This window comes from Helianthus annuus, chromosome 4 (assembly GCF_002127325.2).
Source record: "Helianthus annuus cultivar XRQ/B chromosome 4, HanXRQr2.0-SUNRISE, whole genome shotgun sequence".
In the NCBI taxonomy this organism is placed as follows: Eukaryota; Viridiplantae; Streptophyta; class Magnoliopsida; order Asterales; family Asteraceae; genus Helianthus; species Helianthus annuus.
Window position 1 is genome coordinate 206908880 of NC_035436.2, and position 116318 is coordinate 207025197.

At 37.2% G+C, this 116318-nt stretch overlaps 8 protein-coding genes, 3 long non-coding RNA genes and 3 other non-coding genes across 18 annotated transcripts; 13 read left to right on the plus strand and 1 right to left on the minus strand.

Annotated features, from left to right (window-relative positions):
- The first annotated feature begins 4906 nt into the window (after nt 1-4906).
- On the plus strand, nt 4907-6615 carry LOC110938267 (protein JINGUBANG). Its single transcript, XM_022180729.2, has one exon. It carries the CDS (start codon nt 5074-5076, stop codon nt 6385-6387), a length of 1314 nt encoding a protein of 437 aa, XP_022036421.1. The 5' UTR covers nt 4907-5073; the 3' UTR covers nt 6388-6615.
- A 6229-nt stretch (nt 6616-12844) lies between these two features.
- Nucleotides 12845-13521, minus strand: LOC110938266. The gene has a single exon (XM_022180728.2). It carries the CDS (start codon nt 13335-13337, stop codon nt 12969-12971), a length of 369 nt encoding a protein of 122 aa, XP_022036420.1. The 5' UTR covers nt 13338-13521; the 3' UTR covers nt 12845-12968.
- A 3150-nt stretch (nt 13522-16671) lies between these two features.
- Nucleotides 16672-18380, plus strand: LOC110934255. Its single transcript, XM_022177434.2, has 3 exons — nt 16672-16932; nt 17357-17464; nt 18081-18380. The coding sequence occupies exons 1-3, from the start codon at nt 16672-16674 to the stop codon at nt 18375-18377; spliced, it is 666 nt and encodes a 221-aa protein (XP_022033126.1). The 3' UTR covers nt 18378-18380.
- A 169-nt stretch (nt 18381-18549) lies between these two features.
- LOC118491783 lies at nt 18550-18712 on the plus strand. Its single transcript, XR_004892228.1, has one exon. It is a non-coding gene; the product is annotated as a U12 minor spliceosomal RNA (small nuclear RNA).
- A 797-nt stretch (nt 18713-19509) lies between these two features.
- On the plus strand, nt 19510-31550 carry LOC110938265. The gene is made up of 15 exons (XM_022180726.2): nt 19510-20107; nt 22484-22886; nt 24032-24209; nt 24291-24430; nt 24969-25665; nt 26601-26701; nt 26788-26932; nt 27423-27491; nt 27832-27877; nt 27958-28181; nt 28260-28339; nt 29672-29807; nt 30329-30491; nt 30602-30684; nt 31237-31550. Exons 1-15 carry the CDS (start codon nt 20017-20019, stop codon nt 31357-31359), a joined length of 2679 nt encoding a protein of 892 aa, XP_022036418.1. The 5' UTR covers nt 19510-20016; the 3' UTR covers nt 31360-31550.
- A 4771-nt stretch (nt 31551-36321) lies between these two features.
- Nucleotides 36322-36393, plus strand: TRNAP-AGG. Its single transcript has one exon. It is a non-coding gene; the product is annotated as a tRNA-Pro (tRNA).
- A 1750-nt stretch (nt 36394-38143) lies between these two features.
- Nucleotides 38144-42007, plus strand: LOC110938263. Its single transcript, XM_022180725.2, has 5 exons — nt 38144-38965; nt 40129-40264; nt 40786-40948; nt 41059-41141; nt 41694-42007. The coding sequence occupies exons 2-5, from the start codon at nt 40169-40171 to the stop codon at nt 41814-41816; spliced, it is 465 nt and encodes a 154-aa protein (XP_022036417.1). The 5' UTR covers nt 38144-38965; nt 40129-40168; the 3' UTR covers nt 41817-42007.
- A 3310-nt stretch (nt 42008-45317) lies between these two features.
- Nucleotides 45318-45389, plus strand: TRNAP-AGG. Its single transcript has one exon. It is a non-coding gene; the product is annotated as a tRNA-Pro (tRNA).
- Nucleotides 45390-55229: 9840 nt separating this feature from the next.
- Nucleotides 55230-60971, plus strand: LOC118491632. Its single transcript, XM_035989549.1, has one exon. It carries the CDS (start codon nt 55230-55232, stop codon nt 60648-60650), a length of 5421 nt encoding a protein of 1806 aa, XP_035845442.1. The 3' UTR covers nt 60651-60971.
- Nucleotides 60972-67978: 7007 nt separating this feature from the next.
- On the plus strand, nt 67979-68862 carry LOC110935367. The gene has a single exon (XM_022177764.2). The coding sequence runs from the start codon at nt 68415-68417 to the stop codon at nt 68799-68801; it is 387 nt and encodes a 128-aa protein (XP_022033456.1). The 5' UTR covers nt 67979-68414; the 3' UTR covers nt 68802-68862.
- Nucleotides 68863-77403: 8541 nt separating this feature from the next.
- LOC110938261 lies at nt 77404-80681 on the plus strand. Of its 3 annotated transcripts, XR_002591333.2 has the most exons (5): nt 77404-78537; nt 78608-78840; nt 79116-79283; nt 79796-79928; nt 80373-80681. It is a non-coding gene; the product is annotated as an uncharacterized LOC110938261 (long non-coding RNA). The 3 variants fall into 3 exon arrangements; XR_004890969.1 differs by having other exon boundaries at nt 77409-78840; XR_002591331.2 differs by lacking the exon at nt 78608-78840 and having other exon boundaries at nt 77410-78537.
- Nucleotides 80682-85041: 4360 nt separating this feature from the next.
- On the plus strand, nt 85042-88487 carry LOC110935366. 2 transcript variants are annotated; one of them, XR_002589081.2, is made up of 3 exons: nt 85042-85350; nt 86346-86429; nt 87746-88487. It is a non-coding gene; the product is annotated as an uncharacterized LOC110935366 (long non-coding RNA). The 2 variants fall into 2 exon arrangements; XR_002589080.2 differs by having other exon boundaries at nt 85043-85350; nt 88277-88487.
- A 1214-nt stretch (nt 88488-89701) lies between these two features.
- Nucleotides 89702-93822, plus strand: LOC110935365. Of its 2 annotated transcripts, none has more exons than XR_002589079.2 (3): nt 89702-90686; nt 91682-91765; nt 93081-93822. It is a non-coding gene; the product is annotated as an uncharacterized LOC110935365 (long non-coding RNA). The 2 variants fall into 2 exon arrangements; XR_002589078.2 differs by having other exon boundaries at nt 89703-90686; nt 93612-93822.
- A 1323-nt stretch (nt 93823-95145) lies between these two features.
- Nucleotides 95146-101620, plus strand: LOC110938260 (CDPK-related protein kinase). Its single transcript, XM_022180724.2, has 11 exons — nt 95146-95760; nt 97247-97380; nt 97551-97592; nt 97682-97790; nt 97905-97983; nt 98490-98786; nt 99799-99911; nt 100014-100115; nt 100221-100283; nt 100373-100531; nt 101301-101620. Exons 1-11 carry the CDS (start codon nt 95305-95307, stop codon nt 101439-101441), a joined length of 1695 nt encoding a protein of 564 aa, XP_022036416.1. The 5' UTR covers nt 95146-95304; the 3' UTR covers nt 101442-101620.
- The last annotated feature ends 14698 nt before the right edge of the window (nt 101621-116318 follow it).

Here is a 116318-nt window from a genome sequence, read left to right on the forward strand (position 1 = left end):
TTCATCTCTTCAGCTTGAAACTTCACAATAGTTAGCTGCTGAATTCTAAAGGAAGACGAAGACGACTATAATAAATATAGGTTTAGATGTTTGCTCTGGTGGCTATCTAGGGTTTCAGTGTCGGCCGACGGCTGTGGTAAGATCCAGTTTTTTTCGCTATATAATACAATTAGTATTGGTGTAATTATACTGATGAATGTTATGATGGTCTGATCTTTTGCAATTATCGCATTGTTGCAGCCATAATCTTATTTTCTGGTTTAAGATTTCAGCAGGTCAGGTTTGGAATCTTCCTCTCATATTTGCTCTTCCTTTCTCATGTTGTTTTTTACACAAAATTGAAGTTCTAGGGTTCGAATTTGCATACGACTTCACAATTTGCCATTTGCAGATCTACTCGCTGAATCTAAAATCACGGTAATTGTATGTGATGTGTTTCTCTATTTTTTTGTTTTGATCTTTTTCATCCTACTCATTCATGTTTATCCTCAATTAGGGTTTTGCTTCCCTCTTCTCACGGTTGCCGCAAAAATGTAATATAAGATCTTTTCAATGGCAGCCATATGTATTCCGTGTTGTTCTGGTGTTCTCCCTGAACTTCCTATTACGTAAGTGTATAACTTTGATTATTAATCATTTAATCAAGAAATGTTTTCTTATACATCATTTGATTATATATATTTCTACAACTGCTTCTCGAATAAAAATATATCTTTTGGAGAAGTTGATCTTGGTGCAAGATTTTGGAATCTCTCTTGGTGTGTATTGTTTCTTGGTTTAGTTATTTAATATGTTGTGTTTTGAATATATTATATGTTAACTAATTTTAAAAAATATAATGTGCAGGAGTACCTGATCAACTCCCAACTTATATTTTATTTGAGAATGCAGAAGAGGTTTCTTGCTTTCTAGATATGCATTCAGCAACTACTATAAAACTTAAGTGTATTCTAGCTCACGCGGTCTTATCAGGCCAGCCAAAACTGTATTTTATCTGGGTTTTTTTAATAAATTAGTAATGTGTTAGTTTTTAATCTCCGCCCGTCTTCTACATGTAAGGATTTTTTTCTCTATCTTTAATGTTCATCTGAAATCTTAATTCATGTTTGATGTTTTTCTTATATATTCATCTATTTAATGTTTAAAATCTCGAATGGTGTCTGAAATACAAGTACGATTATACAATTTGTTGCTGTGAAGGTGCAGAGGCACGGTATTGAAGAAGCAATTGGGTCAGACCCTCACCTTATGAGGTGCCTGGGTTTCCTTATACACAAATATGATTATACAATTAGCAGTGATGTTGTTGCGTTAATTGACGAATTCACAAGAATAGTTTATCAAGAGCTCAATTTTTATCCAGGTTGGTTTTCTTTACTAATAATGTATGCTCTTTGAATTTCATTAGTTGGAGTGTTTGGATGTGTGTTTTGACAAGTATCATGGGATTTTAAATCTGAGTTAAAAAAGCATATCATCAGTTGTAATAAAAAGTTTGTAGGATGTAGTGCCTGGATGTGCTATCTTTTGATTATTGAAACCATACTCATAAGATAATCAGGTGCTTTAGTTGGTGACAGTGCAGAATCTGTAGGTGCTAAAGTCATTTTTTTGGAATCCCTTTTAGTGCTTCTGTATCCGCATGCATGGTCTTAATGAAAGAAAGAGAATGCCAGTTTTAGATTTACAACAAGAGTGCAGTGGTGTTATAGGTCATCTTCTTAACTTCAAATAGTTATTTGTATGAGTAGCTTTAGCAAAATGAGTCAAATAGGTGTTTTTTCTTAGTCTTTTGTGGATTTCTTTTATTTATGTATCTTTATGTATGCCTTAAACTCTGAGCAGGATGCTTTACCAACATTTTCGGATGCAGAAGCATTTGCATGTATCAAAAGAGAGCTGGGGCTTTCACTTGATTCCATTTACTCATCAATATCATTGTCTCCGATTGCTGCAGCCAGTTTGGGTCAAGTTTATAAAGCTCAACTTAGGTATTCAAGCCAATTTGTTGCTGTGAAGGTGTAGAGGCCCGGTATTGAAGAAGCAATTGGGCCAGACCCTCACCTTATAAGGGGCCTGGGTTTACTTATATACAAATATGATTATACAATTAGCAGTGATGATGTTGCGTTAATTGACGTATTCGCAAGAAGAGTTTATCAAGAGCTCAATTTTTATCCAGGTTGGTTTTCTTTACTAATAATGTATGCTCTTTGAATTTCATTAGTTGGAGTGTTTGGATGTGTGTTTTGACAAGTATCATGGGATTTTAAATCTGAGTTAAAAAACATATCATCAGTTATAATAAAAAGTTTGTAGGAGGTAGTGCCTGGATGTGCTAGCTTTTGCTTATTGAAACCATACTCATAAGATAATCAGGTACTTTAGTGTTTGGAAATTTTGATTATCAAAGAAATAATAAATGACCAAACATGACATTTTTGTGAAATATAGAGGTAATCTTCTGATATGGGAGTAAAATTCTCTCAAATTAGGTTAAAAGAAGGGGTACTTTTCCATGCGGACAGTTACTCGAATACGCATATTTCCATGCGGACCCACACCCCGGAAATATTTTAGCCACACCTGAAGGAAAACTCGCGGTTCTTGATTTTGGAATGATGAGTGAGACGACATATTTGCAATAATTGGTCATGTGGTTCATATGGTCAATGGGATTACGAGCAATGGCCCGTTATGCTTTAGATTTTTTGTCGCCTAAAGTAGATGTGACCCCGGTACTTTGGAACTTTTTTGGTGATGCTTTAAATTTGACTGTGAGTCAGTGCCGGCTGAAGGGTAAGTATTCTAAGGCACTAGCTTTGGGCCTCCTCATGCATAGAACTCGGCATATCTTAGGTAGTTATTTCAATGAAATGATGTCTCCATTAGAGATTTTTGAAGGACAATTTCAATTCCATAATTTTTGATACAATACTAATTAGCGGTTTACTTGGGCATTTTTAGTGTATGCTTTCTTAGAATTAATATTACTAATAAATACTATATTGAATTATTTATTTATATATATTAATAATAAATACTATGTTGATTTATTTTATATATTAAATTATTATCGAGATAATTCTTTTTAACCAACGGCATTGAATCTCATTTATTTATTGTTTCAACAAAACTATTATTTGTTAATGGTAAAAAAAAGAAGGGACCTCTTCAATAATTAAGACATACCTCAACCAAAGCATAGTTGTTTTATATACGTTTCTAAATATGATAAGTTTTATAATTTCAAAATATGAATAAAAAAATCGGGTTAAACGGGTCATGTGTTCGGATTCACATGTCTGAAGCAAATTTAAGGAGTGTGTCAAATTAATAAATCATTCGACCGGTTACTCTATAAGAGATAAAACTTATTCTAAATTAATAAATCTTTTTTTTTTCAGGTGGAAAAGTGAGTCCCGCTAGAAAGTGGTCATAATCTTGATGTTACGGACCTAAAAGTGCAAATATAATCCGTTGAGGTTTTCTTGGACCTAAAAGTGCAAATATAATTCAAACGATTGCTTCAATAAATTAAACTTATTCATTTGTGTTTTAGTCCACCCGCGAACCTCGCGGGTTCTTAAACTAGTATTCCATAAATGAATGTTTATTAAAAAAAGATACCAAGACAACTTACATTTATGTTTATGAATGTTTTATTTTTAATTCTTGATTATTAAATTTTTAAAATTTTATTCGTTAGATAAATATTTCTTATTAAAGCTTTGCAGTTTTTAACAATATTAAGTAAAGACTTTTGTGAATATTTGTTTCACAAAAATTCATTTGAGTTTGTAAGATCTTTTATAAGCATTTAGTTTTATTTTTTTTATAAAACTTTGTTGAAACTTTATAAAAGTTTTACAAGTGATCTTTTTTTATCATTTATCATTTCTCATTCATTGATCTTACATTTCATCACTTGATCCTTTGTTTTCTTGTGTCATGACTTTTTTAATAATAAGAATTTCAGGAACTCTTGTATATCATCGGTTGACATTTAATCTATATTGAACTTGACCATTCCATGCCCAAACACACCACCATCTATCATTGGTATGCACATAAGAGGAATTATATAATAACATTTTATCACATGTGTATATCTTTAATGCTATCAAAACAAGAAGTGCATATTACAATGTGTGACAATATTCAAATATTAGCAAATATCATTATCTTTTAAACTAAATAACACATAAACTTTCTTTAATATATACACCCATCCCCCTCCTCTACGCTTTATCTCTCGCTTCGGCCTCTTCTTTTTCTTCTTTTTCTTCCATGCTCCTCAATCACCATCCTCATCATTACCTCAATAACCAATGTCAACAACAGGGGCGGACCTAGTAAAGGGGCTGGGTGGGCAAACACACCCCTTGAAAAAAAATTTGTGTATTTTATAGGGCAAAATCTCGTTCGCATCCTTTAAAAATTTAGTTAAACTACTCAATTTTCTGAATTCGTCACTGATCAATAACATTTTTTTTTGTCAAAAACCATCCCCACCAACATCAAAAAAACCATCTATTATATATGTTCTAGTGTTTTGGTTTTTTGTTGTTTTAATATATGTTTCACAACTTCATTTGTGGGTTGATAAGTCAACAAATCTAGGGTTCTCTAGTCCTATATATAAAACGAGTTGAAACCAAATGGCTATTTTTATAATAATATAAGAATCGTCCGCCCTTGAGATTACATTATTATTGAATTTTAAGACAAAAGTTGTACGTAACATACATAACGTCACGTGTCTAAATCTCCCGCCAATTGTACGTAAACATACATAACCGCACGTGTCTAATCTCCCGCCAATTGTCTACCTACTTTTAGCCAACCCTCATCATTTCACACTCCAAATCACACATTATAAATACGACTCTTCACCTTTCGATATTCTCTCTTTCATTCACATTCAATTTACAATCACAAATTCTTTCATATTCATTTATTCAAATTCTCTTTATATCAAGTAACCGCTAGTGGTATATTTATTCTAGAAAATCGAGGAACCGCTAGTGGTTATATTTATTCTAGAAAATCTAGGAATTGCTGTTAAAATCGATGGCGAAAGAGATGACGGGAAAACCGACACTACTCGGGCGACAGAAGCTAGCCGTTCTCCTCCACAGCTCCGAACCAAACGTCTTCATCACAACCCACCACCAACCGGAAACCATCGATCACCGCCGTAGCAACGCTTCATCTTTTACGCCGGTCGCCTCGTCAACTTCATCTCCGGTTTACGTCATGTCTCCATTCAACCACATGCCCTCACCCTACTCCAAATCACCATGGGTTAACATCCCTTTTACAAACAATGTCGGTAACAGTATCGTATCAAACACCGGCTTGATTGGATCGTTGATACGCGAAGAGGGACATATATACTCGTTAGCGTCTTCCGGTGATTTGTTGTACACGGGTTCGGACTCGAAGAACATTCGGGTGTGGAAGAGTTTGATGGAGTTTTCGGGTTTTAAATCGAGTAGTGGATTGGTTAAAGCGATTGTTGTTTCTGGTGGCCGGGTATTTACCGGCCACCAGGATGGTAAAATTAGGGTTTGGAGGTATAAAGATAAAAAGAAAAAAGGTTATAAACGGGTGGGTAGTTTACCCACCACTAAAGATTATATAAAGAGTTCCATGAACCCTAATAATTATGTCGAAGTAAGACGACATCGTAATGTTCCGTGGATAAAACATTACGATGCCGTCGCGTGCATGAGCTTAGATGAAGCACACGGGATTTTGTATTCGGGGTCATGGGATAAATCCATGAAAGTCTGGAGACTTTCAGATTCTAAATGTTTAGAATCTGTAACTGCCCATGATGACGCTATTAATAGCGTCGTCGTGGGCTTTGACTGCCTGGTTTTCACTGGGTCAGCTGACGGCACAGTGAAAGCCTGGCGGAGGGAGTTAGTTGGGAAAACGACTAAACACCTTCTTGTGTCCACACTTTTGGATCAGGACAGCGCGGTTACATCGGTGGCGGTGACTGCCACCGATGCAACAGTGTACGCTGGATCCTCTGATGGGTTGGTGAACTTTTGGGTTCGGGGGAAACAAGCGTTCTCCCACGGCGGTGTTTTGAGAGGACATAAGCTCGCAGTGCTTTGTCTTACAACCGCTGGAAACTTGTTGTTGAGTGGATCTGCGGATAATAGCATATGCGTGTGGCGGAGAGAGGGTGGTGGGATTCACACTTGTTTGTCGGTTTTGAGTGGGCATACTGGACCGGTTAAGTGTTTAGCGGTTCAGGACCGGTCTAATGATGATGATCGGAATGACGAATGGGTGGTGTACAGTGGTAGTTTGGATAACTCGGTGAAGCTTTGGCGGGTGTCGGAGCAACCGGAAATTTGTAGCTCTTAAAAGTAGTTGTGAAGAACATTTTTTGATTATATGATGATGAAGGATTGGAGATCTGTTTTTTTTATTCTTTAAATGTGGATTGAGGATATGAGGTTACTATTTCTTTTTGTTTGAAATGTTATGTAAAGACAAATGAATGAATGCCTAAACATAAAAAGCATGTTCAAATGTTCCTTCATTTAACGTGTTATTCATCTTTCTTATTTGTATTGAGAACTTAGAGCATTCACATCCAATCCACCAAAAATATACATACATTTCACTAAAAAACACCTCCTATATCAATATATTTCCACTAAAAACAAATACTTTTTCTCTCTCCTTTTCAATATATATTACATTTTCTCTCTCCTCCACTCACAACCACTTTCAATATATATTAAAAAAGTATAAGGGGTGAACAGTATCCCCCAAATATACAGATGAACAGTAACATTTTCTCTTTCCTCCACTCACAACCACTTTTTATACTTCTTATATTTTAAAAACCCCCACACAGATTTTGGTGGTTTGGATGAGAATGCTCTTATATTATAAAGGAATAATTGCATGTTTCCCCTTAAAAACACCCTTAATTGTTTATTTACCTAAACCTAAAAAAAATTGCATATTTCCCCTTCTTTATTAAAATGACAAAACTACCCTTTTCAAAATTAAAGGATCTTGTTTAGAGAAAAATCAAGTTCATACTTATCATTCTAATTCACACGGACGTTTCAGTTTCTTCTACGCTTTCAGTTTCTTCTATGCGACACTCCAGCAGGATCTTTAGTTTGGCTGGCGTTTCATTTTCTTCAGGTTAGTTATTCAGGCCGTCACATCTTCAGCATCTTCAGGCCGTCAGCATTTTCAGGCCGTCGGCGTTTCTTCAGGTTAGTTTTATTGTTTTACGGATCATCTAACAAGTCGATTAGTAATTGCTCCTGTTTAATCACTTATCATCTTGAAATAATGCCTTAGCAACCGGATTATTCCTTTCACCTTTATTTTGTTGGGAAAAAGTTGTCTTTTAAAGTTTTTCTTAGGAAAAAAGTAATTGCTCCTGTTTGAATTAATGAATTTTTTGTTAGGAAAAAAGTCACAGTAATGATTGTAGTCTTTTGAGAACACCATATGCATGCCATTTACATTTTGACTTAGGGTGTTTGGGGCGTAGTCGGTGACCCCATGTGGGGAGTTGATCCACCGAAGAGTGGTGGTACCGCCATCAAGGCAGTGAGGTAGAGAGAGGGAAGAAATCGGTGGGGATTCACCGAAGAGAGGGAGGAGAGAGGGAGGAGAGAGAGAAGGGTTGGACCAATGAGAAATTTCCTTTTTTTTTTTAATAAAAAACCAAGTCACCTAAGAGGTGAGTGCCGCCATCAATTTAGAGTGTTAGGGGAGTTTAAGAGGGGAGTTGACGTGGCACACGAGGATTGGTTATGCGTAAGAGAGGGGACTCCCCTCTTAGGGGAGTGCCCCTTACACCCTTATGAAGTGATTACAGACATTAACAATGTATATGCGTGCATCGTACGATGAAAATGAGAATTTATCGGTTGAACAGCAATTTGCGAGATTTATTTGCAAGAGAAAAGATGTATCCAAATTACCTGCCCCACGATTGTTACAGTAACTTTGTTTTTATTATTGTTTTGTTTAATTCTTGTATTTTTTTTATTAAATTGGATTGATTCAAGATGGAAGATGATAATATAGATGCACCAACATGGAAGAACTTTGGCATTTGTCTTTTTCATTTTTGGATATTGGTACATAGAATTTTTGTGGTTGTTCTTTTGGGATGATTTTTTGTTAGAGTAATGGATTAATGTTTTGGCATTTTGTTTTCTATTTAGATAGTTGTCAATTGTATTTTTTATGATTGTTACTCTAGTTTGTGAGGAAAAATAATGAAAAAAAATAACTTCATGAAAAAATGCAAGTAATGAAAAAAGATAAAAACTAGTAAAGAAAGGGTAAATATGCAATTTTCTAAAGTTTAGTAAAATGAAGGGTAAAAAAGTCTTTTTTATAATTTAATTTTCATAAATTAAATCAAAATGGGTAAATTTGCAATTTTACTAGTTAATAGAGGGGAAATATACAATTTAATTTTTGGCTCGGGTATATATGCAATTTCAAAGTTTTTTAAGGGTATATATGCAAAAAAAAACTATTATAAAATAGTGTGAAGTAATGTATATTATAAATCTACACCAAAATTCAGAAAAAAAGAAAAGTTTATAGTATGTATCTAAACTTGACATGAAAGTGAGTCATGTCGATAATCTGTCGATAGTACTTTGTTGGAAAAATGAGATGGCCAGATGGGTAAAAAGTTTACTGACTAAAAGTATCACTGACAATAATCAAGGTATCCGAACCAAGATGTTTTTACAAACAGATTAACTGATGGTTATCTGACCGACAGCCCTTCATCGACAAAAGTTTTACCAGCGGCGGGCTATACTGATGGATTATTGTCTGGTTTTTTGACCATTCAGAGAGAATACCCATCGGAATTCCGTTAGTTTTTCTATTTTTAATAAAAATAAAAAATAACATTATACACAATTTCTTGGAAACAAACCGAAATTTATGTGTCTAAGTTCCCTATATATCAGTGACATTGTAAATTCGGATTTGCGTTTCTTTAAACCGTTAGGTATTTTCGGTTTTAGGTTGAAACTTATTTTTTTGGTCGAGCAAAAAATGTCCTAAAATCAGCAATTAGGACCAGAAACTTTGGGCCTACATCTTTTTAATTAATACTGCTTTATAAGTTGTAACACATTTGGGCCAAAACTTTTTGGGCCAAAAATTTTTGGGCCAAAAATTTTTGGGCCTAAAATTTTCTGATTTTTACATTAGGTTCTTTCTTTCTTTTTATTTTTTGTATTGGTTTCTTCTTTCTTTTTCTATTTGTTTTTTTATCAAGTTTGGTTCGGTTTTTTCGAGACGAGTACATGAAAAAACAAAACCATGCCATAAATTTGGCTTTTGGTTTGGTTAGTTAAGTTAAGCGCTTGATTGAACACTCGTCATTCTACGCACATCCAAGTAACCCATTAGTTGTCGCAGCAGTCAACTCTAGCAGTCCCTAGTTAAGCACTCGACTACTCGAGCAACTTATTAAATTAAATTCTAGGTGTTCATAAGTTAATTTATATTTTTAATACACTTATTATATTTTTACCCATTTTAACCCAATGAATTGCGCTACAACAAAAAATCCTCCGTGGGCAATCACTTATTAGTTAGTTATCACTTATTAGTTAGTTACTTCAAAACACAAAGAAAATTCATCGTGCAATGGAGTTAAGGCGCTGGAGGGTCTGTTTCCTAGTGGGATTGGAAGGCCAGTGTTGGGTGTGAAATCCTAAACAGGGTCACTGGGTCGTGAACAGTAATTTCTCAACTATTAAGAGTCACTTCATCTTTGATAGGATCAGTTTTGCAATTCTAAAGAGGTTACGGCGCAATTTGTTGCCCATTTATTTGCCATTTATTTGTAACTTGTTGGTTTAACACTTTTATGATTAAATGAAATGGACTTTCTTATTGAAAAATAAATAAATAAAAGGTTGTTGTATTGCAAGAAATTTGTGTAATTATTAGGGATGAGCACGGTGCAGAAAATGCCGGAACCGAAAAACTGGAAATGTTGGTACCAGTATTTACTGGTGTTTTACCCGTAAATACCGGTACTAATACCGAATATACCCGTTACCAAATGCTATACTTGTGGCATTTAGAGAGGGTTACTTTAATGTTCGTTCAATCCAAAAAAAATTGAAGTCAGAACACTAATTTCATAACTTAAAGGAGAAATTAGTACAAGATGAACAGCAGAAAGTACAATTAAAAACAACACATGTGCTCATAGTTGTACAATCAAGCGCTAAAGGAATCAATGAGCATAGAAACAGAAGCCTCGGAACATGTTGGGAAACGCAACGGAACTGAGTTGACTCGGTTGAGCAACGCCTGCGACCAAATCGAGTACTGGCTCACTTGGTTAGCCGACTCGGGCTTAGACGGGTTCGAGCCATGGGTGTTGTCAGTCTTGTTGTCGCTGTGCTGCTTCTTGATCTCGCTGGTCCAAATATCGATCAATCCAGACATGCTAATTACTTTTGATTGTGTATTTATTTCTCTTTTGTTTTGCAAATATGGAGATACTGAGTTGGTTATATAGTGTATTTGGTTATGAATTCGACGGCGCACATCGATGGTTAATTTAGTTGGTTTTTAGGGGGGATCTGTGTGCTGGTGGTAATGAAGACAGTTTGGGATCCGTTATCCAAGATAAAATCCATCAAACCAAACCGTCAACGGCTGTTTGTTTGTTGGTGTGCTCCTCTTTTTACTTAATATTTTTTTAGTCATGTGGTTTTGTATAACTAGTATTAGAACCACGGGTTATCGTCGCACCGTGTTACGCCAGTTCTACTCTTGTAGTGAGACAACTGTCAAGTGATAACCGGCGGTATAATTTCTCAATGGAACGATCAAGCTAAACTCTGAAGCCAGCATGGGCCTGGTCCGATAAGGGCAATGGGGGTCTCCAATTTAGAGAGTGTGGTAGTTTAGTTCCATTAAAGTCACCGTTCAAAAAAAAAGTATTACAACCACCTATTACCAGGTGTTAAATAAAAAAAAAACTAACTTTAAAATGTCACCACACACCCGCAAATTGAAATGGACGTTGATCATATAATAGGTTTTAGTTATCATCAGGAAATTAAATATCATAACTTTTTTTATCATTTATCACCATGGTTGCAAAAATTACTAGTCGCTACTCGGTCGGTGAGTACTGGCTAACGATTAATCAGGATTAATTAGGATTGATTGGATTGGAATATTTATATGTAATTTTAGTTTTTTATGTATATACACGCGTATTTATTGGTAGTATTTAAGTTTTAACCCCTTCTTGACCCATTTGTTAAGTATATAGGATTAATCGCCGGAATCTACATGGTTTGGTTGGAAACTTGCTGGAATTTACAGGTTTTGGCAGGAATTGCCGATTTTTGGCCGGCCTATTAGGGCCGACTACCGATTAATGGATCGATTAATGAAAAATTATTCAGTGCCCGACCGACTAGCGCTTAATTACCAACTAGTCTTGATTTTTACAACACTCTTTATCACTAACTAACTTGATATGTTTACCTCTTCTAATCTAATCTAAATTCTAATAAAGGATTTCAGTTAATGCCACGATTTTTAAAATGCCTATAACTATTTGGTACATTAATATTTTTTTAAAGTTACATTATAAAAATAAACATTTTCTCCCCTTTAATTTGAGCATAGTGTAGTTATAGTTTTTTTAATTAAAAAACGATATGGTACGTGATTAACAGTATTTAGGAGTGAACACCAACTGAATTGTTAACCGAAAACAAAAGAAACGGAACTGAAATAAACAAAAAACTGAATTAATTAAAAATCGATTAACCAAAACCAAATTAACCGAAAACCAGTTATCAGATTTTTTTGTACCCTCGTTTAACCAAAATTAACCGAACCGAACCTTTCATATTTTTCGTATATTTGATGTTTCTAGATTTTAAACATCCATTTCATGTATTTCATATTTTATATCTCCATTTCATGTATTTATTGTTCCACTTTATGTATTTATACATCCATTTCATATACTTACACCTTAATTTTATGTATTTTTAAGCAAAGGTTTTCCGTTTTAGCCCAGGTGTTGTTTTTGTTATCAATCGAACAAAACACGTCATTCTAACCGAATAAGCCAAACTGATTAACCAAAAACCAATTGGTTAATAAAATAGACTAATCAATAACTTTGGTTTGAATTTCCGTTGAGGATAATAGCTGAACTAACAGAACCATGCACAACACAATGAAACGGATTAATCGATAACTCTGCTTGTGACGTATATCCACTACAATGATAATACAATAAATATTATACAGACAAGAAAGCTACCAGAAACAAGTACCGCAAAGCAAAATTGTTACCCTCGACGGATCGCGTGAGCACCGACTAATTTAGTTGGGTACCAAAGGGATTAGATATCTGTAGGATTCATATGTTTGTTTTAGCCGAAAAAGGTCAAGCCCAGAGTTCAGTGTACATTATTGACTATGAACGATTAAACATGCCAATCTCTTCTTAAGCTGATTTCCATCGGGTTTTCTTCGGTTTTCACTTTTTTACTTAAACGATTAAACCTATCGTTTAATTTTTTTTAACGGTCAACAGAATCAATCCCGAGTATTCTCGGGGCACCCACCGGACCAAACGAAGTACTCCGAAGTAACCCAAGTCCACCACCAATTTCGGGGAAAACCCGATAACCTACCCGCCCGTATGCACGACTGTAAAATTACCAGTAAAACCCGTTTGACTCAAAGATCGAACCCAGATTTCCCCGGGTCTCCAATCTTACCCACCTATCGTTTAATCACTCCAATACCACATCCAATATAAGAAAACATGAATGATAGTATTATATAACATCTGGTTCATACATCTTTATGATTGATTCTACACCAAATCAACAAGAAAACAAACTTACAATTTCGTGGATGAAAAAAAATGCATAAATTTCTTACTCTGATTCTTCAACAGAAGCTTCAATTCGGAGAAGAACAAACCCAATTGCAACTCCAACAAGAGTAATTCCGTTCATGATAGCCGCTATCTTGAATATCTCACCCACCGCATTACACGTGGAGGTCAGTGCTCCACCGCCGGCGCCGCCGCGAGACGATGGTTTCTTCAAAGAACAAACAAAGTTGGCGAATTTTTGCTCGGTGGAAACAGAGGTGCCCAATGAGGCCACGGTGGTGTGGGATTTAAGCCCAGCGAATGAGTTGAGGCCCTTGATGAAGGTTACTTTGGGGGTGGTGGTGGTGGACCGGGTGGGGGTGGCGACGGCTGCTGCTGCCGTGAAGGTGACCGGAGATAGAGTGGCCATTGGGATTGGGTTTGAGAATTCTGGTGGGTTTGAGAAGACTGTTGAGATGATGAGTGGGTGAAGAAAGAAAAGAAAAGAGAGATATGGGAGGGATAAGGTGGAAGTGAATGGTTGGTTGTAAAGAAGATGACAAGATTAGAAGAATTTAGAGCTTGTGTTTTGCACGTATACCTTTTCCTACCATGGTGTCTCATTTCGATATTTACTAATAAATTAACTTATGTTATGTTATGCCAATAATCTCTAGATCAAGTGGTAAAAGATTTGTATTTATTTTGAGAGATACATCTTTAACTCTTATTTAGTGTCAGTGCTCCATTAAATCAAGGGTATTAAAAAAAACTACTGTACAATCATACAATATTAAAAAACCAACATAATAAATAAATAAAATAAATAAATAAGTAACTCACCTCATATGATTATGGTATTGACTACATGCATATATAAAGGCAATGATAGCCTAAGCTTCTAATTATGGGAAGCCATTTAGGTTAAAAATGCATCGACTATACGTAAACAAACCAAATTTGGCAAATGTTCATATATAATACCGTACGAGTTGTATTAGAGTTGGTCATCAGACCATATGGTCCTTATTCTTAACGTCATCACATGTTTGAGTTAAAGCTCATGTGGTTTTTAATCGGTGGTCCACAGTTAAAACAGGTTCTTATGATGTTGAGCGGGTCCTATGGCTCGTATTCAGATAGGCCTTAGGGCCATACGGTCCGTATGCCTCACTGGGTAGAACTATGCCTGTTTTAAGCTAGTTTAACCAATAACTCAAATCTTTCATTAGATCTTTACCTTTTAACAACCTAATGATGAAGCAACAACTGATTCACATTTTGAAGATCTCCAAAACTTCTACATGTAACCCATTTTAGGTTCTTATACTTCCAAGCTCTTAGAAGCCATAGAACTTAGGTTGCGAAGGGTTTAGATCAAGAGTTCTTAGCAAGGAAGCTACTTAATTTAGGAATAATCATCCACGACTCTCCTTCAACACTAGAAATAAGGTTTTCTTCAACAAGGAGTGTGGCGTTACGAACAAAGAGCTCAAAACACCAAGAAACCTTCAAAAACACTATTCTCTCACTTTTAAAACACGTTTGTGTGTGCGTTGGAGCTCAAAAACAAAGTTGAAGATAAGTTACCAACATCTTGTGTATGTTAAAGACTAAGAGTAAGGGGAGTGGGGGTAGTATCACTTGCAAAAATTCCATCACTCACAACCATTTTTTAGTGGTGGTGGTCATCACTAGTGATGGAATTCCATCACTCACAACCTATTTTTTTAAAAAAGATTCAAGATTTTATAAAGTTTATAAAAAAAATCTTACAAGTTTATAAAAGAAACAATTTTTTTGATGACAAGGACCAAACCTGCCAGTTTTAAAAGTTGAAATTAAAATGAATAAGATTTAAATAAGTTTTGTAAATAACTATAAACCCCAGGGACTGAATGTGTTAAAAATGAATCAAACTTTTTCAAAAACATCAGCTCCATCTTCTTCGACTTGCAGACCGATCCGGGGAAGCCAACAAAATTTTATATTCTTTTGGGGTCACAACATACAAGTATTAATACACAACGTACAAGTCATACATATACAATCGAATTTTTACAACGCGTGAAGTTTTCCGTGCGTTATAAGTTTCACGCGTGGAAAACTGTGGTGGTGGCGGTGTTCCCATGTTCATCACGAGTGATGAATGTGCTATCACGGACCACCCCCAGTCCCCTAATGGTTATGTCAGCTGTTGAGACGTGTCAAACGTTCCAAAAGCTTTCAGGCAACAATAGGAGTCATGTTACCCTCACTTGGATTGTATGCCCAAAACTAGTGGCGGAACTAGAACATTAACTCAGGGGTATCCCAAGAAAAAAAAAATTAACCGTGCAATCATACAATATTAAAAAAACGACACTAAATAAATAAAGTAAAACAAATACTTAATAGATTTGTCCTCTTCTTTTTTTTCATAGCTTGAAATCATTCCATCACATCGTCGTGTTTTACTTAATGTAAAAAATTCTTTTCGACCGCACCAACCATAGCATTGTTCAAAAAAATCCGGGCCCATTCAGTTGCGTAAATCCGTCTTAACAAGCTTCAATTTCGAAAAAATCTTTCAACGAAAAGCACAAGAAGAAAAGGAATAAAGAATACTCACAATTCACAAACAAACTTCGAAACAAACTTCGATTTCTGCTTGTTCGAATTAGATGAATCGATGGACGATGCTGCTTGTTCTTGTCTTGCCTCATGTTCGATTAAAGATGAATGATGAATCAGTGCTGATAAGTGTTCCCTGTTCGAATTGAACAATTCAGTACGTAGGAGTGCTCCCTGTTTGACTTTGAGTCTTTGTCCTCTCGTTTCCTAATCGTTCAGCATTCCATAAATGTCGCGCCACTGCCACTTCATATTCAAAGGGTTATTAGTTTATTACGTATTGGACCATTGGGCTAGCTATTAATCAATAGAATTGGGTTGCCTTATCAACTAAATTGTTTTAGGCTTACAATTTTAAACAAGAAACGAGCTGCCTATCAATTATAAACTGATTTCGACTTTTGTATTTTTCGTTGGGCTAGATATAAACGCTAAACAACTTTTAGGCTTACGAACTTATTTTTTCAGGGGTATCCTCGTAGTTGTTTAGGGATATCCTTTGTATAAAACCGAAAAAAATACACTACCGATATGAAGTTGAGCCGTAGCCCGTGCTACGGCTCGTAAAGAGCTAAGTCTGCCCCTGCCCAAAACCATGGGCAAAAACAAATGACTGGTTTAAGGGTTTACCGTTTACGTGAAGTACTATACGGTCTGTATGCCAAACCACATAGTCCGTATAGCCTATTTTGCAAAAATGATAGTTTAGTCCCTATGCTTATGCTTGACACTTTCAGCTTTTGATCCCCCCAACTTCCAATGACTCACTTATTTCCTTTAATGCACTTCTATTAATAACCATTTATACACTTTGATTACGCAATCACGAGAGAAGCAGATTTTGTTAGCATCAGTGCTTTTTTGGGTTGAAATCGACAAATACAATGTTTGTTTGTTGATGGTGTTAAGTTACTTAAGTTTACAATGTGTGAGTTGTAAACTTCACTTGTACGCATGCATGCATGCACGTATATTATACATTCATTATTTGCTCACTACTTTTTAAACAACTTTTCGGACAAGATCCACCTGCCCAGCCGATTAAATCGTTTCAATATCCATTTCTTTTATGGAATTGAATTGGGTAAAAAATAAAATTTGATTCTAGGGTTCTTTGTAGTATCCATGATTTAATGTACGCGGTAATGATGATGGCGATGGTGACCGCGGTTTGTCCACTTGACACAAACACTGTATTCGATCCATGTTCGGATACAAAAGTTTTGAGATGGGATGGATTTACCTTTGGACTCGCGTTTTCTTCGAAAGATTCATTCTTCTCCGACCAAATTCAGCTTTCGCCCTGCGATAGCCGTCTCTCCCTCCAGGGAACCGCGGCTAAACTCGCAGTTTTTCGGCCGAAAGTAGATGAGCTCACTTTTCTTACTGTCAATACCTCTGACCTTTATCCGGTATGCTTTCTATTACATTTCCTTTCTTTTCATTACAACGAGTGGCAGGTCCAGAAATTATTTGCTGGGGGTGCGGATGAGTGGTTCAAGTATATTTTCAGGGGGTACTGTCGGGTTTTTTTGCCTAAAAAAATACACTATTTCTTTTTTCAAGGGGTGCGCCTACCCACCCTGGCAGTGGCGGATCTTGCCCATTGAACGTGCCAGGGCCGAAAGACACGGGCACTAAAAAAAGCCCGGGCATAGTATATATAAAAAAATTCGATCGAAATGCGGAAAATTAGTACTACGGCCGAAAAACTTGCCCGGGCCGTGGCCCTGCCAGAGCCCTTCTAAGAACCGCCACTGCACCCTGGGCTTCACCTAGGTCCGCCCCTGATTACAACTTAATTAAGTTTCCAACAATGTTTAACGAAATTCGCAGGTGAAATCCGGTGGATATATGGTTGCATTTGCTGGAAGACACTATGCTGCAAGATCTATACCTACTTTAGTTGTTGATGAATCAAATATCATCACAAGTTTCACTCTGGTAAGATAATTATAAGAACATACCTTTTGATTTGAACATATATACTAGGTCTGTAAATTAACCAGATAATCATTAGGCTACAAATTCATTTATGTTCGTTTATTTAATTAATTAACGCGGATGTTCAGTGAACCATTCACAGGAAATTCGTTATGTAATTAACGAACAAACACAAATAAAGTTTTTTGTTAATCTAGTTAAACGATTGAACATAAACGCATGTTTCATCGTTCATGAACGTCCATTTACGTTTTCTATGTTCATTTACATGTTAAAGAATTTATTTATCCTAATATCTCAGTAGTCTAGTTTTATTAAAATATCATGTTTGTTTACGTTCTTATTTATTCATTTACATTCCTCGTTCGTTGATACTATTAACGAACGAACCTGAACACTTTAACTTTCTTCACGCACAAACATGAACAAGAAAATATGTTTGTTTAACTGTTCATGTTTGATCATTTGTTTGTTTAAAGTTAAATGAAAGAACACAAACATGCCGCATTCGTGTTCCATTGTTTGGTTTGCATGCCTAACATGTATATATACATATGCTTATTCAACATAATATTTCAACTAAAAGATTTAATCTTTTTTTGATCTATATATGAAGGTTCTTGAATTCCAAAAAGGCAGACTTGTTAACTTATATTGGAAGAAATTTGGGTGCAAATCATGCACGGAAAGTTCTCGAATTTGCATCGACAATCAAGAATCATGTGCGACGCCAATCTCGAAATGCAACACTAATGGCGGATCGGTTGACTGCAATCTTAGCGTGCAATTAGCGTTTTCGGGTACGGACAAGAAGTTAGAAGTTCTTAACTCATGGTACGAAATTGAAAAACTAAGACAATATTCCCTAGTTGGGTTGTACGAAAACATAAAAGGCATGGTTATTGGTCCATAGAAGTGTAGGTGTTTTTTTGTTCAATACATAATACTTCAATAGTTGTATTTGTTGAAAAAAAGATAAAAATAATACATACAAGAGTTGGTATGATGATCCCACATCGAACAATGGGGAAAAATGAAGATAGAGTAGAGAAGTATAAATAAAAGGCATATGTTAACTTAAAAACTTGCCTTAAACTAATGAGTAAGGAAAACAAAGCGACCGGTGAGAGCTGGTTGCCGCGCTACTCATAACCAATTGAGCGCATAAATTTTTGGAGGGGTTATAGGCTGGCCGAGTGTTGACGCTGCTTACTTTGCAGAACTCACTTGAGCGGGCCTCCCAAACCCATCCCCATCCCTAACTCTTCGTAGAACATTATTTTGAGACAAGTAGCATAACTCTTCGCCCCGAAGTTTGAAGAGCATAGACTTTTCTTATGGTTGTGACTTGTACGACCCCACATAGTTTCTGACTAATTTAAAATAAAAAGAGTAAACTGCCATTTTGGTCTCTGAGGTTTGGTCACTTTTACCACTTTAGTCCAAAACTCAAACTTTTTGCATCTGGGTCCCTGTGGTTTCAGTTTTATTGCCATTTTGGTCCAAAAGTGAAACCAGATCATATTTGTCTTATAAAATCCTGCTATTTTCTCTTTTTCCTCAGGAGCAAAATGGTCATTTTAAATAAAATTCGATCTTTGACTTATATAAAACTAAATCAACAGTCAAATTTTATTTAAAATGACCATTTTGCCCCCGAGGAAAATGATAAAATAGCGGGATTTTATAAGACAAATATGATCTGATTTCACTTTTGGACCAAAATGGCAATAAAACTGAAACCGCAGGGACCCAGATGCAAAAGGTTTGAGTTTTGGACTAAAGTGGCAAAAGTGCTCAAACCTCAGGGACCAAAATGGCAGTTTACTCAAATAAAAATTTAAAAACTTAACGTAGCGGAATAAAATTGTAAAAACTAAAACAATTGTTAAAAAGCCAACAAGTCAAACAAACAAAAGTCGACAACTGTTCACTTGGGACAAAACATCTAATGACATTGCATACATCCTAAAATGTCAGCAGCTACGTTGAGCGAGTTCTATAGTAGTATAGCAAACAATTAAAACAATTTAATATCGTTTGAAAACAATTTCCATTAGCGTCTTTAAAACTCATCTCCTCAAATTTAAATAAAATCATCACCAACTGCTCGCTCGAAAAAGTGCGCGCTTGATTATGCATGTTCCGATCACGCTCGGTCGTAACGAGCCAGACACGAGCAAAGATCCGCTCGGTTACACACGAGTAAAGATCCGCTCGGTTACACTCGTTAAGAGCCTAGTAATTCCTTTTCCTTTCCCAAAATAGCATGCCACGTGGATGTTCGAATGCCACGTGGATGTTCGAATGCCACGATGGATATTCATTTTCCTTTCCCAAAATAGCATTCTCCCATTTCTCCGGCGGTTCATAATTTGAAACCCCAAAAATGCCACAAACAATCATCTTCACGATCCCTAAATTTTGGATAAACAGAATCAATCTCTCCTTAGGGCTTGTTACGGTTCAGATTCATCACAATCTACAAATCCCCCTAATTCAATGCATGACGTTTTCAATCAAATATTAGAGTTTTTACGTCAAAAAACGGTATGGAGACGTTACAGGATCTCATCGAAGAGGCAAAGCTGCGTACAACATGGTGGGCGGTTTGTATCTTCATCGTCGCTTTATTCTTAACCAGTACGTTTCTCTAATTTCATATTTATCGGTTATTATTATAAATAATCATCGTTGTCTTTGCCTAATTTCTGTGTCCGGTGAGTGGTGATTATTGCATGAATTTTGGATCTAAACAAGTAATTATGTATTTCTAACCGAATGTTGATCACATAATTGTTTAATCATTGTGTCTGTCAATGCCAAAGTGGTGATTATTCATTATTGCATGAATTTTGGACTAAAACAACCAATTATAAATTTATATCTGAATGTTGATTACTTAATTGTTTGTTTAGGGTTGGGTTCAAATACATAGTCTCCTAAAACTAGGAAGTCAAAAGGAACGGTATCGAACGGCTAAGTAGCACTGGAACGGGTACGGGATCGGGGTACGGGGACGATACGGGAACGAGGAACGGCAAAACTCAAAATTTCAAGATACGGGTACGACAATAAAAAATATAAAAAAATAAAAATATATTAAACAAATTTCAAAAATACTACATCTTCCAAAGGTAATTAATTATCAATAATCAAATCATTTTCAAATTCCGGTTCATCCAGTGAGAGATCGGCAATCGATAGAGAATTAGAGATGATGAGACTTGAGAGTTTAGAGATTAGAGAAGCCGAATATGATAGGTCTATTTATTTAATGGTCGGTTGTGGAATTTGAAAGGGTTAAAACCCTAAAATTAAATGGAAACGGGCTAGATACTTCTATCAGATACGTCCCAGACATTGGAAACGTTTAGGAAACGTCCCCGACGAGTACCCGACGAGTACCCATGGTGTTTCCGTCCCCGACAAGTACCCGATACGGGTACGGCCACATAAATGGAATCCCCATGCTACATAGTCGAACGGACTCCGATTGAACTCATTCTAGCGGCATTGGAACCATCTCGTTGAACTCTCTGATCTTAGTTTTTAGGTTTTCGTCTTTGAATTTTTAGCTTGTAGATTTTAGAATTTTTGTTTCAGATCATTGTGTTTTTTTCGTCATCGTGTCTTTTTCTTTTTTTGCGATTCATGTGTCTTTTTTCCTCCGCATTATGTTTTAGAGTTAATAGCCAAAATGGTCTCTGAGGTTTCCTCATTTTTGACACTTTAGTCCAAAATTCAAAATTTTTAAATCTGGGTCCCTGAGGTTTGCATTTTGTTGCCATTTTAGTCCAAATTTTAAAAACCCCTTTTTTTTTACTGTTGCAACCAGCCTATTTTGTCCTTTTGCGCAGGGGTATTCTGGGTTCTTGATCTGAGTTTGTTATAATAACTCATAAAAATGACCAAAATACCCCTGCACAAAAGGACAAAATAGGCTGGTTGCAATAGTCAAAAAAAGGAGTTTTTGAAATTTAGACTAAAATGGCAACAAAATGCAAACCTTAGGGAGACCCAGATTTAAAAATTTTGGATTTTGGACTAAAGTGGCAAAAGGGAGCAAACCTCAGGGACCATTTTAGCTATTAACTCTATGTTTTATTTTGCGATCCACTGTGTCTTTGTACAGTGGCGGATCTAGAAATTTTTTCTAATGGGTTCCTTTTGATAGATTATCACTCATTTTTTAAAAACATAACGCTTTCACTAATTCTCACTATTTTTTCCAATCTGACTGGGTTCTTAGGAACCCACAAAATGTGCCTAAATCCGCCATTGTCTTTGTACCCTTGGAAGATTTAGGAGACTGTGTAGGATAACTCAACCCTGATTGTTTACTCATTGTGTTTGTTGCTTAATATCTAAAATTGTAGATGTTTTAGGTCCAAATCTGTCACCAGTGAGGTGAAATTAATTCCAAAGTGGTGATTATTGCCATAGTTGTTAATAGCGGATATAGCGACCGCTATAGCGCGCTATGTAGCCATGCGACCAAGTGTCGCTATATGGGTCTTAGCGATGAATAGCGAAGTTAGCGACAGTTAGGTTTTTTTTATTTTTTTTTATGAAAAACGAAGGTTAAATGGTGCAAAAAAGCAAGAACAGTTAAGGGCAAAAACTGCCCGCAGCAGGCCCGGGTTTTCGGAGCTGCATTCGTGTCCGCAGGACGTGCGAGCATGAGTTCAATTAAATCCAGTTCAGAAACTCATTTTTTGCTACTAACTATTAGTTTTTGTTAAATATACATGTAAAATAGCATATATACAAGGGTATTTTGATGTAATATACATATAAAAATTTTCAAAGTTCTTTTTCTAGTGTAATCGCTATTTATAAAATAGCCGTCGCTATTTGTCGCTGTTCGCTACGTAGCCTATAGGTGCCTTGTCGCTATTTGTCGCTATTCGCTATCGACAACTATGATTATTGCATGACTTTTGGATCTAAACAACCAGTCATAAATTTATATTCGAATATTGATCACCTAGTCGTTTAACTGTAATTTTGTAACAGACACTAGCCAATCAATGTGGATGAATGTTCCAGCAGCGATTCTTCTGGTATCAGGTGTCCATTTTATAATAACCGAAGTGGAATTCCGGTGGAAGATTAGGAAACCTAACAGACAATCATACTTAGTACATCTAGAGAGAAAACAATTATCCGTGAATGATTCTCGTCTTACCACTTTGCCTCCTCAACCTAAATGGAAGAAAAAGATTGATTCACCGGTTGTTGAGGCTGCAATGGAGGATTTTGTTAGCAAGATTTTGCAAGAGTTTGTGGTTGATTCGTGGTATTCGGGTTTAACACCTGATAAAGAAGCGCCGCAGCTACTACATGCTGTTATTATGGAGGTTCTTGCTGAAATATCTGCGAGAGTCAAAGACATTAACCTTGTTGACCTGCTAACCAGGTTGGTAGTTTTAGATAGTGTTAATGTCATACGATAACAACGTGCTTATGTTGGTAACTATACGCAATTACTTAGTTTTAAAAAGTTTTGAGGCGCTCTGAGTCAATTTTGAAAGGGTTAGGTGGTGTTTGTTTTTCTAAAAAAGATCTGCGCAGGCTCTTCTATCTGCGCTGCGCAAACCACGCGCATACATTGACATCTGCAGACTGTTGCTCTTCTGTCTACGTCGCGCAAACCACGCGCATACATTGACATCTGCAGACTGTTTGTTTTTTCGAAGACGTTTCATTAAAAAACGTCTGCGCGAGCTCTTCTTGGTCAGACTTGGCACAACCACTTCTAAGATCTTCTAAGGTCTGCAGAGGGTTAAACACCACCACCCACCACCACCGTCCATCACCACCACCACCACCACTGCCACCGTCCACCACCACCGTCCACCACCATCGTCCACCATCCATCACCACCACCACCATTGTCCACCACCACCCACCACCACCACCACCACCACCCATCATCCACCACCACCACACACCATCACCACCGTCCGTAACCACCAGTTTATTTTTGAAGTCTACGTATGTTAAAAAACAATCAGCCTTCTTCTTGCAGACTGCTGAGGTTTGGTCCACCTCTTCTTCTACAGATGTCTACAGATGTAGTCCGCAGACTGCGGACATTTTACCTCTTTAAAAACAAACAACACCTTAATATTACTTTTTCAAAACGGGCAATTTTCTAAATTTTCTTTAGAAAGTTCAATATCTCATATATACCCTTTTAACGTTCATAATATCATATTTATCCATTTCATTGTACATAAACTAAAATTCGTTACCTATAACAAGTTAACAACTTGTGTCACTAATATACAAGGAGATCATTATGTGTTGAGATGATTCATAGTAATAATGTTGCTTTCTTATTCATTTGTGTGATGAAATGGATAAATAACTTTTCTTAGTTTATTTAATATGGAACATATAAGTATGAAACTTAAGTGTTTTGAAACGTTAACCTTATTAAATTCATAAGAAAAAAAGTGCCACATAAGCAAGAAATTGGATCATAACATGATCAAATTTCCAATATACAAAAATGTATAATTTTAATGATAATGAATCAATTATGCATTCCATTTTCAGGGATGTAGTTGATTTAGTAGGGGAACACTTAGAGGTTTTCAGGAAAAACCAAGCTGCAATTGGAAGAGAGGTTATGGTGACGTTATCTTCTGACGAACGAGATGAACGATTAAAACACCATCTAATGGCTTCTAAAGAGCTCCATCCCGCTTTAATATCTTCAGAGAGTGAGTACAAGGTGTGAGTGGCGACTTCCATTATAAAAATAACTAATATCTGTAACTAACATCTCGTTATCTAATGTTTCGTAATTTGGTAGTTTCTTAAACGAATTATCGGGGCGCTTTTGACGGCAGTTCTTAGACCACGAGAAGCGCAATGCCCTGTAGTTCGGTGCATTGCACGTGAGTTGTTAACGTGTTTGGTAGTCGAACCAGTTATGAGATTTGCATGCCCTGGGTGAGTAGTAAATCTATCAGATACAATTTAGAGTAAAACACCGTTTTCGTCCCTGAGGTTTCGCCAATTTTGCGACTTTCGTCCAAAGGTTTGTTTTTCACTTTTTCCGCATCTAAAACCTAAAGGTTTGAAGTCATGCCATTTTCATTTGGCTCGTTAACTCCATCCATTTTTCTCTGTTAAGTCAGGGTTATTTTCATCTTCTTTGTTAACTCAAAGGGCAGTTCGGTCTTTTTCAGGGATATTCGGTCATTTTACATAAAGTGAAAAAGACTGAATCACCCTTTAAGTTAGCAAAAAAAAAAAAAAAAAAACGAAAATACCTCTGACTTAACGGAGAACAGAACAATGGATGAAGTTAACGGGCCAAATGAAAATGGAAAGATTTAAACATCTTGGATCCAGATGCGGAAAAACAAACCTTTAGATGAAAGTCGCCAAAAGTGGCCAAACCTCAAGGACAAAAATGGCGTTTTACTCTATAATTTATGTACTTTCAATCCTGAAATTATGTATTTTACACATGCTCTATCGACAGGCGTATCAATGAGTTGATTGAGGCTCTTTTCCTTGCCAACAATACTAAAGAAGGAAAAGATACAGGTGGTAATCAGTCAACTGATGTAACGGGTCAAAGTCAAACCCCGAATCAGGAAAAAAGTCAAGATTCGACTTTCATGAAAGATGGGTCTACTAGTAGCCAAAAGAACGATACACCTAAAGACCAAAAGGAAACAGTTTTAAACCCATCTGGGCCCATGGCTTGTGGTCCGGTTCAAGACGAACCGTTGAACCCACCGACATCTGCATGGGCCCGGGTACTTGTGGCTGCAACCCAAAGAAGAACCGAAGTTCTTCATCCTGAAAATCTCGAAAATATGTGGACCAAAGGAAGAAACTACAAAAAGAGAACAAATAAGAAAATAGAAGGCTCGGGAATAAATGAAAATTCTAACGATCAAGTAACGGAGCAAAATGTTGATGGCGTTTTGAGCGATCAAAGCAAGACATCCGATCCGTCTGATTTAGTTGATGAAAGTAATTCTCATGTTGTTGGAAGTAAATCTAAAATGGAAAGATCAAATAGTGTTTCGGACTCGAACGTTCAAAATCAAGTTGGCGGATCGATAATTTCGGAGTTTTATAGCGCAAATGTAGATAATTTAAATAATATTAAGACCGTTTCGGATAAAGTAACACGTACTGAAGGGTGTGTTCCAAAGCTCAGGTGTCGGGTAAGATATTTTTAAGAACTTTTATTTTTGCATAAAAAACCAGCGTACTTTTTTTTTTTTTTTACATTCGAGTCAGTAAAAGATATGATTGTATCGCATTTGGTTCATTTTGTAACTTATAAATTCAACAATTTTTATGTAAAATTCAAAATATTAAATAAATATAATATATTTATGTATAAGTATATTTTTGTAATAAAAGTTATCATTTCTGAAAAATTGGTTTTAGACCTACAAAATGACCCAAATGGGATAGAAGACTATCTTTAATGTCTCATATGTTAAAAGAAGTACGGTGACTAAAACAGTAACATTTGAAAAGTATTTCGAAAAGAAATATCGAATCATAAAAACAGAGACGATTACAGACTAATGGCAGGTAGACGAGCAACAAGTTGCGCCGCTACCCCCTTCTGAATAGCAAACCCTACCCTGCTAAACACAAAATTATGCCCTTTAACATGCGCGGTGTTACTGCTTACCACCTGCTGAACCCGCTAGTGGAACCGCACCGCGTCAGGGGCGAGAGCGCCAAAAGTATCGAAAGCGAATGGGACGAACACGTGCTGATTCTCGATGCAAGCTTTCTCATGCTTAGCTACTTTGGCCGCCTCTGCCTTAGTTATTGCTTGACCCGCCACAAACCCGTGGTCCCTTAGCCCAACGAGGGGGGACACACCTGTCAAATCAACACACGCGTGTTTTCCTCCTTCCCATCCAAAAACAAGAATGTCAGCGTGCCGTAGGGTAGATCTCCCTTCCTTTTTCGTCTACCTGCCATTAGTCTGTAATCGTCTCCGTTTTTATGATTCGATATTTCTTTTCGAAATACTTTTTCCACCGACATTAGTTTAGGAAAAAAAAAACTCTAAAAATATGGTTAGTCATTTGGTATATCAGAAAAAGCTCATTTTGAGGATATGTTATTTTTACAGGTTCTGGGAGCATACTATGAAAATATTGACTCAAAATCGATTGCAGTTTATTCGATTGCGGTAACTGATGCTGATAATAAGACTTGGTTTGTGAAAAGAAGGTCTTGTTTCCAACTTATAGATACATTTTATATTTTATTATCACTATGGATACATTTTATATTTTATTTCTTTACTTTGTTAACAGATACAGTAATTTTGATAGATTGCACCAATATCTGAAGAACACTCCTAATTATAATTTACAATTGCCTCCGAAAAGAATATTCTCATCTAACACAGAGGACAAATTTGTTTATAAACGTTGTATACAACTTAATAAATATCTTCAGGTTTGGTCCTAATTTATGTTTTTAGAGTAAATTACAAAAATCGTCCTTTATGTATTTCACCTATTGCAAATTGTGTCCTTTGTCTTCAATAATTACAGAAAACGTACTCGATGTTTTCAAATCCTTGCAAGTTATGTCCTTTAGTCCTAATTCAGTTAATTTTTGTGGTTAAATCTGACCAAATGGATGCACATGAGAGTATTTTTGTGGTTAAATCTGACCAAATGGACTTCACATGAGAGTAAAATGACCAAAATACCCTCATGTGGAGTCCATTTGGTCAGATTTAACCACAAAAAATTAACTGAGTTAGGGCTAAAGGACATAACTTGCAAGGGTTGGCAAACATCGAGTACGTTTTCTGTAATTATTGAAGATAAAGGACACAGTTTGCAATAAGTGACATACATAAAGGATGATTTTTGTAATTTTAATTTCCAAACACTTAACCTCTTGATTTAAGATTTATTTTACGTTTTTTTTTTTGCAGGATCTTTTGTCTATAGCCAATATTGCAGATCAACATGAAGTATGGGACTTCTTGAGCATGTCTTCAAAGGTGTGCTTGTGTATGCATTTATTTATACTAATATTAATAATAGAGTTAATTTCCCGGATGGTCCCTGTGGTTTCACGTTTTTTCACGTTAAGTCCCCACATTTCGGAAATAGCAGGTATGCTTCCTATGTTTTGTCATTTTGTTACTCGGATAGTCCCCTGACATTTACTCAGGGGACTATCCGAGTAACAAAATGCAAACCATAGGAAGCATACCTGCTATTTTCAAAAGGTGGGGACTAAACGTGAAAAAACGTAAAACCATAGGGACTATCCGGGCAATTAACTCTTAATATTAAAGATTAGTATTTTCAAAAGATATTACCAATTTACCCTTGCAGAGTTACTCTTTTGGACGATCATCATCCGTTGTGAGAACCTTAGCAGGTACGTTGTTATTTCCTATAGCGCTTATTATATATGATTATTAATTTACTGTGACATTTGCCTTTGTTTTTCTTTAACAGTCAATGTGGACGACGGTTCAATGAAAACAGTTACGAGCCCGTGTCTCCCATCTGATTTGGCTAACAGTTTTACTGACAATGAGGAAGGTGAAAAGGATAGATTAGTTAACCATGACGAAAAAGTGAGCCCCGCTGCACAACCTAATGAGCAGATTGTGGAAAACAGTGAAAACGTTCCTTCGGTTTCTGCTCTTAAAGAAGATCCACTTGGTGTGCCTGCAGAGGTAAACTGGAAAAAGTGACCCGATAATCGACCCATTTCATTTTAATATGTTATTTATTTTCTGTATTTTGTTTTGCAGTGGAGCCCACCAAATGTAAGTGTTCCGTTGCTAAATTTAGTGGACAAGATATTTCAACTCAAGAGACGCGGCTGGTTAAGGTTTGTGCTATATTCGGCTCACTTTTTTGTGCGTTTTTACCGCATTTGTATGTTCTTCGTATACCAAGTATTCATTGTTTGTGACTCAGTCTGAGTGTTTGATATACTCCTGCTCCAATTATGGGGGTTCGGGTGTTCTTCAGGTTGTTCTTTTGGGTTTTGGGTTTTTCGGGTCGGGTTTTTTTGCTGGGAAAAAGTGACCCGATAATCGACCCATTTAAAGTTCGGGTTGCTCAGGTTCGGGTTTAGATGTAAAATAAAAATAAATGTTTTTTTTTACAAAATATCATCAAAATTCGTATTACTACTAAAAAATATCATAAAAATTCAAACATTATTTGACAATCTGATATTATGTGAAAGTATAAAATACAATATTGCTTAACGTACGAGTGTACGCTGTGAAATTACGCACGTTGTAAAACTCAAAACCCTAATCACGCATGAAAACATAATCACACATGTTATACTTATGTAGTGAAGCATGTTATAATTATGTAATGAAGCATGTTATGGTTTTCAACATGCGTGATTTTGTTTTTACAACATGTGTGATTATGGTTTTTCAACATGCATGATTAGGGTTTTGAGTTTTACAACGTGCGTATTTCACAGCGTACGCTCGTACGTTAAGGAATATTGTACGTTAACCGGCCTCATGATATTATAATGTTCAAAAGTCCCAAAAATACTAGAGACTTCAAACCAAAACACTTCTATAAACAGACAATAAATGTTCGGGTTTTTTTCGGGTTTCGGGTTTTTCGGGTCAGGTTGATTGGGTTTTTGGCTAGGGAAAAGTGACCCAATAAACCAACCCATAGATGGTTCGGGTTGGTCGGTTTCAGGTTTTTCGGGTATTCTCTAGTTCGGGTTTGTGTGGCTTTAAATTCGGGTCGGGTTTTAGGTTTCAGATAAAAATGGACAGCCCTGTATGGGGGAGTATAAGAAAGAAGAATATGTTATTTTTACAATAACCAGGAGATATGATTTAATTAGATTTCCTTTCTAATTACCTTCATCATGGTATATGTAGTTGATTAATGATGCGTGGGTTTTCATTATTCCATAGTACTATACTCATTCTCAATTTTTTGAGTTAAATGCCATATAAAATGACCGAATTGGCCTTCTCGTTAACAGAAAAAATGGATGAAGTTAACCCAGTGGACTAAAATGGCAACTGTGAAACCTTTTTGGACCCACAGGTTAAAAATGAAACCTTTGGACTAAACTGGCAAAATGACCCAAACCACAGGGACTAAAATGGCATTTAACTCCAATTTTTTTTTAAAACTTCAAACCTCAAACAACTTATATTTGTGTATGCAGACGTCAGGTTTTTTGGATATCAAAGCAAATTTTGCAACTAATGATGGAAGATGCTATTGATGATTGGCTTTTGAGGCAAATTCATTTCCTCAGGAGAGATAATATTGTTGCTCAAGGAATTCATATGCTCCAAGATGTAATTTACCAAATTGTTTATTTATTTATTTATTATTCTATATTTTTATGTAAAAAACTAAGAGTAAAATGCCACTTTCGTCCCTGAGGTTTGGCCAGTTTTGCGACTTTCGTCCAAAGGTTTGTTTTTCCGCATCTGGACCCAAAAGGTTTAAAATCTTGCCATTTTCATCCGGCTCGTTAACTCCATCCATTTTCCCCGTTAAGTCAGGGGTATTTTCGTCTTTTTTGTTAACTTAAAAGGGTTTTTAATACTTGTATATTATGATAAATGCTTGTACATAAAGAGAAAAATACCGAATTACTCTTTTAAGTTAACAAAAAAGACGAAAAGTACCCCCGACTTACGGAGAAAAATGGATGAAGTAACGAGCCGGATGAAATTGGCAAGATTTCAAACCTTTTGGATCCATATGCGGAAAAACAAAGCTTTGGACAAAAGTCGCAAAACTAGCCATACCACAGGAATGAAAATGACATTTTCCTTAAAAAAAACTAATTTGAAATGTGGACTTTTGTTAGATTCTCTGGCCTGAAGGCACATTTTTTCTAAAATCAAGGACAAGTCAAACAGATTCTTCGCAGTCAAACGACGGATCCGGCAATAAAAATAATAAACAAGGGTCTTTTGAGGAGCAGCTTGAAGCTGCACGTAGAGCTAGTGATATCAAGAAGATGATATTCAGTTAATATTCATTGTTTTTTTTCTTCATTTTGTTTATATGCAATTTTGTTGTCATCTTTAGTAGCAAATGTGATGATCTTTTTTTTTTTTTTTTTTTTTTTTAAATTCAGAGGGCGCACCAACTACATTGGTCAGCTTGATTGGACGTAAGCAATACAAGCGAAGTGCTAAAGACATATATTATTTTCTCCAGGTCAGTACATACTTGTATTACATCTATATCCATGAGATACGCATCGTATAGTCGTGTATCTACCTTTACTCACGTATTGCATTTTAGTCATGGGCGAAGGATAGTGGGGGCGGGAGGGGGCGGCCGACCCCCCGAACTTTTCGCTCAGTAGTGGAGAGTCTGTAGTTTTCATATATAAATTTTTGGGTACATACGTTTTCGACTCCCCGTTTTACAGAAATTTTTGGGTATATACGTTTTCGACCCCCCGGTTGGAAATCTCAAGCTTCGCCACTGCTTTTAGTCCCATCTTAATATGGGTACATATGGTTATTTTAGTGTTTTGAAAAGGTAAATATGATACCATGATATTTTGAAGCGATATGTGAAATTTTAAGCTTTCAGTTAAACCTCGTTAATTCATACTCATTAATCAATAACGTCGTTAAGTTAATAATATTTTTTTTAACCGGGGGACGACATGTTGAACTACTAAGAATACATGGTTTTTCTTTTCCTTTTGACAAACTTGGAGAAAATGGAACATTGACCTTTGATTCTAAAATTTTGCAGTCTGCTGTATGTTTGAAGCAACTCGGTTATGGTTTACTTGAACTTGCACTCATGGCGATTTTCCCGGAGCTGCAAGGCATCATATTAAATGTTCATGAGAAGAAAAAAGAGCAGGTGGTGTAGATATGTTCTCTAATTTGATCACAAAGTTTTGATGTTTAGATTGACAACTATTGTTTCATTCTTTTATTGGTATGCATTTGGCCAAAATCATTTTTTTTGATCATATTCTTCTAACTGTAGAAAGAGAAAAGGGTAGCAAGAATCTGTATAGATGTTCACACGATGTTATATAATCACTCTTGCACCCTTTACACTTTTTTTTTTTGAACGGCAAATTTCATTACTTCTGTGATTTATGAGACTTAAACCCAAGACCTTCCCCCTCCTAATACCATTTAAACTTAAGGTTTGCTTTTTGGAAGCAAATTTAAGTACTCAAAAGTTATATACTATTTGCTTAGTGATTTGTGTAATACTTGTGGTTCATAAATGACACATTGTCAAATAAAAAAAATGTTTTTAATATAATATAACAATAAACGATTATTGTAGGTCGTTAATTTAGGTAACTAATAAAAACTTTTATCCACCACTTGTGGCCTAGTGATAAAAAGGTTTGGTTTCTTTAATGGAGGCTCAAGTTCAATCCCCACTTATGTCATTTTGATGAATTAGACGGTGATAGAGCCTAGCTTCCTTGTAGAGGTGTCAGACTCTATCTTGAGCTCACCCGGGTTTCCATCCAACAGTGTCTTACGTCAGAGAGTTCTGCTCTTGTTTTTTCGGGGGAACACCCAAGCCAAACTCTGAATCCAACGTTGGCCTGATTAAGACAACGTAGTTTGGCCGGAATGGGGCAACGAGATTTCAATTTGGAGAGTGCGGTAACCTAATACAAGAAAGTCGTCGTTTAAAAAAAAAGTTAATTAAAACTTTAGATTCAAAACGTTGAAATCGTAGTTGCTGAATTAACATTCTATTTCATATTTAATTTTTAATTGTAACCTTGTTTATTGATTACAAATCCGAAATACAAAAAAATACTGCAAGAATTTAAATGTAGAATGCAAATGATTTTCAAAATAATACGAAATGGAGTTTTCATTTTAGAGTATAAAAATAATTTTCAAAAATTGTTAGATTGTAACTTAAAATTTTAAATAACTTTAATAATATTTTCAAATTTAATTTTAATTCGTGTAGTTACTACAAAAATCAAAGTTCACAACCTTATTGTTGCATTAATATTAAAATTTAAATTGAATATTTAGTTGTTTGTTTATTTATTGATTAGAATTAGATTAATATAAAAGAATTACAAATACTTTTTATATAATTTATAAATAAAAATATAAATCATAAATAGTTTAAATAAAATAAAAAAAAGTAGGTGATGAGGTGGGTAATGAGTTGGAGGCTTGGAGTGGTTTATTTAGGGGTGTTCATCGGTTCGGTTTATGGTTTATTTGGTTTATTCGGTTCGGTTTATTCGGTTTTCAAAATTTTTTACCCCAAACCAAAAACCAAACCAAACCAAATAAGGAATATGCAAACCGATCCAAACCAAACCAAATTCAGTCCGGTTTGGTTTCGGTTAGAAACCAAACAAACCAAATCTAACCAAATTGTAGCTAAGTACTTTTTTTCTAATTTATATTTATGTTTGTGTTCCAACTTCCGAACATTGCAACTAATTTACACCTAACAACATATGAATACAAGAAAGTTTCATTGGGAAATAAAACAAACACATCCATAAAGTAGTCGTAGACACAACCACAAAATTAAAGCTTTAAAACATAGATCATAGAAACTATAAATAGTATATAAGTCTAAGACACAAAATATAAATAATCTTCAAACATGTAGTAACCATAGTTTCTGTACTGAAGGTCTGAAGAAGTTCTATTATTTAATATTATTATTTTTATTTAATAATTAATAACTTAAATGGTTTATTCGGTTATCCAAATAAGCCGAATAAACCAAATAAAATAAAATGTGGATCCATAAGCCGAACCAAAAACCATATTCACAATTCGGTTTCGGTTAAAAATCAAACCAAAAACCGAATTCGTTATTCAGATCGGTTTATTTGGTTACGGTTACGGTTCGGTTTACGGTTTTTATTTGGTTAAGGTTTTTTTTGAACACCCCTAGGTTTATTAGAGGAAAAAGTGGGGGTTTGAAGTGGTCGTGATTTGTAATGATGTGGCATGCTAACTAGGTAGTCTGGAGTTTGGACCAGTATTATTGTTGTAGATGCTCTAACACTACACGGTGTGGAGGGGCTTGAAACTTGGGCATTATTCGACATACGGAGGCCATGTCAGCGCGTGACAAAAAAAATGACGAGATGGAAAAAAGGAGGCGTGGAAAGGTGACGTTATCTGACACGTGACACATACTTTTTATTATTACTTTATATTTAAAAAATTAGACTTAATTACATTGTTAGTCCCAGTGGTTTATAAAAAGTAACAACCTAGGATGTTAATATAAAGTTACTAAAATTTGTTGTCCTTAGATAATATAAACTACCATGGAAACTGTTATTCCAATATAAAGTTACTAAAAATTTGTTTAAATGTCACAAAATAGAATAAATAGAGTGTCTTATCAAGTATCAAATAATATACAACAAACTAGTTATAAACAGTTTGCCTATAAGTAAAAGAAATCATATTATCTTAGTGTATACATACATATAAGGCCAAAAAAATACCCTTAAAACATATTGGTCTTCATAAACTACCCGAGATGAAACTTTTGAGGAATTCTGTGGTTTCCGGTGTTTCTTGAGTTTTTGACAAGTGATACAAAAGTCATTTTCATGTGATGAACATATAAATAATAGAGCACGTGTTTTTATGATTTTTTTAAAGAAAAAGAGGGTGTGGTGGATAAGAGTGCACGCAGTGAAAAGAGCGGGGCGGCATGAAACCCTCTCCACGCATGGAACACCGTCCCATGGGATGGTGTGATCGCGTAGGGTGGCTTGAGACGATGTGGTTGGTTGTTGATGTTTGGTTTTATTTTAATTGGTTGGTTTTATTTTATTTGTTTAAATTTTTTAAACGCCTTCCTTCAAGCCTTTTCTACTATGTGGTTTTGGGCAAAACATTTCCGAGATAAGTTTTACATAAATCGACTCGTATCCTCGTTCTGATCAAAATCATTAAAATATTGGTTTGTAATTAAAAAAAAACTTAATTTCGTTAAGCTATTTTTAAAACGGTGGATTATTATCGGCCAAAAGTGGACGAGTTCGGATTATTATCAGCAAATAAATGAGTTATGATTATTATCTGCCTAATTAAAAAAGTTAAGATTATTTAAATCCAATTTCCCTTAAAAAAATCATAAAGTTATGCATATTTATTCCTCCAATTTGCCTTAAAAAATCATAAAGATACGCATATTATACCCATATCTTCGATGAATCAAGCATGATTATTTAATTCAATATTATGGGAAGATAAGATGAAATCTTTATAGTCAATCTTGTTTAGCCGTACATCTTCCATGCATTTTCCTACATCACACGTTTAATCCCAATAATTGAGATAAACCTAGGGCTGTAAACGAACCGAACGAACACGAACAAGGCCTTGTTCGTGTCCGTTCGTTAAGGAAATAAACGTGTTCACGAACGGTTCATGAACACTTACCGAACGAGATTTTATGTTCGTGTTCGTTCATTAAGGAAATAAGTGTGTTCGCGAACGGTTCACGAACACAAATAAATTTGGCGAATGTGACGAAGGATAAAGGTGGACGGCCTAGAGAGTAGCACTAGAACTTGAATTCCTTATTGTGGAACGGTTGTCGATCGTATTCATCGATGTAAATAATAAGAAATGAAAGGGAAATGATGCATAAACAAGGTTAAATATGTTTTTTTTAGTTTAATTCTTAGGGTAATAAAATAAATATAAGTTTAATTATATAAAAAAGTATAGATAAAATATATGAAAGTACAAAAATCTTTCATTAAAAGACAAACATCCAAACATAAATGAACGCAAATGAATGAATGTTTATGAACACGTTCACGAACACCTTACCGAACGTTCACGAACACAATTGAACGAACGAGATCTTTGTTCATGTTCGTTCATTTAACTAATCGAACGAAATTTCATGTTCGTGTTCGTTCGTTTATTAAACGAACGAACATAAACGAACTTCCCGCCGAACGGTTCACGAACTGTTCGCTGAACGTTCGGTTCGTTTACAGCCCTAGATAAACCTCACATTTTATATGACCCTTCAAGTGTTTGAAAAGCCATATTAAACCCACCTCATTCTATTCCCTTTCACCATCTATATATATAGAGAGAGACATGTATGTATGCATACAAACACACCCACACATACATAGACGCATTGCATACATATATAACAAGCATAAAGAGAACAAAAAAGATGGTTCAGAAATTTGAAATATGTATCAACATTTTGAAGATGGGAGTTGAGTTTGTGATGGTGTTCTTGGAAGACATGAACATTGCAATTCATCAAACCAATAACCAACAAAGCATTTCTTCCACTTCTCAAACTCCCTTCATTGGTCTTCTTCCTTGACATACTTATTCTTCATTGCTATATTTTTGTTCACTAGATTTTGTTGTTTGATTATGTATTATGTTGTGAAGTCAAAATACAAGTTGTATACGAATTTGTAATGTCGATGGAATATCGATTTCGGATATATACGAGATAGAATGAAAAAGTTTACCGAATTCGTTTTGTTAATATGAAACCTGTGTTTGATTTGCTTATTGGGAAAATATTTTGTGCTTTGATAATATGATTGTGTTGCGCAACACTAGGTGTTAACATTGTGGTTCATCGTCGTATATATCGTGTTTTATGCATTTGTTTAAAGTAACTGGAGAATTGGATTGTATATTTTTTAGGTATCAAATATCATCAAGTATTTTGTTTATGATGTTAATTTTGTGAGTTTAAAATCATTGTTTTGTTCAACTTAAAAAATAAAAAAAAAAACAGTTTAAAGCATATATGATGATTATTATTAAATACAAGAAATTTATTCATGGAAAGTAATTACAAATTGGGCATTTGGTCTAGTGGTATGATTCTCGCTTAGGGTGCGAGAGGTCCCGAGTTCAATTCTCGGAATGCCCCTTGTTTATTTTTATCTGTTGAAATCAGTTCACATAATTATTATTGTTATTTATTTTCCAATATTTAATTTATATAGTAGCATTTTGTACTCTGGGGTTTTGACGTTTCGTAAACCGTATGATTGTTTTGTAACAAACTCATAGTGTTCTTCGTTTCGTCGGCGTGTTGGTTGAAAAGTTATTTGTTCATTAATCGAGCCAAATCTTTACAACTTAATAAAAAAAATAAAAATAGTAAATGGATGTAAATTTTAAATTCACCCTGTACTTTGATTTTAAGGATTGAATAGGCTCAAGTGTAATGGTGCTAAAGCATGAAGGTACAGAATGAAACATATGTTAATGAAGTCCTTCAATGAAAAATCTTTTATAATATAATTTCTATGTTAAGTTACATGTCAAGGATATTTATAAGTTTTTAAAATGTTTAAAACAATAAAAAAAAATGTTGAAACAAAACTTTTGTAATATATCAGAATATATATGTATAAATGTCATTGGAGTCTCAAGTTGGTATCAAAGATTGTCATAACAAAAGCTTTCAGCAAACAATTTCGTGAACACGTAACCCCCCCCCGCGTGCACATGACAATCTCTGACGACATGGATCTGCGGCTGCAATACTCTTTGGTGAACCAATGCGAGTCCTCCTTCACACCAACGCACTGACATGGCTCAACAAAACTACACTGATGACTGACCTAGTGAACCAATGACAATAAAACAACTGAAAGGTCGGACCAAAGGTGCGACAACAAACTTACCAAGGCTCAGCATATATAAACATGAGTAGAGTTTTCAACCAGCCGTAGTCTGGACCAACCACTCCATCTTCAAAGCAAGAAACATTACGTATACAATGTAGAACCTGAAAGGAACCGCCCAACACACAATGCTGACTAGAAAAATGCGACAAGGGAAGAAATGTCTTTTGGTTAGTCCTGGCTAACAACAATCATAATCCAAATTCTAGGCATCAACTACATCTTTTAGTTTTAGTAAGGGGATTGTCATATTTTGGAATTAAGAACAGCTACTATATATGTAGCAACAACATTTTGTTGTAGTATGCTAGAAATGTTCAAGTCATGTTGATCTGAATACTAGTTCTAATAAATGGAAAAGAAATTTAGTTAGGTTTTTATGAGATTTGAATAAATAATTGAGGGAGAACAAGTCAGAAATCACATTTACTTCAATTGATTTCTTGTACCACTCCCTTCCTTCATTATGGTCTTTTAAGAGCATGTGAAACAATATTAACTTTTGTTGTTGAAACTTGAAACAGCATGTGATTGTTAACAAAAGTCTCAACTTAGACCATTTGTTGTCTTTCACTCCTTCAATCAAGTATATTGTACACCCCCAAAACACTACCATTCAAAACCATAATGTACCATAAAGTGTCCTTTACATGACCCCACTTCACCACTCCCCCTACCCTCACACATCCAATGTGAACTTTTTGCAAATTCTTTTTCTTTTGAACGGTCAACAAACTCAATCACGAGTACTTTTGGGGTACCCACTGGACAAACTGAGTACTCCGAGAGTAACCCGAGTCTACCACCAATTCCGGGGAAAACCCGGTAACCCGCCCGCCCGTAGGCACGACAGTGAAATTACCGGTAAAACCCGTTTGGCTCAAGGATCCAACCTAGATTTCTCTGTGTCTCCTATCATTGCCCACCAGTGCCTCACTCTACACCAAATGAGAGTCGAACCTGCATCTCTCAAAAGAAATTCAAGCCCTTCACCACTTGATCTAGGGATCATTGGCATAACTTTTTGCAAATTCAGTTGAATTTTTTTACACTAGTCACAAATGTCAAATATTTCTTGAATTCTCACTTATTGTTTAAGCTTACAACTCCCTCTTCTTTCACACACTTCAAAACCCTAATTTGAGTTCAAACACACACTACACACTCACTCACTTAGTTTCTTGAAAATCCGTTTTTTTTTTTTGTTTCTTGAAAACCCATTTGTGTTTCTTGATTTTGCTAACCAAAAAATCTAATTTTTATCAAAATCCCACAACCAATTTGAAGTTTTTTAATCTGGGTTTTTCTTAATTCACCTCACATTTTCATATTTCAACAAAATCTTGAAAACCCATCTTGTTTTTCAACAAAATTCAAAAATGTCAACAACACTGGCCCTCGATCCGACCCAACAACCGCCACCATACCCGCCGGTGATCCAAGAACACGCCTACAAACCACATTCGGGTCACGGGTCAGTGGGACCCGTACTCGGTGTGCTTGCGGTGGTTATGGTATTGGGTGCGGTGGCTATAATGATAGGCAGGCTCTGTTCGGGTCGTCGGGTCATGGGTCACGTGCAATACGACTTTGAAGGGTGGATGGAGACCAAATGTGCCACGTGTATCGACGGCAGGCTAGACCCTCCCCCACCGCCGGAGACGGTGCCGCCGGTGGTAATTCCATTTCATTTTAATATGTTATTTATTTTCTGTATTTTGTTTTGCAGTGGAGCCCACCAAATGTAAGTGTTCCGTTGCTAAATTTAGTGGACAAGATATTTCAACTCAAGAGACGCGGCTGGTTAAGGTTTGTGCTATATTCGGCTCACTTTTTTGTGCGTTTTTACCGCATTTGTATGTTCTTCGTATACCAAATATTCATTGTTTGTGACTCAGTCTGAGTGTTTGATATACTCCTGCTCTAATTATGGGGGTTCGGGTGTTCTTCAGGTTGTTCTTTTGGGTTTTGGGTTTTTCGGGTTTTTCGGGTCGGGTTTTTGCCTGGGAAAAAGTGACCCGATAATCGACCCATTTAAAGTTCGGGTTTCTCGGGTTCGGGTTTAGATGTAAAATAAAAATAAATGTTTTTTACAAAATATCATCAAATTCGTATTACTACTAAAAAAATATCATAAAAGTTCAAACATTATTTGACAATATCATCATCATCATACTCAGTAAATCTCACCAATAGCAAAGCTAAGGTAGGGTCTGAGGAGGGTAGGATGTAGACAGCCTTACCTCTATCCCGTAGGAAGAGGCTACTTCTAGTGAGACCCTCGGCTCGATAGTAGTTTTGTATCAAGCCTTGTACATAAGGCACATAACACACAGCAATTGAGACAAATGCCGATTAGTGCATGTATCCCCTTGTCTTCCGGCTATCAACGTCACCACATGATGCGTGATTAACCATCCCCTCTTTTAACGTTATTTTCACGAAATTAGTAAAATAACGTTAAAAATGTGCACTTTCACCCCCCCGCGAGCGGCCACACATATATACATTATATGCGCATATCGCAAGCGGGACGTAATTATTTGGCAATATGATATTATAATGTTCAAAAGTCCCAAAAATACTAGAGACTTCAAACCAAAACACATCTATAAAAAGACAATAAATGTTCAGGGTTTTTTCGGGTTTCGGGTTTTTCGTGTCAGGTTGTTTGGGTTTTTGGCTAGGGAGAAGTGACCCAATAAACCAACCCATAGAAGGTTCGGGTTGGTCGGTTTCGGGTTTTTCGGGTATTCTCTAGTTCGGGTTTGGGTGGCTTTAAATTCGGGTCAGGTTTCAGGTTTCAGATAAAAATGGACAGCCCTATATGGGGGAGTATCAGAAAGAAGAATATGTTATTTTTACAATAACTAGGAGATATAACGTAATTAGGTTTCTTTTCTAATTACCTTTCTCATTCTCAATTTTTTTTAAAACTTCAAACCTCAAACAACTTATATTTGTGTATGCAGACGTCAGGTTTTTTGGATATCAAAGCAAATTTTGCAACTAATGATGGAAGATGCTATTGATGATTGGCTTTTGAGGCAAATTCATTTCCTCAGGAGAGATAATATTGTTGCTCAAGGAATTCATATGCTCCAAGATGTAATTTACCAAATTGTTTATTTATTTATTTATTATTCTATATTTTTATGTAAAAAACTAAGAGTAAAATGCCACTTTCGTCCCTGAGGTTTGGCCAGTTTTGCGACTTTCGTCCAAAGGTTTGTTTTTCCGCATCTGGACCCAAAAGGTTTAAAATCTTGCCATTTTCATCCGGCTCGTTAACTCCATCCATTTTCCCCGTTAAGTCAGGGGTATTTTCGTCTTTTTTGTTAACTTAAAAGGGTTTTTAATACTTGTATATTATGATAAATGCTTGTACATAAAGAGAAAAATACCGAATTACTCTTTTAAGTTAACAAAAAAGACGAAAAGTACCCCCGACTTACGGAGAAAAATGGATGAAGTAACGAGCCGGATGAAATTGGCAAGATTTCAAACCTTTTGGATCCATATGCGGAAAAACAAAGCTTTGGACAAAAGTCGCAAAACTAGCCATACCACAGGAATGAAAATGACATTTTCCTTAAAAAAAACTAATTTGAAATGTGGACTTTTGTTAGATTCTCTGGCCTGAAGGCACATTTTTTCTAAAATCAAGGACAAGTCAAACAGATTCTTCGCAGTCAAACGACGGATCCGGCAATAAAAATAATAAACAAGGGTCTTTTGAGGAGCAGCTTGAAGCTGCACGTAGAGCTAGTGATATCAAGAAGATGATATTCAGTTAATATTCATTGTTTTTTTTCTTCATTTTGTTTATATGCAATTTTGTTGTCATCTTTAGTAGCAAATGTGATGATCTTTTTTTTTTTTTTTTTTTTTTTTAAATTCAGAGGGCGCACCAACTACATTGGTCAGCTTGATTGGACGTAAGCAATACAAGCGAAGTGCTAAAGACATATATTATTTTCTCCAGGTCAGTACATACTTGTATTACATCTATATCCATGAGATACGCATCGTATAGTCGTGTATCTACCTTTACTCACGTATTGCATTTTAGTCATGGGCGAAGGATAGTGGGGGCGGGAGGGGGCGGCCGACCCCCCGAACTTTTCGCTCAGTAGTGGAGAGTCTGTAGTTTTCATATATAAATTTTTGGGTACATACGTTTTCGACTCCCCGTTTTACAGAAATTTTTGGGTATATACGTTTTCGACCCCCCGGTTGGAAATCTCAAGCTTCGCCACTGCTTTTAGTCCCATCTTAATATGGGTACATATGGTTATTTTAGTGTTTTGAAAAGGTAAATATGATACCATGATATTTTGAAGCGATATGTGAAATTTTAAGCTTTCAGTTAAACCTCGTTAATTCATACTCATTAATCAATAACGTCGTTAAGTTAATAATATTTTTTTTAACCGGGGGACGACATGTTGAACTACTAAGAATACATGGTTTTTCTTTTCCTTTTGACAAACTTGGAGAAAATGGAACATTGACCTTTGATTCTAAAATTTTGCAGTCTGCTGTATGTTTGAAGCAACTCGGTTATGGTTTACTTGAACTTGCACTCATGGCGATTTTCCCGGAGCTGCAAGGCATCATATTAAATGTTCATGAGAAGAAAAAAGAGCAGGTGGTGTAGATATGTTCTCTAATTTGATCACAAAGTTTTGATGTTTAGATTGACAACTATTGTTTCATTCTTTTATTGGTATGCATTTGGCCAAAATCATTTTTTTTGATCATATTCTTCTAACTGTAGAAAGAGAAAAGGGTAGCAAGAATCTGTATAGATGTTCACACGATGTTATATAATCACTCTTGCACCCTTTACACTTTTTTTTTTTGAACGGCAAATTTCATTACTTCTGTGATTTATGAGACTTAAACCCAAGACCTTCCCCCTCCTAATACCATTTAAACTTAAGGTTTGCTTTTTGGAAGCAAATTTAAGTACTCAAAAGTTATATACTATTTGCTTAGTGATTTGTGTAATACTTGTGGTTCATAAATGACACATTGTCAAATAAAAAAAATGTTTTTAATATAATATAACAATAAACGATTATTGTGGGTTGTTAATTTAGGTAATTAATAAAAACTTTTATCCACCACTTGTGGCGTAGTGGTATAAAGGCTTGGGTTCTCTAATGGAGACTCAAGTTCAATCCCTACTTGTGTCACTTTGGTGGATTAGGCGATGATAGAGCCTAGCCTCCTTGCAGAGGTGTCAGGCTCTATCTTGAGCCCACCCGGGTTTTCGTCTCACAGTGTGTCACGTCAGAGAGTTCTGCTCTTGTTTTCTCAGGGGAATACTCAAGCTAAACTCTGAAGCCAACGTTGGCCCGATTAAGACAACATAGTCTGGCTGGAATGGGGCAATGGGTCTTCAACTTGGGAAGTACGGTTGCCTAATACAAGAAAGTCCTCGTTGCTGGATTGACATTCTATTTCATATTTAATTTTTAGTTGTATTCTTGTTTATTGATTACAAATCCGAATTTAAAAAAATACTGCAAGAATTTAAATGTAGTATGCAAATGATTTTCAAAATAATACGAAATTGAGTTTTCATTTTAGAGTATAAAAATAATTTTCAAAAATTGTTTATATCAGATCGTAACTTAAAATTTTAAATAACTTTAATAATATTTTCAAATTTAATTTTAATTCTTGTAGTTGCTACAAAAATCAAAGTTCACAACCTTATTGTTGCATTATTAGTGTTAAAATTTAAATTGAATATTTGGCTGTTTATTTATTTATCGATTAGAAGTAGATTAATATAAAAGAATTAAAAATACTTTTTATATAATTTATAAATAAAAATATAAATCATAAATAGTTTAAATAAAATGCAAAAAGTAGGTGATAAGATGGATAATAAGTTGGAGGTTTGGAGTGGTTTATTAGAGGAAAAAGTGAGGGTTTGAAGTGATGGTGGTTTGTAATTAAGTGGCATGCTAACTAGGTAGTCTGGAGTTTGGACCAGTGTTATTGTTGCAGATGCTCTAACACCACACGGTGTGGAGGGGTCTGAAACTTGGGCATTATTCGACATATAGAGGCCATGTCAGCGCGCGACAGAAAAATGACGTGATGGAAAGAGGAGGTGTGGACATGTGACGTTATCTAACACGTGGCACATACTTTTTATTATTAATTTATATTTAAAACTTAGACTTAATTCCATTGTTAATCCCTGTAGTTTATAAAAAGTAAGAACCTATGGTGTTAATATAAAGTTACTAAAATTTGTTCTCCTTAGATAATATAAACTACCATGGAAACTGTTTTTCCAATATAAAGTTACTAAAAATTTGTTTAAATGTCACAAAAGATATTAAATAGAGAGTGTCTTATCAAATATCAAATAATAAATATACAACAAACTAGTTATAAACTTTTTATAAACAGTTTGCGTATAAGTAAAAGAAATCACATTTTCTTAGTGTATACATATAAGGCCAAAAAATACCCTTAAAACATATTGGTCTTCATAAACCACCCGATATGAAACTTTTGAGGAATTCTGTGGTTTCCGGTGTTTCTTGAGTTTTGACACGTCTTTTGACAAGTGATACAAAAGCATTTTCATGTGATGAACATATAAATAATAGAGCACGTGTTTTTATAATTTTTTTTTAAAGAAAAAGAGGTTGTGGTGGATAAGAGTGCACGCAGTGAAAAGCGTGGGGCGGCATGAAACCCTCTCCACGCATGGAACACCGTCCCATGGGATGGTGTGGCCGTGTAGGGTGGCTTGAGGTGATGTTGTTGGTTGTTAATGTTTGGTTTTATTTTATTTGTTTAATTTTTTTTAAACTCGTTCCTTCAAGCCTTTTCCACTCTGTGGTTTTGGGCAAAACCTTTTCGATATAAGTTTTACATAAATTGACTCGTATCTTCGTTCTGATCAAAATCACTAAAATATCGGTTTGTAATTAAAAAAAAAAAAAACTTAATTTCGTTAAGCTATTTTAACGGTGGATTATTATCGGCCAAAAGTGGACGAGTTCGGATTATTATCGGCAAATAACTGAATTGTAATTATTACCCGCCTACTTAAAAAAGTTAAGATCATTTAAATCCAATGTTATGCATATTTATTCCTCCAATTTGCCTTAAAAAATCATAAAGATACGCATATTTATACCCATATCTTCGATGAATCAAGCATGATTATTTAATTCAATATTATGGGAAGATAAGATGAAATCTTTATAGTCAATCTTGTTTAGCCGTACATCTTCCATGCATTTTCCTACATCACACGTTTAATCCCAATAATTGAGATAAACCTCACATTTTATATGACCCTTCAACTCTTCAAGTGCTTGAAAAGCCATATTAAACCCACCTCATTCTATTCCCTTTCACCATCTATATATATAGAGAGAGAGACATGTATGTATGCATACAAACACACCCACACATACATAGACAATTAGACACATTGCATACATATATAACAAGCATAAAGAGAACAAAAAAGATGGTTCAGAAATTTGAAATATGTATCAACATTTTGAAGATGGGAGTTGAGTTTGTGATGGTGTTCTTGGAAGACATGAAAATTGCGATTCATCAAACCAACAACCAACAAAGCATTTCTTCCACTTCTCAAACTCCCTACATTGGTCTTCTTCCTTGACATACTTATTCTTAATTGCTATATTTTTGTTTATTAGATTTTGTTGTTTGATTATGAATTATATGTTTTGAAGTCAAAATACAAGTGGTATACAAATTTGTAATGTCGATGGAATATCGATTTCGGATATATACAAGATAGAATGGAAAAGTTTACCTAATTCGTTTTGTTAATATGAAACCTGTGTTTGATTTGCTTATTGGGAAAATATTTTGTGCTTTGATCATATGATTGTGTTGCACAACACTAGGTGTTAACATTGTGGTTCATCGTCGTATATATCGTGTTTTATGCATTTGTTTAAAGTAACTGGAGATTTGGATTGTATATTTTTTAGGTATCAAATATCATCAAGTATTTTGTTTATGATGTTAGTTTTGTGAGTTTAAAATCATTGTTTTGTTACTTAAAAAAAACAGTTTAAAGCGTATGATGATTATTATTATTATTAAATACAAGGAATTTATTCATGGAAGTTAATAACAAGTTGGGCATTTGGTCTAGTGGTATGATTCTCGCTTAGGGTGCGAGAGGTCCCGAGTTCAATTCTCGGAATGCCCCTTGTTTATTTTTATCTGTTGAAATCAGTTCACATAATTATTATTGTTATTTATTTTCCAATATTTAATTTATATAGTAGCATTTTGTACTCTGGGGTTTTGACGTTTCGTAAACCGTATGATTGTTTTGTAACAAACTCATAATGTTCTTCGTTTCGTCGGCGTGTTGGTTGAAAAGTTATTTGTTCATTAATCGAGCCAAATCTTCACAACTTACTAAAAAAATAGTATATGGATGTAAAATTTAAATTGACCCAGTACTTTGATTTTAAGGATTGAATAGTCTCAAGTGTAATGGTGCTAAAGCATGAAGGTACAGAATGAAACATATGTTATCTTTAATGAAGTCCTTCAATGAAAAATCTTTTATAATAAAATATCTATGTTAGGTTACATGTCAAGGATATGTATAAGTTTTTAAAATTTTTAAAAAAATAGAAAAAAATGCTGAACCAAAACTTTTGTAATATATCAGAATAATATATGTTATAAATGTCATTGGAGTCTCAAGTTGGTATCAAAGATTGTCATAACAAAAGTTTGATATTCAGTTCAGCAAACAATTACGTACACCCCCCCCCCCCCCGCCCCGCGTGCACATGACAATCTCTGACGACATGGATCTGCGGCTGCAATACTCTTTGGTGAACCAATGCGAGTCCTCCTTCACACCAACGCACTGACATGGCTCAACAAAACTACACTGATGACTGACCTAGTGAACCAATGACAATAAAACAACTGAAAGGTCGGACCAAAGGTGCGACAACATGTCAGAAATGAGATTAATAGATAGTGTAGGGGCTTGTATGTAAAGTGGTGTCCTATATAATCACCATTCTTGTAACCCTATTTTTGAGGTTCAATACAATTCTTAATCAATACAATTCAAACCCTAGTTCATTCTCTATACCAATCAACATGGTATCAGAGCAGTGTTTTTGATTCTGGAACGCTTTGCTCATCATCTACAATCAAACCCAATCAATCCAACCTCAAACCAGAACAAAACCCGATAATCAAATCACAAATCAGACTCTATAAAACCGAACCTGTCGAATCCGCATCCGACAACAACAGCAGTCGCCGTCACCGTTCCAGCCAGCAAAAACTCCGAAACCCTAAGATTCCTATAAGTCCGCCGCCGCTGCCATCGTGTTCATCCGTGTCGGCAAACCCTAAAACCGTCGCTGTCGCGTTCATCCATACTAGCTTGGTCGCTCTCACGTTTGGAGCATTTGAAGATTAAAGTTCAAGTTCTTTGTTTTTGGATTGGATTTATGATAGTGGTTGATGATCTGTAAAGGTGTTGTGTAGAAAAAGGAAAAAGGGACAAAGGAACCCTAGGAAACAGTTCCTTAGCGGATTAATTCAAAAAACGCGAGTTCAAGTCACCGGTGAATTTCGATAAATTCGCCGGCTGTGATATAGCTTCGCCATTTAGCGGAGTTATTCCGAACTTGTTTTTTTTTTAACGCGATTTCGGCGTATTTGAGTGTTGATAAATACGCTCAATTTGTTTATTGTCAAAAAAAAAATGGAAATTAATCACAGTAAGAACAGTGCTTGGATTTTCGATTCCGGTGCCACTGACACCATGACGTTTGAACCATCAGACATACGATCAATGTCCAACCCTCAAAAAACTAAAATCCATACAGCAAACAACGGAACGATGCAAGTGAAAGGAGGAGGAGTAATTGAAATTTCACCAACTATGAAATTGTCAAATTGCCTCTATGTTCCGTCCCTATCACACAAATTACTGTCAATCAGTCATATTACCAAAGAGTTAAACTGCACGGTACTAATGCACCCCACTTTCTGTCTCCTACAGGATATCAGGACGGGTGCGATTATTGGACGTGGTACTGAGCGCCAAGGATTGTACTATGTGGATGAAGTGACTCGCCAGGGTACTGTGATGTTGGCTCATGGAACTGATAACCGGGAAGCCTGGCTATGGCATCGACGTTTGGGACATCCATCCCATGGTTATTCGCACCTTTTGTTTCCAAAACTCTTCCCTTCAAATGGGAAAATAGATTGTGAAACCTGTTTTCGCGCCAAAAGCCATCGACACCCATTCAAACCTAGCAATACTAAAGTTGCTTCACCTTTCTCGTTAATCCATTCTGATGTGTGGGGTCCTGCTCCTGTGATGGGGGGGCAGGGTCTTCGGTACTTTATATTATTCGTGGATGATTGCACTCGCATGACATGGGTATATTTTTTAAAAAATAAAGCCGAAGTTTACGAAAAATTCGTCATGTTTTATGCTATGATCCAAACCCAATTTCAAACTCAAATCCAAATCCTTCGATCCGACAATGGGGGGGAATTTGTCAATACATCTATGAAACAATTCTTTACAACTGATGGGGTCTAAATTATACATATTTTTATATAAATATTTCCTACACTTTTGAATAGTTTTTGGGTTGTTTTTATTAAAATCCACTTGTAGTTAGTTCATATTTGGATTTCAATGGTTTTAAAAGAAAATAAGCTAAAATGGTTTAAAGATGACATTTAGTGACAAGTGAATAATGGACATTGAGGTTAAATGGAATTCAATTAGAAATTAATTACGGAGTTAATAAAGACATGTTTTGAAAAGAAAATTCTTTTTTTTTTTTGAACGGCCGACAAAAAAATTTTATTCATAGTAGCAAGGAGCTACACACCAAATATACAATGTTTACACCAAAACCAAAACACATTTACACCACACTACTACAAATTCACCTCATAACATTACACCTAGATTAAACTGACTCCAATCCTCCCAAGATAGTGTGACCACTTTTGATCGATTTTTAATCCATAGATATGCCATAGACTTGATCTCATCCAAAGCTTTGGTAAAGTTTGGGGACACCTGCCTGAATACGACATCATTTCTTATCTTCCATATACTCCAAATTGCCACCATTATAATTGCCTGAACAGCTTTCCTTCTTTTTGAACCCGGGATCGAGACGTGGAGTGACAGTAAATCATTTATGCCAAACGCAATGATGGGCGGAATTTTGCACCACACCGCAATATTTTGCCAAACCGATTGTGCGAAATGACACGACACAAAAATATGATCACAAGTCTCCTCATATTCACCGCAAAGCACACATAGTTGATTCGGGACCGGTACATTTCGCCTAGCCAACGCACTTCTCGTCGGAAGTCTTTCCATTTCCGCCCTCCATGCCACTATGCCGACCTTTTTTGGAACCCAGTTGTTCCATTCAAACACCCTATCGGAGATGACTCGGCCCACCGAACTAAGAGACTTTTTGATGCTGGCTACACTAAAACAGCCATTCCCTTCAGGATTCCATTTCCAAATATCAGGCCCCATCGATACCATCCTGCCATTAATCATGCTCATCAATTGATGCAGTTGATTCGCTGCAACTGTGCCGAGTTCAGGTGAGGCCCAGGCCCAATTAAATATATGACCGGATGAACTAGTGACCCAACGATCAGCAACCAGACATGTTTTAAACATTTCGACTTTGAACAACTCCGAAAACAGAAGATAAAGCGGATCCGAGACTAACCAACTGTCTAACCAGAAAAACGTGTTCCTTCCGTTCCCCACAACTGCTGAAAAGGCCCGAGATAAGTCGATATTCGCGAGTAAAAGCGGCTGCCGAATACTGTAAATATGTTTCCATGGTCCCGCTACCGAAACTTTCACTGGGATTTCATTCCAAGACCTTGTATTGTGATGAATAGCCCATATAACCCTTCGCCATAACCCTTCTTTCTCTGTTTTGAATCTCCACCACCACTTAGCAAGCATAGCTAAGTTTGAATCCCTGAGTGAACCAAACCCCAGACCCCCATATTCTATAGGAGCAATCGTTTTGTCCCACGCCACCCAGTTCATTTTCGCCTTTTCTTCCGACCCACCCCAAAAGAAAACCCTTCGGATCTTATCTAATGCATCAATGACTTTTAAGGGAGCTTTAAACAATGAAAAATAATATGTTGGCAAAGCATTTAACACCGACTTAATTAGAGTAATCCTCCCCCCATACGAGAGGGTTTTGGCCTTCCATATTGATAGTCTGTATTTAAATATTTCAATCACCGGTTTCCAGTTTCGAGCCAAATTCATATTCGCACCAACCAACAAACCTAGGTGTTTAAAAGGGAACGTACCTTGTCTACAATTCAAAAGATTTGCCATATTTTGTACTTCCTCATTATTCACACCCACGCCATAAATACTACATTTTGCTAAGTTGACTTTCAACCCCGATGTTAAATAAAAACATCTCAGGATACGCCGTAGATTCATCACGTTCATTAACGACCATTCCCCAATAAACATTACGTCATCCGCATAAATCAAATGTGACAAAAAAGGCCCATCATCTGTTATTTTAATCCCGTTAAACAAACCAATAGAAGCAGCTTCTTTCATAATACCGGTTAGAGCTTCCATAACGATCACAAACAAGAATGGTGATAGGGGGTCGCCTTGACGTAAACCACGAGAATATTCAAATTCCCGAGTTGGTGAACCATTTACTAAAACCGATGCTCTCGCGGAGGACAATGTAGCCATAATCCACTTTCGCCACCTAGTTGGAAAATTCATTTGTGTCATAATCGAATCAAGGAAGGCCCAATTCACCGAGTCGTAGGCCTTACTTATGTCCACCTTAAAATACATCCCACTACGCTTGGACTTTTTTAACCAACTTAGAACCTCATTAAGGATAAGCGGACCATCCATGATATTTCTCCCTGCCAGAAACGCCGATTGTTGTTCCGAAATCAAACCCCCCACCACATTTTTTAGCCGATTTACAAGAACCTTAGAAATGATTTTGTTAATGACTCCAATAAGACTGATAGGCCTGAAATCAGCTGAGCACATAGGATCCTTGACTTTCGGAATCAAGGCGATAAAGGAGGAAGTGCAACATGTATTCAGTGAACCTTCATCATAAAACTTGTTGAATAATCTCATTAGATCCTCCCGAAACCCAGCCCAACACCTTTTAATGAATTTAAAATTAAATCCATCTGGACCCGGTGCCCGATCACCATCACATTCCCACACAGCCATTTTGATTTCCTCCATTGAAAAAGGACAAGTCAACATACTAGCCTGGTTGTCCGAGATAGAAGCCAGATTTGGACATACCAATACCGGCCGAACTGACATAGGTTCCGTAAACTGATGTGCAAAAGACTCATATAGTGACTCCTTGATCGCCAGCGGATTTGTGATCCAAACACCATCAACCATTATCCCATTCAATCTGTTCGTGCTAATATTCGAATTAATAATCTGATGAAAGTAAGCCGAATTTTCATCACCATCAATAGCCCACTTGGATCTGGATTTTTGTCTCAAATCCAATTGTTTCAATCTGTCAAATTCGGCCATATAATTCCTGCACTCCACCCTTTCTGCCAATTCCTCCTCCGCCAGTGGTCTTTCTTCCGCCAAATTCTCTATGTTTACCAGCCTCCTTTTCTTTTGCCCATAAATCCCCTCCCTATTTTCCTTCTCCACTTTTAGCCATGATTTAATATTATTTTTTAGCCACCGAAGTTTAATGGCTAAGGCAAGATCCCCTGGACCCGAGAAAGAGAACGATCCACACTTTTGCAACACGAAGTCTAAAAAGCCAGGATACTCGAACCACGAATTAAAGAATCTAAACGGAATATGGCCGAAATCCGATTGGACAGTGGATAGAACAATAGGACGGTGGTCGGAAGCTACCCTATCCAATGCAAGCACCGTTGCATTTGGCCATTGCTCCCGAAATCCCAAGCACACAAGAAACCGATCTAATTTGCTTAGCTTTTTACCATTATCAGAAATGTAAGTGAAATTACCCCCACCCATGTTATATTCCACCAATCCTGCCGATAGAATAAAATGATTAAATGCATCCGCATTTGCTTCTATACACTCTGAATTCATCCGCTCACTATCAACCCGTACTTCATTAAAATCACCCATCATGACCCAAAGACCTTGTAAGGAATTCCTTATACCCAAAATTTCCAACCACAGTACACGCCGGTTCACCGCCTCATTTGGGGCATATATATTCATGAGATTAACCCTACACCCCGATTGTACAAGATAACCCGAAACCACAATAAAATTCCTGTTATGAATTATATCAACGCACCTGAAGACAGACGGGCACCATAAGCAAGCTAGACCCCCAGATCTACCTTGAGAGTTCACCACGGCTAACTTGTATTCTGCTCTGCCCCAAAACTGATTAAACATAAAGGACTCCGCATCCTGCAATTTCGTCTCCTGTATGGCAAGAAAATGAATCCCATAGCTCGTTTTAAGACCCCGAATCCAATCCGATTTGCGATTATTCCGCACCCCCCTCAAATTTATAGATAGACAATTCATCTAGAACCATGTGTAGCACCATCTTCAGCAACTAGCTGTTCCGTTTCTGGTACAAAACCGTTGAGATCTACCCCGATTAATGAACCGACCCTAATTGTTGCCGCCACTTCATCCGTAAACACCTGATGTGGGTCATTCTCAGCTCTTCTGGTTTCACCTGCCACCTCCGAATCCAAGTCTTGGATCCCTGTTACCACAATCGGAGTAACCGGAGCACCCGAATTATCCATCTGGCCACTGTTGCAATCTTTGAAAAATTCTGATTTCTCCTGTATAGGTGAGTTCAGGTCAATCGGATCAATGATGGGGTTGGTAGGTTGATAATACATCCTCTGAGTGGGCCCTTGTGTTGATCCAATAGAAGGTGGGCTTCGATCCTCCCTATTTCTTTTGCCCAGGTTAGGAGGCAAACTTGGGCCACCATTATCAGTTACAACATTTGGCCCATCAACTTTAGACACTGAATTATCATTATTTGCCCCACTGAATTTACTATTATTTGGAATCCCCACATTGTCAGCCAGCACATCATCATTAACACCACCATTATTCTCCCCAAACAAATTCCCATGCAAACTGTTAGAGTTCCTATCCACATTAATAGATGAGGACCTTTGGATTTCCGGAGACCGATCATCTTCTGTCCGTCGGACATTCACCACCGGCGAGGATTCCGGCCGGCCATGATCCACCACAACTTCCCGACGTCTGTCCTCTTCCACCTCATTTTGTCCAATCTCTCCCTCCTCTAAACCCTCCATATCGACTGACTCCTCATCGGAATCCGAACTTATTTCCGGTTCAGAATCATGAGACCCCAACATTGACGAAGCATCAAAATCCGGTAACCATACCCCATTATACTCCGAAACCCAAACAGCAATAGTTTTATTGTTCCATTTGAGGACCACCGCCTCATCGATTTTGGATGGACTTGAGGTTACTACCATCACCGAACCACCGGAGTTGTCCTCCTCTTGCCATGAGAACGCTGATTTTTGAACTACTTCGCCAAACATACTTCCAATATCATCAAACAGATTGCTATCCCGGATGATGAACGGCACACCGTTAATGCTTAGGTTCACCAATCTACTATACGGGACGTCCTCTCCATTCCATAGTTGGTACTTAGAGAAAACCGAGTTGAAGAAATCTTCATGCATTTCCATGCAACCTTTTGCCGTAGACTTATCTCTGAAAGTTAAAATATAAGACACACCCCCCACATAAGATAATCCGACTTCATTCAAACCAGCATCGTCTATGGCTTGTTTCATATCACAGATTTTCATGACTTTCCTAGCAATACCCAGGACCGACCTCCCCATGCAATGTAAAGGGTAAAGAGAGCCCTTACCCCTCACTGTGACCACCTTAGCCCCACATCCCTTTCCCTCCGACTTACCTCTCAGCGTATCAGCAAATGACCTCCCCTCCTGAGTAAAGGAATTACCCGATGGACCCTGTTTGGGCATATGATTATCCATAGGAGGCCGATTCCCAGTGTTATTACCATCACCTTGATTCTTATCCTGTTGCTGCCACTCTTTCGGCTTCCAAACACTACTACCCAGCATCTCCGGAGCATAATTGAACTTCTTATGGTCTTTATCGTATTTGGCCAAAGACACCGATACTTTCATGTCGAACATCTTCACCGTATTCATTGATGCCAAGGTCTCCTGCATGTTCACCACCCCGACGTAGCGGACAAATCCGAAGCATCGACCCTTAGCATCTCTTTTTCTAGCCACGTACACATCCGATATAAAGCCAAACGGCCTGAAAGCCCGCCAAAGCACATTCCTAGACACCTTGTTCGAGAGGTTTTGCACTAGGAACGTCCATTCAATACCGTCTCCTTTACCTCTTTTATTTTTCTGGTAATTCACCTCATGCCACGGACCACCATTGTCCTGCTCACCCCCTCGATCCTTCATCATAACCGTTTATGACACCACACCAGCTACTATCTCCTGAGACCCTCCTAAAAAGCAAACGAATCAGTGGCTCTCCGGCCCTAAAGGTGTTAATGGGATTCGAAACGATCTAGCTGAACTATACTCAGATAGCCGCGACCGATATCAGACCCACTAAGCCCCGAAGAAGACAAAGAACCACTGCGGGAAGTGAGGGAGAGGAGATAACGACGCACCAAGGGAGAAAAAGAGAAAAAACCGACCCGGACGCGAATGGGAGACACACCGAATCAGGATAGGAGATAAGGTACAACCGGAGAAGATGGAGCCGGGACCTAGGCTGCTATTCCAACTGGGCTACCTCCGTCGAGCATCCGGCGACGGTTCAGTTACTTGAGAGAGAGTTGCTTGTTTAAATGCTTATAAGTTATATTACCCTGAAACGAAATTGGCGGCAGGCAATTATTTTCGAGAACAAGATTCAAGCTTGTTTTGTAACCTTTCGATCTAGACCTTGAAGGTGAGAAATCTAATTCAAGTGTAATAATTATTAAAACCAATTAATTAAAACGTGCAATCTTTTCTAGAGGTGAGAAATCTAATCTAGAATTGCTAGGTTATTAGCTGGGCGTTGTTTGGCAGTTTGGGTGGCCGATAACTCGGGTTCATCTGTCTATTCGCGTCTAGAGTTTTCTAGGGTCTCGGTGTTCTTTATTATTTCTGCTTCATAATTGGAGGGTTTTAGTAAATAAATTACTTTATACCTAATAGTTGTGGGATTTGGTGGTCGATAACTCGAGTCAGTCCATTTTAGCACTTCATCACTTGTCATACTGTTTGGTTCGGTTTTCCTGCCGGGGGTCTATCGGGTTAGACAGAGTCTTCATTCGAAACCAAGGATAGGATTTTATTCATGAGTCTAGGGATTCTTACCTAGGTAACCTATTTTTCTAATACTTGAGTTTCAGTCCAGTCTCTAGTTGTCTGTGCTTGCTGCTGTTTGGTCGTATATTTATTTAAATTGCTTTTTAGTTTAAAAATATTTTTCTCAAAACAAAACCAATTTATTAGGCTAGGGGTCGATAGAGGTTTAGTATCAAGAGTCGCTAGATTGTGTCCACGGTTCGATACTCGGACTTACTTGTTTTACTACTTACGACCGGTACACTTGCCGGTAGTGTGTGGTTTACGGGTTTTTCCAATTTTTAAAACTTGTTGAATTTAATTAACACATATTTCACACATCAAGTTTTTGGCGCCGTTGCCGGGGACACAGTGCGCTTTTGAGGACGACCCGAGTCGGGGATTTAGCCATTTTACTGCTGTCTTAGATTAGTTGTTTTTGTTATTTCTTAGTTAAAAAAAATTAAAAAAAATTAAAATAAAAAAACCAAAAAATTAAAAAAAAAAAAAATAGTTGTTTGTTTTTTTAGGGTACTTGCTAGTTCTGTGTGCCTACTTGTTTAGCTAGCTTGTTTGTGATTCGTGCCATTTTATACTTGCTTTTCAGTGTATGCACACACGTTCCTCGGGCCCACCTGATAGTTCACCATTCTCTGAACCCGAACGCGAGTTTCACCGTCGTTTACGCCAGCCACAGGTACTTCTTCCTGATCTTGTCTTTTCTGTAGTTATGGCTGACCGTAGGACCGTTGCTGAGCACATTAGTGTTGCTCCCACCACCGTTCGCTCGAGCATCACACTTCCTGCTGTAGAGGCGAACAACTGGACCATCCCACCCACCTTGATCAATACCATTACCCATTCGGTCCAGTTCCATGGTTTACGAGACGAGGATCCACATGCTCATCTGACTAGATTCGGTAGGGTCTGTAGTACTTTCCGCCTTACGGGCGTTACTGAGGAGGCCATTCACCTTCGTTTGTTTCCCTTCTCACTCACTGATCAGGCTGCTATCTGGTTGGACTCCCTCCCACAGGGAGCAATCACTACTTGGAATGATCTTCAATCTAAATTCTTACAGAAATACTTCCCACCTGCAAAAACCGCTCGTCTTAGAAATCTCATCTATGCATTCACTGAGCAGCCAGGGGAGTCTTTCTACGAGACATGGGATAGGTTTAAGGCGCTGCTAAACAAGTGCCCACACCATGGGCTTGAGGAGTGGAGAGTCGTGGAGAAATTCTATAATGGAGTTTCTGAAGTGACTAAGAGACTGCTTGACTCCACAGCAGGAGGCAACATGATGAAGACCAAGACTGCTGCTGAGTGTCTTGAGATGATGGAGGATCTAGCCACCAGTACTTATACCGAGCCAGGCTCCGGGGGCGTTACTGCTGCCTCTAGGGGTATTCATACGGTAGATTCTAGCGTAGCTTTAGCCGCCCAGGTCGAATCCTTGACAAAGATGGTCAAGGACATTCAGGTTAAGATTAGCTCTAAGTGTGAGGTGTGTAGAGGTGGGCATGAGACGGTAGATTGCCCGGTAGGATCTGAGGAGGAGTTGAGTTTTGTCCAGAACCAGGGACGAGGCCAGGGTTACAACTCTGGATGGCAGTCACGCCAAACCTCGAACTGGCAGGGCAGGAATCCCCCTGGATTCCAGCCTCGCCAGAGTCTGTTTCAGACCCCATCTGATGGACAGAACAGTGGAGAGTCTAAATCTGAGCTGAGCGAGTTTTTGAAGAGGAATGAGGAGAGTCAGAGTAGGACGAATAAACTCCTAGAGTCGATAGTGATGCAGGGTGAGGCTAGGCATCAGGAGCAGGTCAAGAAAAATCAAGAGTTTGAGCTCATGTTTAGGAATCAGGGGTCCACCATAAAGAGTCTAGAGAGGACCGTGGGAGAGATGGCCAATAGGATGACTGAGAGGCCAGTAGGTACATTCCCTAGTAGTACCCAGACTAACCCAAACGCCACTGCAAAGGCAGTGACTACTAGGAGTGGTAGAGGGGTAGAAGTAGAGAAGCCGGTCGATGAGGTCGAGGAACCGGTTGACGAGGAGATTGAGATGGAGACTCCTGCTGGCGATGTGCACCCTAGGCTGCGCCCAGCAAGTACAACACAGTCCAGCGAGTCTTCGGGAGAGAAGAAGAAGGAGAAGGAGCCACTTAGAGTCTATAAACCCACAGCTCCTTACCCTGGTAGGCTTTTAGCTAAGAGCGATTCTGAACAGTATTCACGGTTCTTGGAGATGCTGAAAAAACTCCATGTGAACCTTCCTTTCATCGAGGCTCTAGCTAAAATGCCTAAGTATGCCAAGTTCCTAAAGGATCTTCTCACAAATAAGAAGAAACTGGAGGAGCTGTCTACTGTTACTCTTAGTGAGGAGTGTTCTGCAGTCGTGCAGAACAAGCTTCCTAAGAAGATGACTGACCCAGGGAGTTTCACCATCCCGTGTCTGATCGGAGACCTTACTGTCAGCCATGCGCTGGCCGACCTAGGAGCTAGCATTAACCTCATGCCTTACTCCATTTTCGCTAAGCTCAATCTAGGGGAGCCATCTCCTACGCGCATGAGCCTTCAACTCGCAGATCGATCTGTGAAGTTTCCACGTGGTATCGTAGAGAATATGCTTGTCAAGGTTGACAAGTTTGTGTTTCCGGTGGATTTCGTCATTCTTGATATGGACGAGGATTCTAAAGTTCCACTTATTTTAGGACATCCATTCCTTGCTACCGCCCGAGCCGTCATTGATGTTCTTGATGGTAAGCTTACTCTTCGCGTCGACGATGATGCAGTCACCTTTGACATCCAACATTCGATGAAGCATACGCCGCAGCATGACGACACTCTTTACTTTATAGACACTCTTATGTCACATGTGGGTAGTTTTCTCGGTGAGGTTTGCGGTAGAGAGTCTATAGAGACCCAGATGTTAGGGGTAGATGTCGAGGGCATTGAGTTGACCGAGTTCGACCTAGAGCAGGATTCACCATTACCATCTAGCGAGCCATCCATAGGATCTGAGTGTTCTAAGGTTTCTGAGGTGTTCGAAGTGTTAGAGAGAGAGGCTCCTGAGGAAAAACCATCAGTGGAGATACCCCCACCTCTAGAGCTGAAGGAACTGCCATCTCACTTGGAGTATGCATTCCTTGGCGAGGGATCTCAGTTGCCCGTCATTATTTCATCGAGTTTGACGGAGGAGGAGAAGGAGAGACTGATGGTTGTTTTGAGGGCGCACAGGCATGCTATTGCCTGGAAGTTAGTAGATATCAAGGGTATTAACCCTTCCTTTTGCTCCCACAAAATTCTTATGGAGGAGGAGTATAGACCGGTGGTGCAGCCACAAAGGAGGTTGAACCCCAATATGCAGGATGTGGTGAAGAAGGAGGTGTTGAAGCTGCTCGACGCCGGCCTGATTTACCCGATCTCTGATTCTGCATGGGTCAGCCCTGTCCAGGTAGTTCCCAAGAAGGGGGGTATGACTGTGGTGGTGAACGAGAAGAATGAATTGATACCCACCAGGACAGTCACCGGATGGAGAGTCTGCATTGACTACCGCAGACTTAATGATGCCACTCGCAAGGATCACTTTCCCTTGCCGTTTATTGATCAGATGCTTGAGCGACTGTCGGGGCAGCAATTCTATTGCTTCCTTGACGGTTTTTCCGGTTATTTCCAGATTCCCATCGCACCGGAGGATCAGGAGAAAACCACCTTTACATGCCCCTACGGCACCTTTGCGTACCGACGCATGCCGTTTGGACTATGTAATGCTCCGGCTACTTTCCAGCGCTGTATGGTGGCCATCTTTCATGAGCTTATCGAGGACTCCATGGAGGTTTTCATGGATGACTTTTCTGTTTTTGGGAGTTCCTTCGATTCGTGTCTGCGTAATCTAGATCGAGTGCTAGCTCGTTGTGAGGAGACGAACCTGATGCTTAATTGGGAGAAGTGTCATTTTATGGTTCGTGAGGGGATTGTGTTAGGTCACAAGATTTCACACGCGGGGCTTGAGGTGGATCAGGCCAAGATTGATACGATTTCTAAGCTCCCGCCGCCTACTTCTGTGAAATCTATTAGGAGCTTCTTAGGTCACGCAGGATTCTATCGCCGCTTTATTCGTGACTTCTCTAAGATAGCTAGGCCTATGACCCAGTTGTTGGAGAAGGACAGGCCATTTGTTTTTGATGCCGAGTGCACTAGGGCCTTCGAGTTGTTGAAGGAGAGGCTTGTTACTGCTCCCATTCTTGTGGCTCCCGATTGGAGTCTTCCGTTTGAAGTCATGTGTGACGCAAGTGATTCTGCCGTTGGAGCCGTTTTAGGGCAGCGTAGGGATAAGCATTTTCATCCCATCTATTACGCTAGCAAGACCCTAAACGATGCTCAGGAGAATTACACCACGACTGAGAAGGAGTTGTTAGCGGTCGTGTTTGCATGCGACAAGTTTCGGTCCTACTTAGTGCTTTCTAAGACCATTATTTTTACCGATCACGCTGCACTTAGGTACTTGTTCGCAAAGAAGGACGCGAAACCCAGGTTGATTAGGTGGATTCTCTTGCTCCAGGAGTTCGACATAGAGATTAGGGATAAGAAGGGAGCAGAGAACGTGGCTGCTGACCACCTATCTAGGCTTGAGAATTCGGAGAGTGAGCTGTCTAGCGGGGGGACAATAGGCGATTCCTTCCCACATGAGATGTTGATGTATGTGAGGGCCCAAGAAGAGGGCTATCCCTGGTTCGCAGATTTTGCGAACTACCTGTCCACAGGAGAGCTTCCACACGAGATGCCATACCAGCAGAAGAAGAAATTCTTTGCCGACCTTAAATTCTACATATGGGAGGATCCTTATTTGTTTAGGATAGGTGCGGATCAGATGGTTAGGAGGTGTGTGACTAAACCCGAGACTCATAGTATTCTTGAGCATTGTCATTCGGGGCCCGCTGGTGGCCACTTCGGGGGAGCGTATACCGCTAAGCGAGTGTTTGATTCGGGGTTTTATTGGCCCACCATCTTTAGGGACGCCCACGAGTTTGTTCGTAGTTGTGATGCTTGCCAGAGAGCCGGCAACATCTCATCCCGGAATGAGATGCCCCAAAACCCCATCCAGGTGGTTGAGATTTTTGATATCTGGGGCATCGATTTCATGGGACCCTTCCCCATGTCACGTGGGAGTCGTTACATCCTTGTAGCTATCGATTATGTGTCTAAGTGGGTAGAGGCGAAAGCTTTGGCCACTAATAGTGCTAGGGTTGTAGTGAAGTTTCTGAGAGAGTTGTTTGCTAGGTTCGGCACTCCTAAGGCCATCATTAGTGATCGTGGCACCCATTTCTGTAACTCGCAGATGGAGAAGGTGTTGAAGCGCTATGGGGTCACCCATCGGCTTTCGACTGCCTATCACCCTCAGACGAGTGGACAGGTGGAGAATGCCAATCGTGGCATTAAGCGTATCTTGGAGAAGACTGTCGGACAGAGCCGCATTGACTGGGCCGACAATTTAGATGACGCACTCTGGGCTTTCCGTACTGCATATAAGACACCTATCGGGACCACACCCTTTAGGATGATCTATGGGAAAGCGTGTCATCTTCCGGTTGAGTTAGAACACCGGGCGTACTGGGCCTTGCGAAAGGTAAATCTTGATATGGACGCTGCGGGTAAGAAACGGTTTCTCCAGATACATGAGTTAGAAGAGTTGCGTGATGAAGCATACGAGAAGTCGTGGGCTTACAAGGAGAAGACTAAGCAGTTGCATGACCGCCACATTAAGAGTGTGAAAGAATTTAAGTGTGGGGATAAGGTGCTGCTTTATAATTCCCGGTTAAGGTTGTTTCCGGGAAAGTTGAAGTCACGATGGACGGGTCCGCATTTAGTCACTGAGGTTTTTCCGTATGGCACTGTTGAGATTGAGAATGAGGAAGGTCAAAGGTTTAAGGTGAATGGGCATAGGTTGAAAATCTACATTGAGGGCCCATCTGAGGAGAGAGAGGGAGAGACGCTTGATCTTCCCGAGGTTGGCATGAGTGTGTGAGGTGTAGGCTTATTTGTTGTAGAGTTTTGTATATTTTCTTTCATTTTACTGTTGAGTCAGTCTTGAGTCGGTCTTCGTTTAGAGTCGATATTATGCTTGGGTTTGCTTTGTTTTGTTTGTGCAGGTTTGGAGGATACCGCCCGTACTCAATCTCCATTCGGGCGGGGATTTCGAGCTTTGTCATTATTGTAAAAGGCAGCCAGGTATATCAGTTTTGGATACGATCGCGAAGGAAATGCTATACGGTCGTGTACGGGTTCGGATTGATGACACGCGCAGCTGGCACTGATTTTTATCCTAACCAGCTAAGTCCTTTCCAATTCGTTGTATTTTTGTATATTATTTTAGGTTTTATTTCTTATTTATTTTTAGTTGTCTGTCATCCTACATTGAGGACAATGTAGAGTTTAAGTGTGGGGATGGGAGACTACGTCTTTCTAGCTAGATTTGAGTCAAAAAAAAAAAACAAAAAAAAAAACAAAAAAAAATGAAAAAAATTGAAAAATTGAAAAAAAAAAAGTGAGTTTGTTGCGAGTCCCGGTCCTATAGCGCGTAGAAAACAAAAACCTTTTCAAAACGTCGGTCAAAAACGGTTTAATTGTCGAATTTACGAGTCGAGAGCGCATGTTTCTTTAAGTTGCGGGATAGTAGGTTGACTGAATCGATTTTTGGGAGTAAAAGGTTTTGGGATGCCTAGGATAGTGGATGGAGCCGGAGAGTTAATTAATTGTGCATTGTCGATATCGGTAGCCATATTTTCCACGTGATAGTGAGATTTGAGCCTTTACATGTTTCATATATATGACCACTATTTTCGTTTCATGTGTGTTTACCGACTTGTTGCATTACTTTAGAACTTGTGCGTTTTGATACAGTTTAAGACCTTCGGTTAGGATTTGACATGGATGTGATAGAGGCATTAGGATCACTCGATTTGTGTAACCTTTGTGTTTGACCTGTTTCACCACTACCCTTAGTTACACCACTTTGAGCCTAACCATTCGTTTGTTACCCGTTTGTGATTTGATAGCCGGATCGTGTTACGTGATTATTATATTTGAAAAAAAAAGAAAATTGAAAAATGAAAAAAAAAAGAAAAAAAAAAGAGCAAAAGATGAGAAAAAGAAAAAAAAAGAATAAAAGTTGTGGGTCGAAATGACCAATTTGTTAGTGTTTGTTTCGTGCTTATCCGGTTTATTGTGTGATTATGTGTGTAGCCACTTTTTCCCAATAAAAAAAATTAACCTACCTTTAGCCCTTGCCTACCCAATAAAGTCCTTTTGATCCGTGTCAAGTTTTAACATTTAGGTGGAGATCTGATTGACGTACAAGCTTATGATAGTATGCTTCATAGTTTGATTTTGAGAGTTCACTCAAAATTACATATTTATTAGCCGAGTGATGAGTGATATTGTGAGGGGTGTTGACAGTGCATAATTGATTGCTTGAAGGTGAGAAAAACTTGATTAGGTATGCCCCGTTTTCATTTAAATATTATGATTCGTCACCTTTTGAACGTTGTAAGTCTTGCGAAACCTCTGTGTTTGATGATTTCGTAGTTCGGGTTATAACTTATTCGAGACTTGCGTTATTGTTAAGTGTTTAAGTTGGACATGTTGCTTAGGATTTTGCTTAGGGACAAGCAAAAGGTTAAGTGTGGGGATATTTGATGGGGTCTAAATTATACATATTTTTATATAAATATTTCCTACACTTTTGAATAGTTTTTGGGTTGTTTTTATTAAAATCCACTTGTAGTTAGTTCATATTTGGATTTCAATGGTTTTAAAAGAAAATAAGCTAAAATGGTTTAAAGATGACATTTAGTGACAAGTGAATAATGGACATTGAGGTTAAATGGAATTCAATTAGAAATTAATTACGGAGTTAATAAAGACATGTTTTGAAAAGAAAATTCTTGCTAAACACACGTAAAGAAAAGAAAGGAATTTAAATGTGGCTCGCATTTATTGCCATGACTTCACTAATATGGGCATTTAACTTTTGTATCTACAGGAAGATATTAATACTTGTGGGGTCAAAAACTAAACCAAGAACTTGGCATCAATTTGGAGGCAATTGAGTGGATCATGAAAAGGACCCATGTCAACATTTACGTGGATTAGTGAACGAATTTTATTGGGCCTCCAAATGACATTAGGCATGAGTATGAAGTTGTGAAAATATGCCTTGGACGAAATTCAGTGAATATATCTTTGTGAAGATAGTGAGCCGCAAAACTCCACAATTATGTTCGACAAATCAGTGGGGTAATGAACTTGTTTTGTTTATTGGGCTTTGAAACAAAATTAGTCGGTATTAAACAATTAAAGCCCTAAAAGGCCAATATATATACATATAGTAGGCGTCAAAAAGAAGGAGGAGGTTTTTTGGAGAACAAGATTGGCGGCAGGCAATTATTTTCGAGAGGAACAAAACAAGCTTAAAAGTCAAAAAGGGGATTGTGGTCTTCAAGAAAAATAAGAATTGGCGGCAGCAACAGACAACATTAAAAAGGAGGTAGTATAATATTTGGACAGAAGGCATATTTCGATAACATCATCATTGGAGCCGGCTGTTTCTTTGGGTGCAAAAAGGAAGAAAAAAAAATATTCGGTTCATATTTGGAGCATCACGGTTCGATATTATTCTTATTAGTTTAATCTTTTGTGTTGAACCCATGTGTTGTTTGATTTTTAGAACTGAGTTTGTTATGTTTTTGAATAGTATGAGTGGCTAGACTTGTTATGGTTGCCTAGGGTTGATGAACTAGATGATTTGTTTAATTGAATAATTTTTGGTTTTGAATGAATGTGATGATTTATAAGTTATAATTTTTGAACCTGATTCTAAATATTTGTGTGTTGGTTTTGATTGGTTTGATAATTTATTTGTTGGTTCCATTGCTCTAGATACTTAGAAATATACTTTAGAGCCGGGAGTCAGTCTAGGTTGTAACCTTTCGATCTAGACCTTGAAGGTGAGAAATCTAATTCAAGTGTAATAATTATTAAAACCAATTAATTAAAACGTGCAATCTTTTCTAGAGGTGAGAAATCTAATCTAGAATTGCTAGGTTATTAGCTGGGCGTTGTTTGGCAGTTTGGGTGGCCGATAACTCGGGTTCATCTGTCTATTCGCGTCTAGAGTTTTCTAGGGTCTCGGTGTTCTTTATTATTTCTGCTTCATAATTGGAGGGTTTTAGTAAATAAATTACTTTATACCTAATAGTTGTGGGATTTGGTGGTCGATAACTCGAGTCAATCCATTTTAGCACTTCATCACTTGTCATACTGTTTGGTTCGGTTTTCCTGCCGGGGGTCTATCGGGTTAGACAGAGTCTTCATTCGAAACCAAGGATAGGATTTTATTCATGAGTCTAGGGATTCTTACCTAGGTAACCTATTTTTCTAATACTTGAGTTTCAGTCCAGTCTCTAGTTGTCTGTGCTTGCTGCTGTTTGGTCGTATATTTATTTAAATTGCTTTTTAGTTTAAAAATATTTTTCTCAAAACAAAACCAATTTATTAGGCTAGGGGTCGATAGAGGTTTAGTATCAAGAGTCGCTAGATTGTGTCCACGGTTCGATACTCGGACTTACTTGTTTTACTACTTACGACCGGTACACTTGCCGGTAGTGTGTGGTTTACGGGTTTTTCCAATTTTTAAAACTTGTTGAATTTAATTAACACATATTTCACACATCAACAACCAAACGATTAATTCATCAAACCTCTTGTGCCCATACCCCAGAACAAAATGGTGTTTCCGAACGAAAAAACCGTATTATTCTTGAAATGACTCGAGCCCTTTTGATCGAATCTCAAGTCCCTAAATCCTTCTGGCCGGAGGCAGTTGCAACCTCTGTGTATCTGCTGAACCGGCTTCCCACAAAAGCTCTTAAATTCAAGACTCCCCTAGATTGTCTGTCTAAATCTGCCAATATTCCCCATCCTCTTACTCTTGAACCTCGAATCTTTGGGTGTACCGCCTTTGTCCATATACCCAAAACCAACCGGAACAAACTTGGCCCATGTGCTGAGAAATGTGTATTTGTCGGCTATGGGATCGATCAAATCGGTTACCGATGTTATAATCCAACAACTCGTCAAATGTTCACCACAATGAACGTTGACTTTCTTGAAACAAAATACTTTTATAACACCCAACTCAGTGGTCAGGGGGAGAGTGACAGTATAGACACTCTGAGCTGGTTAATCCAAATTCCCTCATCTGAAGAAGTCACAACAGAAAACTATCACAGTACTGCGAGTCCTTCAAACACAGACATACAATCCGCGGAGCACAGTACCACTGAAGAAAGTCCATCCAACATGATGCCTGAGGTAAGAAATACTGAGAACCCTGAAAGTCCTACGTCGTATATTTATGAGACAACAGGGGAAAACATAGAACCGACAAATACAGAACATGTTGACCCAAATGTTGAGCAGGTTGAAAATCAGGTTGAAAATGAACCAGTAGTGGTTGAACGTGTTGAACCACCAGGTGCATCAGAGACAAGCGGAAGATACTCTCTTCCGCCGAGAGCCAATAGAGGGGTTCCTCCAAAACGGTACTCCCCAGAGAAGGAGACCAGAAATTCAAGATATCCTGTAGCTAATATGGTCAACGGGAACTTATCTAACAGTGCGAAAGCGTTTGCTACATCTCTATACACTGAACAAATACCTAATTCCGTAAAGGAAGCACAAGGTAAGAAGAACTGGGAAGAAGCAATGGAAGTGGAGATGTGTGCTCTCATGAAAAACAACACATGGGAGAAGTGCGTTCTCCCTAAAGGAAAGAAAACAGTTGGATGCAGGTGGGTGTATTCGATTAAATATAAACCAGATGGTTCCATTGGGCGATACAAAGCTCGGCTTGTAGCCAAGGGTTACACTCAGACGTATGGGATCGATTACTCTGAGACTTTTTCTCCGGTTGCAAAAATGGATACCATTAGAGTTCTCTTCTCCGTAGCAGCCAATAAGAAGTGGCCTCTTCACCAGTTTGATGTTACAAACGCCTTTCTCCATGGAGACCTAACAGAAGAAGTCTACATGGACGCACCTCCAGGTTTTTCAGGGGGTTTTAAAGAAGGGGAAGTTTGTCGGTTGAAAAAATCCCTTTACGGGCTAAAACAGTCTCCTCGGGCATGGTTTGGGAAGTTCACTTTGGTTATGAAAGAATATGGATATCATCAAAGTAACGCTGATCATACTCTGTTTCTCAAGAGAAGAAACGGCCTTGTAACTTGCTTGATCATATATGTAAATGACATGATTATTACCGGAGATGATACAGAAGAAATAGCACGGCTGAAAAGGAATCTGTTTTCAAAGTTTGAAATGAAAGACCTTGGGAATCTTAAGTATTTCCTCGGAATAGAAGTTCTCAGGTCTAAGCAGGGGATTTTCATCTGCCAAAAGAAGTATGTCCTTGACCTCCTAGCAGAAACTGGGTTGATTGATTGTAAACCAGCAGATACTCCCATGGTAGTGAATCACAATCTTCACATGGAACTCAATGGAGAACTTGCAGACAAAGAAAGGTATCAACGGCTTGTGGGAAAGTTAATTTATCTCTCTCACACTCGTCCTGATATAGCTTACGCTGTTGGAGTGGTAAGTCAGTTTATGCACCAACCACAAGTTGCCCACATGGAAGCTGCTCAGAGAATTCTAAGGTATCTCAAGGGAACTGCAGGCCATGGTGTGCTGTTCAAAACAAATGGGCATTTAAATGTTGAACTCTACACTGACGCAGACTGGGCAGGAGATAAGGGAAACCGAAGGTCTACATCAGGGTACTTCTCCTTGGTTGGCGGAAACCTAGTTACCTGGAGAAGTAAGAAACAGAAGGTGGTTGCTCTGTCAAGTGCAGAAGCAGAGTTCAGAGGTATAGCTCGAGGGTTAAGTGAAGTTCTTTGGATCAGGAAGCTGTTAGAAGACATTGGTTTTTCACAAAAAGATCCTAGTAAAGTTATGTGTGACAATACCGCTGCAATACAAATCTCAGAAAACCCAGTTCAACATGATCGAACAAAACATGTGGAGGTAGATCGACATTTCATCAAAGAAAAGTTGGAAGGAGGAATCATAGAGCTCCCGTATGTAGCATCAAAAGATCAGCTTGCAGATATTCTCACAAAGGCAGTTAACGGAAACGCGTTTAGTAGCTGTTTGAGCAAGTTGAGTATTGGTGACCCCACTACTCAACTTGAGGGGGAGTGTCAGAAATGAGATTAATAGATAGTGTAGGGGCTTGTATGTAAAGTGGTGTCCTATATAATCACCATTCTTGTAACCCTATTTTTGAGGTTCAATACAATTCTTAATCAATACAATTCAAACCCTAGTTCATTCTCTATACCAATCAACACAACAAACTTACCAAAGCTCAGCATATATAAACACGAGTAGAGTTTTCAACCAGCCGTAGTCTGGACCAACCATTCCATCTTCAAAGCAAGAAACATTACGTATTCAATGTAGAACCTGAAAGAGGAGCAGCCAGCCACAGAAAGGAACCGCCCAACAGACAATGCTGACAAGAAAAATGCGACAAGGGACAAAACGTCTTTTGGTTAGTCCTGGACTAACAACAATCATAATCCAAATTCTAGGCATCAACTACATCTTTTGGTTTTAGTAAGGGGATTGTCATATTTTGGAATTAAGAACAGCTACTATATATGTAGCAACAACATTTTGTTGTAGTATGCTAGAAATGTTCATGTCATGTTGATCTGAATACTAGTTCTAATAAATGGAAAAGAAATTTAGTTAGGTTTTTATGAGATTTGAATAAATAATTGAGGGAGAACAAGTCAGAAATCACATTTACTTCAATTGATTTCTTGTACCACTCCCTTCCTTCATTATGGTATTTTAAGAGCATGTGACACAATATTAGTTTTTATTGTTGAAACAGCATGTAATTATTAACAAAAGTCTCAAGTTAGACCATTTGTTGTCTTTCACTCCTTCAATCAAGTATATTGTACACCCCCAAAACACTACCATTCAAAATCATAATGTACCATAAAGGGTCCTTTACATTACCCCACTTCACCACTCCCCCTACCCTCACACATCCAATGTGAACTTTTTGCAAATTCTTTTTTCTTTTGAACGGTCAACAAACTCAATCACGAGCACTCTTGAGGTACCCACTGAACAAACTGAGTACTCCGAGAGTAACCCGGTAACTCGCCCGCCCGTAGGCACGACAGTGAAATTACCGATAAAACCCGTTTGGCTCAAGGATCCAACCCAGATTTCTCTGTGTCTCCTATCATTGCCCACCAGTGTCTCACTCTGCACCAAGTGAGAGTCGAACCTGCATCTCTCAAAATAAATGCAAGCCCTCCACCACTTGATCTAGAGATCATTTTCATAACTTTTTGCAAATTCAGTTGAATTTTTTTACACTAGTCACAAATGTCAAATATTTCTTGAATTCTCACTTATTGTTTAAGCTTACAACTCCCTCTTCTTTCACACACTTCAAAACCCTAATTTGAGTTCAAACACACACTCCACACTCACTCACTTAGTTTCTTGAAAATCCAATTTGTGTTTTTTTTTCCTTGAAAACCCATTTGTGTTTCTTGATTTTGCTAACCAAAAAATCTAATTTTTATCAAAATCCCACAACCAATTTGGAGTTTTTTAATCTTGGTTTTTCTTAATTCACTTCACATTTTCATATTTCAACAAAATCTTGAAAACCCATCTTGTTTTTCAACAAAATTCAAAAATGTCAACAACACCGGCCCTCGACCCGACCCAACAACCGCCACCATACCCGCCGGTGATCCAAGAACACGCCTACAAACCACATTCGGGTCACGGGTCAGTGGGACCCGTAATCGGTGTGCTTGCGGTGGTTATCGTATTGGGTGCGGTGGCTATAATGATAGGCAGGCTCTGTTCGGGTCGTCGGGTCATGGGTCACCTGCAATACGACTTTGAAGGGTGGATGGAGACCAAATGTACCACGTGTATCGACGGCAGGCTAGACCCTCCTCCACCGCCGGAGACGGTGCCGCCGGTGGTAATTCCGGCCGTCGGAGTGCAACCACAAGCGGAGGAAGCATCAAGTAGTCAACAAGTAGAAGAACAACACAATATACATGAAAGTTAGTCACTTAGTTGTATGATTTTGTTGAAATTCTAATTGGATTATTGGGTATTTCTTTACTTTATTTATTTGTTTTATTTATTTATTACTAAAATAAAATTTGTTGATTTTTAACTCGTGCTTTGTAAATGAATTGAACGAACACGAAAGGAATATAAACCGTTTTTTAAAAATTTCGCTCGGCTAATGGACCGGTAAAACCACTAATCCGTTGTTTGATCTGGTTCCATAAACATTGCGCTTAGTCGTTTATTACAAGCAACGTGCTACCATTTACCAGTGTAATTGATTATTTCTTTTACCTGCATCTAAGTGTTTATGTGTCTCGGTATAAACTTATTAATCGTAACAATTGTTTTTATAACTAGCATTAGACCAGCGTGTGTTGCGGCGTCAAAAACCGTAAAAAAAAATTAATGTCATTACATAAGTCCATTTACAATATCGATAATGGTTATCATAATACCGACACCAAAACTAATATTTTTCAATCAGTAATGGTTTAATTCATCACGGTATCAACACGATTCCGACACACACTATAACTATAACCTACGATTCCGACACTCAGTATATTCCGACACTCGGTATCTATGTAGCACGGGGACTCCATTTATGTTGCCGTACCCGTCTCGGGTACTTGTCGGGGACGGAAACACCATGGGTACTCGTCGGGGACGTTTCCTAAACGTTTCCAATGTCGGGGACGTTTCCTAAACGTTTCCACAACCGGCCATTAAATAAATAGACCTATCATATTCGGCTTCTCTAATCTCTAAACTCTCAAGTCTCATCATCTCTAATTCTCTATCGATTGCCGATCTCTCACTAGATGAACCGGAATTTGAAAATGATTTGATTATTGATAATTAATTACCTTTGGAAGATGTAGTATTTTTGGAATTTGTTTAATGTATTTTTATTTTTTTATATTTTTTATTGCCGTACCCGTATCTTGGAATTTTGAGTTTTGTCGTTCCTCGTTCCCGTATCGTTCCCGTACCCCGATCCCCTACCCGTTCCAATGCTACTTGGCTCGGTATCGAACACAGTTCCATTTCCATAAAATGTATATGGAAAAAATGTATAGAAAAATTTAAACGTAGCCACACTTTCAATTTTTGAAAAGAACCTAACAAACAAAAGTTATAAAAGGAAAAATATTATAAAATTCTAAACTGGTTAAAATCGTATATTATACATATTATAGGTGTAATAAACTAAAAGAAATTAGAAAAAGGCTATATCAATTGTTTTATAGTTAATTAGGTTATTTTATACATAGAAGAAACATAATTATACACATGTAAAAAAATTATACAACTAACATATTTTTATTACCATATGACAGTTGACATAACTAACTTGAATTTATTACAAAATCGGCCTACTTAATAAACAACGTTGAATTACTATAATAACTAGTGTGTTAAGCGGGTTAGGGTAAAATAAAAACTTTTTTGAGTTGTGAGAACTTAGAGAACTCAGTCAAAAAGAAGACTTTCTAAATTTTTTTTACTAAAAACCTTAAAAAATAATTTTTCGAACAAATGTATATATTTTTTTTTGTTGATTACACTAGCATAAAAAAAAACCCTTATGGTTGGTGTAAATGCTTAAAACACCGCACGAATTTTTTTACATGTGTATTTGTAACATATATTCATCTGCGTTTGTGTGAAAAATGGTGCAAAACTCACACGGGAAGTAGGACTCCTCTAAGTTCTCACAACTCGGGTGGTTTTCTCTTCTCTCTCTCTCTCTCTCTCTCTCTCTCTCTATATATATATATATATATATATATATATATATGAGATAGAAAGGGTAAAATAACAACAATCATAAAAGTTGTGAGAACTATGACAACTAGGTCTTCCAGAAGGTTTTCTCAAAAATCTTACAAAAAATCACTAGTTCCAGCGAAAAAATAAAAAATATAAAAATATCGCATGCAAAAATTTACATCATGTGTAAAAAAATTATTGGTGATGTAAAAACTTTACATCGTCGTAAACAAATTTTACTCTAGATTTTTTTTACCCCTAATTTGATGGGTGATGATGAACCCTAATTTGCAAATGTGAAAGTATTGGGCTAGATAAGGGTATTAAATAAGGGGGAAAGACAGGTGGGAGGTGTAATGACATTTCTACCCTTATGTGCACTGAACATGACTAAATTTAACTGAAAATTATAACTGGGTTTGCCATAAAGGACAAAATCTTTTTTTTTATTTTGTGATTTGCTTAAAATATACATAAATATAAAATATTAAGCATATGTTACAAATCATGAAGGCATGGAGTTCCAACACTGTCCCGCTGCCTAAAATAGTCCGGTTTAACATCCAGGTATTTTTTAACATCAATATTTATACATAAAAAACTACTTAATATTGGTAAAAAAACTACCTAATATTGGTTCGCTTCTCGGTCTAATGACAAAGTATTTATATTTAAAGTGGAGCTCTACTTTAAGGTTAAGGGTTTGACTTTTGAGGCTTGGAAGAACATTGCCATTTAAAAAGAAATACCATATAATTTTACAGTTGCAACAAATTTAAGCATACATTACTTTTGTGAAGGCAAACATCATAGCATAGATCACTTGGTCATGCGTGGTAGAACACACAACTAAAGGATAATTCATCATATGATTAAGACAACCAAGTAACATCAAAAGAATAGATAGAACCCAATTTATCATAAATCAATATACCATTCAAGTGCAAGATACGGATATTATACACTATAGCTACAAGAAACCATACTAACCAGACTGAGTTTCGGTTGTGATAATCAGGGCCGAGTCAATCATTTCAGGGGTCTTAGGTGAAAAGAAAAAACAAGGCCCTTTTTAACATGTCATGGTTCTTTTTTTTTAAATAAAATAAACGGAATTTTAAGATGTAGAATTCAATCTCCATGTTAATTTGGTAGTTATTAATCCTATTCATAAAAAAATTTGTTAGAATTTGAAAGCCCCGAGTCTTATTTAAGCAATTGCCTAATTTCATTAAATCGAAGGTCTTACCCTGTGATAATGAGAAAGAAGTAATTAGCCATAAGGATTGAAGAAACAAATGTTGCAAAATGTTTAATATCCATAGTAAAATATATGTGTGACACTAAATTAATTCTTTTTTGGTTCATGTTTCTTTACAACATCATCATATCATTAACCATCAGGTCTGGTCTTTAGCAGGAAGAAATCGATATCGTACCAAAAAGTAACGATACTGAAAACGAGTAAAAATATAAACCAAATACTATACCAATTGTAGCAGTACGGTACTGGTAGTGCAAAAATACTGAAAGTACCAAAACCGACTACTATCGAAACCAAAAACCCAAAAATTGTATACCATTACTAAAACTAATTTTATTCGGTCGGTATCGGTTGAGTATGATATGATATAGTTTCGGTACCGGTATTTGTTAAGTGATATTCATCCGTAGTCTTTGGTCTTAGTTTCAACCGTAATTGATTTTGGTCCCATTTTCAGTCCATCACCGGCCCAAATTACAAGTGGTTCAGTTAGCAAGACTATAGTCTATAACAAGCTGGCAGTCGGCAACTCACAGTTATTGACTTATTGTTGCTACTGTCTATTTCTCTTTTGACGGACCCAACAGTGGTAAGCCCATTTGTCTTACTTATAGTTGCCATTTTTCAATGGCAATCACATTTAGCTAACCAAGAAATAATCATAACAATTAAAATGAAAATATTATGAGGAAAAAAAAAGAGATTAATATAAAAATTTTAGTAAATAGGGATATATGGTCCTAGTAAAACTAGTTGAGATAGCAATGCTTCGATTTCATATATTATTTGAGCACCATGATCTTGACTTCTCTATTTTATTTTGAATAATTAAATACATAATATTCATAATGTTGTCATACTTGATCAACACTATTGGCTAGTTATAACTGCGTGTAATTTTACTTTTTATAATTCCTAGATTTTGAGTAATGATGCAACAAGTTGAGCTGAGACTATCCTCGTCTAAGTTCGAACTTGGCTCATTTAATTTACGAAAACTCCAACTCAAATCACTTCAAACTTGATATTTAAAGCTCTTAACTTATTTCATACTCTATATTTAAAGCTCTAAATTATTTAAATTGGTGATGGATATTTGCATCCTCCTAACCATGGCCCAAGTCAACACTTGTGCTGGCTAGCTGCACAATAGTCAAAGGCTACAACACAAGGCGCTTGACACTACCTATGGTTAGTTTATTAATATTCCAGTAATATCTCTGTCTGAACCAGTAGCGGATCTTGACCTAAAACTCAGCATGGGCCGATGTTTTTTGGAGATTAAATCAGCCTGTGCCGAATCAATACACATTTAAAAAAAATCTCGAAAACCTGAAATTTGACACTACTGGGCGAAAAAACCGCACGGGCCGAGGCCCGGTCCGGCCTCCTCTAAGTTGCGCCACTGGTCTGAACATGTCTTAAGCAGCTAAAAACAGGTCTTAAACTGATTGTCATAATATATACATATAATTTATACTCCTTTTTGCCATATTTATCAAGTTTATATTGCAAATTCGATAAGATTTTGATAATTATTCGATCATATTGTGTATTTGCGGGTTTGGATGGTGTTTGAGAAGAGTTTGGATGAAACAATAAAAAGGAGGCGTTAATTGAACAAGACTTGATGAACCGAGAAAGAGAAAGCTGAAGAAAAATCACATATGAGCCAAGATCTTATTCAAACAAAGCATCACATCTAAGTTCGAAGAAACCAGAGAAATCGAAACCCATCTGATTTTCTTATATTGGGATGTTACAAGGACCAAAGTTAAACAAAAATAAATGATGTTATTACTAAGTAAATAATTAATGATTATCAACTTTATAATCTCATACATAAACTAGCTCACTAGGTATAATATATAGAAACTAACACGACTAGTTAACTCTTTGGCTAGGTGTTACGTGGGTGCGCGGACGGCGTGAACGCTGCCACAACTAGGGATGAGCACGATATTCATTCGGTATCGAAAATACCGGTACCGAAAAACGGGAAAAGTGGGTACCGGTATTTACCTGTGTTTTACTCGTAAATACCGGTACCGAATATACCTGATACGGTTCGGTGCCAATACAGTACCGGTACCCGATACCAAATGCTCATCCCTAACCACAATGGTGCTTTGTTCATATGTTTTTCTATCCACTTCCTAAAATGTGTTTTAAAAAGTTGTTTACATTACAAACTTGTAAAAAAGCTATAACTATAAGCACGGAGAAATATAAAAGTAACAAATAATATATCTAGTAAAATCTCTATAAATTAATAATATTAGGACCAGAATATTTTATTAATAAGCGAGATATTATTATATCGGTAAATTAATAAATTATTAATTTAAAAAGTTGGCTTATATTCGCGAGCAACTCTCAAATTAATACATCGACATTCAAAATTTGCATGTTCATTCACTTTACCTATTTGAATAAAAGAAAAACAAAGAACTTCAAAATTCATATGTACATTCACACATTAATGAACTTCTCAAGTTCAATATACATAGATCTAGATTGATCACTATAAAATGTCTAATGATAAATTTTAAAATCACATCAACTATAGCTTCTAAACTAAAAGGTGTTAAAAAATCAACTCTTCACAACTTTTTGTTGCAATACGAGAATACAATTCATCAACTCTTAAGTGCAATGGGGAGATTTAAAGATGAACTCAATATAGATTTGAAGTTCACAAAAAAACAAGCGACTGTAGATTCATATTTTACTAGACAATTCAAGAATTTTGGAATATTTAGTAATTATTAATTTTTAGTTTTGCTAGAACCAATATATTTACATTGAGATTTCAAAAAGATTTTTATCTTATTATTTTATCGATTGGGGTCCAATTTTATACTGGTCCCAAGTTGGGACCGGACTAACTATTAATTTTATCGAGGTTATTAATTTATCGAGTATTCAATTATAGAGGTTCTACTGTACATGTTTATAAAACTATAATCATAAAAATTCTTATGTTTTCTACTCGTAATTATAAATTGCATTACTTAATTAATTAAATTATAGAGGTTCTACTGTTTATAAAACTATAATCATAAAAATTCTTATGTTATCTACTCGTAATTACCATCCAGATATTAATATATTATCATTCATGTTATATTTTTATAATATAAAAACAATGAGTAATAGTAAATAAAAAAATAAATTATATGTGTGTATACATATATAAGCTAAATAGAAACATAAATGTATTTTAATAACAAAAATACAGAAATTATATAATGCGATTTTTGAATAATGGATTCGGTTCGAAATTAATAGGTTGAATTTGGTTAAAAGCCAAATTTGGAATTTGGTATGGATGTCAGCCATTATAATTTTCTTTGTTAACCAACTCACTATAATTATTTTCTTTTTTATGTTTCCTAAGCAACTTGTTTATTTTATTTCATGTTGTAAACTTATCTCATATGATTCTTTTAGATTATATTTTTAATATTTGATGGAAACATGAAACATGAATTCAATCCGTTCATTCGAGTATGTTTGATATGCATATTCTGATTTTAAAGAGTTGATGTAAAATAAAAATTAAAAGAAGCATACAAAATTAATCTATAACATGAAATATGATAAAATTATAACAAGATGATTAAGAAAAAAAAAGAAAAATAATAGTGAGTTTGTTAATAAAAAATATAATGGCTCATTATCCGAACCAATTTTTGAATTTCGATTTGAATCGAATTCAGCCTATGAATTTCGCACTGACCCATTAATCGAAATCGAATTAAACAATTTCTACATTTTCCTCTCTCTCTCTATATATATATATATAGTTTATAAAGATAATACACGTAATTACTTTATTTATTACTGTTGCGCATTTTTTTTTTCTTGGTGTGTATATAATGAAACTATAATATGGATAAAAAGCACATTAATCTCTTTACAATTCAGAGAAAAAAAATCTTTAAATTTATTTTCAAATGTGTAGTCTCAAAGTTTCAAAAGTATAAAGTATTTAAGGTTAAAAATTTAACCTTTTTAATAAAAAAACTGATTAAGCAAATAAATAAGAGTAAATTGTCATTTTAGTCCCTGAGTTTTGTCTAAATTTGTCATTTTAGTCCAAATAGTTTTTTTTTTGCCTCTGGTCCCTGACTTTTCTCTTTTGTTGCCATTTTCATCACATACACTAACTCCATCCAAAAACTTCATCTTTAACCAGGGGTATTTTGGGGATTTTCATTTTAAATGTTTTCAATTGTCATTTTGATCCAATTCCAAAAAATCAAAAAAATTCCAAAAAATCAAAAAAATTCTAAAAAATCATAAAAATTCTAAAAACTTCTAAAAAATCCAAAAAATCCGTTTCGGCGCGAACCGTTTCAAACCCGAACCGTTTCGAGCTGAACCGTTTCGACGCGAACCGTTTCGACCCGTACCGTTTCGACCCGAACCGTTTCGAGCTGAACCGTTTCGACCCGTACCGTTTCGAGCGGAACCGTTTCGACGCGAACCGTTTCGAGCCGAACCGTTTAGAGCCGAACCGTTTAGAGCCGAACCGTTTCGAGCCGAACCGTTTCTAGCTGAACCGTTTCAAGCTGAACCGTTTCGACGCGAACCGTTTCGACACGTACCGTTTCGACCCGAACTGTTTCGAGCTGAATCGTTTCGACGCGAACCGTGCCTCAAAACGGTACGGGTCGAAACGGTTTAGCTCGAAACGGTTCGGGTTCGAAACGGTTCGCACCGAAACGGATTTTGTATTTTTTTTAGAATTTTTATGATTTTTAGAATTTTTTGGAATTTTTTTGATTTTTTGGAATTGGATCAAAATGGCAATTGAAAACATTTAAAATGAAAATCCCCAAAATACCCCTGGTTAAAGATGGAGTTAGTGTATGTGATCAAAATGGCAACAAAAGGAAAAAGTCAAGGACCCAGAGGCAAAAAAAAACTATTTGGACTAAAATGGCAAATTTGGACAAAACTCAGGGACTAAAATAGTAATTTACTCAATAAATAAATTAATTAATTAATTAAGTGAAGTTAACCAATGAAATTAGGAGAGAGAAACTATCAAAATGAGATAAAACACTATTTTGGTAAATATTTTTGTGAGAACACTATTATGGTAAATATTTTTTCCACCAACACTATTTTGAAAAAAAAAAAAAAAAAACTCTGCTTATAGGTGTAAAAAAAGCAACAAACTTTATATACTTTTCATAAAAAGTATAAAATATGGTATTGGTTAAGTTATGTTCCATAAAGCGATTAATTTCTGTATGTTTATGGTGTGTACAAGACAACCACATGGTGTCATGTAGATAGTAATCTTCATATTTAAATTATCAGCTAAATTATAAGAACAATTATTGCTATTATTAGTATTAAAATATAAAAAAATAGATATAAAATTTGAATAATAAAACGTTCTAAAAGTACAATTCATCTTCTGAAAGTTGAGAATTTATATATACTCTAATTTTCAACATTCTTGTGCAATAAGAGTTGTAACTTGTGCTTATTTGGTTTTTTTTTGAATTGTGTGATTGTACAACATGCTTTATTGGTGTATGAGTTTATTTGGTAAACACACGTCTTTTCATTCCCCACCTTCAAAGAAGACAGAGGAGAGGAAGAGAACAGAGAAAAAGGGAGAAGAGAAAGCGAGCCAGGAAGTCTCCGCCGACCGGCGATGCAGGCTGCCCGATGCGAAGTTGGGTCATCGCACTGGCGGTTAACCGCCGTAATCCAAGTGGTGGCTAGGGTTTCGTTGGTAACAACAACTACACTAGCAAGATGATTCATTCACAACATGAACATTATCTTTCTTAATCAATTGTTTGCATCAATTCGGGTAGCTTCTTGCTCTATTTCTTCTTGTCTTTGTTTAAATTCACATATTAAATTCAAAATCTCACATAGCAACATGGATCTACTGCCTTCATTGAGTTCTAAACATGTTGATGCTGTAATTTAGTTAAATAGTTGTTTAGGGTTTTATTCAAATTTGGGTTTTATTAGCTTTTGACAATTGGGGATTTTGAATTTCTGATGGTGTATAGAAAATTGGTGAATTATTTATGTTACTTGGTAAAATTAAGAACATAAAGAATTAATGGAAGATTATTCTAAGTATTCCCATAGTCCTGCTCCTCTAGCTGTTGCTCAACGAGACCATACCATGTTTAAGAAACTTATGACTATCCTCTGATAGTTGGCGAAAGCTGGTGCGGCTAACACCTAGGCTGAATCTGTAGCTGCTGATCTTGATGCGGATATCACGTTGCTTATGTTAAACACTAATTCCATTCCGACCACATTGACAGCCACCGTGACCATTTCGTAACCATCGCCCTCTGCTAACCAGAATTTTTGCCTCAGTTTATATTCTAATACGCGACAAGGTACCTTAATCGAACTACCTTTCGATTTCAAATTACTTATTCAGTTAGGTACCTTAATTGAACTACCTTTCGATTTCAAATTACTTATTCAGTTAATTGGTTTGCTCATTTTGTTGAACTCTGTTATAATACTCAATACACCACATTGAGAAAAGAAGGGTTCTAAATAACAAAGTATAAGCACATTTGTATATGTATTCTATCTATATTTTTGATTCATAGATCAGCAAAGGAATCTAGTTGTGATTCCGAATTTGTGGGATTGGAAGGTTGTTGTTGGCATCTGCACGTCATATGGATATGTAAGAAATAATATCACCTGCTTTTAGTTGATTTCAAATAATATTGTTCTTATTATTTGTTATTATGCAGAAAAGAATATTGCTTGATGTGATGTGAGATTGTATGAATAAACGTTTGGCCATATATACTACTTTGAAAGCAACCTTTATTATGGGAAGTCCTATATACAACCTTAGTTATAAAACTCTCCACTATATATCTTGCCTTCATATATGAAAGAGAGTTCAGACCTTATTCCATCTAATATTAGAAGTAGAGTTGGATGTTCAATTATTTCCAAGACTTTTGCCATAAAAGCTTAGGTACTTTGTTTTCTTAAGATTGTATTTACTGTATGTTTTCCACTAGAGAAGGATCTTGAAGGGTTTTTATTTAGTTTTTGTCGATTTAATTTATGTTCATGAGATTGCAAAGCTTTCTATCTAACTTTTATGATGCATTAATCTGAAATTTATATTTGAATTTGAGATAAGAAATGGGTCTATTTGAATGGATGATGTTTATGGTTTGGCTTTTGAAATCAAATGGCTGGTTTCGATTTTTTTTGTTATAATCTAAAATCGATACATGTTCTTAGATATTGAAGAAAAGAAACTGTCAAGCCTGGTTTCAATAAGCGAGAGATGCGTATAGGTCTCGAAAGCCAAGGTGCCAGACGTGAGAATTATAAAAAGTCTGATGTTTGAAGAATTTATATATCATGTTTAGCACACAGATGTAGCTCATAATATAAAAAAATCACCAGGTATGTTGACCAGTTTATTTTTTTACTTTCAATTTGAAGTAACAACACACTTTGTTTCACAAGTACATTTTGTTGTTGTTATATCTAAACCCATTTATAGACTTTGATGGCCATCTGGCTTTTTATTGGTCTAATTGTGAAGCTGCCTTGAATTAATTAATATTTGTGTGTTGTAACTTTCTTGATTAGCAACTAGATGTGCAAGGTTTGAGATGATTTCTTTAATAATCTTTTTTTTTCTATTTTAGGGATTTGATACATGAAAAAATAGGTCAACTAAAAAAATTGTTGATTGATCATTGATCAAGTGATATTAGACTATTAGTGACTTTTTTAATTTTTATAGGTTTTGTAGGATGATGTATCGGCAACTGTTAAGCTTTTAGATATGTGTGGCATAAAGCTTTTTGCATTGAACCAGATTAAAGTATTTTTATTAGCACATATTATTATATTTTGTTTTGATTTAAACAAATATTTATTGATAGAATATTGATGTCTTGCCATCGCAGCTGTTGACAACAATCTCTACTGTCGTTGATCTCAACTACCCGGAGAAAACGATCACATTTTATATAGTAAATGTGGCAGACGAGAGGCGCGTGTTGGTCAGCTTGTAGGGGGAAAAAGTTGCTCAAACCTGTGGTATGTTTTCTTTCATACTACATATCTTCTACCTTGTGCATAAACTATAGCCTATCCATACCTTCTTTAAATTAGAGTTGTTCACTTTGCAACGGAAATTATAGTTTGAACTGCTAACTAAGGTTTTGGAATATGGCAAATGGTTGGGTAAAAAAATTTGCATTTTTGACTTTTGACCCAAAGATTTTAATCTTTTGTATTTTAACCCCTTTGACTTTTTTACTTTTAACAAAAGTTTTTTCATCTTTTGCAAAAAAAAAAGTTTTTACTTTTTTAGGAAAAAAACTGGCAGAGGAAAATGGTTGGGTTTGTTGGGCCAGTCGTACCTGCCAAACCAACCTTAAATCGTGGATGGTACCGTATAGATATCTTCCTGGCTGACCAACCCATAAAGATGATTTGGTTGGTTTCAACTATTTATAAATACACTACTTTGAATTACAGGATGAATCTCAGGATCGTACAAAAGGCAATAGTTGAGAGAGTTGGCTATTCTAAACAATAACCTTCGATAGCATAGTACGCAGCCAAGAGGCAGTGTGTCGCCTTTTGGTTCCAACAGAAAAAAAACGTGCCAAGACCAGGTTCCGAGGAACCCGACATCGTATTTATTTGCTTATGAAAGAAACAATTACTGTATTTATTTGTTATCAACCTGTGTGTATTAGTGTACACAATTATTTGTATAACGTTGTAGTTATAGTTGTTACTCGGATTTTGATAACGAAAGAATTATGATAAGCTTAAACACAACTGGTATGCACGTCAATTTCGTTGCCCGCAGCGCAACGCGCGCGGGTTACTTTTCTAGTTATATTGAAACATATACTAACTATCCAAGTCAGAAATAGTTTTAAAATTGTACCATTCTTCACTACAGTTACGCTGCATAATTAGTTGTCAAATGGTTTTTCTCTTATGTTCATCGGTATTGTCAATTCGATCAAATCTGGTTGATATATTAGTGTTAAGAATATCAATCATCTTAATAATATGAATCACTAGTCATCACATAATTTATGTGGTTATTATACAATGTAGTGGGCAATGCATTGTCGCATCATATATCATCTCCCTCTAGCCAATAATTAATCTAAACTACGGTAAATTCATGTATATTACAATAACTAGTATTTTGTCCTCGCACGTTAGTGTGAAAACGCAACTTGACATACCGTTTTAGGCTAACAGTTTGATAATTGAGTTTAGGTGCTATATTTGCCCATTTGTATATATAGTATGGTATACACCTTAGAAAAAAAAAAACAACAATCCCCCAAACTTTGGCTACTATTTGATCTAGTATAAATATCATAAATATTATAAGAACTCATTAATTTTGTTATACTTTATTATCGTTTATAAATATCATAAGTATTACTGTATCAAGTTTTAAAATAATTTAAGTCATCAATAATAAGTCATCATACATCCTCGTATTCATAAACATGAACCCTAAGATATAAAACAACATAGAGTAAATTACGATTTTGGCCCCTGTGGTTATATTACTTTTACTCTTTTAGCCTAAAAAAGAATTTTTTAACATCTGAGTCGCCAGCGTCCTTTTTTCTAACATTTTTGGCCTCTAACGTCATTTTTTTCTAACCCCCCCCCCCTTTGGCCCCAACATTTAATGGATGGGGTTAGTGTTAGGGGCCAAAAGGGTTAGAAAAAAAGACCTTGGGGGCTCAGATGTTAAAAAAAAATTTTGGGTTAAAAGGGTAAAAGTAATATAACCACAGGGGTCAAAATCGTAATTACTCAACAATATATTTAAAAAGAAATTAGGCCTAAAATCAAACTTTGAACACGCTTAAATAAAATTGAACACAAACTATGGCAATCATTAACTCTGAATCCTAAATATTTAGAGTTAACGATCGAGTGTTATTATTCTTGATTTAAAAAATATGTCTTATAACAATTAGCTTGTAACGAGCTGAGGCAAAATAATAATCAAATTAGAAATGCAACAAGGAGATGATTAGAAACGTACTTTACTAAAACAAACATAATAAAGGAAGTAACACAGAAAGAAAATGCTATATGATCCAAAACGACACCGATGGATTTCCACCATATATAAATTTTCAATCAGAAATTGTCAAAGAAATACAACAAAACCTAAAAGTAGAGAGGATGGCTACATAAACACACATATTATATCATAGCACATTGAAAATAAAAATACCCCATATGCCAAGTAAATATATTTTTAAAAACTTAATTAATTACTTTTAGAATTTTAAATATAAGAGAATTTGTTTTTAAATAAAAGTGTGCTGTAAAGTAATTATATTTTAGCTGGAGTAGAAGACCGGTATGACTGTAGGTCTTTGATAACGGGTCAAAGTCTATTTTGTTATTTAATTATGACTATAATTTGTAAATATGGGGTTAGCTTACTTGATAGAGATTTACGCATTTTAGGCTCTCTGGTATGAGAGAGGCTCATCCTTGAAGGATGACCCTCCATATAAGCGCCACGTAGGATGGGTGTGAGGATGGGGCAAAGAGGATGAATATGTGTGTGAGAAGAGAGGGCATCGACTTTTGTCTTCTTCTCCCCGTCTCAAACGTCGCACACTCGACGAACTGAACGACGACGGGCCAGGCGGGATGGTGTGTTGGACGGCGCAGGCCACGACGAGGCTGGGACGAGCCCCACACTGGAGAGCCTTAGAAAGAAGATTTTAGGTTCAAACCTAAGAAAATGTGTAATTTAGATTTATTGGTGTAATTTAAAATAGGAGTAATATTTACCATTTAAAAAATTTACGACTATGATTTTGTTTGAAGAAATATACATATCTAAAATATAGTTATGCTTTCAAAATTTATATAATCTTAAAGTTAAATGTTGGTGGCTGTCACATCAAAAGCCACCGACCCATTCTTTGATATATATTACACTGCTACAAGGTTGGTAACAATATAAAGGTTGGATGGATTGGATGAGGCTTTGGTGCTCCAATCACATGACTCTGGTTCGATTCCTGTTAATTGCACTCCTTAGAAGCTTTTTTTACATAATAGTAAGTGCCATCATGTTTTTCTTTTTCTATTATTTCTTTACGTGTTTCCCCCTTTCCCTTTTCTTTTATTTATTTTTTTCTTATCTATTTTTTTCGTGTTTCCCTCCTTTTTTTTTCTTTTTTTTTCGTGTATAAGCCGTAAACCTATTTTATAATATGGTTGTTATTAACCACATGTCGTTATAAATTCACGTTTTGATATAATTTTTTTCGAAACAAATCGAGTAAAATATAATATATTTTCATGTTTATTATTATGTGTAGGTATAAATTCACGTTCTTTACTAACACGTTTTCATTTGATGGTATAAATCCGAGTTAGTGTACATTTTGACGCCGCTAGGTCTTGATACAAAAGTAAGGGTGATATAGTGGTTAAGTGGAACCCTCACTAAACGAACCACCCCGGGTTCGATTCCGTTTCTTTTGTAACCGCAATGCATATGTAGTTTACATTGAGTTAGATCGGATATGCCGAAACACGCGTTTTCATATAATTAACGATCACATAACGTGCCGGCAACTATAAACAACTAAGACGTTGCCGCTGCAACGCGCGGCATAGGGTAGCAATCTAGTTTATATATATACACAAACGTGAGATCCTATCGCGTCATCTGACGGGAATTCAATCGGTACAAGTTCGTTTTATCACAAGAGGTAATTTGGTTGTTATCGGTCTGATTCATTACAATAATGGTAAGGTTCTAACCGAAAGGAAAACCCCAAAAAATAAAGTCTTAATGTGCCCCAAAGGATACTGACACGTGTTTTACATTGATCAAAAACCATAGACACGAATACCGGTATTGGTTCCACTAAGATTTTACCAGTACCGATGTCGGTATGGGTTAGGTTCATCACGACACCGGTACTTTGCCGCCACTCATTGTAGCTTATAATACAAAAGAAGACTCAATTTAGAATACAATTTTGTTTTCAACGAAATTTATAATGGAATATCGAGAAGCATATCGTAGAGCTCGAGACATAGCAAGTAGAGTTCCAAGCTGATTAACAGATGCAACAAACCAAGTTCGTTGCGAAAATGATTGAGCGGTCCAATTATTCTAGTAGTTTAGCTCATTTATGCGCTAGCACAATCAAGACTGCCATCTGAAGAAATACCAGTTCTAATCCGTGGGGATAGAACCTATGAGATAGTCTCGACAAGGTGGTTAATCTTCTAATCTCTTCTTTGGTCGACAAAGCTTGTATGATCTGCAAAACAGAACACCATGAGCTCGTTATAAGAAGAAGGGGTGGAGGGTTTTTCTCATAACCACCCTGTGGCGTGAGAATAAGTATCCTTTTAAGAAGACTAAAGCAAGTGTGTGTTAAGAGTGAGAGTGAGAGAATTCAGATGCTTAAACCTATGGTTGAAGGTTGGTATTTATGGCTGGAGGGTTTTTGAGAAGAAGATGGGCTGATGGGCCTTGGGCCAAACGTCGCCAACAAGGAATATCCTCTTTATCTCCTCTGACACAAAGGATAGTGTTTGTAGAGGTGGAGGCACGTTGGCGCACAGTGATTGGTGCCGCGTCGCCTGCTGGGTGTATGTGTTGTCGAGTTTGTCATCAACTGTGAGTGGAAATCATGGAGCAGTGAATGGTGCACGCTGATTGGCTACACGTCACTATCCTTTTGTAGTGTTTCTCCCCTGCAGGCTTGTACCACTTGTACTAACTGTACTTATGTGAGCTTTTCATGGTTGGGCGTACACAGGTGGTTCCTGCGGAGGAACCTTGGAACAAGCCGAGTGTTGTTGTAACTAAGTGTGGTATTGCCCCATGCACGCATGGCTTGCGCGGTATTTGAGACCATATCCCTTCAAGCCCCCAGTTCAATGCTGCTTCCTATGAACGGACGGTAAGTGGGTGGACCTCTGAACTAGATGAGTTGCTTTCTTTTTTTAGATGTTAGCGGGCGCGACCAACTTGGATGGTGCACACAAGTGTAGGTTGCTGAAGCCAGGCGCACGTTTTTGTAAGTTGGGAGCAGTCTTGTAACACCCCAAAACCCGAATATTTATATTCGTTAAAATGTTGTGATATGGTACCTCAAGAAATAAACAACTAGGCTAATTAACCTACTTAGATGTATGGTTAAAACTATTAAAAGATGGAATGTAATAAAATGTTTAACAAAGCAAACAAGGGAACAAACTTGAGGGACCAAAGATGAACAAGGGGGAAAGTTATGTCTTAAGTAACAAACACACCCACACAAGCACACACACATTTCGTGTGTTCTAGAACGATCAGGGGGAACTCCCCATGAACCAAACCCTAGTTCTAACACAATCATCAAATTGAGGAGTCAAATGAAGCTCAAATTCACAACCAAACATGAATTAAGGATCACCTACTCAAGGGGATCATGAGGTATGTCTCAAAATTTAGATTTATGAAGTTGTATGAAGTGGGTTATGTCTTAATCCGTGAATTGGTACGAAATTGTTCATGTATAGGTGTTAAAATCACCATATAGAACATGGTTTATGCATGATTTAACTTAATTTGATGTTTAAAGGTGAAACCCAATTGTTGGGGTGAAGATGATAGCATGGATATTTCATCTAGGTCTAATTCTTGTTCAAAAATTTATGTATCATGTTATGTATGATGGATTCTTGTTAGAAGGATTGGAAGAAATGTGATAATTGTAGGTTTGATGGTTATGCATGTATGATTTGTGTTGACTAGAAGGAAGAAATTGATGAATTGTGTATGAGATTAGAATGATATGCATGAACTAGTTGTACACTATGCTTACAAGGTAGTACATATATCAAAAGCATGAAGAAACTATGAAGAACTTAAGATTAGATCACTTGTAAGTGATTAGAAAAATAGTCATGAAGTGGGTTTTGATGATATGATGAAAATGATAATATGTTCATATTATTGATGTTTGATTTTAAATACTACATGTTGATTAGTAGAAGGATTTGATGCACTATGTATGAAATTAGAAGATTGTGCATGAATTAGTTGTGTGTTATGCTTAAAAGGTGGTACGCACACCAATCGTATGATAAAATGTATATAGTGTCGTCCGTATAGTCTATCATGATGATACGGGTATAAAATGATAAGTCGAAAGTTAAATAAGATGAATTGTTGACTTTCTAGAAGTCAACTACGAACAAGAAGCATAATTTAACTTCTTGTTGTGAAGGTAAGATATTAGGAAGTCATACGTTACATGTTACATCAATACACGTTATATGTAATGACATGATGAACTACATGAGGGCAAACGGATATGGATATGACTATATGGGTTATGCTTGTTAGAAACAACTAATGATATGATAGTCAACATGTACAAATGAATATGCTAATAAGAATGTGATTTCGATGACATGGAAGTATAGGAATCATGTCGAGACGGAATCAAGCACGGATGGATAATGGGTCAAGAAGTGGCGAGGAAACGAATATGAACACGGATGCATGAGGTAAGTGATTCCGTAATCACTTCTTAGTTGTTTATGTAAAGTTATATGCAATTTAATTAGATAGGGTAATTGAAGTCAAATAGAAATGAATTGTATGATATCGATGAAGTATTAAACGGATCTTAGTTTTGATCCGAGCAAGTTATGTGTGAATAAGATTTGTAGTTAAGTAGTAGGATCGGTTACTTATGCAAGGAAATCTTTTGTTGTTAAGGATAGCGTAAGTTGACAAAAACGCCCTTGATAGGTATATCGGGCAAACGACCTTAAAAGTTGTTTGGAAATGAGCTATTCGATTAAAGTAATGTCTTTGTCAAGTATGAAAGCGTAGTATAGGGTTTTGTATGTCATAGACCAATTAATGCACAATTACCCATAACGGGTCAAAATAAGCCTTTGAGCGAGAACGGGTTAAGAGAACGCTAGACATCCGAGAAATCAATCTTTTATGATAGGCGTCAATGAAATTATTAAGTTCATATGAGATTGAGGTCAAATAAACAGATTATGTTAATAAATGCACGAACGGGTCAAATAATTAGAAGATAATAATAAGCCGAATGCATGTAAGTTAAGAATTTCCTTAATCCGGATGTGGGATTTTAAGTTCATATGATAGAATATGAATTTACAAGCATGTAGGAAGAAACGGGAGGTTAAACGGGTAAACGGTTCAAAAGTTATGCGCGTTTTAGTGCGTACGGACGACGAAACGGAGCTGCAGAAAAATGCAAAATCTAGAGGGCGTCGCCGACGGGCATGGGGGCGTCGCCGACGGGCTCTAGAAAACCAGTTTTTGTGCTGACGGGTTAATTACCTGTCTACGGGTTTTTGGGCTACGGGTAAATGCAAGGCCCGTCGCCGACGGCCCTAGGGGCGTCGGCGACGGCCTTCCCAAGTCCCAAAAGCTGAAATCTTGTTATTTAAGTCAATTTATGTACCGTGGGCTTCGGTTTGATATCCGTGGACTACGGTGGACTTTCCAAACATGATTTTGATGGTTCCTTAGATGTTTATGGGCTATAAAGCTAAGTCTAAGACCCATGTTAATGATGTATGATTATGTAAGAGGTACGCGTGATCTAGTACGTGTTTGTTAAAGTATGTACGTATGTAAATGTGTATGTATGCATGTATAAAGATATGTACGAGTGTATGCATGTACGTAACGATGTAGGAAGGGTATGTATGTATGTAGAGGTGCATGTACGTATGCATAAAGATAGGCATAAGCATATGCGTGGATGTAAAGATGTAAGAAAGGTATATACGTATGATTGTCTTTTGCGTTTAAATGTATGTATGTTGGTGTGTAGGTAGGTAGAACGTACGTATGCGTTTAGATGAATATGGGCTCACGAGAGGATCCATACACGAAGGTATGCACGTATGTAGGTTTGTGTGAAGGCAGGTAATAAGTATGTATGTATGTATGTATATATGTATGCATGTATGTAGGTATGTATGTATGTATGTATGTATGAATGTAGGTATGTATGTATGTAGGTAGGAATGGATGTAATTAGGTATGCACGTACGTAGGTACGTACGTATGTATGCAGGTACGTATGTAGGACAGTTGCTATTTGTGACCGTAAAGGTATGTATCAGTTTGTATGAAAGGTATGTACGCATGCATCTAATGAAATTGAGTACTAACGGTAATGGTTGCGTGCTTGGTGAATGAAGTGTAACGCAGGAATACCAAAGAAGTCTCACTACGGATCATATGATCAGGATGGGAACGCTGGGATGTAAAGAGTTAACGAAACGAGAAGTAAACGTGAACAAACCTTGTATGTTTATAACGCGTACTAATGATGTGTAATTTTATGTGGTGAGCGCAGGTAGTACCAGTCATGAGGATATCCAAGGATTGGAGACCGAAGATCGAGTCACTAGAGAGATTGTACGGAAACGTTGATGTACATAATGTAGTAAACATAAGCTATGTCTTTAACTAATAAATAAGAGGATGACGGATTTATGAGAAAGAACTGTGTTAAAGTTAAATCTTAAATAAGTTGAGGTATTTATAGTGAAAGAAATTTTATGGTACGTGTTTCCGCTGCGACTTTTGACAAATACGAATTAGGGCGTAACAAGTTGGTATCAGAGCCCTGGTTTGAGAGAATCAAGTAATAGAAGGTAAATGCTTGAACTCAAACCAGTGTGCTCTCGTAATCAAGAACCCGTACAATCCAAGACTCGATCGAGGCCTAAATGCAATAGCAAATGTAAGTATGTATTAGATTATGTATTTGAAGGAAACTAATAGTATGTTATGTGCAAGGTAAGCTTAAGAGTTTGAAGAAGATGATCCGGGAATGCAGAATAGGATGAACGCTAAGGCGGGCAAAGGTGCAAATAGGCAAACTAACCCCAGGTACACACTACTAACATGTATGAGTACCGATGTCAAAAGATAAAAGGAATGGGTCTCCTTGGGAGGGTAATTATTAAACGAAAGACAATGATGTGGTCTTGGGGAAGTTTTAGAAATATGCACGAAACTGAAACCCATTTCTCGGGCATAAGGCGATGATTACACGAAGGCACGAACCTAGTGTGTGAATTGCGCACCTGGCCAGTACGCAAGAAGCATATGACGTTCGTGAGACCGTGACAATTATTGCAGGTATGTCCGGTAGAACTGGGTAGCAGGTGGGCGCTATGTTGTAGCGAATGCGAAAAAGCAAATCCATTGCGGATTTGGTTATGCTAACGAAGGTTATGAAAAGTTATGCGAGTCGACCGGTTCTAGCGAACAAGTCGAATAAGAATAAGCTACCATCTGTTTTTAAACGGGTAATTTTGAATACTCTAATGAATGCTAGAAGCTTAATCCGTTATACGGATTGAAAGAAGAAGTTATGATTAAAAGCGAAAGACCCAGTTATTTGGGTAGTGAAGTATGTATGCTTAACTCTCGTTGAGAGTGTTTATGCCAAACCCAGTTATTTGGGTAGTGGAATGTGTATGCTTAACTCTCGTTGAGAGTGTTTATGCCAAACCCAGTTATTTGGGTAGTGGAATATGTATGCTTAACTCTCGTTGAGAGTGTTTATGCCAAACCCAGTTATTTGGGTAGTGGAATATGTATGCTTAACTCTCGTTGAGAGTGTTTATGCCAAACCCAGTTATTTGGGTAGTGGAATATGTATGCTTAACTCTCGTTGAGAGTGTTTATGCCAAACCCAGTTATTTGGGTAGTGGAATGTGTATGCTTAACTCTCGTTGAGAGTGTTTATGCCGAAACCCAATTATTTGGGTAGTCGAATGTGTATGCTTAACTCTCATTGAGAGCGTTTACGCCGAACCCCATTTACTTGGGTAGTTGAATGTGTAAGAAAGAAGAAAGCTCCTATATGAATAGAACTAAAATGAAGTAATTATGATTCGACAACTAAGATGACTAACCTTAAAACCTTGTTGCTGAAGGTAGGTAAAACTATAAGTTTTTGTTAAACACATGTAAGAAAGAAAAGGTAAGAGTGACATGTTTGAAACCGCTAGATGGATTCAAACATAGAAGGAATGAAGGGTATGGATGTTACGTTTAAATCCGTGGGACGGATTTAAAACGTAAAAGGATGTAATGAATGCCTTTATAGGTAAGCATTAATATAGGTTTGAATATATAGGGACGATGAACTATTACTAGTCGGTCAAGGAAATAAGAACGTTATATGAAAGTATACCATGAAAAGTACAGCCTTGTTAAGAAGAAGAAGCCAATTACATGAATAATTATGAAATGAGTTAGGATGATTACTTATGAATGTGATGAGGGTGTTAAGCCAAACATAAATGTGTGTGTGTGTAGAGGAAATGAGAAAGGTTTCGGGGACGAAACCTTATTTAAGGGGGGTAGATTTGTAACACCCCAAAACCCGAATATTTATATTCGTTAAAATGCTGTGATATGGTACCTCAAGAAATAAACAACTAGGCTAATTAACCTACTTAGATGTATGGTTAAAACTATTAAAAGATGGAATGTAATAAAATGTTTAACAAAGCAAACAAGGGAACAAACTTGAGGGACCAAAGATGAACAAGGGGGAAAGTTATGTCTTAAGTAACAAACACACCCACACAAGCACACACACATTTCGTGTGTTCTAGAACGATCAGGGGGAACTCCCCATGAACCAAACCCTAGTTCTAACACAATCATCAAATTGAGGAGTCAAATGAAGCTCAAATTCACAACCAAACATGAATTAAGGATCACCTACTCAAGGGGATCATGAGGTATGTCTCAAAATTTAGATTTATGAAGTTGTATGAAGTGGGTTATGTCTTAATCCGTGAATTGGTACGAAATTGTTCATGCATAGGTGTTAAAATAACCATATAGAACATGGTTTATGCATGATTTAACTTAATTTGATGTTTAAAGGTGAAACCCAATTGTTGGGGTGAAGATGATAGCATGGATATTTCATCTAGGTCTAATTCTTGTTCAAAAATTTATGTATCATGTTATGTATGATGGATTCTTGTTAGTAGGATTGGAAGAAATGTGATAATTGTAGGTTTGATGGTTATGCATGTATGATTTGTGTTGACTAGAAGGAAGAAATTGATGAATTGTGTATGAGATTAGAATGATATGCATGAACTAGTTGTACACTATGCTTACAAGGTAGTACATATATCAAAAGCATGAAGAAACTATGAAGAACTTAAGATTAGATCACTTGTAAGTGATTAGAAAAATAGTCATGAAGTGGGTTTTGATGATATGATGAAAATGATAATATGTTCATATTATTGATGTTTGATTTTAAATACTACATGTTGATTAGTAGAAGGATTTGATGCACTATGTATGAAATTAGAAGATTGTGCATGAATTAGTTGTGTGTTATGCTTAAAAGGTGGTACGCACACCAATCGTATGATAAAATGTATATAGTGTCGTCCGTATAGTCTATCATGATGATACGGGTATAAAATGATAAGTCGAAAGTTAAATAAGATGAATTGTTGACTTTCTGGAAGTCAACTACGAACAAGAAGCATAATTTAACTTCTTGTTGTGAAGGTAAGATATTAGGAAGTCATACGTTACATGTTACATCAATACACGTTATATGTAATGACATGATGAACTACATGAGGGCAAACGGATATGGATATGACTATATGGGTTATGCTTGTTAGAAACAACTAATGATATGATAGTCAACATGTACAAATGAATATGCTAATAAGAATGTGATTTCGATGACATGGAAGTATAGGAATCATGTCGAGACGGAATCAAGCACGGATGGATAATGGGTCAAGAAGTGGCGAGGAAACGAATATGAACACGGATGCATGAGGTAAGTGATTCCGTAATCACTTCTTAGTTGTTTATGTAAAGTTATATGCAATTTAATTAGATAGGGTAATTGAAGTCAAATAGAAATGAATTGTATGATATCGATGAGTATTAAACGGATCTTAGTTTTGATCCGAGCAAGTTATGTGTGAATAAGATTTGTAGTTAAGTAGTAGGATCGGTTACTTATGCAAGGAAATCTTTTGTTGTTAAGGATAGCGTAAGTTGACAAAAACGCCCTTGATAGGTATATCGGGCAAACGACCTTAAAAGTTGTTTGGAAATGAGCTATTCGATTAAAGTAATGTCTTTGTCAAGTATGAAAGCGTAGTATAGGGTTTTGTATGTCATAGACCAATTAATGCACAATTACCCATAACGGGTCAAAATAAGCCTTTGAGCGAGAACGGGTTAAGAGAACGCTAGACATCCGAGAAATCAATCTTTTATGATAGGCGTCAATGAAATTATTAAGTTCATATGAGATTGAGGTCAAATAAACAGATTATGTTAATAAATGCACGAACGGGTCAAATAATTAGAAGATAATAATAAGCCGAATGCATGTAAGTTAAGAATTTCCTTAATCCGGATGTGGGATTTTAAGTTCATATGATAGAATATGAATTTACAAGCATGTAGGAAGAAACGGGAGGTTAAACGGGTAAACGGTTCAAAAGTTATGCGCGTTTTAGTGCGTACGGACGACGAAACGGAGCTGCAGAAAAATGCAAAATCTAGAGGGCGTCGCCGACGGGCATGGGGGCGTCGCCGACGGGCTCTAGAAAACCAGTTTTTGTGCTGACGGGTTAATTACCTGTCTACGGGTTTTTGGGCTACGGGTAAATGCAAGGCCCGTCGCCGACGGCCCTAGGGGCGTCGGCGACGGCCTTCCCAAGTCCCAAAAGCTGAAATCTTGTTATTTAAGTCAATTTATGTACCGTGGGCTTCGGTTTGATATCCGTGGACTACGGTGGACTTTCCAAACATGATTTTGATGGTTCCTTAGATGTTTATGGGCTATAAAGCTAAGTCTAAGACCCATGTTAATGATGTATGATTATGTAAGAGGTACGCGTGATCTAGTACGTGTTTGTTAAAGTATGTACGTATGTAAATGTGTATGTATGCATGTATAAAGATATGTACGAGTGTATGCATGTACGTAACGATGTAGGAAGGGTATGTATGTATGTAGAGGTGCATGTACGTATGCATAAAGATAGGCATAAGCATATGCGTGGATGTAAAGATGTAAGAAAGGTATATACGTATGATTGTCTTTTGCGTTTAAATGTATGTATGTTGGTGTGTAGGTAGGTAGAACGTACGTATGCGTTTAGATGAATATGGGCTCACGAGAGGATCCATACACGAAGGTATGCACGTATGTAGGTTTGTGTGAAGGCAGGTAATAAGTATGTATGTATGTATGTATATATGTATGCATGTATGTAGGTATGTATGTATGTATGTATGTATGAATGTAGGTATGTATGTATGTAGGTAGGAATGGATGTAATTAGGTATGCACGTACGTAGGTACGTACGTATGTATGCAGGTACGTATGTAGGACAGTTGCTATTTGTGACCGTAAAGGTATGTATCAGTTTGTATGAAAGGTATGTACGCATGCATCTAATGAAATTGAGTACTAACGGTAATGGTTGCGTGCTTGGTGAATGAAGTGTAACGCAGGAATACCAAAGAAGTCTCACTACGGATCATATGATCAGGATGGGAACGCTGGGATGTAAAGAGTTAACGAAACGAGAAGTAAACGTGAACAAACCTTGTATGTTTATAACGCGTACTAATGATGTGTAATTTTATGTGGTGAGCGCAGGTAGTACCAGTCATGAGGATATCCAAGGATTGGAGACCGAAGATCGAGTCACTAGAGAGATTGTACGGAAACGTTGATGTACATAATGTAGTAAACATAAGCTATGTCTTTAACTAATAAATAAGAGGATGACGGATTTATGAGAAAGAACTGTGTTAAAGTTAAATCTTAAATAAGTTGAGGTATTTATAGTGAAAGAAATTTTATGGTACGTGTTTCCGCTGTGACTTTTGACAAATACGAATTAGGGCGTAACAAGTCTGTGCGACTGTGAACTTATGAGACGCATGCAGCGCATGATTGATACGAGTTTTTAATGAGTAAACTTATACATAATGGGGATTGAAACTATTACCTTCTACTACATCATATCAAATCTTATCTAATTAGCCAATACTCCTACGCTATTTCCAAGTGGATGGAAAATTTTATATATCAGAAATGAAACGAGGAACATATATTTTTTTATATATTTGGAGAACTAGAAATCTAAAAGATAATCAACTCATTTATTCAAAACCTTTTGTTCCTTATGAGAGAGGGTGGAAGAATGTACACTTGCCTTGTGTCCTACGAAACCTCATCTTTTCTACTTTTTGATGGTTCAGTTTTCCGTCTACGAGATTGACGGAAGTTAGTATCAAATAAATATAAATTATTTAAAAGACCCTGTGAACAAAATAATATCAATAACTTAACTATTAATTAATGATTAAAAGAAAAATAGAATTTAAATAATTATAAGGACAATTCCAAAATATCAAAAAACAACAGCTGATTTGTCCTACTTTTCATTCACGTCGCTTCACAACAAAACAACATAATCAGCCGATTGATTTTTGTCAGAGTGGATTTGGGATTAGCAACGAGAGTAAACATTCACTCACGAAGCTTGAACGAAAACTCGGTAAAAATTAAAATTGATGGAGGCCGAACTCTTAGCCAGTATTTTACACTACAAAAAAAAGTTTCGAAAATTTTCAGTAAAGCTAACATTTAGACTGAAAAATTAGTGAGAGTCAGGGCACCCCGGCAGCAATAAAGTTTCGCCAATAAAAGTGAAGTTGCATTAATCATTGATCACATTACCAATATCGGGTAGAGTTCGGTTACAAAATCCAAATTTTTAAAAAATGTTAGTCATAAAACATCATAATTGTAGCCATAAAACACATCGATGAAACCCCATAAAAACAGAGTGAAGATTACTAAAACATTATATTCAAACCCTTACAGTCCATAAAAACATCAAATACATCATCGTAAAACTATGAATATAAAACACGACATGATAACCATCATAAAACACAATAATGTTAGTTATTAAAAAATCAAAGCCTTATCATCTAAAACACAAAACAAAACATACATATATTATGTTTTAGTAATCTTCATTACGTTATTTGTTAGTTTTATAATTCACATTACGGTGTCTTATGACGTTTTACACTTATTTAAAAAATTTAGACTTTGTAGCTAACTCCTAGCCTACCAATATAAATTATTAACCGATTAATCATAGATTAAATTATTAAATTCATTCGGTAATTATTATAATAAACTAAAAAGACTAGCATCTCTTCCTTCCAACTCATGAAAACATAAGACAATGCAATCCATTTATATCTCCATACCACCTTCTCACACGGCGGAGATCCTCCGACCACCTATATAAACCCCGGCCGACGCCGACATGGGCGGATGCGCTTCCAAGCCTCCGCGGAGCAACCCGTACAGCGACTTACCGGAGCAACCAAACACACCGGAACATGATCACCACCGGGAATCATCCGCCACCGGAAAATCATCACCTTTCTACAGTCTCAGCCCTATCCAATCATTATTGGGCATCGTAAAGTCTCCGGCTCGGCCGTCTGGCGGCGGAAACACTAACACGGTGTTTCCGCCGCCCTCGCCGGCCAAACATATAATGGCTGTGCTGATGAGGCGGCGGAGGAGGAAAGATGATGACCCGGAAGTGGTGGCGGGTCTGGACAAGAGGTTCGGGTTGAAGAAACGGTTTAAGGAAGAGTACGAGGTTGGAGATGAAGTGGGACGAGGGCATTTTGGGTATACTGTGTCTGCCACGTGTAAGTCCGGTGATCATGCCGGTGAAAAAGTCGCCGTTAAAGTCATACCCAAGGATAAGGTATCATTTATTAGTTATTATTAACATTTCTATGAATGAAAATACCAATAAAACTTGTTATGAATTTGTGAATTATTTAATTAATTATTATTATTAACCTAATAATTTTCTATTATAATCTTTTTGGTTTTCTTTGTGAAGATAAATTCATTGAGTTATATGTTAGACTGTCAGAGCAATTTAATTGCATATATAATCGTTATGAATTACTTTTATTGATGATTCAAGTACAATATATAAGTTGTGTGCTAGACGTGTTTTGTGTTGTAAAAATTGCGACTAGTCGGCGATTAATCACTAGTCGGCCAGTAACTGAGTAATTTTTCATTAATCAGTTCATTAATCGCTAGTCGGGCCTAGTCGGACCTAGTCGGCCAGCCAAAAATCGGCAATTCCGGCCAGATTCCGGCAAAAAACCTGTATATTCCGACCAAAACCTCTAAATTCCGGTCAGTTTCCAACCAAACCATTTGAATTCCAACAATTAATCTAGTATACTTAAAAAAATGAGTTGAGTAAGAGTTAAAACCTAACTACTTAAAATGTTTACCTATAAAAATGTGTATATGTATACATAAAACTGAAAATTACATATAAAAAATCCGATCCGATTAATCCTGATTCCTGATTAATCACGACTAGTCGATAGTCCCCACCTCAACGGCCGACTAGCGACTAACGAGTTCTTCAACCTTGGTTTTAATCAGATATAAGACTATTGGTAAAAAAACATATAATCAATGTGTTTTACTTACATAAAATTTCAACTTTTTTTTTAACGCCATTTTTTAAGACCTTACTTTCACCTTACACTTGCAAGGATTTGAACTCACAACCTCACATTTGTAAGGTGGGACACCATACCACTAGACCAATAGATCATAGGTTAACCTTTTAGTTCTAATTGTTTGATCTTTGTAACGGTTTTGTTTTATAACTTAGACGTCCATTTGTTCCGTGTGTGTTATTTAAACATCTTTTATTAACATCCATTTTATCTATTTGACTGTTTTGACACACATGAAGGGATTTAACGTGCTCCGTCAATGATCCAAATTTGCCGTTAAAAAAAAATTGGAAGTTACATGATTAACTAAAACCTTTACAAAACACTAAAACAATCCATCTGCTATTATATTTATAACATCTAAGATACGTAGTTTTGGAAGTGCAAGTGGATGTTGATTTGTGATAGTTTATTCATTTTTAGTTTCATTTGCATGTTAAGAAAGCATAATATCTGATTTTATAATTCACAAATCACAATCATATCATAAGATCCAATATTCCTTGAAGCAATTAATTTCACCCTATTCATTACATTAATTTATTTAATTAACTATTTGATTTTCCCTTACTAATACTCTAAACAACATAAACACTCCATAGTTTTCTTTTTTTTGTGTGTGTTACAGTTGATTATCTGATTCTACTTATGTTATAATATCACATAATCACTTTGAAAAAAAATTATGGTTTTTGGCAGATGACATCGGCTATCGCAGTGGAGGATGTGAGAAGAGAGGTGAGAATATTGCGAGACTTGTCCGGACATGATGATAACCTCATACGATTCTATGATGCTTTTGAAGACAATGATCATGTCTACATGGTTATGGAGTAAGCATGCATACACATATTTATTTAGCATATGAGATGATTCATAACTAATATAAAGTTATTCATATACAAACACATTACACATAATTGTATTTTGACCATTTTACCACCCTTTATGATGTAAGTGTATGAATCAACTTTGCATTTATGTCTAACTTTGCATTTCTCAGATTATGCGAAGGCGGTGAGCTTCTTGATCTAATGCTTTCAAGGTTCTACAATGTGCATAACTTCAAATATATTCTTGATTTCATGTCTAAATCATAAGTTGTATGCTTAGATTTTATATAATTTCATGTAGGGGTGGGAAATTCACCGAAGACGAGTCAAAAAACATGACAATTCAGATACTAAATGTTGTTGCATTTTGCCATCTACAAGGCGTGGTGCATCGCGATCTTAAACCCGAGGTACAAGCTATTCTTTATTTTTATATTTGTGTTTTCTTCACTCTATGTTTGATTCCTAACTCTCACAATAATGCATGTTTTGCTAATTCTATTTTTTCTAATTCATTTTATTAGAATTTCCTGTTGAAATCGAAGGGTGATGATTCCCGATTGAAAGCCATCGACTTCGGGTTATCTGATTTTGTTAAGCCAGGTAAGTCTATGAACACAAATTGACGGATGTTTAGATTTGTGTTTTGAAACTGATTAATATTGGTTTAATAACATGGCCGGCCCTGAGGGTGGCGGGGAGGACCACCAGCCAGGGTCCGATATTTCGAGGGGCACGTTTTTTATAAAAAAAAAAACCGATATGTATATGTAAAATATTTTTTTAATAGGGTACACTCATAGAAACACCAACATAGGCCCCCTTACAAAACTATTTTTATGGTTTAGATTAGTTATTAACCCCTTTGGCATTAGGTTTGACCTTTAGTGAGCCCAATACCCAATTTCGTTAAGGCCTACGGGCACATTTTTTTAAGCTCGAACAGGGTACACGAATTCTCAGGGCCGGCCCTGTTTAATAATTACAATCAAATAATTAGTTGTAAGAAATTGAGAAATTGTATTGAAGAGTCAAACGTATTTTGTTAATGTGTTACTTGAGCTATAGATGCTATTCAAGAGTTGATGATAATTCTTAGCGATCTGCAGATGAAAAACTGAACGATATTGTTGGAAGTGCGTATTATGTGGCACCCGAGGTTCTTCTTAGGTCATATGATACCGAAGCTGATGTTTGGAGCATAGGCGTAATATCATACATTCTTCTATGTGGTAGTAGACCGTTTTGGGCCCGGACCGAGTCAGGCATTTTCCGGGCTGTCCTCAAAACGGTTCCAAGTTTCGCGGAAACTGCATGGGCTTCACGATCTCCACTTGCTAAAGATTTTGTCAAGTGTCTCTTGACTAAAGACCCTCGTAAACGGTTAACCGCTGCCCAGGCTCTAAGTAAGTGTTAACTGACTTTTGAAAAGACAATAAAAAGTGGCGTATCAACTCGATCCCAAATTGATAAAATAATGGGAACATTACATAGAAAACCGGACCGACCAGGCCTGTTAAGTCTTGGACAGTTCCGGTTAAATAGGTTATGTTCTGAGCGGTTCAATCGATGGGACCGTTTTGTTTAGTCCAGGAATACATATTTGTATTTCTAAATTGTTTTCTCTTATGTGCACACATAGCAGCATGATGGTGATAATTATATGGGAGTTTACATTAATACTTTATGCTTCAAAATTCATCTCAAAAAAATATTTGTCAACTTTCTAAAAAAAAATTATAGAGTTACAAAATCCCAAAATGAAAGTAGTCGAAAGATGAGTAAATTACAAAATTTGTCCTTTATGTATGTCACTTATTGGAAATTGTGTCCTTTGTCTTCAATAATTACAGAAAACGTACTTGATGTTTGCAAACCCTTGCAAGTTATGTCCTTTAGCTCTAACTTAGGTAATTTTTGTGGTTAAATCTGACTAAATGGACCCTATATGAGGGTATTTTTGTGGTTAAATCTGAACAAATGGACCTCACATAAGAGTAAAATGACCAAAATACCCTCATGTGGGGTCCATTTGATCAGATTTAACCACAAAAAATTAACTAAGTTAGGGCTAAAGGACATAACTTGCAAGGGTTTGCAATCATCGAGTACGTTTTATGTAATTATTGAAGACAAAGGACACAAATTGCAATAAGTGACATACATAAAGGACGATTTTTGTAATTTACTCTCGAAAGATTGGTCTTTCTTGGTCGGTCTTGATTAATGTAAGTTTTGGACAAAACCGAAAAGCCATAAAATTATGAATCGAATGCCGGGTTGGTTATTGTTGGTTTGGGCCGGTCAGATCGGTCCTGTTAGGGCCATCGATTTGACTGGTCTATACTGAATTTTTTTTCCTTAGCCGTACTTTCTTCCACGTGATTTCATAAACACGATTATTTTTGTTTTATTCAGGTCACCCATGGATTCGTGATCATAACACGGTGGAAGTACCTATTGACATTCGAGTTTTAAGAACGTTAAAAGCCTACACGCTTGCATCTCCTTTGCGCAAGGCGGCTTTAAAGGTTCGCACAACATACAATGTTAACATTAACACAAGTAAATCTATAAACATATAATATAATGTTTATGTGCATCAAGTTACATGTTTTCTTTATACGTGACAGGCATTGTCGAGTACATTGACTACAGAGGATCTCTTTTATCTTAAGAAACAATTTATGCACTTAGCGACATCCGAGCGCGTAACACACAGGAGCATTAAAACGGTTTGACTTCGTCTATTTATTCCTTTTAAATTTATTTTTTTGGAAAAATGCGCAAAAAGGTGAAACATGACGTAATGTTTGTACCTTATAATCGTATGTGAGCAGGCGTTGTTGAAGCATGCAACAAATGCAATGAAGGAGTCCCGAATCATAGACTATCTCAATTGGGTACTTAATTGTGTTTACACTTTTCGTTAATTAACCGTCTTTTGGTGCATGTTTTAACTCAAAGTTTGTTTATGTTTGATGGTTAATAGCTGACTGCCCTCGCATTAGACTTCGATGATTTCTGTGCCGCTGCGATTAACGTTCATCAACTCGAAGCACTTGATCGTTGGGAACAACTTACCCAATCTGCTTACGAGATTTTCGAAAACGATGGTAACAAGGCCATCATTATTGAAGAACTAGCATCGGTAAGCTGATATCTACAATTGGTACTAAATAATTATACTATAAAATAAAGAGTAAATTACAAGTTTTGTCCTTTATGTTTACATCAAATTTCATGCACTGTCCTTTAGCGCAAAAGTTGACAGGCGGTGACCTTTACCTTTCAAAATCTTGCACGTTTTGTCCTTTAGGCCAAACCCAGTTAGATTTTTTGGTTAAATCTGATCATGTGCCTTGCACATGAGGGCATTCTTGTCATTTCAACTTTAGGGACTTTGAAAGGTAAAGGACACCGCCTGTCAACTAGGTTTAACCAAAAAATCTAACTGGGTTTGGCCTAAAGGACAAAACGTGCAAGATTTTGAAAGGTAAAGGACACCGCCTGTCAACTTTTGCACTAAAGGACAGCGCCTGAAATTTGATGTAAACATAAAGGAAAAAACTTGTAATTTACTCTAAAATAAAATATAAGGTTATCACACTTATATAAACTTATTTAGTTACATAAATAGTTCATTTGATTGAACTTAATCACACATTTGGGGTCTAAGTTTAAAAAAAATATTTTTGAGTCTAAAACTAACTTCCGTTAAAATTTCTTTTAGGCTTTCGCAAATGATGGTTTTACCCTTTTTAGTTAAAATTATTAGAAGAACTCTTCGTGTAATTAATTCTATAAACTTTCACATAAATGGTTAAGTTCTTTAAACTTTCATAAAAAGGTTATTAGTTTATAGGTTAAAACATATAATCACCAAAAAAGCTAAAGAAGTTGATCACTTTTCGTTTCAGGAACTGGGGCTCGGACCTTCGGTCCCATTACACGTTGTTGTGAGCGAATGGATACGGCATTCTGATGGGAAACTAAGCTATCTTGGATTTGTGAAATTGTTGCATGGAGTGTCCACTAGGAACAACCGAAGGTTACGATAACATTCAGTTCTCTGGTGAGGGGTAACATGGGTATATCATTTATAGGACAAACGAAAATAAGAATGGATTCATGATTCTTTTTATCATGTATATATGATTTGTATCAAGGTCAAGAACATGAGTTTAGTTTTTGGAATATGCAAATATGAATAATAGAAGCAATGAATAATTATTGTATATAGAATAGAACTTATCAAGCCCATTATAAAGTTATGAACGATAAAGGACAGCCCAATCCTAAATGGGCCACTAACTATTGGGTCCAGTTAACATGGACAAATAAGAAAAATGGAGTTTTCAGATCGAACAAGTATGGGCCATGAACTGGGCATTTCAGTGTAGACAAAGCACCAAATTCAACCCACAAAAAATAAATCACTTAAATACATGTTTTCTTCTTTGAATTAAGTTCTTTTTTCTTTGGAGCCATTGCTATCATATTCAAACCCGTTCTCGAAATTCTGGAAACCATATGCGACTAATAAAAATGGGCTTGTATAAAAACAAGGCTCAAACTATCTACACACTTGGTGTGTAGATAGCCTCCCTAAAAAGTGGTTTATTTGTCCTATATGCACGTCCTGCAATGTCGAGCTGTGGCCAAAGCGCGGCGTATTGGTCCGGTCAACCAGACAAAGACTAACGGGTGTCTGACGGGTCTGTTGACCAGACCAAAACACCGAGCTTTGGCCGCGTTTTGGTGCGGTCAACCAGACAAAAGACTGACCGGGTGTCTGGTTGACAGGACCAAAACGCGGCCAAAGCTCGGCGTTTTGGTACGGTCAACAGACTCGTCAAACACCCGTCAGTCTTTGCCTGGTTGACCGGACCAAACCGTCACGCTTTGGCCACAGCTCGACACTGCAGGGTGTGCATATATGACAAAAAACCACTTTTTTGGTGTGCATATAGACACATTGGTGTGCCAATAGGTACACCCAAAAACAAAATTCATTAGCTCGGATTTGGCTCAAAGTCGTAACATAATGGGCTCTTTAAAAGTTAAAAACCCAACTTAATATAAACATATGTATAAAATTTTAAAAAATGGTGCTTCGCTATATAAGGCATAAACCTTCCGGATCGCTACTATCATTTTTATGTTCTTATTTAAGTTGGGAAATATCGTTGTGTGTTGTACATTGTCATGTGCCATCGACTTATCGACTTTTTAGGATAATCGATCATATTTTCTACCTTCTTTTGTAGAGTTGTTATCACTACCATCTTTTGTTGCTACAACTTATTCTTTTTTTTTTTTTATTAATGTCAACAGAGCTTCTCATTATGATGAATGCTAAGAGTGTTCACCATGTACATGTACATGACCATGATTAATGATCATTGACGGAAAAGAAATTGCGCGTGTTGAATGGATTGCGGTCGCAATACCAAACCAAATACGACGAGTAGTGGGGTCCTGCGCTAAGCGTTGGCTAAACCTTGCAAATCTAAACGCCATAATGCCCCCAACCTTAAATTCAAAGGCTTATGTCCTATTTTTGGTCTTGTGGCTTGACCCCCATCTTGTTTTTGGTGTTCTAGTTCATTCTTGGCCCCGTTTTTAACTATACGACTTGATATTGAACTTGTTGTTGGTCATATTACTTCACCTTTGTCGTTTCAGTATGGTCTTTTTAACTTTCTAGCTTCTTTTTTCACTACTTGCTTCATGACTGGTTTTTTTGTGGACAACAATATCAAGACCATCACTTAAAACTAATCAATGCTCTTGCATTTCCCATATATCTATCTATACTATATTATAATAGAGGAGGAAAGGATTCCCAAGAGTTAAGAACTTCTTCCCCCTTATTTATAAATAAACCCCTAAAATAAGGGTAAAGTGGTCTTTTAAACCATAATTATTTTTTAGTCCCTCAACCTATTACATTTAAATCCTTGACATTTAACATAATTACGGGTAATTGGTTACACTCCCCCCCCCCCCTCTTTAATTCTTTAACTTATTCCTGCGATATCTTACAACCGGTAATGTTTTAAAAAAATCCGAAGGTACCATGACGATCGGCACATTTTTTTAAACGTTTCGATAGTTGTCTTTTTTAGTTTCGCCGTGCGTTCATAAAGTACAAATAGCCGATGCGTAAATGTACAATTGATTAAAGCCAACATTTGTTTTTTCCCCAAGCCCGCTTTGACCATTACGTAGCTACCGTGCATTAACAAACTGACTCTGTACAAGTTTTTTGTTTTGAACGGCATTAATAAACTAAAATATTCCCTAATTTTACTAGCTGCAATATTGAATGTTTAAGTGACTCTGTATAAGTTTTTCGTTTTGAACGGTATTAATAAACTATAAAATACTCCCTAATTTTACTAGCCGCAATATTGAAAAGTTACCAGCCGCAATATTCCACCAAGTTTTCTGGTACATGATAATCAAATTAAAATCTATTCTATATAACAAGTTCAGCTCAACTCCAAGATGATAAATCGGCACCGCGGCACTTCATAAATCTGCAAGACGAAAACCGTTAATATGAATTTTTAACAAATCAAAGTATATATAATTATTTTGTTCAAAGTAACAATACATATAATTATTATTTCACAGTTGAAAACAAACATTTTAACTAGATACATCAACTCCAAGATGATAAATCGGCACCGCGGCACTTCATAAATCTGCAAGACGAAAACCGTTAATATGAATTTTTAACAAATCAAAGTATATATAATTATTTTGTTCAAAGTAACAATACATATAATTATTATTTCACAGTTGAAAACAAACATTTTAACTAGATATAATTATTATTATTATTATTTCACATTTGAAAACAAACATTTTAACTAGATACAATTATTATTATTATTATTTTATGCACGTTTGTTTTTTTTTAAAGATTGGTAGATTCAAAATTAAATAGCTGAAACTAACTTCCTAAACAAAAGGGTGCCAGATTTCAAAATAACCCTAATTCACCTCTATATTATAATAGAGGAGGGAAGGATTCCCAAAAGCTAAGAACTTCTTCCCCCCTTATTTATAAATAAACCCCTAAAATGAGGGTAAAGTGGTCTTTTAAACCATAATTATTTTTTAGTCCCTCAATCTATTACATTTAAATCCTTGACATTATATATCTATTAAATCATGAACTTTGGGATTAGTCTTTTGTTGACTTTTTTCCCCTATACCCTTTTTAAGTGTGTGTATATATATCCATTTTCTTCAAAGTTAGTTAGATTATTGATCATGGTGGAGTGGTTTTGTGGTTGTATGTCTTTTAAAGAGACTCAAGTTCAAATCATGGGGTCTTTTTTTTTCCATTTTATGCTTGTAGTGTAATTTTGAGTGCAAACTAAAGATTATACCGTGCTCATCCCTACCGTATCGTACCGAGCATTTTCGGTGCCGGTACCTAATTTTGATGATTTTCGGGATCGGTACTTTCGGTGCCATTATCGGTATCGAGCCCATCCAGATTTTAACGTGTTGGTACCATAACAACTGAACTGAAAACAACCAAATTTCCAACGTGTAGGACGTGTGAGTACTACTATTATATATTAGATTATTTAAAATCGTTTTTTTATGACGGAGTGACTATCGTTACTGCTTGCTGTTGTCGGCACACGTTTTGCAGACACTGGATCCCCGCCGTAACGCGTGGGCGAAAATAACTAGTCATAGTTAATTCTCTTGCATTTACTACTTTGTTGGTTATTAGGCTAGAGGGTATGGTGATGGTCCTCTAAGGGAGGATGATCCGTCACGTAGGCGCCACGTCATAGTCCTCTCAAGGATGGTCCATCCCACAAAAGTAGAGGGTATGGAGGATGGTCGTAGATGATCCTACCCCACCACTTTTATGTTTTTTTATTTTTTTAATCTTCTACTTTTTTAACATTTAACAAATAAACTAACAAAATATTTAATCTTCTACTAGACGAAAGGTGTAATTTACACTACATAATCCCCCTACTCTCTCTCAAACACCCATCACCACCACCACATGACTCCAGACCCCCATCTCTACCTTCCCTGCAAATCTCAGCCATCCCAAGATCTCCCTTATCTAACCTCCTACAAATCTGAACTATTTCAAACATCAACTTCTAAAACATAATATTCAAAAGAAAAAAAAAACCACCACCGCCACCACACCACCGTCGCAACAACCACCACAGTCGTTCACCAGGTTTCCAGCATTTTTTTCTCCATTTCTCTAGCTTCTCTCTCTAAAACCCCTATTTTTTCTCTATAAAAAACTTGAACTTTTACCAGATCTACCTCCTGAAAAGAAAAGATCTGCAAGATTGGAAGTTGATTGATTGATGGCGGCGAATTTGTGGTGGTGGTGGTTGTAGTTCCCGGCAGTGGTGGGTTGTTGTTAATTTTTTTTATTAACCGTCGAAATCATCAAAGGGCCCACCATTTTTGGACCGTCGCCAACGTCTTGAGCTTGACGGAGAGGACGAGGACGGGTGGGGGCGAGATGGTGTTGGGCCGTCGCCGTTGCTCGACGGGGGTGGGGACGAACCCCATACCCTATAGCCTTATAGTTAATGTTCTTATATTTCCACGGTGTTATTAATGCTTGTGTATTTCCCTAGATAGGTATTTCATACTCTTGGCTATATAAGCCATATCTTGTACTTGTAAACATCATTCAGTCAACATACACATTGATATGATAATCCCTTTTCTCACCAAATTCTCTATACGTTTATATGGTATCAAAACATCATTAGCCCTAACGAGAATCAATCATTTTCTTCTTCTTTTTCCAAGCCTTCAACTAAAGTGACATCTCTGCTCGATGCTTGACAATAGCAAATAGTGTTAATCGAATCACCACCAATACCCAACGCCAAAACCATCAGACAAGTCCTCGGAAAACGTAGGAGTTCTTCAACCCATCAAAACAGTACCATCCATAGTGGACTCACTCTTCAAATCAAAATGGGGGTAATTGATATAACCGCACCTCCTCTTATTGTAAATCTTGAAATATTTTAGGCCACGAGACACAAGATTGTCGCAAGCTCATTCGGTTCCTTCGTGAAAACAATATTGCTTTGGCTCCAACAACGAATCTGATTACCAATGTAACCTCACTCGCACCACACCAATTTCGTCTACTTGGATGTTCGATAATGGTGTGTCTAATCATGTCACATCAAACCATACCTTCCTCTACACATTGTTCGAGTATGGAGGTCCAGATCAAATCATCCTAGGAGACGATAAGGCTCTCTCAATTTCCTACACCAATAACACCCAACCACACACTCCTTTCCATCCACTTTCATTATCAAATGTTTTATGTGTTCCTCAAATACAAAGGAACCTTACTTCATTTGCTAAACTTAGTAAGACTAATCATGTTTTAGTTGAATTATTCTCTTCACCTTTTCTTATGAAGAGAATGTGTGGGAAAAATTATCTTCATGTCTACAATGCAAATTTCCACTCGTTATCTGTAACACCTCGAATTTTTGTGTCCAATGATGTGTTAACATGTGTCATTTGATTACACGTGGCATCTATAATAAATAAAGGACTAATTTTGACAAACCTTGAAAGTATATAAAATCGAGGGTTATAAATGTCAACAAGGGTAAATATACTGTATAGTAACCCTAAATAAATGCTTGTACCTTCAAACGAATAAATCATAAATCATACGGAAGCGAAACGCGGAAGAAAGTGAGAGATTTCGAGCTACAGGGGTTAACGGTGTCAACATGTTTAATTGTACCTCTGAGTGACCCTTTAACGTTCCCAAAGCTTCGTAACAGTATTATACGCTCACTAGAATATACTGTATAAATTCCGCGAAGTTTCGTCTTAAAACGAAAGAGTTATACTCAAAATCGTATAAGAATGGCTAAAAGCGTCAATAATGAAAGTTAAGGCTTTCTGTATAATTAATAAATAAACCGGGGACTTAATAATGCGGGTAAATAACACGAGGCCCCTATCGGTAAATAACCGAGGGCCAAACCGCAAAGTTACCCCTTCAAAACCGAAAGGTCAGGTAAATCATTACGAAAGATTTCGTTATTAATTACCAGGATTTCGTAATCATTTCAAAAGATTTTAAAAATCTGAAAAACAGGCCCTACGCGACCCGCATTGCATGTTGGTTAAGTTGAGGCGGGCCGCGAGCCTCCTCTTTTACTCGCCTGATATTTAGATCCCAGGCGGCCCGCATTGTAAACGCATGGAACTCCCATGCGGGCCGCATTAGACGCCCAGATGCAGAAACATTGTAACTACTTGACCTTTGGACCCTTTGAAAGACCAACAACCAATTAATGGGGCATGGGCACTCTATGCTCGACCCATAACACTTAGGGGACATCTGCCCATCATCCACACTCAGTGTAGCATGAGTTGTAATGATCTTAGAGCCTAAGTTTCACTATAAATAGCCACATTGGCTCATAACAATTCACACAACACAAATCAACTTCTCTGGTCATTCTAAAGAAGCTCCAAGCATCTTTCTCTGCTCTATAAGCAAGAACACACTTCTGTAAGTCGTTCATACTCATTTTGGTCCTGCATTTCCATAGTTATAGCTCATAAACGCAACCGTCGTAACTAACGGTTGTCATTACGATATCTTGCAAATGGTTCAGTCTTATGACGAATCAAAAGTGGTTATGAGTAGGTAATTATGTGGGTAATAAACCCCTAAAAAGGTTCCCCCTGATCACCACTCTAACTATGTCAAAAATCGAGTCAAACATGCGGTTAAAAAGTCAACAGAAAGCTATTTTAGCGATTTACGCATAATCTGTAATGTATATGTTATGAAACCTGTTTTGACACTTATAAAACATGATATTAAGTATATAAACTTGTTTGCGCTCGTTTGAATCGACCATTTGCTATATTGAACCGGTTCGGAGCCGAATGTCGCAAAAGTTTGACTTTTGCTTTGACTTCAGTTCTGACCCGTTTTAGTGAGGTATAAATATACCTTAGGACTCTCTTAGGACCAGGTCACATGTTGGTATAAACCTCTGTGGTCGGTTCATGAGTTATCCGAGTCTTTTGTGCATTTCCGTCATTCGCCTAAAAGTTGACCGTAACGGCTTTTTGAAATTAAAACGAGTATTTCGGACACGTGAACGGACCAGAACCTTGCTTATTAAATTATAAGCATGTCCGCAAAGTTTCACGTCAATCCGAGGTCTAGAATGAGAGTTATGCTAATTAGCGCAATTTAAATAAACTTTTGTAATAAACGGCGCATTTAGCATAACATCTATCTAAACCAAGATTTCGCCACCAAAACTTTTACCCACTGTATTAAAATAATATTTTGGGAATTTTAAAGATTTTTAATAATTTTTACCTCGCTCATAACCTACGGTTATGGCTACGGTTCGGTAAATACCGAATATGCCCTTTTCGGCCAAAACATGAGTTCTACAAGGTCTTTTGACCCGATTCCAGTTGCTACTGGTTTTAAATAATAAATAAAGTATTTTAAGCTTTATAAGCTGTTCGGGAAACTCAGATTTCCTGTAGAACTCGAAAAGCCCTTTTAAAGTCTTTAAAATGACCGAAAAGCCCCTACGGGGCATAATACTAACTTAAACTCGTTACGGGCGTCACGGAAGGTATCCTACTGATACCACAACCCATTTAAGGCATATTGACTTAGGAAATAAGCGTACGACTCTCATGGTTAACCGTTTCGCCTATTGCGCGCACGGTTCGGCTTATGAAACTAGTTTTCATAAATTAGCCGATACGGGTCAAATTATATTATTTGAACCCCAAATTCCAGAGTGTGAACCATAAACCCGTATAAAACAAGTCTCTGAACTTGTTGGGGCAGAATCACACTCCATTCTCGGTTTTCGCCTTTCACGCGATTAAACCATGTCTATATATATCGGAACCAACCGGTCTAGGCTACGGCCATTATAACGACTCGTTAGGATTGTAAGAGGTTAATTAAAACCTTCGTTCCAGATTAGGAGCCCCAGTAAAAGCTATCGGTGATTTAATCCAAATTAAGGAAATATACTTGCAAAGGTAAATACTTTTGACTTATTTCCCCTATACGGGCTTGGGTTACGGTATACTAATACCGCTTGATTGAGCATTATATAATTCCATCGCTTAGGTGGTTAATTGATTAAATATGATTGGCTCATTTAAACAGTTTTGTTGCTTATAAGCCTTTGGGGGGTTTAATGACCGTTGTCCCGGATATCCTTGGCATCATTTTACGAAATGGCCACGGCCATCGACATCCCGGTGTAGGCGTACACCCGGTATAAAGTGTCGACATTAAATTAAAAGACGTAGCCGTTGGTTTTTATACTACGGTTTTACGCAAACGTGGTGTGTCTATAAATCTTTAACCCGGCACGACCCGGGCTACTGAACGCACAAAAGAACATGTAAAACGTTCACAAGATTTTATTATAATTTTCCCAAGTTATAAAAGAGTTTGTGCCTTGTGCATTCAAATCAATTTTAATAAACATTTTCAAATGTGTCAGTTGAATGTATTTACCAGTGTAAACTGACGTATTTTCCTCAAAAAGATTAAGTGCAGGTACCTAAACGTAAATTGGCTGGTATTAGCTCCCTAGCGTCGTGATAAGTCTCGCAAGCTTGATTGCAGTATCTGATGGAACAATACTTTATGTTTATTTACGATCCGCTGTGGATTTATTCAACTTCTGTAATACATTTGATATTACAACCAGAGGTTGAAGTTTATATATTTATCTTTAAGCTTCCGCTGTGCATTATATAATTGTGTGGTTTGACTATATTGTTGCCAACATCGTCACGGTAATCCCCCACCGGGCCCACCGGTGAGACACGTGGAAAATCGGGGTGTGACAGGTTGGTATCAGAGCCAACATTGAGTGAATTAAACACTATCCTATTGTGTTTAATCTCAATGACACAATTGCACATACTTGAGTCTAGACAGGAACTTAGGACAAATTCGGATTAATACTCCTTTTTGTCTTTTTCTTTTATTATTGGAATTTAAAGTATTATAAAGCAGGAAAATGCCACCTGTTATATTCCGAGGAAGAGGAAGAAGAGGCAGAGGAGAAATCGTGACACATCACGATAACGAAGCTGGACCATCTGGTACAAGACATCCTTCGATGACAAGGAGCGAAGAGCCACAACGACGAAGAGATCTTTACGAACCCGCGAGGCATTCCACTTCGCACAGCTCGACGCCATCCTACCGGCACTCCTTTGGGCCAAATTCAGAAAATGATCCCAACAACCCACAACCTTCCTTCATACCTCTACAACGTTCGGTTTCGACCCGAAATTATGACGACCCTACTCCCTACTACATAGGTCAGTTTAATCCGGCTGACTACATACAGGAACCATCAGGTTTTGTTCCACTAGGGCCACAAGATCATTTCTCCGAGCACCATATGGATGAAGATACAGATCCAATTGAACCTGCGCGTGGTACGCCCACGCATCTGATAGAAGTTTCTGATGGGTCATCCTTCCATGGAACACCCTATCAGGGACCAGACAGTTTCCAAGCGATGTTTGACCGACATGAGTGGTACTACACGCCACCTCAACAGACATCTCAACAACCGAGACATCCACAGGATCCCTCTGAGGATTCACGCTTTGAGGCAGTTACGCCACCACCTCCGCCACCGGCACAACCAGTAATACCTGATCCGCCGAGGCGTAGGAGGACAAATGCTCGTATGTCTACACGAGGAGGAGGAGGGGGTATCCACTTCAGCACTCCTCGACATTCTAGTAGTAGCCACTATCCGCCACTACAAGAAGAAGGACCTTCAAGTCCTATACAGGAGGTGAACTCCGCACCAGCTGCACGAAATTCACCACCATTTGGGTATGACCAACCCATACCTGCTTACACGGGTCCAACGGCTTACAACCCGTTCGAACCATCACAAGCACAATACAACTACGGCTATGAGCGCGACCCATATGTGGTGTCGGCAAGATATAATGCGCGCTACCCTGACGGAGCACATGGAAACATGGGACCACCGGACTACTCAGCTCATGGGTATCCAATACCTCCCAGACCTCCAGTTCCGCATCAAGCGCCACAACCACGTTTCTCTCCTCCTGAACAGGAAGAAATACTCCATCGACTAGATCGTGTGGAGAGAGAGTTCGAGGAAGAGAAGAAAAGCCACCGAGGATTTCTCAAAGGCTTGGCGAATCTACTAAAGGGCAAAAAGAAGAAACGTGACCATTAGCCCTTAATAATTGTACTACTGTAATTTCTACTTTGAAATAAGTCCCTGCGTGGACACTCGTCGTATTTCAGTCCCTACGTGGACTTATCTTTAGTCCTTGCATGGACACCTATCTTGTATTAGTCCCTGCGTGGACTTGTCACTTATATTTAAAACCTCTATGGAGGTATGTACTATTTAAAAGACCCGTTTAGGGCAATATGTAATTGTATTTGAGATTTTGGAATGTATGTTATGAGTTTTGTTTTAATATGTATAAAATAAATCAAAACCATTCCTTTTATATTGATCTGCCTAAATAAAGAATCTTAAAAGGTGAAACCTAGCTTGGTGTCTTTTAAGATCCAGTCAAGATGGTACGGCCTAATTGAAAAGATTCTGATTCCCTGTTAACCTCTGTACGCATGTTAACAATCATGGCAGATGTGATTCGTTAAAATCACGCACGTCATTCATATACAATAATCCTCTAAGGATTTCAAAAACCCAACTAAATGATTTATAAATCGTGGGTTAAATCACCAATGAAGGTGATCAGTATTATTAAAACATCCATTAGTGATGTAATGCCTACGGGCCAATATGATTAAAACATCCATTAGTGATGTAATGCCTACGGGCCAATATTACTAAAACATCCGTTAGTGATGTAGTGCCTACGGGCCAATATTATTAAAACATCCATTAGTGATGTAGTGCCTACGGGCCAGTATTATTAAAACATCCATTAGAGATGTAGTGCCTACGGGCCAACCATATTAAAACATCCATTAGTGATGTAGTGCCTACGGGCCAGTATTATAAAACATCCATTTAGTGATGTAGTGCCTACGGGCCAACCATATAAAAACATCCATTAGAGATGTAGTGCCTACGGGCCAACTATATTAAAACATCCATTAGAGGTGTAGTGCCTATGGGCCGTAATAATTGTCTTATAACGACAAAAGGCAGTGGTGGTCTATGACTCCCTGTCAGAAAGAGATAAAATAACTACGGTTCAAATCTGAAATCTCGGCTAATATTATAAAACATCATCATGATTAGGCTTTATGCCGCCAATACTATTTATATAGCTGAAATAGGATATATTCAAATCCTAACATTTAATGAAATAATAAGTTAACCAAATATGGTCTTTGTACCATGGTTGACAAATTGTCATAAAAGACAATTATATAATAATCGCCTAAATAAAATTTTGTTATCTCCTGTAACAGATTCAAGTTACAATGGCGGATCCCAATGGAGAAAACAGCCACACTAATGAAGATGACTATGACAATGCGTCAGTGCATCTGACAGGCGCACAACTGAAGGCTCTGATTGACAATGCTGTTCAGGCAGCTATTGATCGTCAATATACTGAGTCCCAAGGCAGAACCGTGTCAAAACCACCCTCTAAACCAAAGACACACTCCAAACCACCCTCTGAACCCAAGAAAGATGACGACAAACACTCGTCCACTGAGCACAGCGTTCATCGCGATAGAGAATATACTGATGCATCCAGTGCTAAGGGTTGCACCTACAAATACTTTGTATCATGTAAGCCCCGGGAATTTACAGGGGAGAAAGGTGCGGTTGACTGTATCACCTGGCTAGACGAGATGGACACGATTGTGGACATCAGCGGGTGCGCTGAGAGGGACGTGGTAAAGTTTGTGTCCCAGTCGTTCAAGGGCGAGGCCCTGGCGTGGTGGAGAGCTCTGGTGCAGGCTTCAGGTAAGTCTGACTTATACAAAATGTCATGGGGGGAGTTTATTGCCCTCATAAAAGAAAACTACTGCCCTCAACATGAGGTTGAGAAGATTGAGGCGGATTTTGTCTCACTAGTGATGACAAACCTGGATTGTCAAGCATATCTGACAAGCTTTAACACCATGTCACGCCTGGTGCCATATCTTGTGACACCAGAACCTCGAAGGATTGCCCGCTTCATTGGGGGCTTAGAGCCAGCGATCAAGGCCAGTGTGAAGGCCTCTAGGCCGACGACCTTCAGGTCAGTTACTGACCTCTCCTTGTCTCTTACACTTGATGCTGTCCGTCTGAGGGCACAAAGGAGCAAGGAGGCTGAAAAGCGAAAACGTGAGGATGATACCTCACGAAGGTCTGGGAAAAAGCACCGTGGAAACGGTGAGGGCAAGAGAGGGTCGGAGGCAAAGAAGGAGGGGCAAGCTGATGGAAGACCTCACTGCAAGGTCTGCAAGAAACCTCACTCCGGGAAGTGTAGGTTTGCGTCTGGTTCACAGTCGCAACAAAAGACTCCATCCTGTGGGCTATGCAAGTCCAAGGATCATAAGACCGTGGAGTGCAAAAAGATAAAGGATGCAACCTGCTATGGTTGTAATGAAAAGGGGCATATCAAGAGTAACTGCCCTAAGTATGCCAAGAAGGCGGAAGAGACAAAGAAGTCAAATGCGAGAGTTTTTCGCATGGATGCAAAGGAAGCGGTTAAGGACGACAATGTGCTTACAGGTACTTTTCTCGTAAATAACATATTTGCAAGAGTACTATTCGATTCTGGCGCTGATAAATCCTTTGTAGACCAGAAATTTTGCCAACTACTAAATATGCCTATCAAAACCCTTGATATGAAATACGAAGTAGAGTTAGCAGACGGCTCGATAGAAACCGTCTCAACGGTTCTAGAAGGATGTGAAATATCCATTAGGAACCATTCTTTTCCTTTATCTCTACTTCCTTTCAAATTAGCGGGTTTTGACATTGTGCTAGGCATGGACTGGTTATCCCGTAATCAGGCCCAAATCATTTGCGGCAAGAGGCAGATAGTTTTAAAGACTCCGAGTGGTGAATCTCTTGCCATTCGAGGAGATACGCAGTACGGGTTGCCCGAAGACGTATCTATGCTAAAAGCTTCTAGATGTTTGAACAGAGGCTGCGTAATTTACATGGCTCAGGTGATAATAGAAGAACCAAAGCCGAAGATCGAGGATCTTCCCGTCATTTCTGAATACCCCGAGGTTTTTCCCGAAGAACTACCTGGTTTGCCACCAGATAGACAAGTGGAGTTCAGAATAGACATCATTCCCGGAGCGGCTCCGATAGCAAGAGCACCTTACAGATTAGCTCCGACGGAAATGAAAGAACTGAGGACCCAGTTGGATGAACTGCTGGCGAAAGGTTTTATCAGACCTAGTTCATCTCCCTGGGGAGCTCCTGTCCTATTTGTAAAGAAGAAGGACGGATCGATGCGGTTGTGCATCGACTACCGAGAGCTGAATAAAGTTACCATAAAGAACAGATATCCTTTGCCAAGGATCGATGATCTGTTCGATCAGCTGCAAGGAGCGAGCTACTTCTCAAAGATCGACTTAAGGTCGGGCTATCATCAGCTAAGGGTCAGAGATGAAGATGTACATAAGACAGCATTTAGGACTCGCTATGGTCATTACGAGTTCCTAGTGATGCCTTTTGGGCTCACAAATGCACCGGCTGCGTTCATGGATCTCATGAATCGCGTTTGCAAGCCGTATTTGGACAAATTTGTCATAGTCTTCATCGACGATATCCTTATATATTCCAAGAACCAAGCAGACCACGAGAAGCACCTTCGTTGCATTCTCGAATTACTACAGCGTGAGAAACTCTACGCCAAATTCTCAAAATGTGAATTCTGGCTACGAGAGGTTCAGTTTTTAGGACACGTTGTGAGTGAGCGTGGTATCCAAGTGGATCCCGCTAAGGTAGAGGCGGTCATGAACTGGCAAGAGCCAAAGACGCCTACCGAAATCCGTAGTTTCCTAGGATTAGCAGGATACTACCGAAGGTTTATTGAAAATTTTTCAAGGATTGCTGCGCCCTTGACTTCCTTGACCAAGAAGAAAGAAAAGTACATTTGGGGCCCAAAGCAGCAAGAGTCCTTCGAAATACTGAAGCAAAAGCTAAGCAACGCACCTGTGCTGACATTGCCAGAAGGTACAGATGAATTCGTAGTTTACTGCGATGCATCACACACAGGCATGGGATGTGTGCTTATGCAGAAGGGCAAGGTGATTGCCTATGCTTCAAGGCAATTAAAGGTGCATGAAAGGAATTACACCACCCATGATTTGGAGTTGGGTGCCGTTGTATTTACACTGAAGTTGTGGAGGCACTACCTTTATGGTATTAAATTTGTGATTTATTCGGATCACAAAAGCCTCCAGCACCTGTTCAACCAGAAGGAGTTGAACATGAGGCAGCGCCGCTGGATGGAGACCCTGAATGATTATGACTGCGAGATCAGGTACCATCCCGGCAAGGCGAATGTAGTCGCCGATGCCTTGAGCAGAAAAGAAAGGGTAAAACCCATTCGAATCAATGCCAAGAGCATTGAAGTCAAGAACAATCTAATTGAAAGGATATTAGCTGCACAGCGAGAGGCTGTGTTGGAAGCTAATTATCCTAATGAAAAGCTGGGAGTAACTGAGGAGCAGTTGACTCTTAGCAAGGATGGAATTCTTAGGCTGAACGGACGTATATGGGTTCCGATTTATGGAGGACTACGAGATGTTGTTCTCCAGGAAGCCCATAGTTCCAAATACTCAGTCCATCCTGGTGCTGACAAGATGTACCAAGACTTAAAGGCAAATTATTGGTGGATAGGCTTGAAAAAGTCTGTAGCCGCCCATG

Excerpts from the sequence above, each read along its gene's own strand:
- LOC110934255 (XM_022177434.2), top strand. The coding sequence starts at position 16,672 with ATGGCGATGGTGACCGCGGTTTGTCCACTTGACACAAACACTGTATTC. Across the intron at positions 16,933-17,356 it reads ATACCTCTGACCTTTATCCG|GTGAAATCCGGTGGATATAT; the intron begins GTATGCTTTCTA and ends CGAAATTCGCAG. Across the intron at positions 17,465-18,080 it reads TCATCACAAGTTTCACTCTG|GTTCTTGAATTCCAAAAAGG; the intron begins GTAAGATAATTA and ends CTATATATGAAG.
- LOC110938265 (XM_022180726.2), top strand. The coding sequence starts at position 20,017 with ATGGAGACGTTACAGGATCTCATCGAAGAGGCAAAGCTGCGTACAACA. Across the intron at positions 22,887-24,031 it reads CTTGTTGACCTGCTAACCAG|GGATGTAGTTGATTTAGTAG; the intron begins GTTGGTAGTTTT and ends TTCCATTTTCAG. Across the intron at positions 27,492-27,831 it reads TCTTGAGCATGTCTTCAAAG|AGTTACTCTTTTGGACGATC; the intron begins GTGTGCTTGTGT and ends TTACCCTTGCAG.
- LOC110938260 (XM_022180724.2), top strand. The coding sequence starts at position 95,305 with ATGGGCGGATGCGCTTCCAAGCCTCCGCGGAGCAACCCGTACAGCGAC. Across the intron at positions 97,791-97,904 it reads ATCGCGATCTTAAACCCGAG|AATTTCCTGTTGAAATCGAA; the intron begins GTACAAGCTATT and ends TCATTTTATTAG. Across the intron at positions 98,787-99,798 it reads AACCGCTGCCCAGGCTCTAA|GTCACCCATGGATTCGTGAT; the intron begins GTAAGTGTTAAC and ends TGTTTTATTCAG.
- LOC110938266 (XM_022180728.2), bottom strand. The coding sequence starts at position 13,337 with ATGGCCACTCTATCTCCGGTCACCTTCACGGCAGCAGCAGCCGTCGCC.
- LOC118491632 (XM_035989549.1), top strand. The coding sequence starts at position 55,230 with ATGCACACACGTTCCTCGGGCCCACCTGATAGTTCACCATTCTCTGAA.
- LOC110938263 (XM_022180725.2), top strand. The coding sequence starts at position 40,169 with ATGATGGAAGATGCTATTGATGATTGGCTTTTGAGGCAAATTCATTTC. Across the intron at positions 40,265-40,785 it reads GAATTCATATGCTCCAAGAT|ATTCTCTGGCCTGAAGGCAC; the intron begins GTAATTTACCAA and ends GACTTTTGTTAG. Across the intron at positions 40,949-41,058 it reads TATCAAGAAGATGATATTCA|AGGGCGCACCAACTACATTG; the intron begins GTTAATATTCAT and ends TTTTAAATTCAG.
- LOC110938267 (XM_022180729.2), top strand. The coding sequence starts at position 5,074 with ATGGCGAAAGAGATGACGGGAAAACCGACACTACTCGGGCGACAGAAG.
- LOC110935367 (XM_022177764.2), top strand. The coding sequence starts at position 68,415 with ATGTCAACAACACCGGCCCTCGACCCGACCCAACAACCGCCACCATAC.